A 104042-nucleotide genomic window follows, 5' to 3' on the forward strand; every position below is an offset into this window, starting at 1 on the left:
ATAAACTGTGATTCTGTAGCAACTGGCAAGACCATTGTCTTTTTTTGAGTTCGTAGACAACATTTTGCGCTGTCTGATTAATATAAAATAACCTTCTCAGAGAAGGCACATTAGACATTTTCTATGCTGCCATGCTGGAGGTGTCTCTCTTTTGCAACTTGTAATAAACTAAACCAGATAGATTTCTGATTGACTTTATCAAGGACTGCACTCCTTTTTGTTTCACCTGGAAATACCCTTTAAATTGTGCAAGTGTGCAAATGAGATTTTTTTTTTTTGGAACATTCCTATTTATTTGGTTCAAATTTATTTTAGAACCATACCTTGCAAGTTGACCGTTACATTTGACATTTTAGTCATTTAGATTTAGAACTTACAATGAGGGAATTCCATCAGAGCTACAGGAGGTGAGAGGAGGACACACACACACACACACAAATCAAATCAAATGTATTTATATAGCCCTTCGTACATCAGCTGATATCTCAAAGTGCTGTACAGAAACCCAGCCTAAAACCCCAAACAGCAAGCAATGCAGGTGTAGAAGCACGGTGGCTAGGAAAAACTCCCTAGAAAGGCCAAAACCAAGGAAGAAACCTAGAGAGGAACCAGGCTATGTGGGGTGGCCAGTCCTCTTCTGGCTGTGCTGGGTGGAGATTATAACAGAACATGGCCAAGATGTTCAAATGTTAATAAATGACCAACATGGTCGAATAATAATAAGGCAGAACAGTTGAAACTGGAGCAGCAGCACGGCCAGGTGGACTGGGGACAGCAAGGAGTCATCATGTCAGGTAGTCCTGGGGCATGGTCCTAGGGCTCAGGTCAGTTAAAACTGGTGCAGCAGCACAGCCAGGTGGACTGGGGACAGCAAGGAGTCATCATGTCAGGTAGTCCTGGGGCATGGTCCTAGGGCTCAGGTCCTCCGAGAGAGAGAAAGAAAGAGAGAAGGAGAGAATGAGAGAACGCACACTTAGATTCACACAGGACACCGAATAGGACAGGAGAAGTACTCCAGATATAACAAACTGACCCTAGCCCCCCGACACATAAACTACTGCAGCATAAATACTGGAGGCTGAGACAGGAGGGGTCAGGAGACACTGTGGCCCCATCCGAGGATACCCCCGGACAGGGCCAAACAGGAAGGATATAACCCCACCCACTTTGCCAAAGCACAGCCCCCACACCACTAGAGGGATATCTTCAACCACCAACTTACCATCCTGAGACAAGGCTGAGTATAGCCCACAAAGATCTCCGCCATGGCACAACCCAAGGGGGGGCGCCAACCCAGACAGGATGACCACATCAGTGAATCAACCCACTCAGGTGACGCACCCCTTCCAGGGACGGCATGAGAGAGCCCCAGCAAGCCAGTGACTCAGCCCCTGTAGTAGGGTTAGAGGCAGAGAATCCCAGTGGAAAGAGGGGAACCGGCCAGGTAGAGACAGCAAGGGCGGTTCGTTGCTCCAGAGCCTTTCCGTTCACCTTCCCACTCCTGGGCCAGACTACACTCAATCATATGACCCACTGAAGAGATGAGTCTTCAGTAAAGACTTAAAGGTTGAGACCGAGTTTGCGTCTCTGACATGGGTAGGCAGACCGTTCCATAAAAATGGAGCTCTATAGGAGAAAGCCCTGCCTCCAGCTGTTTGCTTAGAAATTCTAGGGACAATTAGGAGGCCTGCGTCTTGTGACCGTAGCGTACGTGTAGGTATGTACGGCAGGACCAAATCAGAGAGATAGGTAGGAGCAAGCCCATGTAATGCTTTGTAGGTTAGCAGTTAAACCTTGAAATCAGCCCTTGCTTTGACAGGAAGCCAGTGTAGAGAGGCTAGCACTGGAGTAATATGATCAAATGTTTTGGTTCTAGTCAGGATTCTAGCAGCCGTATTTAGCACTAACTGAAGTTTATTTAGTGCTTTATCCGGATAGCCGGAAAGTAGAGCATTGCAGTAGTCTAACCTAGAAGTGACAAAAGCATGGATTCATTTTTCTGCATCATTTTTGGACAGAAAGGTTCTGATTTTTGCAAAAAAGCTGTCCTTGAAATGGTCTTGATATGTTCTTCAAAAGAGAGATCAGGGTCCAGAGTAACGCCGAGGTCCTTCACAGTTTTATTTGAGACGACTGTACAACCATTAAGATTAATTGTCAGATTCAACAGAAGATCTCTTTGTTTCTTGGGACCTAGAACAAGCATCTCTGTTTTGTCCGAGTTTAAAAGTAGAAAGTTTGCAGCCATCCACTTCCTTATGTCTGAAACACATGCTTCTAGCAAGGGCAAACACACACACACACACACACACACACACACACACACACACACACACACACACACACACACACACACACACACACACACACACACACACACACACACACACACACACACACACACACACACACACACACACACACACACACACACACACACACACACACACACACACACACAGTATTGTATAACTAACCTTGTGGGGACACACAATTCAGTCCCATTCAAAATCCTATTTTCCCTAACCCTGAACCAAACCCTAACCCTAATTTTAACCCGAAAACCTCACCTTAGCTCTAACACTAAAAGTGAACCATAGCTCCTAACCCTAAACCTAATTCTAACCCTAACACTAATTCAAACGTTAACCCTGAACCCCCTAGAAATAGCATTTAACCTTGTGGTCACCAGTTGGTCACATTTTTGTTAGTTTACTATTCTTGTGGGGACCACTGGTCCCCACAAGTATAGTTAAGCAGGTCCACACACACAGACTGAACAGACTAGGTCTGGATTTTCACTGACCCTCTTTCTATATCTCTCTGTCTCTGTCTGTTTCTACAGTGCATTCAGAAAGTATTCAGACCCTTTACCTTTTTCCACATTGTCACATTACAGCCTTATTCTAAAATGGATTCAATTCAATTTTCCCTCATCAATCTACACACAATACCCCATAATGGCAAAGCGAAAACAGGTCTTTAGAAATGTTTGCAAATGCAATAAAAAATAAAAACATAAATACCGTATTTACATAAGTATTCAGACCCTTTACTATGAGACTTGACATTGAGCTAAGGTGCATCCTGGTTCCATTGATCACCCTTGGGATGTTTCTACAACTTGATTGGAGTCCACTTGTGGTAAATTCAACTGATTGGACATGATTTGGAAATGTATACACCTGTCTATATAAGGTCCCACAGTTGACAGTGCATGTCAGAGCAAAAACCAAGTCACAAGGTCAAAATAATTGTCTGTGGAGCTCGGAGACAGGATTGAGTCGAGGCACAGATCTGGGGAAGGGTACCAAAAAATGGCAGAGCTGGCCGTCCGGCCAAACTGTGCAATATGGTGAAAAGGGCCTTGATCAGGGAGGTGAACAAGAATCAGAGGGGCAGTCCTCAAGAACACAGTGGCCTCCATCATTCTTAAATGGAAGATGCTTGGAACCACCAAGACTCTTCCTATAGCTGGCAATCAGGGGAGAAGGGCCTTAGTCAGGGAGGTGACCAAGAACCAGAGGGTCAGTCGGACAGAGCTCCAGAGTTCCTCTGTGGATATGCGAGAACCTTCCAGAAGGACAACCATCTCTGCAGCACTCCGGCAATCAAGCCTTTATGGCAGAGTGGCCAGACGGAAGATACTCCTCAGTAAAAAGCACATGACAGCCCGCTTGGAGTTTACCAAAAGGCTTCTCGGTTCTGATGAAGCCAAGATTGAACTATTTGGCCGGAATGCCAAGTGTCACGTCTGGACGAAACCTGGCACTATACCTACGGCGAAGCATGGTGGTGGCAGCATCATGCTGTGTGAATGTTTTTCAGCGGCTGGGACTGGGAGACTAGTCAGCATCGAGGGAAAGGTGAACAGAGCAAAGTATAGAGAGATCCTTGATGAAAACCTGCTCCAGAGCTCTCAGGATCTCAGAATGGGGCGAAGGTTCACCTTCCAACAGGAAGCACACAGCCAATGCAATGCAGGAGTGGCTTCAGGACAAGTCTCTGAATGTCCTTGAGTGGCCCAGCCAGAGTCCGGACTTGAACCAGATCGAACATCTCTGGAGAGACATGAAAATAGCTGTGCAGCGACGCTCCCCATCCAACCTGACAGAGCTTGAGAGGATCTGCAGAGAAGAATTCCCAAAAGAGAAACTCCCCAAATACAGGTGTGCTAAGCTTATAGCATCATACCTAAGAAGACTCAAGGCTGTAATCGCTGCTAAAGGTGCTTCAACAAAGTACTGAGCAAAAGGTCTGGATAAATGTGATATTTCGGTTTTTCATTTTCAATACAATTGCAAACAATTCCAAAATCCTGGTTTTTGCTTTGTCACTATGGGGTATTGTGTGTAGATTGATGAGGGGGAAAAAACAATGTAATGCATTTTAGAATAAGGCTGTAACGTGAGAAAATGTGGGAAAAGTCAAGGGGTCAACATGATCAGACAGACCACGTAGAACTCTACCTTATATAACAGAGAGGACAGTATGGTTCAGACTGTTTCTATGTTCCTGGTGGACACAATGCTTTCAGCATGTGCGGAATTTCCACTAGGGAAATTGTGAAATACCAAGCGAGGGGTTCCACGAGTCATGTTAGATTGTTTAAAGCAAAACAAATCCCAGACCTCATGCTCCTCTGCATCTCTCTTCATCTCTTTCTTTGACTTGCTTTATAGTGAAAGTATGAGAGGGGAGGTAAGGAAAGGGAGGGAGAACTCTACCTTATATAACAGAGAGGACAGTATAAATCAGACTGGACAGTTCTTGGTTTTATGATGGTGAAAATAGGAAAACGTCTCAGACATTTGTGGAGAACTAACATGAACTAATGTCTTATAATGGGCATACCGTGTTGGCTAAGCTGGTGTAATGATTTTGATAGGATTTGCTGGTCGTCCGCCAGTTTTCAAGACCAGTGAAATCATCAGGTTGAGTCCTAGGTTGAGACATCTTTCGTCGTTGCACCATGTGAGAGGGTCAACGACCTCTGATTAATTGACCCTACCTTCTCCTGAACCCTCAGAGACACTATGGTAACTACAAAGCAATAACCTACGTAAATACTGTTTCAAAATGTAGTAGAGCGATAGAGGGCTGCTATAACGGCCATCTTCCCAACACACAAGGCCCCCCCACATTTCTTACATTTATTGACATTTACATGTGCGGAATTTCCACTAGGGAAATTGTGAAATACCATGCTAGAGGTTCCAAGAGTCATATTAGATTGTGTAGAAGCAAAACAAATCCCAGACCACATGATCCTTATCATCTCTCTTCATCTCTTTCTTTGACTTGATCTATAGTGAAAGTATGAGAGGAGAGGAAAAACTTAACCTGGTCGCTATGGCAATGACTGTCAGGTGACTTTGCCTCCTAATCAGACTGCTGACTAAATGAAAGGAAATGGAACAGATGAGACAGTGGAAGGAGGGGAAAAGGAGCGGTCTTGAGAGGTGTTGGGAGGGAGAGAATGAAATGGAGTAAGTGAGCCCGAGAGTGACGGAGAGATCCATTGGAAGTGTAATTATCTCCTATCCTCCGCTGCACTGTTTTTTGAAAGGCGTCTTCTTTATGGAACAAAGGCAATTAAACCTCCATCCACAAGATTATGTTTTATAATCAGTCCCAGTAGGAAGACAGGGAGATATGAATAGAACTCATCTGGTGGAAAACATGTTCAGTCATGATCCCCATCTCAAAGGATCTACATGACGCTTCATGTCTACATCCTGGTTCAACCCTAACCCTAACCCTAGCTTCATGTCTACATCCTGGTTCAACCCTAACCCTTAACCCTAACCCTAACTTCATGTCTACATCCTGGTTCAACCCTAACCCTTAACCCTAACCCTAGCTTCATGTCCACATCCTGGTTCAACCCTAACCCTAATATCATGTCTACATCCTGGTTCAACCCTAACCCTTAACCCTAACCCTAGCTTCATGGCTAGATCCTGGTTCAACCCTAACCCTTAAGCCTTAACCCTGACCCTAGCTTCATGTCCAGATCCTGGTTCAACCCTAACCCTTAACCCTAACCCTAGCTTCAGGTCCAGATCCTGGTTCAACTGTTACCCTTAACCCTAACTCTAGCTTCATGTCCAGATCTGTTTTCAACCCTAACACTTGACCCAAACCCAAGCTTCATGTCCAGATCCTGGTTCAAACATAACCCTTACCCCTAACCCTAGCTTCATGTCCAGATCCTGGTTCAACCCTAACCCTTAACCCTAACCCTAGCTTCATGTCCAGATCCTGGTTCAACCCTAACCCTTAACCCTAACCCTAGCTTCATGTCTACATCCTGGTTTAACCCTTAACCCTAACCCTAGCTTCATGTCCAGATCCAGGTTCAACCCTAACCCTTAACCCTAACCCTAGCTTCATGTCCAGATCCTGGTTCAACCCTAACCCTTAACCCTAACCCTAGCTTCATGTCCAGATCCTGGTTCAACCCTAACCCTAACCCTAGCTTCATGTCTACATCCTGGTTCAATCCTAACCCTTAACCCTAACCCTAGCATCATGTCCAGATCCTGGTTCAACCCTTAACCATAACCCTAGCTTCATGTCTACATCCTGGTTTAACCCTAACCCTGGCATCATGTCCAGATCCTGATTCAACCCTTAACCCTAACCCTAGCTTCATGTCTAGATCCTGGTTCAACCCTAACCCTTAACCCTAACCCTAGCTTCATGTCTACATCCTGGTTCAAACCTAACCCTTAACCCTAACCCTAGCTTCATGTCTACATCCTGGTTCAACCCTTAAGCCTAACCCTAGCTTCATGTCTATATCCTGGTTCAACCGTAACCCTTAACCCTAACCCTAGCTTCATGTCCAGATCCTGGTTCAACCCTAACCCTTAACCCTAACCCCAGCTTCATGTCCACATCCTGGTTCAACCCTAACACTTAACCCTAACCCTAGCATCATGTCTCCATCCTGGTTCAACCCTAACCCTTAACCCTAACCCAAGCTTCATGTCCAGATCCTGGTTTGACACTTGCCCTTAACCTAACCCTAGCTTCATGTCCACGTCCTGGTTCATCCTATCTCTAGCCTCAACCACAACCCTAACCATTCACATACATGATGGTAGACAATAGACGTCGACCGATTAATCGGAATGGCCGATTAATTACGGACGATTTCAAGTTTTCATAACAATCGGAAATCGGTATTTTTGGGTGCCGATTTTGCAGATTCTTGTATTAATATTTAAAAACAAATCATAATAATTTTATACCTTTATTTAACTAGGCAAGTCAGTTAAGAACACATTCTTATTTTTAATGACGGCCTAGGAACAGTGGGTTAACTGCCTGTTCAGGGGCAGAACGACAGATTTTCACCTTGTCAGCTCGGGGGATCCAATCTTGCAACCTTTCAGTTAACTAGTCCAACGCTCTAACCACCTGCCTCTCATTGCACTCCACGAGGAGCCTGCCTGTTACGCGAATGCCAAGGTAAGTTGCTAGCTAGCATTAAACTTATCTTATAAAAACAATCAATCAATCATAATCACTAGTTAAAACTACACATGGTTACTAGTTTATCTTGCGTGTCCTGCGTTGCATATAATCGATGCAACACTGATGATAACAAAAGCGCATTTGCGAAAAAAGCACAATCGATGGACGACTGTACCTAACCATAAACACCAATGCCTTTCTTAAAATCAATACACAGAAGTATACATTTTTAAACCTGCATATTTAGCTAAAAGAAATCCAGGTTAGCAGGCAATATTAACCAGGTGAAATTGTGTCACTTCTCTTGCGTTCATTGCACGCAGAGTCAGGGTATATGCAACAGTTTGGGCAGCCTGGCTCATTGCGAACTAATTTGCCAGAATTTTACGTAATTATGACATAACATTGAAGGTTGTGCAATGGAACAGGAATATTTAGACTTAGGGATGCCACCCGTTAGATAAAATACCAAAAGGTTCCGTATTTCACTGAAATAATAAACGTTTTGTTTTCGAAATGATAGTTTCCGGATTCGACCATATTAATGACCAAAGGCTCGTATTTCTGTGTGTTATGTTATAATTAAGTCTATGGTTTGATAGAGCAGTCTGACTGAGCGATGGTAGGCAGCAGCAGGCTCGTAAGCATTCATTCAAACAGCACTTTAGTGCGTTTTGCCAGCAGCTCTTCGCAAGCACAGCGCTGTTTATGACTTCAAGCCTATCAGCCTAATGGCAGGTGTAACCGATGTGAAATGGCTAGCTAGTTAGCGGGGTGCGCGCTAATAGCGTTTCAAACGTCACTCGCTCTGAGACTTGGAGTAGTTGTTCCCCTTGCTCTGCATGGGTAACGCTGCTTCGAGGGTGGCTGTTGTCGTTGTGTTCCTGGTTCGAGCCCAGGTAGGGGCGAGGAGAGGGACGGAAGCTATAATGTTACACTGGCAATACTATAGTACCTATAAGAACATCCAATAGTCAAAGGTATATGAAATACAAATGGTATAGAGAGAAATAGTCCTATAAATACTAGATTAACAACAGCACTTTTACTTCTCCAACACCTTGTTTTTGCATTATTTAAACCAAATTGAACATGTTTCATTATTTATTTGAGACTAAATGGATTTTTATTGATGTATTATATTAAGTTAAAATAAGTGTTCATTCAGTATTGTTGTAATTGTCATTATTACAAATAAATAAATAAAAATCGGCCGATTAATCGGTATCGGCCTTTTTTTGGGTCCTCCAATAATCGGTATCGGTATTGAAAAATCATAAACGGTCAACGTCTAGTAGACAACCATACCATGCACTGTACATAGCACAAGAGTGTCAAACAATAGTAGGACAGTAGAATATAGTACAGTGTAGTAAGCATAACCACAGACATTTTTGAGTAAGCAAAGTATGCACACACACGTTTCATGACTTGTCAGTGGGGATTGACATGTTATGTCTAAGACAATGTACGTGACTGTGTCGATACATGTGACTCTACTAGGACATGTGGGTTATCTTTAATTGTATGTGGCTCTGGGGGGGGGGGGGGGGCTTTAATATGAACACTGTAATCCAGGGTGCTGCATGCCTGACACAATCTCAGATGAGATCACATATGCTGTCATCAAACAAAACGGGGACGGAAGAGAAAAAAACAAGGGAGGACAGGGGAGGACAGGGAGGACAGGGAGAAGGGAGGCTGTGAATGGAGCAGGAAAGCCACATTAAGGATGACTCAGAGAACAGAGAGATAGGGAGAAAAAAGACAAGTGGGAATGAGGGGGGGGGGGATTGGAGTGAATGTGAAAACTGTGACAGAAGGCGATAGGACTGAGGGAGGAGAGGATGAGAAGCGAGGGATTTGGATGAAGACAGGGAATGTATTTATTTTTGCAGTGAATTGCAGGTGTCTGACTGAGGATAAGGTGTGTGTGTTTGTACTATCCTTGTGGGGACCAAAAGGACATTTTGCTGATCCCCCACGACGAAATAAGCTATTTTAGGATTAGGGATTAGGGGTTAGGGTTAGGGTTACAATTAAGATTAGAGGTTTAGGGCTAGGAGTTGTAGTAGGGTTAGGGGTTTGGGGTTAAGGTTAAGGTTAGGAGAGATATCATGCATCCTCTGAATATCATTATCGTTTGTCCACAGAGCACTGACATATCCTCCAGGGAAGGCAAGGGAGAACACAGACACACACACGTGTTGTGTTGCATACGCGCTTTGAGATGTGAGAATAAGGGCTGCATATGGTACTGTTCAGGGTGAAGTGGCTGATCAGTATGAGAAGATCACACAGAAGACGAGAGGATGAGGAGGAAGAGAAATATGCTCTGGCCAGCCCACCCACATGAGACTGACAGTGCAGTAGAATGATGCTCAGTTTTGGAGACGAGTGCCACAACTTAACACAGAAACTACTGCTACTACTATTACTGAGCACGACAACACTACCAGTGCCATACTACTACCGTTAAGATCAACACCAGTACTACTACTACTACTACTGCCACTACTACTATACTACTAATACTACTACCAGTGCTACTATTACTACTACTATTACCAGTACTACTACTATGACTACTACTACTGCTGCTACAGCTAATGTTATCAATTCATGTCAAGGGGCTTTATTGGCATGGGAAACATGTTCTCTCTCTATGTTCTTGTGTGCTTGCAGCAACTACTGCGACTACTATTACTGAACACTACAACACTACCAGTGCCATACCACTACTGTTAAGATCAACACCAGTACTACAACTACTACTACTACCACCACATATACCCCTTAAATTACTATTAGACATTGTCATTTTGATATCTTGGGGAGCACAAAATTATCAGGAATCTTTCTATGCAAATGACACAGGATATCTAAAGTGAAAATCAGTCATAACCTCAGTCTTTGAGCTAAAAATATGACATCATCAACAGTCTATCTCAATGATGTCATCTAATTCAGCCATTAGTGCACTAGACTTCTGCATTTAGCAACAAACTACATTCTTTCCTTGCTTTGTAATAAGATAAGTAGAAACCAGGCCCCAGGCTAAGATATTAAGCAGTAGATGTATATTGTAGTATATTATATTGCTTTTGGGAAAAGGGAAAGGGGGATACCTAGTCCTGAAGGCATGCCAAGCTGAGATTGCTTCCAACATAGAAAGTCAGGAACATTTTCAATAGTTTCTCAATCTATGGTGAGTTATTCAGGGGATTTGGTGTTTATTGTCCAGTATCTTGGTCTTTCCTGTCACACCCTGACCATAGTTTGCTTTGTATGTTTCTATGTTTTGGTTGGTCAGGGTGTGATCTGAGTGGGCATTCTATGTTGGATGTCTTGTTTGTCTATTTCTATGTCTGGCCTGATATGGTTCTCAATCAGAGGCAGGTGTTAGTCATTGTCTCTGATTGGGAACCATATTTAGGTAGCCTGGGTTTCACTGTGTGTTTGTGGGTGATTGTTCCTGTCTCTGTGTTTTGCACCAGATAGGGCTGTTTTTGGTTTTCCACGTTTATTGGTTTTTGTTAGTTTATTCATGTCTAGTGTCTTTATTAAAAAACATGAATAACCACCACGCTGCGTTTTGGTCCGCCTCTACTTCACCTAAAGAAAGCCGTTACATTTCCCATATTTATTTGGAGGCCAAGTTGTCTGCTGTTTTCCTGTAGTCGATCTGTTTTATGTTGCATTTGCTTGTGACTTTCAGAGACCAGAGCCAGGTCTTCTGCAAAACCAGGTCCTCCAGTTGAGTGAATGGGCTCCAATGGGTCCCTTTTTTTTTGGTGGGCTGTGGTTCTCTCCATGGTCCAGTTGGTGGCTATTAGAAAGAGCAGAAGGGAGGCCTCCCGAGGGGCTCAGCTATCTAAGGCACTGCATCGCAGTGTTGTGGCGTCACTACAGCCTGGGGTTCCATCCAGCTCTGACCGGGAGTTCCATAGGGCGGCGCACAATTGACTCAGCATCGTCTGGGTTAGGGGAGGGTTTGGCTGGGGGGGCTTTACTTGGCTTATCGCACTGCTTTTGGCGGGCTGGATGCCTGCAGGCTGACTTCGGGTCGTCAGTTGAACAGTGTTGCCTCCAACACACGGGTTAATAAGCGTGGTTTGGCAGGTCATGTTTCGGAGGGCACATAACTCGACCTTCGCCTCTCCAAAGCCCGTTGGTGTGACGGGGTAAGGTTGGACTCAGGTGCAGAGAAGAGACCAGACGAGGAATCAGTGGTTAAGGATAAACATAATACTTTACTGAGATACCATAGCCGCGGGATCACAGTACACTTAAAAAAACAAACTCACTAAGTCTCAGTCAGGAACGGAACGCACGCCGTAAACAACTCCAGCTTCTGCAAAGAGCGACAGAAAACACACCTTTTAACAGGGACACAATCGTGAAATAAGACACACCCAAGTTCAATAATAGTCTCTAGGACGGTCTCTGCCGCCCTCTGGTGCCAGCAGAAACCATGACAGTTGGGGAGTTGCAGTGATGAGACAAGATCGAAACTGGGGGAGAAAAAGGGGTTAAAAATAAAAGCAGAAGGGATAGTAAGCAGCTTTGGCGTACTCTAGTTTTGATGTGAAGTGAGTCTAAACGTTTTCTGTTGGAGATGACCTGGCCAGTGAGCCCTTCATACATACTCCTGATCAGATTCACAGATTCACATATTTTTGAGGCACGCCATAGTGTCATAGTTCCATAGACTATTTCTGTCTAGATTATCGAAAGCTTTTTCGAGGTCTACAATGTTGATGTGAAATGGTGTCTGTCGTTCAGTGCACTACGGGGCGGTAGTCGTTTAGCTCAGTTACCTTAGCTTTCTTGGGAACAGGAACAATGGTGGCCCTCTTGAAGCATGTGGGAACAGCAGACTGGGATAAGGATTGATTGAATATGTATGTAAAAACACCAGCCAGCTGGTCTGCGCATGCTCTGAGGACACGGCTGGGGATGCCGTCTGGGCCTGCAGCAGGTGTTGGTAGCGGGCCGTGTCAGTGACACTGTATTGTCCTCAAAGAGAGCAAAGAAGTTGTGTAGTCTGTCTGGGAGCAAGACATCCTGGTCCGCGACAGGGCTGGTTTTCTTTTTGTAATCCGTGATTGACTGTAGACCCTGCCACATACCTCTTGTGTCTGAGCCGTTGAATTGCGACTCTACTTTGTCTCTATACTGACACTAAGCTTGTTTGATTGCCTTGCGGAGGGAATAGCTACACTGTTTGTGAAAACAACATTAAATTCTCTGTCAACAGCTCTGGTTGTCACGCCCTGATCTGTTTCACCTGTTCCTGTGATTGTCACCACCCTCTTCAGGTGTCGTATATTTTCCCCAGTGTATTTATCCCTGTGTTTCCTGTCTCTCTGTGCCAGTTCATCTTGTATGTTAGTCAAGTCAACCAGCGTGTTTCTCCCCTACTCCTTTTGGTAGTCTTCCCGGTTTTGACCCCTGCCTGACTCTGGACTACTTTCCCACCTGCCTTATCATCCCGCCTGCCCTGACCTTGATTCTGCCTGCCCTTCGGTACCTTTTGGACTCTGAACTGCTCTTGACCCTTTTGGCTGTCCACGACCATTCTCTTGACAGAAGTATCTACAGCATAACACAATCATCCAAACCGGAAAAATGTAGCCTACATCTGTCCTAGTGCTAACTGAGGAAAGATTGAGGTATCGCTGCCAACTACAATATGAATTAGCTAATAGAAATGACTATTTATAATATCACGGGTGTGCTCACCATTGATCAAAATAATTGAGTAAAACACTCTCTAGAAATCAAAAGTAATCCAATGATGGGTAGTTTCTTCGCGCTGCCAGGATTTCTTCTCTCACAGAAACCAAAGATAATAAGAGGAGACAAGATGAGCTTGATCTGATCTGTTTATAGCATGTTCAAAGTAGGGTGTCATCTACCATCGTTCACATCCCACCATTCATTTCTGCAAGACCTAAAAAATGAGTGAACCCTTACTCACCTCATTATGTTATAGCATCTTTGGTCCAACAGATGATTACGTGAAACCCAAAATGCATTGTATGGCAACAAACAATTCCACAGCTGGAATTAGCTTAGCTCATAATCAGTACAACCTTCAAAAAAGTATTTTAAACACATAATATGTGCCCATTACAATCTATGCAAGAATCGGAATGCATGATTTGTCATCCTAATTGAAACCGTGAATAAAACAATAAATATATCAATAATTACCACACAAAACACTTCTGACAGTGATTTATTGATACAAGTGGCGAGTGCCGGCAATCAATCACGTAACCTCTCACTCCCACTCTGAGCCATTCAGTGTTGTTGTTCATGTATGTAGCTAGTGAGCTAAGCTGTAGCATTAGCAATGTCTTTCAAAAGGAGACAACTCACAGATGTGGAAATTCAAGAGATTTTTTAAAATTCTGACTATGAGTCTGAGTATGAAAGTCAGGAATCAGGTTCTGACAGTGAGGAGCTGCCCCCCAACCTTGTAGCCATTGAGAACCCTGAATCTGAGGATCCCAAGACAATTCCACAGTCTGCCTGTCCATTGCTTTAGTTGATTTAAAAATGTCCGCCATCTAATAAAAGAGCATCACTGTCTCTTTAAGGCCCAGTTGGCAGCATCAGCCAATCGCCGAGGGTCTCCTGTGATGAGGGTCATCCTTGCCAACTACCTTGATGGAGAGGAGAAAGGCAGGATGTGTGAGAATGAGAGAGACCAGGGAGCCGGTGATGAATGATGGAGTTAGAAAGAGAGAGAGAGATTAGGAGGGAGAGAGAGATAAATATAGATAAGAAAGGACAAGTGGGATGCAGCTGGAAAGTGTGACAGCTAACAGCTATGGTCTCCCCCTGCCACTCCCTCTCTCCTCGATCCATCTCCCCCCTCTCCATTATCTTACACTCTCTTGAAAGCCTCCCCTGCCTCCATGGCAATGTTGCATAACACTCACCATGAGGAGTGACAGAGACACCAGGAGATAGTGTTCTCACTGTATAATAGAGCTAGAACTATACTGTACGTTTTGAATATCTAGTGTCTTATAAACCCATTATAAGCCCTTTCAGGGTATCTGAAAGATGCAATACCATGAAATAACAAATACATAATTTTTTTAAATTCAACCTTTATTCAGAATAAATTCTTATTTTACAATGACGGCCTACCCCGGACAATCCCACCCCTAACAGCGCTGAGCCAATTGTGCGCCACCCTATAGGACTCCTGATCACAGCCGGTTGTGATAGAGCCCGGGATTGAACCAGGGTCTGTAGTGATGCCTCTAGCACTGAGATGCAGTGCCTTAGACCACTGCGCCAGTCAGGATCATGTACTAGAACCTCAATAAAAAGGTACAGTAGAAAGTACCACAAAAACACCAAAGCAGTCTTCCGATTCTGTAGTTGGGGAAAAAATCATCAACTTGGTATTTTTTACAAGGATATCAAAATCACACTCTCCTGTCTCTCCTGCTCTAAAAAGTATGTATTTTATGCGCTCAGGGACACGCTTCGTGAAGACATGGGACGACCTTCCTCAGGAAGACACCCATCTGTCAATGTGGAGCTCCATTGGAGCGAGCAGCGGCGTGTTATTGGGTCAAAACCTTGAGATGAACCATGGCTCCCTGAGCTAATGGGGAAGAAACACTAGCTGTACTTGGAAAACAATGCCTGGAGATTTGTCTTGTGTAAGGGCGTTATCAGGGTATTGATAGTGTGTGTCTAACTGTCTGTCTGTCTCCTGTGTGAAGTAGGTCTCCCTACTATGGGGTGTGATTCTTGTTTATAAGAGACGGTACTGTGTCTGCCTGTATCAGTCTACAGTCTTTCAGACTTGTCTTTCTTCAACATATCTATCTCTCATTTTTGTGCCATCCCTGTTATGCTTCGCCCCTTTTTTTGTCAAGTATATCCACACACGGGGTTTGACTTCCTCTGTTGCGAGTTTGTCATTCCATCCCTGATGATGGCCCTATCTATTTTGATTGTGGTGACATTTGTCACACTGTGGTTCGCAAAATGCTTTGTGCTCTGACCCATCAAAAGCTTCTGGAATCTTCCTGCCACCGACCGAATCAAGAACGCCAATATCTGTAGTCACGACCCAATCTCCTGCCACGATCAAGGATTAACCTTCCACCATCGTTTGGGAAACTGTTTTAGAGGCAATACTGAACTTTTGCCTTTGGGGATGCTCTAGAGCTTAAAGGGGTCCTCTAAATGGAAGGGGTCCTCTAAATTGTCCTCATTGGAGAGAAAACGGCACACGTCGCTCCACCCATGCTTAAGGATTTGTGTGTTTTCATGAGATAAGACATGGATTATGCATATAAACCACACAGCAAACCTTCAAGCCAAAATGTGCCAACAATTAACTTCCATAGTGTATCTTTAACACATAGCACTACCGAGGACTGTACTTTGCATGTTTCACTGTAGCTCGATGGATCCAGCTTAAGCAGAGACATGGGTGACAAGCACCAGTCAATCACCCTGACAACCCAGCTCAGCCTGCAGAGCCGCACTATCAATCTATTACTCCCATCCCAGATAAGACAAGCTCTAATTACAACAGGATACGCATTTGTACCCTCTGGCACTTCATTTTAAAACCCTATCTAAAATGTTTTCCCCTCACAGAATGAATTTAACAGTAGAGGAACCAAGAGCCGTGGTGCAAATCACACTATATGACAGGACCTTTAATGGGAAAACACCTCTGCCATACCTTTCAGAATTGTGCTACTTTGCGATTTCTGTGGTAATGTTACGTTCACACGTTCATTGTTATTGTCTGATTTCTGTGGTAATGTTACGTTCACACGTTCATTGTTATTGTCTGATTTCTGTGGTAATGTTACGTTCACACGTTCATTGTTATTGTCTGATTTCTGTGGTAATGTTACGTTCACACGATCATTGTTATTGTCTGATTTCTGTGGTAATGTTACGTTCACACGTTCATTGTTATTGTCGGATTTCTGTGGTAATGTTACGTTCACACGATCATTGTTATTGTCTGATTTCTGTGGTAATGTTACGTTCACACGTTCATTGATATTGTCTGATTTCTGTGGTAATGTTACGTTCACACGTTCATTGTTATTGTCTGATTTCTGTGGTAATATTATGTTCACACGATCATTGTTATTGTCTGATTTCTGTGCTCATCACTCTTTCCTCCCTTCTCATCCCCTCTCTCCTTTCTCCAACCTATGAATGAAACGGAGTGAGTGGGATAAAGAAAAGAGATAGATGGTGAGTTTCCTTTTAGCATCAACATGTAATTCCCTCTCTTTTGCCATTGCTTCTATAAATACACCTCTGTCTCACCCCCACCCCCACCCCCATCACTCAATCCCGCCATGTACTGGGATCCATCCTTCCATGTACTGGGAAGGGGCGAGGGATGGCGGTTGCTTGGCAACCACACCCTGTCTTGCGGGGTCACGTGACGTGGGTTTTACTGGCACTGAATTCAGGGTTAGTAACACTGGTACACAAAGCTCGGCAAAGTTGCAGGCAGCAGGCACCACATCAGAAACACACACACGGATACGAACAAGAAGATAGTCTCCTCACATCCATTTACCACGGGGTGACAAAGAAGTGTCTTGTCAACGATTGTAAACTATTACTGTAGACTGAATGTTAGATGCAACATTCCATAACTATTGCTTAAACCCTTACAATTGAAAATGGAAGGAAATGGATGCCGAGGGAAATAGGGACGTCATTCTGGATGACAGAAAATGATTGATGAGCAGCAGAGCTGATACAGTGCCTTGCGAAAGTATTCGGCCCCCTTGAACTTTGCGACCTTTTGCCACATTTCAGGCTTCAAACATAAAGATATAAAACTTCTTCACAACAGTATCTCTGACCTGCCTGGTGTGTTCCTTGTTCTTCATAATGCTCTCTGCGCTTTTAAGGACCTCTGAGACTATCACAGTGTAGGTGCATTTATATGGAGACTTGATTACACACAGGTGGATTGTATTTATCATCATTAGTCATTTAGGTCAACATTGGATCATTCAGAGATCCTCACTGAACTTCTGGAGAGAGTTTTCTGCACTGAAAGTAAAGGGGCTGAATAATTTTGCATGCCCAATTTTTCAGTTTTTGATTTGTTAAAAAAGTTTGAAATATCCAATAAATGTCGTTCCACTTCATGATTGTGTCCCACAAATACCGTTTTATATCTTTATGTTTGAAGCCTGAAATGTGGCAAAAGGTCGCAAAGTTCAAGGGGGCCGAATACTTTTGCAAGGCACTGTATGTAGACGAGCAAGGAGCGGGAAGAAGTGTTTGGTGGAAGAATAGTTTGGTGGAGTGGTTCGCATGTAGGTCGCAAGTGGGTTTGTGGGAATAGCTTTCGTCACACTATCCAGCATCTCTCCTCTCTCTCTCGCTCTCTCTTCTCTCTCCACCTGGGATATTGTCACCACAGAATAGGTTACTCAAAGAAGAGTGGCATTTTACCAGAGAAGTGTCATTTGGTACGTTCAATGCGATGTTAAGGCATGAGGCCCAGTCCCCGGTGAGCTCAGCTCAGTCGGCTAGATGGACCAACGAGGAGGTGAACGATCACACCTCTGAGCATTCACCTTCACAGGCTGAAATCAGGCCCACCGCTCCCATTGGAGGTGAGTCAGAGCCACCAAGCGCTCTGATTGGATGTTATGGGCCAGCCTGTTGCTGGGCTGTGTCCATTGGGGATCGCAATCGCCGTTTCTGCCCCACATTGGGCACCAGGGAATTAATGGAAAGAGGAACTGGTGGGCAAGAGAGGGAGAGACAGACACCTGGTTCAATTAAGAGAGAGAGAGAGAGAGAGAGAGAGAGAGAGAGAGAGAGAGAGAGAGAGAGAGAGAGAATCCTGGGATTGTGTTAGGCAGTTAAAATGGCTGATTTAGGTGAGAGACCCAAGGGGCTCAGCAGGTAGTTAGCACTGATCAAGTATCAGTTGTGTTAATTTGCTCATAATTAGTACAACTGGGTCCACAAAATAAGTGCCCTTTGATATTTTAAGTAGAAATTGTGCACCAATATTGAATATACCCTTTGAAATAGACCACATAAAGAATTCCATAAATCTGGGAGAGACAGAGACAGAGAGGCAGAGAAAGAGAGAGCGAGAGAGAGAGACAGACAGAGAGAGAGAGAGGGGGGGGGGGGGGGGGGCGAGTGAAGCCCCTTAGTTCCCACTGCACAAGCAATATACAAATGTCAAGGTAACTCTGATTTAATGCCAGTAGTTAATCCCTTGAGATGGTGGGCCAGTCTCAGCTCTACTCCCCACAGAACACAGTGTACCAATACTGCAATAACACATTGCAGACATTTGTTTTTCTGCAAGAAACTACTATTTGGGGGCTCATCTGGATTTGAACCCTGGACCTCTCATAGCTCAGTATGCTGTGAATCGCCAGAATGATTCTTAAGAGTGTTTGACAGTCTTGAAATAAAAGCTTTTCGGCCTTGTATGACCTTCAGTTGTTTCCATACAGACATTTTCATTTACAGAATGAGGTATGAAGATGAACCAGTCACCACCCTCTTAATGGTTAACGGTTTACATGCGCCCAACATTGTGCTGATCACTGCAACTTACTGCTCCCTCTGGTGACCTGTCTGGGTAACACGTTTCTCCTCTGATCTGGAATTCAGTATAATGGCAAAGTCATTATAAGTCATTATAAGATGACATGTATTTGTAAAAAAATACAAAATCATTTAAAAAGTTGTATTTATTAAAAGGATGGTGGAGCAAAAGTACTTATGTATACGGTGCATTTGGAAAGTATTCAGACCCCTTGACTTTTCCCACATTTTGTTACATTACAGCCTTATTTTAAAATGGATTAAATTGTTTATTCCCCTCATCAATCTACACACAATACCCAATAATGACAAAGCAAATTTATTAAAAGTATAAAAGGATAACATTTACATAAGCATTCAGACCCATTACTCAGTACTTTGTTGAACCACCTTTGGGGATTACAGCCTCGAGCCTTCTTGGGTAGGACGCTACAAGCTTGGCACACCTGTATTTGGGGAGTTTCTCCCATTCTGCAACATCTCCACAGCATGCTTCACCGTAGGGATGGTGCCAGGTTTCCTCCAGACGCGACGCTTGGCATTCAGGCCTGAGATGGGAGAACCTTCCAGAAGGACAACCATCTCCACAGAGGAACTCTAGAGCTCTGTCAGAGTGACCATTGGGTTCTTGGTCACCTCCCTGATCAAGGATCTCTGTACCCAAGAAGTCTCGAGATCAAGGCCCTGACCAAGGAAGTGTTTTGGTGGTTCCAAACTTCTTCCATTTAAGAATGATGGAGGCCACTGTGTTCTTGGGGACCTTCAATGCTGCAGAAATGTTTTGGTTACCCTTCCCCAGATCTGTGCCTCCACACAATCCTGCCTCGGCGCTCTACGGACAATTATTTCGACCTCATGGCTTGGTTTTTGCTCAGATATGCACTGTCAACTGTGGGACCTTATATAGACAGGTGTGTGCCTTTCCAAATCATGTCCAATCAATTGAATTTACTACACGTGTACTCCAATCAAGTTGTAGAAACATCTCAAGGATGATCAATGGAAACAGGATGCACCTGAATTCAATTTCGAGTCTCATAGCAAAGGGTCTGAATACTTATGTAAATGAGGTGTTTTTATTTTTTTAAGCCTGTTATCGCTTTGTCATTATGGGGTATTGTGTGTAGATGAGGGAAAAAAATGTGAAATACATTTCAGAATAAGGCTGTAACGTAACAAAAATCTGAAAAAGTCAAGGGGTCTGAATACTTTCCGTACCTTGAGAGCTATGGACAAGGAAAGACAGCAATCTTTGTTTTAGTTAAATGAACCACTGCCACAAATAGCTAATATTGCAATTTCCATACCAAAAACAATCAATCATTGTCTCCCGTTTAGCATTTTTTTAAATGTCATGCCCAAATATGTTAACGAAGAGTTTATTTGGTGTCACAAACAAGAGCGATTTGACTGAAAAACATTTACAGTGAGAATATGAAATGAATAACATTTTGCCCCCATATATCACTTCAACATACCAGACAAACCATTTCAGACAGTGTTTCTAATTACTAAATCAATGCATTATTTTATATATAATGTGTGAAGTTTAATGAAAGGTGGATGTTAAGGTAAAAGGAAGACCAGGCACAACTAAGATCTGGAATAGCAGAAAGCTAAAGCCCAAAGCAAAGCATTTTTTTTTTAATCTGCAGGAATAAGTTTGATCGTAGTTGGCAACTTTGTTGTCAACTTGTTGACCTGTGGATCAGAGAAGGAAGAAGCGTTATTTGACTCATGGCCTACTTACTGATATATCCACTGGTAGTACTTGGGAGAATATATTTAATCTCCATCACTAAGCGCTCTAACCATAATTGGTGGTGCTTTGATGTCAGACACTTTCTTCTTCATCTCCACCACAAGGGATATGATGTAGCATTAGCTGCCTATTGGTTCCCTTCTCATTCAAATCTACAATCTGTGATATGTATAGCTGTTATCCATTATTTTAATGAATTACCCTTTGATTGTCAAATATAATTTGTACATTTTAAAAACATGTTGTTTTTACCTTTATTTAACTAGGCAAGAGAAATCCTTATTTTCAATGATGGCCTAGGAACAGTGGGTTAACTGCCTTGTTCAGGTGAAGAACAACAGATTTTGTACCTTGTCAGCTCGGGGATTCGATCATGCAACCTTTGGGTTACTAGTCCAACACTCTAACCACTAGGCTACGCTGCCTCATGAGCTTAGCACAGCTGTCTTCTATCAAGTCCCAAACATGTAAGGTGGTTTTACTCCATTGTAAACAGCCTTTCTAAACCATTTCTAGCTTTAAAGTAGGTTTACAATTATTATGAGGATGTCATGGACTCTCAGTTCTTGCAGCAAGAGCGGCCGTCTATGAATTTGCAGATGCGTTGGAGTGGTTACATTTCCCCAGCCTCAACCCTCACCTGGTCGACCAAAACAAGGCTGACGGGCTGCTGTTTTGCTGAAAAAACTCATCCCAGACTGCACCTTTAACGCTGACTAATCTGTTTAAAGGCCATCGGGTAGAAGTTTGTTACTGGTTCTTTGTTTTACCCGACCACCCCCCTGCAGGAATGACTGTGATTGATGTGTTTATGCGTTCCAACACGTGTACGCATGCCTGCCTCAGCAGCTCAAAAATGACAACAATTTCCACAAGCAGCATGCCTAGCGATGCCTAATACTTTTACCGGCTAAATCCTCCTGAATTTGTCTGTGCTTGAGCCTCCAGAGGATCTGTTCGCACACGTAACCCTCAGATATACTGTAATTTGCCATGGCGAGAGTCAAATAAACTGTGACGGTGGCTGCCGCTTTGAATCGTGCACTGGGGGCTGATATTTTGGACATTGTACTAGCTGAAAATGATCACATTTCATCAGATTACTGAAAGCGGAAATATATTGAACAGATATAGATAACAGATATTGAATATAAATGCAATATGTGAAGTGTTGCTGGCATGTTTCATGAGATAAAATAAAAGTTTGCAGAAATGTCCCCATACGCACAAAAAGCTTATTTTTCTAAAATGTTGTGCACAAATTTGTTTACATGCCTGTTAGGGAGCATATCTCCTTTGCCAAGATAGTCCATCCACTTTACAGGTGTGGCATATCAACAAGCTGATTAAACAGCACGATTAGTCCACCTTATGCTGTGGACAATAAAAGGCCACTCTAACATGTGCAGTTGTCTCACACAAAACAATGCCGCAGACGTCTCAAGTTTTGAGGGAGCAATTGACATGCTGACTACAGGAATGTCCACCAGAGCTGTTGCCAGAGAACTGAATGTTCATTTCTCTACCACGTGTTTGATACCATTCCACTGAATCCGCTCCAGCCATTACCACGAGCCCGTTCTCCCCAATTAATGGTGCCACCAACCTCCTGTGGTATCCTCAGTCATGATAGCATTGATTAACTGGTGTCAGCAGACTAATTAAACTCTTCGTCAAAACCAGGAGTAATTTAGGCAAGACAGGGAATCAAATTTTGAAAGTCGTGAGCGGTTTCATTAATGAGCTAAAGATGAAAGGAGCTTACAAAATGTTCTCTGTGGTGCTGATCCAAGTGTGAACCAGCAGAGGACGCCATCTTCCATTCTCCATCTGTCCCTCTTTCACTTTCTACCTCTTATTTAACCTTTATTTCACCAGGAAAAGCCCATTGTATGTAGTTCTGTCCTTGAGCTGTTCTTGTCTAATGATGTTCTGTATTATGTCATTCTGTTTCATGTTTTGTGTTGGACCCCAGGAAGAGTAGCTGCTGCTAGTAACATTTAATCATCTTCCATCACAATCCATTCAAGCATGTTATTTTCCTTTACTTGAGCTAATTACTCTTAACACGGGGCAATCTCTGCACTCCGAATGCATCTCGTCAGATGCGCAGGCTTTAGATGTATATCACTGATGATAGATCTCAGGCTAGGCTATATCACTTGGGTGCTGGACATAGAGTGGAAACAGGCACATACATGTCCAGGGCAACGAATGGCAATCAGTGTAAGTTACCATTGGACATTATAGTGCCACAGGATGTGATACTGTCAATAGCACATGTTAAGTTGGTGGTTGAAGATATCCCTCCAGAGGTGTGGGGGCTGTGCTTTGGCAAAGTGGTTGGGGTTATATCCTGCCTGTTTGGCAATGTCCGGGGGTATCGTCGGATAGGGCCACAGGGTCTCCCGACCCCTCCTGTCTCAGCCTGCAGTAGTTTGTGTCTGTGGGCTAGGGTCAGTCTGTTATATCTGGGGTATTTCTCCTGTCTTATCCGGTGTCCTGTGTGCATTTAAGTATGCTCTCTAATTCTCTCGCTCATTCTCTCTCTAAGGACCTGAGCCCTAGGACCATGCCTCAGAACTACCTGGCCTGATGACTCCTTGCTGTCCCCAGTCCACCTGGCTGTCCTGCTGCTCCTGTTTCAGCTGTTCTGCCTGCGGCTATGGAACCCTGACCTATTCACCGGACGTGCTACCTGTCCCAGACCTGCTCTTTTCAACTCTCTAGTGACAGCAGGAGCGGTAGAGATACTCCGAATGATCGACTATGAAAAGCCAACTGACATTCCCTCCTGAGGTGCTGACCTGTTGCACCCTCGACAACCACTGTGATTATTATTATTTGACCCTGCTGGTCATTTATGAACATTTGAACATCTTGGCCATGTTCCATTATAATCTTCACCCGGCACAGCCAGAAGAGGACTGGCCACCCCCTCATAGCCTGGTTTCTTCCTAGGTTCTGTCTTTTCTAGGGAGTTTTTCCTAGCCACCGTGCTTCTACACCTGCATTGCTTGCTGTTTGGGGTTTTAGGCTGGGTTTAATTACAGCACTTTGTGACATCAGCTGATGTAAGAAGGGCTTTATAAATACATTTGATTGATTGATGTTGGTTGGTCATTTAGGAGCCTTAAAGAACTCAAGCCTGGAGGTCATTGTGACTCATAAGTTGAAGAGAATACAGCGAGAAGTTCAGGGCCTTTAGTTTACATTTTATTGAACAAGACAATGATCCGTAAAACATATAACACGTTTCCCAAAAAGCATCAGAAAAAAAAATTCAGTTAAAGGGAAAGAAAGAAAAGAGAAGAAAAATAAATAAATCACAATATCAAGTGTTTGGCTTTCCACAATCAGAGGTTACCCCATGTTTCTTTTTAATCTCGTCTTTATTTTCTAAGAGAAACAAATGTGTAAATGAACAAGCTAAAAATAAAGTAAAGAAGGCACGTCTGGCTTGGTGATGAAAAAAAAGCAACAACGAATGTGAGATAACCAAACAAGCAGGGAAGGAAAAAGACCGGATTCAGATGAGTGTTATCGCTAACATTCACGGTTTGTATTTTTGGCATCAAACCTATTGGGGAGGAGGCTAATTTATTGGCAAACACACACAGCATCTCCTGCTGCCGCGAGAAGTAGTTAGCAGATGCCTTGAGCATAAAACAACAGAACTAAACTAAACAGACTGCTGACTCATTGGTCTTTGATAATAACAAACCCAGGGGCCCCAATGATTGTCTTTTTTAAGCTCAATATATCAACACATCTTCAATTTTGAGTCTTTTTCTTTATAGGCAATACACAAAACAGTATAATATATTTGATGACAATATGAAATACATAAAATACACTAAAAAAAATGAAATAAATGGAATCACAGTTTATAAAACCAAACAATGAACAATTAATTTCCCTTTGAACTCTGACCTGTGTAAGGGCTATAAAATACAGATGTGATTGTCTGATACTGCAGCACTTTATGCGAGCCCGCCGCCCACAGCCATATGTTTTCAAAATGGCAGCGTGACTCTTTTTGCACAGAGAAGAAGTTGAGCTACCCATAGTTCCATGCAGCATGCAGACATTCCCTTCAAAAGAAACCATAGATACCAAATCACCACCAAAAGCCAATGACAGTTGCTTTCAAAGTGATTGTCACATCAAAAAACTATAATATTTAAGTAATGTACTGACTGTGATGGAGTATAGAACAGGGGGTAGGCAGTTACTGTGATCCATTTCTCCATGTGTCCGTATATCTGTCTGTCTACCCCGTCCGTCTACGTTTAACCATCTATTTTTCTATATCTGTCTATCAATCATTAGTGTCTATAGCATCTATTTATTTACATACATATCTACATTAGTACATGTGCTTTTTGTTCATGTTTCTGTCTTTCTTTGTGTCTTTTTATTTAACAAGTTAATGTACTTTAGTACAGGCTTGCTTCTCTCGGTGTCTGTCGAGGTGACACTGACAGATCAACGCCTTCGTGGAATTTTGCGACTCAAGCTCTTTGGAACACGCAGAACCAATGATTTGTTCCCATTACTCAGCAAGAGTTCGACTCAACTTTCTGTTTATTGCACCCTGCAGTAAGCACTCTGTGGAAAGAACGTAGTCGTATGCTGACTGACTTATGTATCAGCCAAAAGATATCTCAAGTCGTGCTGTGCGCGCCTTCTGTACGGCCTAAACCACCCCGCTGCTCTACATCGATGTGTTGTGCTTGAAGTAGACGATACAATGGAGGACTGCAAAGACATCGACAACATTGAAAAAGTATAAAGCCTGGTGTCTGCAAGTAGCCTTGGGAAAAGTGAGCCAACTGTTTTGAAACGAGCCACGATCATGCCATGCAGAGTTATAAGGACTAAAATCCACAAAACCGTTTTTATATTCATTGACTGACAACTTCAATACCCGTTAAAGTAAAATGTACACTTTTTTTTCTTTCAATTTCACACGGAAACTGACACCCCTATACATAGAGGCTCTGCAACCACCTACACGAGTTATTTTTTGTGCACACATTTAACCGGCAATATATTAAGCATCAATATAATATTATTTACAGTGTTCATTGATAATTTGGTTCACCTTGACATCGTTGACCAACATGACACGGTCTCACATAATTGTTCATCAATGATGTTTTGCACATTTGTGTTTCAGTACATAAAAGGCTTTAGGAATAAGACTAAAATATAAAATATTAAAATACATATTTTGCTATGTGTAAAATATACAGCATATATTAGAGAGCATATTAACCACTTCATCTACGTAAAATGGTACTAATGGCAGTATTCTCCAATACAGGCCGTTTATTTTGACACTCTGAAAATACAATCCTTATAATTTGAACTTAATTTGACTTAAATGTAAGCAGTAATCTTTCCTGTGGGGGGGGGGGGGGGGGGGGATTACGAGCGCATTGATAATTGTGTGTGCATTGTGTGCTTTGCTGTAAACCAAGATGTCACATTTCGTTACCCTAATAATGCAGTATTACCAGCTCTTGCAATTTAGACTGAACCCAAAACGTGAGTCATGTTGCAATGTTATAAAACAGTGACAACCTCATTTTGTTCATACTGCCATAAAATGGCATTTTGGTCTGAGGATGCTTACTGGACGGTGTAACATTGCAACTTTCAAACAACCAGTTTCGGGTGATATTTTCTGGTGATATTTTTGAATGATGTTTCCAGTGATATTACCTTGCCCGAATCACAACAGTAGGAAACACTGCATTTAGGATTTGACCACATCGGGAGGCTGGAGTTGTGCCGATCTTTCCAGAGCCTTGCTCGGACTCTGTGCTGTTCAATGTAACCGAGTAGAGGCACGGTGTTGTTGTGTCATTGTGGAGACCTAAACGTCACCTGCTAAACATACATGGCTGCCGACACAAAGCTTTCTCCGCGGGCCACAGCGGCCGACGGCGGCTGGTCGACATGGTGATCGTCCGCGTCAGAGTACGGCGGCAGGGCTTCGTCATTTAGCGTGTCGTCGACATCGGCATACTGTATCGAGTCCTCCAGGACAGCAGGGCCGCCGCCATTAGCAGCCCCACCGCCAACGGTGTTATCATCGTCATCGTCGCACGCATCCAGATCCTGTAACATCAACAGATCCTCGGTTGAACCAGCAACAACAACTCTCAAGATGTGATATGGTAGGCAAAATCCACTCCTGGACCATGCATTGCTCAATAGTTTCACAATAGGTTACATTTTTTGTAAATAGTCAAGCTGTTGAGGTACCGTGGAGAGAGAATGTTATAATATAGTTAAAAAGGGTGAGTGATCTGACGATAAAGTAGATTGAGACTGATTGTAGAGTCTAGAAAGCAGCCAGGTGTAAAGGACATTTCAATTTACAGTAGTCTACAGGTAGTAAATCAATGACTTTAAGCAGCACTATGTGAAAAAGGAGAGAGTCCAGGGTTGTGTTAATTTGGCAACCAATGGCAGACGACAGACTAAAACATGGAGTAACTAACTGGACTTAAATACAACAAGAAACATTCATTTTTGTTTTCTGGTGTGACCTAATGATCACGACCTAGAGTTTGGGGGATGTCCCCTTACCGTGACAGGCTCTCCGCTGGTCTCGTAGTAGACGTTACTGAAAGGCTGGGTCTCCGTCAACACTGAGTCAGTGACAGGCTTGTTCAGCTGTGGGGTAGTGGAGAGGTCAAAGTCGGGTTAACTGGGCCACTCATCTCCGATCAATAGACATTATCCCAATTAAGAACTGCACTACCACATGTGGTTATGAAGCACTATATTGGATCACTCCAATAAAGTATCATTCTGCTCAGCAGGATACATTAAGAGTAGGAATTTCAGATTAGTCCCATGTACCGGGTAGTGCTGTGACAGACTTCCTTAACTTCACTAGGGTAGGGGGCACTATTTTCACTTCCGGATGAAAAGCGTGCCCAAAGTAAACTGCCTACTACTCAGGCCCAGAGGCTAGGATATGCATATAATTGGTAGATTTGGATAGAAAACACTAAAGTTTCCAGAACTGTTAAGATAATGTCTGTGAGTACAACAGAACAGATTTGGCAGGCGAAAACCTGAGAAAAATCCATCCAGGGCGTGTGATTTTTTAAATGTTTGTAGTTTTCTATTGAATGCCATTACAGTATCCATTGACAGGACTCAAAATACAGTATCCAGGACTTAAATTGCACTCCCTATGGCTTCCACTAGATGTCAACAGTCTTTAGAAATTGTTTCAGGCTTGTATTCTGAAAAATTAGAGAGTAAGACCACTCTGAATTAGTGGACCCTACAGTGTCCCAGAGATTTTTCATGCGCGCGACATTTCTTGTTTACCTTTTATATTGATGACGTTATTGTCCGGTTGAAATATTAACGTTTATTTAGGCTAAAAACAACCTGAGGATTGATTATAAACATAGTTTGAAATGTTTCTACGAACTTTACGGATACTATTTGGATTTTTCGTCTGCCTGTTGTGACTGCGTTTGAGCCTGTGGATTACTGAACAAAACGGGCAAACAAAACAGAGGTTTTGGGATATAAACAGGGACTTTATTGAACAAAACAAACATTTATTGAGTAAATGGGAGCGTAAGCGTCCCACGTACCCTAGTGAGGTTAAATAACTGCAGCCACACTACTCCCACCTCTTCCTTTTCGCGGCTCATTCCAGGGAGGATTTGCTTGGTAGGAACTCTATGTTAGAGTGTATAAGCGCAGAAGTATACCCACAGCTATTCAATAGCTTGGAGCAGCTAGCTCGAACACCCACAGAGAGCAGATGGTGAACCCAATAGTAGACTGGCCTGTGCCGCCTTTAGAGAACGCATGCGCTTAGCGCACCTGGAGGGGATGAAGGCCACAGTACAGTCCTCCCCATCTGATGACGGTATCCCCCCCTTCTGGGGTAATGCTTAGTCGCAGAAGCACCCTATTGGCCAACCCCCCACCACCACCAAACTCAGTACGGCTGAGGAGTTGATCTGCCTTGAACGTAAGGTGCAAAGTCTGCGGGAGGAAGTGGACGCTTTACGATGGGATGATGGCGACAAACCTCTCCACCCTGGAGACGAGTTGGGTGACGGTGCTTCAGTGTTCCAAGCAGACCAGGGATCGACCCAGTTCACAGCGCCATCTGTAGCTGGGAGCGCTGTTACGGAGGCACCGCCGGTGGTGAAGGAAGAAACATGGGAGCTTTTAGGTAGAGTGGCTAATACCCTTGATATCAAGCTGGAAGAAGCACCATCTGAGCAGCTCCTTATCCCCATCTGCCCCAAGTTCGCTTTTGCTCTCCGCGAATACAGGAATAAGATTGGAGGGCGCTTCTGTTTCGACAACCAGACCAGGCCGTGGACTAACCTAAGGGATGCAGATTCCGTGGGGCTAGAACACTATCCTGTGATGGATGACATAGTGGCTGCCATGATCTTCCCTGACAAGGAGATCATTGGCAAGGTGCATCGCCTCAAACCAGGACCTGAAAGAGTAAGCAATGAATGGCTGCAAAGCATTTTCAGCACCCTCTTCATCATGTTATGCCTCCCAGGGGGTGGTCACAAGCTTCTTAAGGAGGCCACAGAGGTGTCAAGGCTACTCATTATGCTCCAGACAGACTTGACACATGCCAACGGCAAGAATTTGGCTTCAGTGGTGACTTCATACCACCATCTTTGGCTGGCACAGTCTAAACAGCCACTGCCAGTTCAGAAAACATTATTGGAGTTCCCCTTCATACCAGGTTCCACCTTTGGGCCAAGGATTGGCAACATCATACAGCAGACTACAAAACTGCTCAAAGACAGAGACTTTGCAGGAGTTCTTGGCAACTGTGCACCCTACTGCCGCCACTTGGAGGAGCTGGAAGGCAGGGCAGGATGTCTCGAGGATGCTCCAGCAACGTCTTGGTTCCCCTCCTCCCAAAGCCAAGACAACCTCGGGCAGGAAAATGGGAACTGGCATTTTACAGCAGATGGGGTGAGGAGAGGAAGGAGGCACTCCGGCTGGAGATAGCCTCGATCATGAGCAAGGACGCAAATCAGGAAGGTAGAGCCGCTAGGACGGCTAAGTGGGTTTTACTCCACATCTTTCAGTTCCGAAAAAGGACGGCAGCTTTCGGCCGATCCTGGACCTAAGCGGCCTCAACAAATGTTTAAAGGAGCTCAAGTTCAAAATGCTCACACCAGAACGGGCGTTGCAGGCAATCTTGAGTGGCTAATGGTTCACCACACTCAACCTGAAGGAAGCGTACTTCCATGTTCCTGTTCATCGATATCACTGGAAGTAAATCCGGTTTGCTTTTAAAGGATTGGCTTACGAATTCAAAGTCCTCCCGTTAGGCCTATCACTGGCGCCTCGTATGTTCACAAAGTACATGGATGCAATCCTAGCGCCTATCATGTCCCAGGGAATTCTAGTGCTGAACTACCTGAACGACTGGCTGGAGCGTGCCACAGCAGACAAGGATCATCTTAAAGCACATTCAAGACCTGGGCTTCACCATAAAAAGGGAGAAGAGAAACCTGAGACCCTCAAAGATGATTATCTTCCTGGGGATGTTGATCGACTCAACTCTTATGAGAGCACGTCTCCCTCAGGTGAGTTTGGGGAAGATGCATGCCTACCTAGACCGTTTGCAGCTTGTACAAGCCATGTCCATATCAGAGTGCCAGAAGTTACTCGGCCTACTCATGTCGGCTTCTCTGTTGATTCAGCTGGGCCTTCACCTCAGGCCACTCCAGGGATGATTAAACTCTAACCATCTACACTAGACAACACAGACATTGTCAGCCATCGGTGACGAATGGATGTGTAAGGGAGGACTCTGTTGAAATAGTACTCACTCCTTTCTGTTGGAGGGTGTGACACTGAACAGAGTCCACCGTAGGGAGCTAGTGTGCACCGATGCCTCGCTAGCGGGTTGGGGGGCAGTGTTCACAGGCATGGCAGCGAGCAGACGCAGGAGCCCCCAGTGGAGTGGCGAGCACATCAATGTGCTGGAGCTCAGGGCAGTTCGCCTGGCACTCCAACAGTTCCTGCCCTGCATGGAGGGGAAGTATGCCCTGGTCAGATCATACAAGACCACGGTAGTGGCTTATATCAATCAACAGGGGGGACTGAGATCACGGCACCTCCACGAAATGGCTCTGGAGCTCTTACTGTGGGCTTCGACCCGCTAAGTGTCACTGCGGGCAGCGGACATGCTTTCGAGAAATGGCCCAGCGGAAGGGGAGTGGAGTCTAAATGCTCAGGTGGTGCTACAGCTGTTCGGGAGAACACAGGTGGACCTGTTTGCATTTCAGAAGAACACTCACTGTCCCAGCTGGTTCTCCATGTCAGACCCTCTAGGCCCTCTGGGTTTAGACACCCTCGCTCACGATTGGCCGGCAACGACACTTTATGCGTTCCCACCATTTCCACTAATCATAGCTACGCTAGACAGGGTCAGCTTGAAGGGCCACCGGCTGCTCCTGATCCTGGCTGAGACGACCATGGTTCAGCCTCCTGTTGTCACTCCTCTCTGGGACCCCATGGCAACTACCACTGAGACCCGACCTGCTTGCTCAGGCTTGGGGGATACCGTGGCATCCGCGCTGCCTCCAGCTTTGGGCTTGGCCCGAGAGAAGTAAATGGGCAAGTTTAGGCATTCAGGACAATGTGGTGAGCACGTTGGGTTTCCTTGACCAACGTATTATATCAAATGCGGTGGGACATATTCTGGTGAGGGGGTCATAATGTTGCCCCAGAGTCGTGTGATATACAAATGGTTTTATACTTTTTACAATCACTGCTTGATGCAGGCCGAGAGTCATCCAATTTGACAGTGTATTTGGCCGCAATTTTGGCATGTTATGACGATCGCCTGGAGGGATCCACGGCCACCCATTGCTCCCCAAGTTTCAGAATGGAGTTAGACGTCTGCGTCCAGCGAAGGCCTGTTCGGTGCCAAACAGACCTTGATGTGGTGGTGTCAGCACTTGCGCCGCCAGGTCAGCGTCTTTGAAGCACCCATCCATGAAGGTGGCATTCCTGTTGGCTATTACCTCCAATAAGAGGGTTAGTGAGCGCTGAATGTTTCCAAATGGGTGCAGACAAGGAGAGTGTTGCCATCCGGCCCAGCTCTCCTTCTTGCCGATGGTCCAGTCTGACAGGCATGTGAATCGGCCCTTACATTTATCCACATACGTACCTCCGACGGCTGCGGGTGGGCTAAGATTTTCCCCAAGTGTGTTGTGCCCGGTGAGGCCACTGGAAACTTACATTACACGGACTAAGACAATACAACAGTTGGATTAGCTGTTCATGTGTTATGGTCAGAGAGTTCTGGGGAAGAGCCTAACGATACAGAGACTCTCACATTGGATGTGGACACTATTACTACAGGATATCAGCCGGTCGGCCGGCCTCTGCCGTCTGCTGTAGTGGCGCATTCCACTAGAGTAGCAGCTACATCGTGGGCCTTGCTCTGAGGATTTCCCCTTGATGACATTTGCGCCTCGGCCAGTTGGGCGTCATCTAGAACTTTTGCTAGATACTATCGAGTCAATGTTGCTGCCACCAACCAGGTCGGGACGGTCATGTTGTGTGTTGCCTCCACTTCCCTGGAGGGGGAAGGAGGGACACAGTAACCATGACTGCCCTGATTTCAGTCCTATGCAATTTTACTCTTGTCTGGCCATGCCTAGTTCACAGATGAATCTGGTATTGTGATACCATATTGGAGTGATCCAAAATAGTGCTACAGAACGAAGGTTATGTATGTAACCACGGTTATGTCAGCTATTGGATCACTCCAATCCTCTTTTCGGTGATATACCGCGCCTTTTGAAGAGGACACGAGGTGGGAGTACTGTGGCAGCAGCTATTTAAGGGGGTCGGCCGCAGCACTACTCGGTATCCGGGACTAATCTGAAATTCTTACTCAGAATGTATCCTGCATAGCAGAAGAATACCATATTGGAGTGATCCAATAGCTCACATAACCGTGGTTACATACGTAATCTTTGTTTATGGCCTTCACTAATAATGAGCCATGAATGACAGGGACGTGGACCCCTCACCATTTCAGTGGAGCTGCCGGCCTTCACAGGGGGAGGGGGCTTGTGCTTGGGAGGACCACTGATTGGATGAGAGAAGAGAGGGCAGAAGAAGAGGTTAGTGCTACTCACTTTGTCCATACCTAACAGATTCCTTTTGGACTGAATAAAACTTAATTGATTGGAGAAAAGATAGGTATTTGTTAAGTCATATATTGAAAGAAACAATTGCTGGGAGCGGAATACTCACTCCCCATTCACGGCGTTCTGCTTGCGTTTGCGGACCAGAATGATGACAGCGCTGACGATCGCCAGCAAGAAGAGGACCACACCAATGGTGCCTCCGATGATGCCAGCCGTCGACGGCCCTGCTGTAATCTTACGCTGCTCTGAAAGAGAAGATGACGCAGAGGACTTAGATGAATGTGTCATTTGAATTGGGGATAAGGGCTGGGAAAATGTCTTAGAATCAGAATAAAAATCAGAAGTTCTAAATAAAAACAGCTGAAATGCAGAACAGGGGCCTGTTCAGGAGGATGTTCTAGAACATTCGGATAGATATGTATCACAGAGAACCGATATGATTGGTCATTCTATTTCTATCTGCAACATCCAGAACGTTTTTTCATCACTGAATACACCCCAGGAAATCAGCTCTGTTAGGCATTTAATCCTTGCCAGACATCTTATCATCCAACGATGTTCCAAGTAGACCTCCGCCTCCTTGCTCAATTATGTCTGTGTTTGTGATTTCCAGAGGGCACTGAGGCTGAGTGAGGCGTCTAAATTGAATGTAAAAGCCTCTCATTATGTTGGTTTTAACCAGCTTGCAGTTTCCACAGATGGCCACTGGGGGCGACAAGATCCCATTGAGGATAATAATGGTGTACTTTCTCTTTGCGGCCACATGGTGTGCAGTTGCCAAGCTAAAGTCTCACTGCTGATAGTGAGTGAGAACATACATTACTTTGTCGATTCTCCCTCCGGCTAGGCTTGCATCCATATCAAAGATTCCAAATATGGGTGATTCCACTGGGAGTGGTGCAGTCCCACGCATCTGTTCGGTGTGTGTGTGTGTGTAGAGGAGTCTGCTGAATCTACGACCGGGGACACATCCAGAGATGCACCCTCATACAAACAACGCCAGTCACAACTGAAAAGAGACCGGCCAGCTCCAATCATTATCACAAAAACATTAAATGGAGGGAGAGAGAGAAAGATGGAGTGGTGGCCAGGGCTGTCTCGGTCCTAAATTGTTCTCTCTCATTCTCACAGCTGGATACGTGGACACACACAGAAATCTATACAGACAGAAGCCCCACCCCCACAGCCTATTGGCATCCCTCTGTGGGTATCCTAGCTGTTTATCTGATGTGCTGGATATCAAAGTTTACATTCGCAGCGTTTACCATTGATGTTCTCCACTGATAAACTGTATTTTCAATAAATAATGAGTCATGTTAGTTACTGCATCAAAAACAAGCAGTCTAACATGGAGGAAATTAACTGGGTATTATTCATTAGGGCAAAGAGCAGTAGAACACCTTAAAACCATTAACTAAAAACAAGCTGTTGTTATTGCTCAAGTCCAGATAGTCCCATCCCTGTTTCTTATGTTCAGTGCCTAATGAATATAACCATGTTTGAAGGATGGGTTGGGCTGAGGGAAGGATGTAGAGAAACAGAGGATTGGAATGGCTGGAAAAAGGAGGGTAAAGATACGCACCCACCCCGATGCTCACGGGTTTGGCTTGGCAGAGAACAAGGGCCAAGACAGGGTGGGGTAAGAAGAGAGGGGGGAGAAAGAGAAAAGAATGAGAACAGATTTTTTTCAGGCTGGATACAAGAATGGGGTGTGGTGGAGTGGAGAGTGGAGAGGATCTCAATGAAGACTTATTAGCTCACATAACAGATGTGGTGAGAATAGACAAACCTCTTAGCACTCGCAAAACACACACACACATGCATACACACTAAGACGCACACCTAGCCAGTCATCCTAACATATTCTACAGCATATCTCTTCCAGTTGAGTCACTTACCACACACAGAATAGCTAGCTTTTACCAACTGAATCAAAAGGGGGGAGGCATTGAGTGTGTGATGCTATCCTGTCAGCCCAGATTGAAAGAATGAGACTATCCCGAACCTCCATCACATGCTACACAGTCACATATTAATGTGTCTCATATATAAATAGATGTGGGAGGATGGAGGGATAGAGAGATGGAAGGGAAGAGAGGGAAGGATGGTGCTAGGAGGGAAGGCAGAAGAGAGTGATAGGGGTGCGAAGGCCCTGCAGTGGGGCCAAGAGGCAGACTTTAAAGGTCCTCCGTCTCCATGGGATACGGTTTAAGTGACAGGGAGGAACAACTAGTGAAACAACCACTCACAGTCGGCCGGGCCTTCATCGCCATTGGCATTCTGCTGCTACACTCCTCCGCAAAACTCCCAACTGGAACATCTCTCTCTATCGCTCGGTCTCCATCTCTCTCTCGCGCTCCATTGCTCACTTTCCCTTAACTGGCAAGTAAAGCTCTGAAATGTTCTCTCTTAGTCAGACACAGAGGTACACACACACACACAGGCAGACAGAGCCCTTTTAGGACCATTGTGCCTCCTCTAGCTGACTGAAAACTGATACATTCAAAAATGGATACATTCAAATACTACATAATTACCCTTTAGTTTAATAACTAACCATTAAAAACATGTACAGTAAGTGCTGGAGCTAGACGGGGAGCGAATGAGTGAAGGAAAGGACAAAGAATGGAGAGGGAGGGAGAGAGAGAGAGAGAGAGAGAGAAGACTAAAAGCTTCACAAAGATAACGATAATGGAGATATGAAGTTGAAAATCTGTCGACAGGGGGAAACATTATTCGGCTCCTTACTGCCTTGTGCTTAGAGGCCAAAAGAGGATTACCACTGACAGCAACCTCCCCCTCCTCTAAGTGTTTTCTTAACCCCTCCCTTTCTCTTTCTTCATCCAACTCTCCGTCTCTTCCTCTCTCCCCAAACATCTTAGTGACCTAGTGTGTTCCCGGCTTCCCACCTGCACCATCGAGCCAAGCCCTCCCTCCTTCTTACACACACACACACACACACACAATCCACTTTGCAGGACCATCTTTGATTGGAGGACAGTCTTGCAGGAGTGCTTCACTGATGGGTTCGTTAGCATCCCACAAGCATACATCTTATCTTACCCCATTGCTCACCAGTGAACTGTACAATGCAACACACACTCACGGAGACCTTTAGCACCGCCAGGGATGACAGTTGATCCAAAAGTCATTGGATCGTGACGCCTCATGGTAACACACACAAACACACCCGTGCGGCAGGTAGCCTGGCGTGTAGGAGGGTTGGGCCAGTAACCGAAAGGTTGCTGAATCGAAGTCCCGAGCTGACAAGATAAAGAGCTGTCGTTCTGCCCCTGAGCAAGGCAGTTAACCCGCTGTTCCCCAGGCGCCGAAGACGTGGATGCCGATTAAGGCAGCCCCCCCGCTCCTCTCTGATTCAGAGGTGTTGGGTTAAATACACAAGACACATTTAGGTTGAATGCATTCAGTTGTACAACTGACTAGGTATCCCCCTTTTCTGCATGTGTACGTTCGTGTGTCTCTCTCTTAGGGTTTAAAAGTGTAGCTTTTATACAAAACTATCAAATGCTAGCGATGCCCTCTTTTTTCCAGGCCGGTCAATTCTCCCCGTGTTTCGGTTTCCCTCCATCGGTCTGCCACTTAGTGGATTAAAAACACTCTCCTAGTTCACCTCCTCAAATAGCATGACTGGACCAGAAAATTGTGTTTCTCTACGAAAATGATGCCGAAATGAGTTTATCATCGTTGCAAACGCCTCCAACCATTCCATTCCCAGGGATTAAACTAGGTCAAAGAGGCGCGAGACAGCAACACCCACTTCAGAGGCTTCATTTCGGCTCCAGCGTAGCCCACGTCCCCTGATCTTTGCCTTAAAACAGGTCACGTACCGAGCGACTGCCACTCATCTGGGTCAAGTAGACCAGGGCTGGGCTTCGGGGCCCTGGCTGCCGCCATGGCGCTTATTACCTGGTAACCTTCCGCATACGTAATGAGGCCTGGGTGTTTGTGGAGCCACGGAGGGCTCTTGCCAGGTCAAGAGAGCAGTGTGTGTGTGTGTGTGTGTGTGTGTGTGTGTGGGGGGGGGGGGGGGGGGGGGGGGTCAGAAGGGCATGAAGCAGAAGGTTTAAGCTCCACTGAGCTGGGTGTCTCCAGACCAACAGGCATTTATACTAGCGTGTCTTAGTGGCCACTGCTGCTGGTGCCAAGTAGCATCAAGCAGAGCCACAGCTAATCTACTGAGATCTCGCCCCAGTTGGTCCCGGTGCATTTGAATAACTATCTGGAGATTAAGCTGAGGTCAGTCAGTGACACTGCATGCGTGTGTGTGTCAGATTGTGCAGCTATATCCATCTGTCTGAATGTGTCAGTACATGCTACTGTCCCCTGTGTCATTCATATATATTCATAGATAGATGTGTGTGTGTGTGTGTGTGTGTGTGTGTGTGTGTGTGTGTGTGTGTGTGTGTGCGCGTGTGTATAACACACCTATCTATATAGATATATCTATGCGCGTGTGTGCCCCGCTGACTGACACTATTCCCTTCAGCACCCTCCCTCCCTCCATCCATCCATCCATCCACACCCCCTCCGCGGGGAGCAGTATGCTTCCTGCCATCCAGTGCCACAGCGAATCACAGCCCACACTCTCATCCAGCCACTGCTGGCCCTCTGGCCCAGGGCAGACAGTCTTACCCTTCTCTCAGCCCAAGGGCTCCACCACGCTCCCCCGGCTGTCCTTGGGTCACTATCGGTCATCTGTCCCTCACTGAGTGACCTTCCCCTCACACACAATCAGACACAAGGATAGCAGAAACACACAAAGATGGTCGACACACACACTTCCAAAGTCTCCTCCTCTCCCTGCTGTTATATGCAGTATCAGTCCCTGATATAAACATTGCCAGTTACAATGACATATGTGGGCCTAAAAACGGTTTAATAGGCCTAAACCCTCCTGATACAAGCCTTTTCCCCTTTACTTTATACTTTGAGAGCCTCTCTGTGTTTAGGAACTGTTTTAGGGGGGGTTTAACAACATGACATGGATTGTGTGTAGACACCTCAGGTATGCAGGTATTTCCGCTAACAGTAAAAATAATGGCCACCGCTTTCTTCCCACAAAATACAATTGCAGCTTGTTTATGTGTGACTGATTTGTTGCAGCTGGAGATGTTATCATTGGACAGACACACACACACACACACACCCCCTGCAGGACTAACATCTGATTTTTCTTAGTCTGACTGTCGGGAACCAGGCGCTTCATCATCCTCCAAAAATGCCTCCCTCCGTCCCCCCCATCCCTTCCGCTCTACCCTACACACTCATCCATCTCCTCTCTGTTCCAGTATTGTAAAAACTCTTGTTGTAAGTCCCCCCCCCCTTCTCCAACAAACCACAAGAGTTTTTCAGAGAATGGACAGATCAGAATGTGCTGACTCCAAGGAAGAAGCCCAGAGTGCACTTAACCCCCATTTGTGTCTTTTAGCATCTAATTTGCTTTCCCGGACTGTGGTTTGGAGGGGAGAGTGGGATTGAAAGAATGAAAGCGAGAGAAAGAGAGAGATCAGAAAGAGCAAGAGAAAGAAAAGGGCAAAAGGGTCTTATGGAGAGAGAGAGAAAAATGAGCTCCCTTGAGTGCATCGGTCTGAGACGGTCTGTTAGCTGTTAGCCGCTAACCACTAATAGTGTAGCAAGCCACAAAGTTTTGCTACGCTAACGACGGTAAAGGTCTCTGGGATGGCTAGCCACGGCGGAACTAAAGGGCAGGTCCTGCGAGGCCGCGGCTGGAGTGTGTTTAATGGAGCTTCTCCATCCTGGAGGGGGAAATCAATAATTTCCAGGCCCAGGGACATGTATTAGTCTGTGGCGACCTAAATGCCAGAACCGGACAAGAACCTGACACCCTCAGCACACAGGGGGACAAACACCTGCCTGGAGGTTACAGCATTCCCTCCCTCATATGCCCCCCCTAGGCACAACTATGACAACATAACCAACAAAAACGGGTCACAACTCCTGCAGCTCTGTCACACGCTGAGTATGTACATAGCCAATGGTAGGCTTCGAGGGGGCTCCTATTGTAGGTACACCTATAGCTCATCTCGTCAGTAGTGCTGTAGACTATTTTATCACTGACCTCAACCCAAAGTCTCTCAGAGCTTCCTCAGTCAGCCCACTGACACCCCTATAAGATCACAGCAAAACCAGTCTACTTGAACAGAGCAATACTCAATCATGAGGCAAAGGAACAGAGATGCTAAGAAATGCTATAGATGGAATGAATGTGGTGTGGAAACCTACCCCCTAAAAAACAAATTAAATCCCTTTAGACAACTTCCTGGACAAAACGTTCCACTCTAATAGTGAAGGTGTAAACTTGGCAGTAGAAAATCTTAACAGTATATTTGACCTCTCAGCTTTCCTATCAAATCTAAAACATTACAAACAGAAAACTAAAGAAAATGAGCGACAATGACAAATGGTTTGATGAAGAATGCAAAAACCTAAAAGAAATTGAGAATGACTAAAATAAAGAAACACACCAAGGAACAGCACATCAAATCAGCTCATTATAATTGAAGAACCCATAGACTAAACAATTCTGGGGAAATTGGAAAACACTAAACAAAAATGAAGAATTATCTATCCAAAATGGAGATGTATGGGTAAACCACTTCGCCAATCTTTTTGTCTCTATAACAAAGAACAAACAGCAAAAACATATACATGATCAAATACAAATCTTAGAATCAACTATTAAAGACCAGAACCCACTGGACTCTCCAATTACCTTGAATGAACTACAGGACAAAATAAAATAAAAACCCTCCAACCCAAAAAAGGCCTGTGGTGTTGATGGTATCCTCAATGAAATGATCAAATATACAGACAACACATTCCAATTGGCTATATTAAAACTCTTTAATATCATTTTTAGCTCTGGCATCTTCCCCAATATATGGAACCAAGGACTGGTCACCCTAATCCACAAAAGTGGAGACAAATTTGACCCCAATAACTACCGTGGGATATGCGTCATTGGGACAACCTTGGGAAAATCCTCTGTATTATCATCAACAGCAGACACGTACATTCCCTCAGTGAAGACAATGTACTAAGCAAATGTCAAATTGGCTTTTTACCAAATTATCGTATGACAGACCACGTATTCACCCTGCACACCCTAATTGACAAACAAACCAAAACAAAGGCAAAATCTTCTCATGCTTTGTTGATTTCAAAAAAGCCTACGACTCAATTTGGCATGAGGGTCTGCTATACAAATTGATGTAAAGTGGTGTTGGGGGAAAAACATACATTATAAAATCCATGTACACTAACAAGTGTGAGGTTAAAATAAGCAAAAAACACACATTTCTTCCCACAGGGCCGTGGGGTGAGACAAGGATGCAGCTTAAGCCCCACCCTCTTCAACAAATATATCAACGAATTGGCGAGAGCACTAGAACAGTCTGCAGAACCTGGCCTCACCCTAATAGAATCTGAAGTCAAATGTCTACTGTTTGCTGATGATCTGGTGCTTCTGTCACCAACCAAGGAAGGCCTACAGCAGCACCTAGATCTTCTACACAGATTCTTCCAGACCCTAACAGTAATCTCAGTAAGACCAAAATAATGGTGTTCCAAAAAGGTCCAGTCGCCAGGACCACAAATTCCATCTAGACACAGTTGCCCTAGTGCGGTTTGGGTCAGCACACAAAAAAACTATACATACCTTCGCCTAAACATCAGCGCCACAGGTCACTTCCACAAAGCTGTGAATGATCTGAGAGACAAGGCAAGAAGGGCATTCTACCCAACCAAATCATGAGAAAACAAAAAGATAATTACTTGACACATTGGAAAGAATTAACAAACAAAAAGAGCAAATGCTATTTGGCCCTAAACAGAGAATACCTGACCACTGTGACTGGCCCAACCTTAAGGAAAGCTTTGACTATGTACAGACTCAGTGAGCATTGCCTTGCTATTGAGAAAGGCCACCGTAGGCAGACCTGGCTCTCAAGAGAAGACAAGCTATGTGCACACTGCCCACAAAATGAGGTGGAAACCAAGCTGCACTTCCTAACCTCCTGCCAAGTGTATGACCATATTAGAGACACATATTTCCCTCAGATTACACAGATCCAAAGAATTCGAAATCAAACCCGATTTTGATAAACTCCCATATCTACTGGGTGAAATACCACAGTGTGCCATCACAGAAGCAAGATTTGTGACCTGTTGCCACAAGAAAAAGGCAACCAGTGAAGAACAAACACCATTGTAAATACAACCCATATTTATGTTTATTTATTTTCCCTTTTGTACTTTAACCATTTGCAGATTGTTACAACACTGTGTAAATATACACGTGACATTTGTAAACTTCAGTAGATGTAATGTTTACTGTTAATTTTTATTTTTTTTCACTTTTGTATATTATTGACTTCACTTGCTTTGGCAATGTTAACATATATTTCCCATGCCAATAAAGTCCCATGAATTGAATTGAGAGAGAGAAGCGTAAGGAACAGTAGAGAGAACACGAGAAAGAACTGTATTCATGACTTCTGCCCAACCAACAAAAATCGTCTTATTTAAAAAAAAAATTTGAGTTCCATGTCTGGTGGAAGTACTCATATTGTGAGTATGTTGTTATGGTAGCAGGGAGAAGCTGTTATCATGTAGGTGGGAAAAGACCAACCGTCATAGCCTACACATGGGACACAGATACAGGATCTGTGCAGGTCTATATGGCTTTGAGCTGATGTACAGTACCTGTACAACACCACCATTTTTCTGACAACAATGACTGTTATACACAGAGGAAGTGAGTTATCACTGAATTATAGAATATAGTGTATCGAATGTATATAGAACTGTCAATGCCAATCCATTTTATTTGTATTTTTTTAAAATCTACCTTTATACTGTATCTTAAAATGGTTCACCACATTGTCTATGGTGAAGGCTGGGGTAAGGAGGACTTACTAGGTTATTGTTAATTACCAGCAAGCATGCAGCAATCTGAATGGTGGTTTACAGTATCAAAACAATACTGGAAAATATATTACACTATTTTGCCACGGCGTATGTTGTGGAAGGTTTTACTGAATAGAAGGAAGTCGTCCAAATAATTTCATCCAAGTCTTTTCATACTGTGCATAATTTCATACAAGCATTTCGTTTTCATCACAACACATTCGGTGAAAGCCACACCTATTCTCCTGTGTGAAGAATAAGTGTTTTTTCCCCTCTCTTTGTGGTAATTATACACGTATGACAACGACTGCATACTAATGAATCAGAAGCCATATCTAAAAAGGCAGTAACCAATAGCGGAGACTCCATTGCGTTTGCTGAATGGGTTTCTCTCTTTATATACCGCAGATCATCTCCGCTCGGGTTTCTGGTGGCTTAACGTAACTGAACACTGATGTTCAGGAGTAGTGTTAATGAATGGGGCAGGCGTCAGGGTAGGAGTAACGCCGTTATTTCTACACAAACAGATAAACACACACACACCTCTATATAGACACAAATCAAAACACACACACTCATAATATAATGTTACTGTACACAAGCCCAGGCGGCAGCCAGAAGCATTAACTTCTTTAAGTGGGCACCGCAGCAGGCATTATGTTGGGCTGCAAACTAAGCAGCGGAGGAGAAAGACTCGGTAAAAACACTGAGTGCCTCAGAGAGTAAACAGTAGCCACCCATTAGCCTCGATCAAACTGCATTAAGACGAGGATTCTCGAGAAGAACATGTACTTTGTTCACGTACTGCCATCAGCGTAAATTAGCATTTGTTAATTGACCCGCCAGACAAAATAAAAGGTAAAACATTTTTTTTAAAGTGAAATACATGGTCGGTACAGGCAGAAGAGGACTGTCCAGCCCTCGGAGCCTGGTTCCCCTCTCTAAGCATATTACCGATCACTGTACCTGTACACAGCCAATCTGTAAACAGCACACCCAACTACCTCATCCCCATATTGTTATTTATCTTCTTGCTCTTTTGCACCCCAGTATCTCTACTTGCACATCATCATCTGCACACCTATCACTCCAGTGTTAATGCTACATTGTAATTATCCTGCCTCTATGGCCTATTTATTGCCTTACCTCCCCTACTCCTCTACATTTGCACATACTTTACATAGATTTTTTTCTATTGTGTTATTGACTGTAAGTTTGTGTAACTCTGTGCTGTTGTTTTTGTCGCACTGCTTTGCTTTATCTTGGCCAGGTTGCAGATGTAAATGAGAACTTGTTCTCAACTGGCCTACCTGGTTAAATAAAAAGGTGAAATAAATCAAATGGGTTTCTTCCTTCTAGACAGTTTTTCCTTGCCACTCTGCTGCTGCTGCCTCTACATTGCTTGCTCTTTGAGGTTTGAGGCTGGGTATCTGTATAGCACTTTGTGACAATTGCTGATGTAAAAACGACTTTCTAAAATACATTTGATTGATGGATTCTGGAACACATCTGCAGACTAGCTAACACTGCCGTTGGACATTTCACAGCGCTCCTCATACCGCTTGGCACTCTCGGTCTGACTAAGAGCAATGGATACGAAGGATGAGCGTTTGAGGAAGCCATCCAATTCATTCAGAAACACTAGTTCTGTCAGAACTCTCTCCGGAGAGCAGTAAACCATGGAATCATTGGGCCATTTAAAAATCTACTACTGTATGTACAACGTTCGTCATCAGAGTTTTGGGGTCAAAGGTCACAGCTCTTGTTAATCGGAGCACTGACGCTTGGTTTATGAGCAGTGCTTGATGCTAATGGTTACTAATGATACGGCCTAATTACTGTGGTGGCTAGGCTAGCGTGAAGGAAGATGAGCCCCAGACAGAAACACACAAACACTACTGGCGTGGTAAAATGGAAGCCGTTTGAAATACTCTAGTCGGAGTTAGAGATAGTTACACTAGTGGAAGTAACTCTATGGGCTCTGACAGATACTTAGAGGCTGCTCTCGCTATCACACACAACCAGGAGTATACCACACACACACACACACACACACACACAATTCTGTTAATCAACAAAAAATGTCAGGCCACATGCAATCATTGTCGCACCTAATTATGCATTCAAGCACATGGTATCTGTCACAGAGCACTTGCAGGCCACACACCAGATCTGGGATAACTATAGTTTTAACTATGCTTTATGGAAAGTAACTACACTGCTCAAAAAAAATAAAGCGAACACTAAAATAACATCCTAGATCTGAATGAAATATTTTTATTAAAATACTTTTTTCTTTACATAGTTGAATGTGCTGACAACAAAATCACACAAACATGATCAATGGAAATCAAATTTATCAACCCATGGAGGTCTGGATTTGGAGTCACACTCAAAATTAAAGTGGAAAACCACACTACAGGCTGATCCAACTTTGATGTAATGTCCTTAAAACAAGTTAAAATGAGGCTCAGTAGTGTGTGTGGCCTCCACGTGCCTCTATGACCTCCCTACAACGCCTGGGCATGCTCCTGATGAGGTGTCGGATGGTCTCCTGAGGGATCTCCTCCCAGACCTGGACTAAAGCATCCGCCAACTCCTGAACAGTCTGTGGTGCAACGTGACATTGGTGGATGGAGCGAGACATGATGTCCCAGACGTGCTCAATTGGATTCAGGTCTGGGGAACGGGTGGGCCAGTCCATAGCATCAATGCCTTCCTCTTGCAGGAACTGCTGACACACTCCAGCCATATGAGGTCTAGCAGTGTCTCGCATTAGGAGGAACCCAGGGCCAACCGCACCAGCATATGGTCTCACAAGGGGTCTGAGGATCTCATCTCGGTACCTAATGGCAGTCAGGCTACCTCTGGCGAGCACATGGAGTGCTGTGCGGCCTCCCAAAGAAATACCACCCCACACCATGACTGACCCACCGCCGAACCGGTCATGCTGGAGGATGTTGCAGGCAGCAGAACGTTCTCCACGGCCTCTCCAGACTGTCACGTCTTTCACACGTGCTCGGTGTGAACCTGCTTTCATCTGTGAAGAGCACAGGGCGCCAGTGGCGAATTTGCCAATCTTGGTGTTCTCTGGCAAATGCCAAACGTCCTGCACAGTGTTGGGCTGTAAGCACAACCCCCACCTGTGGACGTCGGCCCTCATACCACCCTCATGGAGTCTGTTTCTGACCGTTTGAGCAGACACATGCACATTTGTGGCCTGCTGGAGGTCATCTGGCAGTGCTCCTCCTGCTCCTCCATGCACAAACGCAGAGGTAGCGGTCCTGCTGCTGAGGTTGTTGTCCTCCTACGGCCTCCTCCACGTCTCCTGATGTACTGGCCTGTCTCCTGGTAACGCCTCCATGCTCTGGACACTACGCTGACTGACACAGCAAACCTTCTTGCCACAGCTCGCATTGATGTACCATCCTGGATGAGCTGCACTACCTGAGCCACTTGTGTGGGTTGTAGACTCAGTCTCATGCTACCACTAGAGTGAAAGCACCGCCAGCATTCAAAAGTGACCAAAACATCAGCCAGGAAGCGTAGGAACTGAGAAGTGGTCTGTAGTCACCACCTGCAGAACCACTCCTTTATTGGGGGTGTCTTGCTAATTGCCTATAATTTCCACCTATTGTCTATTCCATTTGCACAACAGCATGTGGAATTTATTGTCAATCAGTGTTGCTTCCTAAGTGGACAGTTTGATTTCACAGAAGTTTGATTGACTTGGAGTTACATTGTGTTGTTTAAGTGTTCCCTTTATTTTTTTGAGCAGTGTATATTGGGGGGGGGGGGGGGGGGCAAATATTTACTTTGGAGGTGACAGCAACTATTTCAATACATTCCCCCCAAAATTAATACTCCTTTAAAACAATTTAAATACAGACCTCAGGAAGCGACTACTTTTCAGAAACCATTAGATTTTCTGCTTTCAACGAATGGCAGGGCTGTATCTGGAACTCTATGTTGAAGGTAGAAATATAATGAATAGCAAACGCTTTATCTTCTATACTATTCCAATCTGACAGTCATTTCTGATCTACACTATACATTTCTATCTGAACATTCTGTAAATATCCATTCTTCTGAATGTTCATTGTCCCAGGTTTACATAATCAAGTCAAACGAAATAACCAATTATATTTTCTACAGATACAGTAAAAAGTTGATGCTCAACGACTGTACGCCACTGAAGATGTTGAAAGCAGCAATTCATTTAATGATACCCGAAAATACTGCAGAGAAATTCCAAAGCCATTTGCAAACAGCAAGTTGGATGCTTAGGAAAAACAACTGCAAACTTCTGTCCATGCTAGGGAAAGTGTTTCAAACATACACTATACCATCTTTAAAAGGGATAGCTTACTCAAACCACAACTAACATGATTTTACTCCAACCTTGGCTGTGGTAAAGAACACTGTTTTGGGATATTTTGTTTCCTTTAGACACTTAAAAGCAGTATTTTGTATTTGTTAGCATTCTCAGTAACATTTAACATTAAACTGTTCTTGTGCCTGTGTAATAAAATAATATATAACACTTTGGTAAATGCATTTTAATTGCTTAATGACCTGAGAGTTTTTATAAGTACTGTACACAAGAGGAAGTGACTTCCTTATTCCACTTCCTTATTCAACAATTATAAAAGCAATTTCCAAAGTCCTATGTAAGAACAATGTTGCTATTGTAATAATCGCATAATTACGACACATAAGAATTTGATGTCACGTGTCAGTGTATTACGTTGTGTCTCACTCATTCGGAAAATATATTTGTTAGTTATTTGGAAGCTGCAACAGTGGCTCACTAACGTTGAGGTGATTCCATGTTCCTCATGCATTTAATTCTAGGCTATAGGCGATTAAGATTCATATCTGAGAGCCCTCCAAACCAAGTGCTATTGGTCATATATTTACACTAATTTATGTAACTACTGTAGTGTTTGGTTCTTCATAAAATATTTGTCAGCCATCAAATAAATGTATTTTGTTTTCAAATAACTTGCATATATTCAAATACCTTCAAGTATTATTTGGTTTTCTGAGACCTGTATTTGAATATCGAAGTAAATTGACGTCTTTTAGTTGAAACTCTATATAAACTATATTCACTACCTCGAGTATGATCCTTTTTTTTTCGTTTTCTTTCAAATAAACTACAAAATACAACTATTTTCTTCCCAGGTCTGCCACACACACACACACACACCTATGCATATGATGCACACACACACACCTTAAATCAACAGGGTCATTAACACAATAAACTGTGCTCTCCAGTGTCACCGTGCCTAATTAAAGGAGCTTTATACACCGGCACCTTCTCGTGTCACCAAAGTAGGAAGATAAAAGCATTCAAGACTGCAAAGACAAAGATGTTGCTCAAAACAGCAGGGGGGGGGGGTTCCAAAGAGGAGAAGTAAGACATCCTGTGTGTGTAGGTGTAATTCACTGGAAATACACCTTTAACGTACAACCTGCCTCAACTGCCAAGCCTTGTGTGCTAAAAATCTAGAAATCGCAATCCTCTCCTGTCTATGCACATGGGAAAACACACAACACATTTTAATGGGTCTTGTCATTTGGGGGGGGGGGGGGGGGGGGGGGGGGGGGGGTGGATTATGCATAAGGGGGCGCAAAACTATCTCCCTGACATCTTGGCAGGTTAGCGCAACCCTGGCATTCCAAAGCGAGGATTTTGAAGCATGTCAAACCCGGTTACCTGTGGATACCGGAGGCAAGCGGAGTGCTAACGCTGGGGAGACGACACACAAACACCTACACAGGTGCACACACCCACACAAACATACGCTCAGATACACAGCCTCGGGGCTACGTAGCACGTTGGTAACAAGCATGCAATGCCAGCCACTGGGCTGCAGCCCTGAACATCAAGACTGCAACAGAAGACCCATACATGACCATTCACAGCAAACTTCCAGTGAATATCATACATTTACAAGAAGAACACACACACACTGGCTCAGGGAAACCTCACGTTTCCTACTATACACTAATACCGTTGACCTAAATAGTTTGACTGGTTGTGTGTAACAAACACATTACTGTAGCTTGCATTCTGACAGTGCAAAAAAAAACTAAAAAACATGAGGATATTACCAAAAATGACACAATACTTAAGTGCACTGCACTTAAATAGGAATGAATTTGGAATGCACCAGATGGCATTTGCATTGCGTGCCTTGCATATATAGTGCATAACTGCTACGTTTGAATGGGTTTTAACCCACGTAAACGATCACAGGCTCTTCATAGCCCTCTTTTACAGTTTGTGAAATAAAATCTGGCACAAGTGCTGTATAATGAGTCATACAGTCTTTATAGAATAATCTCTGTATGCAATTTCTGTGCCTTAGCATAATTGGGGCCAAAAGTCATGAAAGAATCCTGCACATTCCTCTCACCATCGCGCTCTTCCCAGCTCAATGGTAATACAATGTGCTCCAACACCCTTACAACAAACACAACCGAGGTCTTCTTGAATACAATGGTCCTCTCTACATAATAAAAATACTATTGATTTTCTACCATGTGGCTAATGTGCCAAATAAAACAAGTTTTATTGCCTGGTTGGAGGAATGTGAGGTAGTGTCAAGCGGCCGTATGACAACTGAGCTTAGAAGGAATGTATTTATGCTGCAGTAGTTTATGTGTCGGGGGGCTGGGGTCAGTTTGTTATATCTGGAGTACTTCTCCTGTCCTATTCGGTGTCCTGTGTGAATCTAAGTGTGCGTTCTCTAATTCTCTCCTTCTCTCTTTCTTTCTCTCTCTCGGAGGACCTGAGCCCTAGGACCATGCCCCAGGACTACCTGACATTATGACTCCTTGCTGTCCCCAGTCCACCTGGCCATGCTGCTGCTCCAGTTTCAACTTCCACCTGACTGTGCTGCTGCTCCAGTTTCAACTGTTCTGCCTTATTATTAATTATTCGACCATGCTGGTCATTTATGAACATTTGAACATCTTGGCCATGGTCTGTTATAATCTCCACCCGGCACAGCCAGAAGAGGACTGGCCACCCCACATAGCCTGGTTCCTCTCTAGGTTTCTTCCTAGGTATTGGCCTTTCTAGGGAGTTTTTCCTAGCCACCGTGCTTCTACACCTGCATTGCTTGCTGTTTGGGGTTTTAGGCTGGGTTTCTGTACAGCACTTTGAGATATCAGCTGATGTACGAAGGGCTATATAAATAAATTTGATAAGCTAGCGCTAACGCTAAGGCCTAGGAGGAGACTGGAGCCTTTCAGGGGCAGCCAATGGCGGGAGGAGAGGAGGGAGAGGAGCGGACACCAGAAACCCTTTGACGGAGGCGAGATGGAACACACACACACACAGTGAGAGATACGGCTACACACACAAGCACACCATCTCTACCGCTACTCAACAAAGCAGAGGGGAGATAGAATAGACACAAAAACTATTAAATATCTACAGTTTACACACAGACACACAAGCCATATTCAACAGAGCATAACTCTGCAGCTCCACAGCCCTTCAACAGAGTTGAAACATACACATCCCCTTCTTCCTGCACAGCCCTTGGGCAGAGGGTAGGAAGCCTCCCCAGAGACGGAGCATGTTTCCACTGCTAGAAAGTGACTACAGGAGAGAGGGCTACTCAGTCAGGAGCACAGAGGGGGGTGGAGAGGGAGGGGAATCAGGAGAAATGTGTTGGGAGTCAGGAGGGGGGAGAGGGATGGGGGGGGGGGGGTTGATAACTCACCAACTGGGGAAATGTGAGCAGCAGCCCACACCGGCCCCCAATGGCCCCTCAGGTCACACCAAGCGCTCTGTAGTCCTCCACCGATCTCTCTCCATTTCTCTTACTCTCTCCATCTGGCCTTCTCAGCTGTCCGGGTGCTTCAGACGTCTCCATCCTCCTCTTTTTCTCACTCTCCTCCGATCTATGTCTCTCTTTCCCATCTGCCGTGTGTGGAATGTGTGTGGATCTGTGTGTGTATATTCCACCAATGTCATGTCGGTCTCCTTCCACACAGATGATGATGGGGTACTGTCATGGTGCACTTGGGGGGGGGGGGGGGGGGGGGGACGACTGGTTACACCCCCATCTTCACACCCCATGACACTCAGTCAACCCCCCCCCCCCCAATGAATATTAACATGGATTATGATTAACATGGCAAGGTGTGTGAGATGCATGCAGAACCGTCAGACACACACCGTCAGACACACACCGACAGACGTAGGCATGGATGCAGAATGTACAATAGATCCCATGCACACAGCAAGGGGTTGCATTGGTCATTCCTCACACAGCAGAGAGCACACACAATTATTACATGTTGTAGACACACAGCCTCTGCATGAAAAGAAAACTAGTCCATCCTGAATCCTCAACACACAGCAGAAACAGACATAATGCTGTTCAACTGTCAAAAACGCGCACAGGCGCGCACGCAGACACGACAGCGCACGTTGCTTACTGTACATACAGCAGCAGACACGTACACAGAATAAAGCGAGCTGGAGCTCACAGCCTCCTCAGTCCTCCCAGTGAACACGGCACATCAACACACTGACTGAACCAGGCTCCCAAAAGCATTAACACTCTTGGGCTTTTTGCTATTTCATGGCAAGCAGCAGGTTGTTCTATTATTCATAGTAGGAGAGAGAAAGAATGAAGAGGAGTGGGAGAGACACAGAGAGAGGGGGAGGACAGAAGGAGAAAGCGAGAGAGCGCGCAAGAGAATGGGAAAACACTGAAACGGGCTTTATGAATTCTGGGCCTATAATCATATGCGGCACATTGCATTTGGCTAAAGTGCCTGAACACAGGGGAAATCCAAACCAACACACACGGCGGCGGCGCGCCCCGTTGAATAAACGGAGAGCTTATTGTGCACAACACGCCACAAACACTGAACACACAACGCAAATTATTATCGTCGGCATGGAGAGCACATGCGCGTTAATAAAGCGTGCTCACACACTGCGTATGGAAATGCCTTTATGCGCTGAACAAACTGAAGACGCTCTGAGCACACAACGCAAGTTCAGGCGTGTGTTGTGAACATACCCCATACCCCAATGCACAGAGGACCCGTGTTAAATAAACAGAATTTGAGAGTTCCAAATGTCACACAAGCTATATACAGAGCGCAAGTATTGACCGTTGTGGACTCTGCTTCGAAACTGCTTTCCCCCAGAACAAACAATCTCTCTCTCACACACACACAGTGATGCGAATCCCAGCAGGCACTACAGTAATCATCTCCGTGCCGTTAAGTGCATAGGGCAACACGCCAATGACCCGAAGGCGAATCTTCTTGGTCCAAGACATGATCCGGACAAACAAGCACTCCACGGAATACAGCAACACACAGCTAAATAAAAGGTGTAATTCCTTTACAACAACGGGTATGACATAGGGAAACCCAGGGGACAGAGGATACAGAGACCCATAGACCCACATGGCAGTTTGAATATGTGTGGTAACTCACTGACTTGCCTATTGGGTAACGTGTCGCCTCATATGGCCTTGCAGACAATGCTAAAATCAGTCAGTCGGACCCCCAATGCGAGAAAACTACATTTTTACTGTGCTGCCAAAACAATGTAACTAGAAAAAGATATGAACTGGTGATAACGTTAAGACTTTTTAAATGTCGTAATTTCTGCACAAGGTCTGTTGTTTTCTTCAGTATGCAGCCCCGGGGTAGAGTGTCAAACTCATTACAAGGAGTGTCCGCTGGTTTTGGGGTTTCCCCTTTCAATTAGGCCCTAGACAACCAGGTGAGGGGAGTTCTTTGTAATCAGTGACCTTAATTCCCCAATCATGTCCAGACGCTAGGCCCTCAGGGAAATGAGTTTGACACTGATCTGTATTATTGTGCTGATCTCGATGATTTTCTACAGTACTTTAAAAAAAAGAGTCACCTGTTAAACAGTGAACATTGACAATAGTCCATTTTGAGTTGAGCCCTTTTCTCATGCTCTATGCTACAGGAATCGTGTTATTCTACTGTATAGGATTCATGCACTGCAGGCTACATTGAATTTGATTGAATAGATTGATGAGCTTTGAATTTAATTAAAGCTAGTATTGTATAGTATTGTACCCCATAACCTTATTCTAACTATGGACAGCACACTTCGTATTAACCAGATCCTGATCACACTCCCTAGTCATATTGAATGAGATTGAATAGATTGGGCCTCGAATTGAATTTAAGCATTTTGTATGATATTGTATAGCTTTAACTGAGTATAGCATTAACATAGTGATAAAGATCCCCTTTGCACTCGTCGCACCATTTACAATTCCCTCTGGCCTGAAGGTCGTTCTCCCGCCTCCTCTTTATGGGTGACACACAGCAAACTGCGAGACGCGCTCTGCCAGGCGAGTGGCGACCCAGTGGGAGAGAGACAACCAGACTGCCAGCCCGTTCAGATGGCATCCCCACGACAGACAGAAGCCAGGGCACATATCACAACACTGACGCCAGTACAGCGGGAAATGGGTCGTGGGGCGTAATAACGAGGGTACAAGGCAGGCACAACGGAAAGGGTAGAAATGACAGTAAAATATAGGGGTTTTACAGTGCTGCCACCCAGTCATGGGGACAACAGGTCATTAATTGTGGATAGAGGCATGGTTTGACTTCCCTATTAGTTACTGTGTCCGTGGGGGAGGGGGAGACTGTATAGTCTGCTGTTGCTCTCAGTAACGACTGTCATGACATATAGATCAGTGGCAGAGAGAGAGAGAGAGAGAGAGAGAGAGAGAGAGAGAGAGAGAGAAATGATAGAGACAGAAAAAGATGAGAGATACAATGTATGTGTGTTTGTGTACCTAAAACAAAGACAAAGCAAGAACCCCATTCCTCCTCAAAGGAATTGACAATGAAACCGAGATACAAAAAGGTCCGACAATTCTTCTAATGGATATTCGCCTGGGTGCGCGGCTCCACATGGGTGCCCATTACCCAGCAGTCAGTGCTTTGAGACCGCGGGGCCGAACCGCCTACTCAGGATTTCGTGTGTAATCAGGCCGAGCAGGTGAGCCACGCTCGACTCGCCGTCTCTACTCGTCAGGCTAACGCAAGCGGATGGATGGATGGATGGATGGATGGAGTCTTGGACGGGTGATAGAATGAAGGAGTGACAGCTGGGTCAACGGCAGGGAGGGAAGAATAGAGAGATGGGAGTCATAGGATGGACTCGTTTATTAAGATGGTAAAGACGGTGAGAGGTAGTGGCAAGATGTCTCCATGTGTGCTGAGGGAAGAGGCCTCGAAAAGCGTAGCCATGATGAACTGGATTCTGTTAGTGATGCTGCTGTGTGAGAGGGGGAGACAGCGTGGGCGTATGTGTCCGCGAGACAGAGCGATGGGGAAAACAGAGGAAGAAAGGTAATGAAAATGGAGAAGAGGAAGAGTGAGAGGGAATGTGTGTATGAATATTTATGTGTTTACTGTACATACGTGCGTGTACACTCCCACAATCACGTGTACCGTGAGTTAACCAAATAAAGATAGACGATATGGATTGAGTGATGTGAAAGCGGATACGAGACTCCATTATATCACCCTGACGTTTGTCGGGCAGAGGCAGTGGCTAGACGAAGATGGAGGGAGGGATGAAAGACAAATTAAACTGATATCCCGGGTGAAGATCCTGACAACGAGATATGATCCGCCGGCTGGATGAGAGATGGAGAGGAGATGGAGAGGGGATAGACTGACATGACAATACCTCAATTTCCCCAGTCTTCAAGATGAGAACGTGAGTGAGCGTGTTCAAGAGGTCGACGGATGGATGGATGGAGAAAATGAGAGAGAGCAAGACAAGATATGAAGCAATATGGTGATCTGCACAATGACGAGTGTGAGAGTGACTGATAACACAGAGAAAGGTGACAGGGAGAGGCGGTGAAGGGAGTGAAAGAAAGGAGGCGAGAGAAAGACAGGTGAAAAGATGGATGATAGAGAGAGATGAGAGATGAGAATGGACAGAGGGGTTGAGTGGCTCTTCACCACTCACTGAATTGGTAGGTACATATTTAAGGAATGGAAAAGTTCTCCCTCTCTCTCTTGATGCTCTCTCTGATGGAAAGGTACAGGATAAACAATCCAAGCTGTTTTTGTTCAAACTCATCCTCACATTCTCTAGAAGCTGATAAGATGTTGAACAAACAAATTCAAAAGGCATTCCCACAAAAACATCTAAAATGATAAAATAGGAATTCCCACAAAACTGTAGAAACGTTCTGTTCAGTACAACACATACATAGAATGAGACAAAACACACCCTATACACACACACACACACAATCATCCACCCACCCACGCACACAAACACACACAAATCTACAAACAGACCTACACACATCAATCAGCAACCCCCCTCCACACACACTCCCTAGTCAACCCATCTTTGATTCCCTCTGCAGAGATGATGATTAGAAGAAAAAAACCTACAATGGAAAATCAACCCAGAACATACAGAAGCGAGTCATTTTTTTCCTCTCCATCTCTCCTCCTGGTTATGATCTAGCGCAACTCTGGAGTGGGAGCTGCCTGTTGGGAATCATTGCTGGCGGGGAAAGTGCTGGATTAAACACGGAATTATCTGCAGAATGCCTGGAGCCACACACACATAAACACACACACACAATCACGCACACACCCTCCACTTCACATCAAAATCATTTCCGTCTCACAGATCTATTCTTAGGCGCAAGAATATCCCCTTCCTCACACATACTAAAGCTCATACAGGACTAGCGGAATGTTGGAGAACCAGAGGCACTGTTGCATAGCGCTCCTTCCGTGGAGCGAGTCGCCAATCTCTGTTACCAACCACTCGAAGAACACCAATTAACCATGACTGGATTGAAGTGACGCCACGGAAACAGGGTTATTGTGGTCTGTTGGATGGAGCAATGGGCTGATGACCCAGGAGGCTTGCGAGGGACATAAACTTAAGTGGAGGGAATGGAGTGCGGCACCATTGTGCCTCTGGAGAATCGGCTTGAAACTAAACTCTGTACATAGCTTGGTGAATAAATAATGAAAGTTAATTGGGGGACAGAATATAAAATGTAATGGTACTCTAAATATAGTGTTCTGGATGGGGGAGAAAACATCATGGCGGTGGATTTAAAGGGGCACTCAACAGTTCTAACAATAAAGTGGCATCTCACCACTTTTTGGGGAAACAGCTCAGGGATAGGGTGGGTTTACAATTACATTGTTAACAAACAGGAGAGTATAACAAGCTTATAATTCAAGTTCTGCTCGGTTAAGACAGGTGAACTAATCTCATGAGGCACGTATCTAAAAAACAATTACTAAAAATCTCTACCTCGCTCAAAACAGGGCTGCCAGACAAGCTCTTCATTGCTCTACACGAATTAGCGTCAACCAAAAATGCACCAGAATCTCTCATAGCTTCCCGTTTAACATTACTATCCAGTTTTCTTTAGGAGTGTTATATTTTGAGAAACTACAGTATTTCTCAGTGTACTAGCAACAAGCATAACCACCAAACCAGACAGGCAAATTCAAGGCATCAAATACCACCAAGGACACATCTACAGTTTTATACAGAGCCATCACTGAACTCACATTTCTTAGGCACAAAGTAAATCCACCTTCAAGAAAAGAATAAAAGTACTGGATCGACCATATGACTGGGGATACTAGTGTTATCCGAAATTCTACTGAAATGTTAAATGCATTACCTGTCAGCTTTTTAATTCTCTAATGTCTACTTGTTAAATGATTGTTATGTCTTTTTTGTAAATGGTAATTGTTTGCAATCTCTTTTTAGTTCTGTGTTGGGACCCCAGGAAGATTTGCTGACATTATGGCATCAGCTAATGTGGATCCTAATAAAGTTATGTTCTTCAAGAATAAATGGATATACAGTGAGGGAAAAAAGTACTTGATCCCCTGCTGATTTTGTACGTTTGCCCACTGACAAAGAGAGACAGTGAGAGACAGTATAACAACAACAAAAAATCCAGAAAAACTTATGTCAAAAATGTTATAAATTGATTTGCATTTTAAATGAGGGAAATCATTATTTGACCCCCCCCTCAATCAGAAAGATTTCTGGCTCCGAGGTGTCTTTTATACAGGTAACGGGCTGAGATAAGGAGCACACTTTTAAAGGAAGTGCTCCTAATCTCAGCTTGTTACCTGTATAAAAAGACACCTTTCCATAGAAGCAATCAATCAATCAGATTCCAAACACTCCACCATGGCCAAGACCAAAGAGCTCTCCAAGGATGTCAGGGACAAGATTGTAGACCTACACAAGGATGGAATGGGCTACAAGACCATCGACAAGCAGCTTGGTGAGAAGGTGACAACAGTTGGTGCAATTATTCGCAAATGGAAGAAACACAAGAACTGTCAATATCCCTCGGCCTGGGGCTCCATGCAAGATCTCACCTCGTGGAGTTGCAATGATCATGAGAACGGTGAGGAATCAGCCCAGAACTACAGGAGAGGATCTTGTCAATGATCTCAAGGCAGCTGGGACCATAGTCACCAAGAAAACAATTGGTAACACTGTGCCGTGAAGGACTGAAATCCTGCAGTGCCCGCAAGGTCCCCCTGCTCAAGAAAGCACATATACATGCCAGTCTGAAATTTGCCAAGGAACATCTGAATGATTCAGAGGACAACTGGGTGAAAGTGTTGTGGTCAGATGAGACCAAAATGGAGCTCTTTGGCATCAACTCAACTCGCCGTGTTTGGAGGAGGAGGAGGAGGAATGCTGCCTATGACCCCAAGAACACCATCCCCACCATCAAACATGGAGGTGGAAACATTATGCTTTGGGGGTGTTTTTCTGCTAAGGGGACCGGACAACTTCACCGCATCAAAGGGACGATGGACAGGGCCATGTACCGTCAAATCTTGGGTGAGAACCTCTTTCCCTCAGCCAGGGAATTGAAAATGGGTCATGGATGGGTATTCCAGCATGACAATGACCCAAAACACACAGCCAAGGCAACAAAGGAATGGCTCAAGAAGAAGCACATTAAGGTCCTGGAGTGGCCTAGCCAGTCTCCAGACCTTAATCCCATAGAAAATCTGTGGATGGACCTGAAGGTTCGAGTTGCCAAACGTCAGCCTCGAAACCTTAATGACTTGGAGAAGATCTGCAAAGAGGAGTGGGACAAAATCCCTCCTGAGATGTGTGCAAACCTGGTGGCCAACTACAAGAAACATCTGACCTCTGATTGCCAACAAGGGTTTTGCCACCAAGTACTAAGTCATGTTTTGCAGAGGGGTCAAATACTCATGTCCCTCATTCAAATGCAAATCAATTTATAACATTTTTGACATGCGTTTTTCTGGATTTCTTTGTCAGTGGGCAAACGTACAAAATCAGCAGGGGATCAAATAATTTTTGCCCTCACTGTTTGTATCATCCATTTAAAAGTACAAAAATGGATAAACGGTGCCTTCAGAAAGTATTCATACCCATTGACTTATTCCACATTGTTGTTACAGCCTGAATTCCAAATGTATTAAAATGTATTTTTTGAACTTTTTGCATATGTATTGAAAAGGAAATACTGAAATATCTATTTTACATACACCCACCGTTCAAACGTTTGGGGTCATTTAGAAATGGCCTTGTTTTTGAAAGAAAAGCACATTTTTTTGTCCATTAAAATAACATTCAAATGGATCAGAAATATAGTGTAGACATTGTTGTTGTTGTAAATGACTATTGTAGCTGGGAACGGCAGATTTGTTATGGAATATCTACATAGGTGTACAGAGGCCCATTTTCAGCATCCATCACTTCTGTGTTCCAATGGCACGTTGTGTTAGCTAATCCAAGTTTATAATTTTAAAAGGCTAATTGATCATTAGAAAACCCTTTTGTAATTATGTTAGCACAGCTGAAAACTGTTGTTCTGATTAAAAAGTAATAAAACTGGCCTTCTTTAGACTAGTTGAGTATCTGGAGCATCAGCATTTGTGGATTTGATTACAGGCTCAAAATGGCCAAAAACAAAGACCTTTCTTCTGAAACTCATCAGTCTATTCTTGTTCTGACAAATGAAGGCTACTCCATGCAAGAAATTGCCAAGGAACTGAAGATCTCGTACAACGCTGTGTACTACTCCCTTCACAGAACAGCGCAAACTGGCTCTAAGCAGAATAGAAAGAGGAGTGGGAGGTCCCGGTGCACAACTGAGCAAGAGGACAAGTACATTGGTGTCTAGTTTGAGAAACAGACGCCTCACAATTCCTCAACTGGCAGCTTCATTAATAAATAGTACCCGCAAAACACCAGTCTCAACGTCAACAGTGAAGAGGCGACTCCGGGATAATGGCCTTCGAGGCCATTCTCTGTCCAGTGTCTGTGTTCTTTTGACCATCTTTTTACTGGCCAGTCTGAGATATGGCTTTTTCTTTGCAACGCTGCCTAGAGTTCTTTCAAAAACAAGTACATTTCTAAGTGACCCCAAACTTTTAGCGTACACTACCGGTCAAACGTTTTAGAACACCTACTCATTCAAGGGATTTTCTTTACTTTTACTATTTTCTACACTGTAGAATAATAGTGAAGACATCAAAACTATGAAATAACACATATGGAATCATGTAGTTACCAAAACAAAGTGTTAAACAAATCAATATATTTTAGAGTCTTCAAAATAGCCACCCTTTGCCTTGATGACAGTTTTGCACACGCTTAGCATTCTCTCAACCATCTTCATGCGGTAGTCATCTGGAATGCATTTCAATTAACAGGTGTGCCTTGTTAAAAGTTCATTTGTGGCATGTCTTTCCTTCTTAATGCATTGGATCCAATCAGTTGTGTTGTGACAAGGTAAGGGGTGGTATACAGAAGATAGCCCTATTTGGTAAAAGACCAAGTCCATATCATGGCAAGAACAGCTCAAATAAGCAAAGAGAAACAACAGTCCATCATTACTTTAAGATATGAAGGTCAGTCAATACAGAACATGTCAAGAACTGTAACTTTTTTTTTCAAGTGCAGTCGCAAAAACCATCAAGCGCTACGATGAAACTGGCTCTCATGAGGACCACCACAGGGAATTGAAGACCCAGAGATCTCTGCTGCAGAGAATAAGTTCATTAGTTACCAGCCTCGGAACTGGAGCCCAAATAAATGGGCTAAAAAGGACCGTAACCTTACTTGCTCCTGTAAGTCGATTTGGATAAAACTTCTTTGCAGCAATTTGACCATGAATGCCTGATTTCACAGTCTTCAAATAGCCACCCTTTGCCTTGATGACACTACTAAAGGACACCAATAAGAAGAAGAGAGACTTGGGCCAAGAAACACATGGACATTAGACTGGTGGAAATGTGTCCCTTGGTCTGTAGTCTAAATTGGACATTTTTGGTTCCAACCGCAGTGTCTTTGTGAGACCTGGTGTGGGTGAACGGATGATCTCCGCATGTGTATTTCCCACCATAAAGCATGGAGGAGGTGTGATGGTGTGGGGGGTGATTTGCTGGAGACACCGTCTGTGATTTATTTAGAATTCAAGGCACACTTAACCAGCATGGCAACCTCAGCATTCTGCAGTGAAACGCCATCCCATCTGGTTTGCGCTTAGTGGGACTATCACTTGTTTTTCAACAGGACAATGACCCAACACACCTCCAGGCTGTGTAAGGACTATTTGACCAAGAAGGAGAGCGATGGAGTGCTGCATCTGTTATTTTAATAAATTACCAAAAATGTATTTAAAAAAAAAAAACTGGTTTTGCTTTGTCATTATGGGGTATTGTGTTTAGAACAAAAATATTGAAACAATTCTAGAATAAGACTAAGGTAACAAAATGTGGAAAAGGTGACGGCGTCTGAAAACGGTCCGAAGGCACTGTAAACGCCTCATCACAATTCTCTCTCAGCGATCTACAGACAGTTCCTTGGACTTCATGGTATAGTTTCTGCTCTGACATACTGTACACTGTCAACTGTGGGACCTTATATAGACAGGTGTGTTTCTTTCTAAAAATCATGTCCAAACAATTGAAATTGGCCAGAGAGTCCAATCAAGTCGGCATTTTCAATAAACATGACAACAACAAAAAAACACAACAAAAAATGAATTTTGAATTCCGGCCGCAGCACAACATGTGGAATAAGACCGGGGGGGTATGAATACTTTCTGAATAAATAATAGAAAATTTAATCGTGAGCTTAAGATAGTGTACTGGACGGAGAAGAAAACATTATTGAAATGGTAGTGAGTTTAAAGCCCTCTAGACATTATATTGCTGTGAGCATTGGTGCAGCACTGAGCATGACTATCACTTCGCAGCCAACATAAGAAAGGTTTCGATAACTGGTGCTCTGACCATCATTTCGCAGGGAACGATAGGCACCAGAGAAGCGATGGTGCAGTGGTGTGTTTCAGGGGTGTCGGTCTTATCTTTTCAAGCCAGAGAGGGAAGAGAAAGAGAGCAGCCGTTTGGTATCTCTCACCCTTTGGCTTTTGTCACCGCTGTGCAGAGAGCCGAACCAAAAATGACATGTCCAGTCTCCAAGTGCCCACGGTCAACTTCCTCTCCCTGTCTCAGTGTCACTTCCTTGCTTCTCTGTTCCGAACCATGTCATTGTAGCTAGTGAGCCAGTGCTACCCATTACCCACTGCCTTGGGATCAGTTAGGATTAGCTACTGTAGACCGCATAACACCACATACCGACAGGTGACCACTTTGTGGGTGGTTGGTAAATGCTGATTCCAGATCAGCTAGGAAAGCTATCACTGGACTGTCCATTACCCACAGTCCTAGGATCAATTATCTTCACCCACATCACCTCAGATACTGACAGGTAACCACTGTGAGAGGTTAGTGGAGGCTGATTCCAGGTCAGATGGTAAGCAATAGCACCTCAGGAAACACATTGAATCCTGTTGCTACATTTGCCTTATCAAAAGGTGGTTCAGCGAGGTAAGCTCGCTCTGAGTTTTCCCTCATGCGCAGGTTCACGCTTAAGACGCCACACCTGCGAAATGTGAAATCCACTGCTGATGAAGGAAGTCACAAGGCTTATTTTAAGTAACACATGTTCTAATTTCACAAAGACAGCGAGGGACATGTGATCTTTCACACAGGTATCACACATTACTGTAGGCTTTTCCTGGCAGCTGCTGTTTTTAGAATGACCTCGTACCCCTGCACATCGACTTGGTACTGGTACTCCCTGTATAGGGCAGCAGGAAGCCTAGCGGTTAAGAATGTTGGGCCAGTAACCCAAAAGGTCGCTGGTTTGAATCCCCAAGCCAACTAGGTGAAAAAAATCTGCCGATGTGCCCTTGATCAAGGACCGTAACCTTACTTGCTCCTGTAAGTCGATTTGGATAAAACTTCTGCCAAAAAAATTCTGTGTACAAAACATTAGGAACACTTTCCATGACACTGACCAGGTGAAAGCTATGAGCCCTTATTCATGTCACCAGTTAAATCCACTGCAAATCAGTGTAGATTTTTCAAGCCTTGAAACAATTGAGACATGGATTGTGTATGTGTACCATGTGTACCATTCAAAGGGTGAATGGAGAAGACAGAGTATTTAAGTGCTTTTGAACGGGGTACGGTAGTAGGTGCCAGGCGCACCGGTTAGTGTGTCTGCTGGGTTTTTCACGCTCCACAGTTTCCCGCGTGTATCTAGAAAAGTCCACCACCCAAAGGACAACTTGACAACTGTGGGAAGCATTGGAGTCACCATGGGCCAGGAAGTCTTGACACCTTGTGGAGACCGTGCCCCGACGAATTGAGGCTGTTCTAAGGGCCAAAGGGGTGCAAACTCAATATTAGGAAGGTGTTCCTAATGTTTTGTACACTCAGTGTATATAGCCATGTTATTTTCACTCGTTATTGGTATTCACTGTGTATTTATTCCTCGTGTCACCATATATTTACTGCATTGTTGGAAAAGGACCCGAAAGTAAGCATTTCACTGTTCGTCTACACCTGTTGTTTACAAAGCATGTTACAAATAAAATGTTACTTGATTTTGATTTGAGCTCTCAGGTGCTGTGACAACTGACAGCAAAAACTTGCCACACAGACACAAATGTGACCGTTTCTGATGAGAAACTGAGAGACCATTCAGGAGGCGGCGAACTAGTCAACCAGTGAGCAAATCCTGTCCATCTGTCCATCCCGCTGAGAGACTGACCTGGAGAAAAGACGCTTTAGGCCATTTATCTGACAATCTATGTCAATCCATTCAGCCTGAGTGGCGCGGGAAAGGTGAGAGAGCAGAGCAGCTAGGCTCCAGGGCGGTCCACACAGGGCTCAATGAAAGGCCCCCTGCGGCCGTCCACAGCCCTGCCGGTCCATTAATACTGGCCAGCCAGAGTCATTAGAGGCCTGTCGATATATTGTAGGCAGGCAAGCTGCCGGCAGACCCGAACTTAGTAGACTGTCAAGCGTTTCTGCTAGCCCTGCCATCCTCTGGCTAAGGTCCCAAACCCAAAGGTAAACAACGAACTACAGGTCATGTGGGCGAGACAATAATTGGCGAGTCAAGGAAAATTATTTCAAATATTCCAGCATTCAGCATTCCAGTGCAATTTTATGGTCTACTTAGTATAAACAATGACATTCCACAAGTAATGCCATGGGAGAATGTGTTAGGCTGTTTATTTTACAGTTTTAATATAATTTATCATTCATTTCTAATTTGGCATGGAATTTTTACATGCCTGGGAATTCTGACATGCCTGTCTTCCATTCATACCGGGGGATAAAGGGTCTTTTCTAATGAAGAAAATAATTAGCATAGACCGTGACCTACAAAATCCATAACAATTCACATTCTCTAACACATAGGTCTCGTGAGGAAAGAAGTTCAATCTCAGTCACTGTTCAAAACAGCGTGGAACTAATCGAATAATATGCAAACACATTTTTTTTGTGCGTGTCAGCTCTACCTGATTACACAATTTTGAAAAACTACATTCAATTACTTAAAAATAAAATAAAAAATAAAAATAAAAAAAGAGGTCTAGTTCAATCGTTATGCGCCCTGGTGCATTATTTAACATTCAGCCTGTGTGCCCCGCCAAAAACAATTGCTATCCTTCCACCTTGTCAGTTGACACCCAAAGATTGTAGATTGTCTGAGGTAATTGTTTGTTGCTCATCATTCACAATGTCTAACCTTTCAAAGCCTTTACATGCCAGCAGACTTGAGGTAGGTTGACTTTCGGAAACTATTATTCCACACCATGTACAGCAGGGATCATCAGCTAGATTCAGCCACGGGATGATTTTTTGTTGAGCGGATGGTCGTGGGCCAGACCATAATTAATTACAAATCATTTGCAGACTGCAAAAAGACCAAAGAGATCAATGATGTTATAGTCAAATATTCTAAAACCTTGCTTATGTTTGCATATGATCACATACGTCTTTCTATTTTGGGGCCAAATTGGAGAACCCTGGGGCCAGTTAGAGAACCCTGGGGCCAGTTGGAGAACTCTTCAAAAAGGTAATTTTTTTCACTACCGTTCCCTTAACTGAAACTATGCCATTCAAGTCACAATCGCCTGCATTAGGTCAACAAGGTTAAAAGGTCCGAATGAAGAAAGGGTTTGACAGATTCCCGCAAAGAGTCATAGTCAAGGCGACAGACGAGGACCTAAAGTGGCCTCAGGAGGACCATAAACGATCTCTCTCAGACTACAGTCAAGGATGTTGTGGCAATGTAGTACCACAGGTTTTTCTGAATAAGACACATTATTTAAGTCCATCAATATCATTTGGAACTGTAGCCAACATTAAAAATAACACCATCCAGCCCACTTGTTGTAAACAACTCATTCAGGGAACCCATCAATGCATCTACTTGAGAAACTGCTCGTTGTCATCAGTAGTCTTGGCATGATGGTTACTCTACGTTTATAATAGCATCGTTACACATCAATAACCCTATGGTATCTCTGGCACTCTGGATAATTACACTGGTCTAGATAGGGATGTTGTGGAACAATGTGATAAATGTAACATAAAGAACAGACAGTTCTCTGGGTAATACAGTGGCGGTTGGTGCCGTTTAAGATGAGGGAGGATGATTATTTTTTTATGAACATGGCCTTATTACTATTACAGCATATTGGATGACTTTTCATACTCCATTCACCCAGCTCAATGTAACATTGATAGGTTTAGGCTACTACATGACACTAATTTTCCCTGTGCCCATCATGAGATCGCTACAAACTAGCCCAACGTAGGTGCACAGGTCGAGAGAATTTTGAGTAATAATGGTGACAGTGACACATTCAATAACACCTTGCATAGTCTTGCCTGCATCTAGCTGATCTAGGGTGTCATCTTTAGTCCAACGGTTGCAAAGAAGAGTTTCTATTGGACAAATTCAGGTATGTTTATTTTTTTTTTTCAACAGAATCGGCACAATGAATACATCGCTGATCACACACAAACAGCTCGTTGTGTAATATCTATAGATAATTCCTTCTCTCATCCTTGCTCTCCTCCTCTCACATTTTCCCTTCGCTTGTGGACTTCAGTGCAGAACACATCCACTGTCTGTGACCAGGCGAAAATTAAGCTTTTAAGCCAAACCTTCATACCATGACTGCTACACACAGCCTACATCGTTGTCGGGTTATAGTCAACATAGGCATAGCTACTAGAACTAAGGCGTTAGTAAACCCGCTACAATCATGTAGAACAGTGTGGTCAGCAACAATCAGTTTAGCAGTTACACCAGCGAGCCCAGGTGGCTATAAATGAATAAAGCCAAAAGCTTACCTTTACTTGGGAGAGTTCCAGTGTCGAACAGCCATAGCCAGCTAGCTAACATAGCATCCCTCTCTGTTAGAGCCCGGTGTTTGAGTAGGCTAAACGATCTAGCTGCATTTGACACTAGCTAAGTAAGTGAAAGTGAAAAGAATATATACTATGAAATATAGCTAGCTCTCTCTCCCGCTCTTGTTCAAAACTGTTCAACTAGTCTTTCTCTCGGAGTCGACTACTCACCACATGTAATGCACTGCAGTGCTAGTTAGCTGTAGCTTTCAGTACTCGATTCATTCTCTCATCCTTTGATTGGGTGGACAACATGCCAGTTCATGCAGCAAGAGGTCTGATCGGTTGGAGGACGTCCTCTGGAAGTCGTCATAATTACTATGGAAGGAGGTGAGAACCATGAGCCTCCTAGGTTTTGTATTGAAGTCCATGTACCCAGAGGAGGATGGAAGCTAGCTGTCCTCTGGCTAAATCATGGTGCTACCCTGCAGAGTGCTGCTCAGGCTACTGGAGACCTTCATTGCAAAACGGTGTGTTTTAATAAATTATTTGGTCACGTGAATATATTTAGTTTAATCTAAAAAAGGAAAACGTTTTGTTTCACCATTTTGTTTTTCTGAAATTGACTGAGGATGGTCTTTCTCTTCTTCCTCTGAGGAACCTCCACCGGTGTAGTAATGAGAATCGTTTCAGTTCTATATCGAGGCAGACCTAATAACCGCAAGGGCTAAAGCAAAACATTGTCGATATGCATGCTACATACACAATCAAATTCACAGACGGACCACTACGCTGTCGGAACGTCACACACAAGACTCAAATCGTATTTAGAAATCCATCATACTTTAATAACACCAGAATACAAAAATAAATGTGACAGGACAAACTGGAACGAAACACCCACAATGTCAGATGGTGATACAGAGAACATCGTTATACTAGCAGCTTGTAGTGAGAGACAAACATCTGGGAATATAGGAGCATTTTAATATTAGTCATATTCTCCAGGTCATAATCCTGTCAATATTGTGCTCAAGAAAAACCACCCCAAAAAAAAAAAACACTTTAGAATTTAACCGAAAAAATTGAATATCTTATTATGCCAGCAACTGGGCTAACATGACCACATCAATTAGTCATGCTTGTTGCATGTTATGTTCGATTTATTTATACTATGTACACGAGGGACACGGGGAATACTGCATGTGGTGGAATTGTGAATTTAAGGCTTTGTTTGGTTGTCTTTAGTTTAGAGTCGGGAGTGAATTGTAGGCTGTCGTGACCCATTAGGCTTTTTAAAATGACCACCACCACTGCCCTTAGACAGGGAGAGTAATTTTATCCCAGAAACGTAGCTTTTTATTCCATGTGAAATTGGTGCTGGGTTTACTTCTTAAAAACAGGGAAATGGGGAATTAAAGGTTTTAAGCCTCTGTAGAGAGAAATGTTCTCTCTCTCTGTTCATCTTAATAGCAAGATGGAGAATGATGATGGAGCCAAACGAGGAACAATCTTGCCCCTGCTAATGGGAGGCATTGCACTCAAGGTGTGTCAGGTCGGGGAAAGATATTTGTGTGTGTGTGTGTGTGTGTGTGTGTGTGTGTGTGTGTGCGCGCGCATTCTATGGGTGAAACAGATCTTGAGAGAGGGTGATTATATGCTCTCATGTGAGTTTATCTGTGGAAGAAAGAGTGAGAGAGAGTGTTTGTGTGGAGAAGATGGTGAGAGCAGCTTAGAGTTCAAGGCCCTCGATAATATAATGTACCTCTATGTACCAGTAGGCTACAAGATACATGCATTGACACACATGTAATTACAGTAAGGTCATTTGTATTCATTGGTTATTTTGCAACCAATTCCCATAATAGTAGTCTGTGTTAATGGACCAATTTACCATAATCTACACAGCACTTCTAAATAACATTTCTTATCGGAAGCCTCGAAGATAAATACACACTTACTTCATTAAATGGATTTTTTTTACATCAACAAATACACAACCAACACTTCACATAAGACTGTTAAAATGCTTATATCCATTCGCACAAAACATCATAAGGAAAACAAACCGTTCATTTGGACACAGTGGTGATGATCTGATAATGTGATATGAATCTGTGATAAAAAAGGCAAAGGAGGAGGAGTCGAACACAATATTTTCAGAGCAGCGGCCCGGATACCAATACCCAATCAGGTTTTCATTCTGTCAAGGGGTGGCACAGGAGACCACTCCAAAGGCCTTTTGAGTCACTCCAGCTCCGCCAGTGAAATATTCATGTCCACGCGGGTCCTCGTGCTAAGCAGTTTCCTATCACCGTCCCCCAACCCCTTCATCAGTGAGGTTACTGTGCATGAAATGAGTGATGAATGACTCCCGAGATAAAATCAGGATAGGCTTAGCAATCCATATGGATGAAATTATGCAAAAACAACTCCTGCATAATATTGAGCTATTACGCGGTGAATCAGCGTGTGGGATATACACACATACACACACACACACAAACGCAAAATCCACTCGCCGACACAAATCTGTTCAATCACGCTACACACACCCTTGCACAATTGACACACTCGTCAGCACACCCACGCGCGGCCGCTGCTTTAAAGTGTACGCCGTTAATCCGACAGTGGAACATACTGCGGGTGGGGTTAGCTCCTTACCCTCGTTCCAGGTCTGGCAGAGAGTCAAATTCGGTCCACTCAGAACTCGAAAACACATATGCCGGCCAGGCTTAGAACTAATGGGCCTTGCACATGGTCAGAAATACCCCCACACACAGTCACAGGCATATTTAATGTGTTACTGCCCCCTTAGAAGGCCAGAAGAGATTACACACAGACGCAGCAAAAAAACGACAAATATAAATACTCTACTAAGTATTCCGTCCCTGCTAAAAAAAAAAAAGATAATATTTCTAAGACTAAGTAGATAATTGATCATAGACGGTCTACCTCATACCACCTCATAATTCCTACTGTATTCGGGAGCAAAATATCGGAATTTCAGCCTTATGTGCAGCTTGGTTTAACTGGATTAAATCGCACAAGTACTCAATACCAGCCTCTCTCTCTCTCTATCCCTCCGCACAAGGTAACGCACAACACTTTTATGCTTCTTCCACTCCTGAATTAAACATGCGGGGAAGGAACAGCTTGTTCTGGTAAAAACAGAGAGGGAAATATTCCGCCTCTGCCTCTGATCCTCGAGCGTCGGCAGCGAAACATCTCGTTGCCATTAAAAAGACGGCGCATTGATCGACTTGCCGGGGAAATGGAGGGTGCTCCCGTCTAATTGGTCAAACTGACAGGCAGAGCAGGAGGCCCAGTTAGAGATGGGTGTGCCTGTCCATCTGTCAGTGGGTCTGTTATCTGTCCCTAGGCAAACTAGACAAGCTGGTTTTGGACCCTAAGCATGGTAGGCTAGCACACCTCGGACGGTGCCAGCTGACCCGCTGACCCTTGCTTAGCAGTGAAATTCGACCAACATGAACAGAGCCAACATTCAGGTGGAATTTTTTTTTGCGGATTTGGTCGCACCACTTCTCTCGTTCAAACCCCACCCCCAGCTTGGTCTACCATGTCGCTGGTCTCCCAAATGTAAAAGAAAAGAATCACAAAGCCATTAGAAAGAAGGAAAAGTGCATGAAAATAATGTTGGAAACTAAGTTGGTGGGAAGAACCTCTGCCTAATAGTCATTAAAACCAAACGTGCTTCAACGAGGCCTTAAGGCCCAAACATCTTGATAATACAAAGACCATTACATAACACTGTGTATGCCTGTGATGATGCACATTAAGCAAGTCACAGCTTTGTTCCTTGCCCTCCACACCGCGGTTCCCCGGAGGACATCTCGAAGCAGTAGCAGTGGTTATAGAACTAGTGTGAGCATCTACGAATGCGTCTAAAGTTTTCCCATGAAGGTGACATTGAACGGTACGTTTCCTTACCAAGAAAAAGTGTTTACGGTGTTCGCAGTCCCGTGGATTAGTTGGCTACTAAATGCGGTCACTCTTCACGTTTCACTTGCTAAGCTGAAATGAAATGGAGCGGTAAGCAGCATTGAAGAGGAGATACAGCGTTTGATTTTTGGGGTAGACTGACTGACTGACTTCGAGACGTCTAGTCATTCAGCAGCGCCCTCAAGTCATCACTCTGCTTGTCCATCAGTTACAGAACAGTTTCAACTCCTTGTTTTGTTCCTGTGGTGGTTTCTTTTAATAGAAAATAATCATAAGCGAAGCATGTCTCTAGAGTAAGCAGGGGAAGGGTGCTGGATGGGATCATTCCAGACTGGTGGTTGGAGGTTGGTGGTGAATTCTCCTCCCTGTCCTCAGCTCTCCCTCCTGGACCCTGTTGGTTGACCGTCCCTCTCTAGACGTAGATGGCAGTCCGGGAGATGACCGACCCGTCCCGCTGTGACTCCATGTCGTCATCCAGGTAAATGCTGACCCCTCCCATCTCGTCGTCGCGCCGGTGGATGTGATAGGCTGGCGCCATGCCCACGCTGAAGCTGTCATAGCGCTCCTCTTCCTCCTCCAGGCTGCCGTCGAGTGCGTCGAACTTCCTGCGCTCCGCCTCATCCATTTCGCTGCTCAGCAGGATGTCGTGGGCGGTGGGGTTGGAGCCTGGCGGGCCGAAGTCGTTAACCTTGGCCAGTGCTCCGGAGTCACTCTCGCGGTACGTATAGATGGGCCCATTGATGTTAAGCCCAGTGCCTCCATTCTTGTTGCCAGCTCCGCCGAAGAGGCGGGCTTTGTTCCCGTAGGGGCCTGGCTCTCCGTTGCCGGGGTAGCCGCGCCGTTGCCGGCGACTGCGGGTCACCAGGACGGCAATCAGCGCGCTGACCAGCAGAAGGGCCAGCAGGCTGCCGATGATAGCCCCCGCCACCACGCCCGCGTTGGACGGGTCCACTATGGCCTCTGCAGAGGGGGGAGGAGGGGAGCAAAAGGTAGAGGGAGAGAAAGAAATGGAGGGAGGAAAGGGAGGTGGGGGTTGGTTGGTTTTTAATGGGCCTCTTTCCGTAGGAGTAGTACTGTTGTTCTGGTGCTCTCCTGGTGAGATGCGGTCAGTGAGGTGGTGGTGTCTCGATCAGTGTTGTAGCGATTTGACTGGGATTGATTCCTCCCCTTTAGCTGCAGTTTTTTTGCAGCCCCCCGTTGCCCATTTCTACGGTCCTACGGTTGGTGTGAGCCAAGTTTGAGCCGGTCCAACTCTTGTTTCGGTAGAGAAACAAACAAAAAATGAGGAACACATTTTGTGACACACGATGTGACGAATCCCGGGTCTGAGATTTTGACCGAGGCGTACATCGGGCACAACAACGCAGAGACAAGAGAGAGGGACAGGGACAGATATAGGGAAGTGAAAAGGGAGTACAGAAGTGGTAATGACTGGCACTGTGGTCATGCATGATGAAATACATCAACATACTGCTGCCTCCCCCCAGCACCAAATGGGTCAGTTAGTTTAACCCCAGGCTATGAGCACTCCCCCACTGTAAACCAGGAACCAGTCCAATGGAGGAAGTCAACTCAGAGCCACATAACGCTATAAGAGGCTGAAGCCCACCTGCAGTTTGATCCATTCCAAACTCCGACCTCATACAGGGCAGCTTGGAATGCCCTGCCAAGACAGAGGGCTTAGGAGATGCTTGGCCTTGATGTCTATATCTAATTCTGGGTATGGGGAGGCGAAAGCGTCAAAGCCATGGCACAGGGAGAAATAGGACAGGGGTAGTTGGGGGTCAGGACTAAATCAACCGGAAAGGGGTCAAAATTATCACATCGAGCTTATATCACCGCCTATATTACTGTCGCGACAGAGAGATTAGGGGAAGAGGAGCACAACAGCAGATACCACCTGAACAATCTTTTCCTGTTTCGGAGAATCACAAATTTGCAAACAGGAAAGAGATTCTCCGAAAAGGAAAGAGGCAGGGAAAATAACATGGATGTGGGATGATATTGAAAATAATGATGAGTACGACTTCAGGTTCTAGCTGTACAGTACAGGTAAAGTACCCATATGTATAGAACTGTATATATCCAATAATAACCTACGGTTGACACACTACGGTTGGTGCACTTAACTCTTGTCTATTAAAATCCCTCCAGGTAATGTGTAGAGCGTGAATGTACCAAGGTCCTGCTGGGGGGGGGGGGGGGGGGGGGGTCAGAGCGCCTTCCCAACCTCTGCATGCACATTCACCTCAAATCTCCTGTCCCATCAACCCCAAATTCTCCCTTTCCCTGAAAGTCTCCTGTGTTTCCATGACAATCTCAATCATTTCACATTCAAGGAGACGACTCGGAAGCGCGCCAGGCATTTCCTCAATCACTCCAATTCCCTCGCTTTCTTTTCAGCCATACGAGAGCGGACACAAAGTCTCTCACACGCAACATTTATTTTTTACTCCTCCATTTTAGTCCACAGCCAATTTAATCCCCGGTCTCTCTTCGGATATTGAGTTTCTAAATGATTTATTCCTGAGAACGCCAGGCAGATGTGCTGAAACTACAGCAGAGAAAAGATGCCTTACTGAATGACAGCCACTACCTCACCCTTGTTTCATCTGGAACCTTTACGTGTCCTTTCAGTAGTACATTCTCTCTCACACACACACACACAGCAGTCTCTGCCTCGCTCTCACACACACACACACACGGTATTGTCTCTAATTCTCTCTCACACACGTCTCTGCCTCGCTCACGCACACACACACAGCAGTCTCTGCCTCGCTCACACACACACACTGTGTTGTCTCTTTAATTCTCTTTCTCACACCACACACACACACAGCTGTCTCTTCTCTGAATTTAATTGAGCTGCTCCCTCGCCCCCCTACAGAGGTGAGGAATGCTAGGAGGTATCCCCCCCCCCTCGGTGACATCCCCCCTTAGTCACGCTGCTTCCTCATCCACCACGCCTTCTTACCAGCTGCAGTCTCTATGCAGCAGTAAGACTGTATTCACCCAGTTGGCAAGTCCTCTTAAATGGACTTGCTGGCTGCTTTTAGGATGTGTCGATACACACAACAAGGGAAGGGTGAACTAGTGTAGCTCCGAGAGGGCCCCTCCCACTCAGACACACCACCACAACAATGTCAGCTCGGAGGAAATGAGCCTCTGATAGGAGTTACTGAAAAGAAATGACTGCATCGTAAAAACAAAAGAGATGCTGTGAGCAGAGATGGGTGAATCTGGATCGGGTATTGATTCTCACCGTGCCTGGTGGTATGTGGCTAGATGTAAACGCACCGCAAAAGGCTAAAACACCCTGTTAATGTGTATACTCTGCATACTGGATAATATAAACCTTCAGCAGTCCGTCAAATATTATGGGGTTACCGTCTAAACACATCTGATTGGTTTAGCTTAAAGCTTCTTTTTTTTAACATTTAATTTGAACATTTATTTAACTAGGCAAGTCAGTTAAGAACAAACTCTTATTTACAATGACTGACTACACTGGCCAAAACCGGACAACGCTTGGCCAATTGTGAGCCGCCCTATGGGACCCCCAATCACGGCCGGTTGTCATACAGCCTGGATTCGAACCAGGAGTGACGCATCTAGCACTGAGATGCAGTGCCTTAGACTGCTGTGCCACTCGGGAGCCCCCCACCAGGCTTATTTAGACACCAATTCCACAGCGCATACATAATGTACACATGTTAGCATCCGCTTGTCTTAAGACTCAATAAATTCATAACATGAACGTCTCTATTTTTAGATAAAGGACTGATTCTCAAATCAGCTCTGTGACTACTGTGCTAAGACTGCACTATACACAGGCACATTTATTTTGAGACCCATTTTAAGTTGGACAAATCTGCTGCGATGATTGAATCCAGACCTCGGCTGTTGATAGAGATCAACAAACAGACACAGTTAATAGCAATGTAGCAATCTGCCTCAAAATGAGGTATTCTGTGTTTCCGTGAGTCATTCATGGGGAAGTTGAAGAGCGAGAGCGAGCGAGCGAGAGCGAGAGCGAGAGCAGAAGGAAGGAAGGAAGGAAGGAAGGAAGGAAGGAAGGAAGGAAGGAAGGAAGGAAGGAAGGAAGGAAGGAAAAGTAAGAGAAGTAAGTGTGTGGTTTCAACTTCATTCTCTCAGAACAGAGTGAAGAGGCCCCACAGCTGGGGTAGAGGGGGAAAAGCAATCCCCAGTACTAGTCCTGAAGGATTTAGGGCACTCTGTCTTCCATTGGCTTCCCATTGATTAATGATGGGGGATTATTGAGACAGATAGTCATCTGCTGTGCCATAGAGCTAACCCTCTGGCTAATTGAAAGGTAGCTTCATGACCCTGGAGGATTACAGAGCTGCGCTCCTCCAGCCTGAGGCTATGCAGATAGGAGAGCTTGTTTGTGCTGGGTCAGGGCAGTTGCATTTATAAGCCAGGAAAAATGAGGAAAATGACAAAGGCACAAAATGGCAGCGTGTGAGCGGTTACGGCAACGGCAAAGCATTCGGGATTAGACATTATCATTCAAATTGAAATGCAGCCGCTCACAGGCAAGGCAATCATTGCCCTTTGCTTGGGTCTTTAGACGCCTGGCACGAGAATGCCAAAGCAGGCGTATCGTTCGGTCGTCCTTCAACGGCTGAGGCAGAGTGGAATTGGGGAGGGGGTCACTCCTGAGAAAGTCAGGTTGCTACTGGAAGTGGGGTTGGTGGAGGACCTGGTTGAGAACATGGCCCCAGTTCAGAAGGAAGCGCAGGGTGGTTGTTGACATTTGAATGAAAGTCAAACAAAGTCTTCCTGACTAGTAAGTAATGCACTGAACCACACACATTGCTATCAGAAATATATACTCAGATTCTTAGTCAGATGCTCCACGCCTCAGGCTTCATTCAATAATTCATTGTGTTTTGGCAAGGAGGTAAAATATATATTTTTTTATATATCTTTAAAATTGACCAACCTTGGACCTCAGCACTCCACCTGACTAGGTTAACTTGCAGAGCTTAAAAGGGATATTGCAACATTTTGGCGACGAAGCCCTTTTTCTACTTACCCAGAGTCACATGAACTTGATGTGCATGCTAGCTGTTCCAGTAGACTTCTAATCATTGTGCTAGTTAGCTAAACTACCTTCAACTTCCTCTGCACGCAGACATATAAAAATGGCATCCATGAGTTCATCTGACTCTGGTTAGGTTAAACAAGGGCTTTTCCTCGAATCGCCCCAAAAAAAAAAACACTATCCCTTTAAGCTCTGCAAGATAACCCAGTCAGCTGGAGGGCTGGTGTCCAAGGTTTGTACATTTTGCTAGTTCTTTGGGGCAAATTATTTGGGGTTAGTTCTTTGTAACACACGTCTTCAGGCAAGGTTACTGGGTCACATTGGACTAGCTCTGCAAATGGGCAGATGTTCATGGGAGATATTCTCCAACTTGTTCATTTGTACCTTCCCGCCAGGTTCTCCACGGGGGCAGACTTAGCCTCTCTCTTGGTGCCACGAGGCAGCCTCTGATAAGCCACCGTGGCCATGTGCCTGCTCTCTCCTTATCTCCTTCACAGAGATGAAACCTCATGGTCTGGCAATTCTCACTGCACCCCCTTAACTTCTTGGTGACAGGGGCATTGAGTAGCTTGGATGAATAGGGTGCCCAGAGTAAACTGCCTGCTACTCGGTCCCAGATGCTAATATATGCTTATTATTAGTAGTAAAAGCTTTTTTGAAATCTGACACAGCGGTTGAATTAAGAACAAGTTTATCTTTAATTCTATGAAAATGAGTATTTCTGTTATTTGATGTGGCTCTATGCAATTTCTCCAGATGTTTTGGAGGCATTTCTGAACATGGCGCCAATGTAAACTGAGGTTTTTGGATACAAATATGAACTTGATCGAACAAAACATACATGTATTGTGTAACATTTAGTCCTAGGAGTGTCATCTGATGAAGATCGTCAAAGGTTAGTGATTCATTTTATCTAAATTTCTGCTTTTTGTGACACCTCTCGTCGGTTGGAAAATGGCAATGCTTTCTGTGACTAGTTGCTGACCTAACATAATGATATGTTCTGCTTTCGGCCGAAAAGCCTTTTTGAAATCGGACACTGTGGTTGGATTAATGAGAATCGTATCTTTAAAATGCTGTAAAATACTTATATTGTTGAGGAATTTTATTCATGAGATTTCTATTTTGAATTTGGCACCCTGCACTTTCACTGGCTATTGGCGAGGTAGGACGCTAGCGTCCCGAACGATCCCAGAGAGGTTAACTAGGCCACAACTGAGGCGGGAAACAAAATCTGCTCAATGGAGATGGATTAATCTAGATGTGACAATTTATTAAAAGGGGAACAGTGGCCTCCAGCCAGCCCAGCCCCGAGGAGGACGTCACCGGAACGAAGGCTACAATACAGTAGGCTACTAGCCCCGGGTTTATGTCAGCAGACATTTCAGTGCCAGGATATCCTCGGTCTAGCTTCGTTTATTATTCTGTCCCTGCGGAGGCTTGTGTGTGGGTCCAGCGGATGGCTTGCCTGAGGAAGTGGTGTGTGTGTTCTTCTGATCCCTTCAGAAGCGTTCCCAGTGAACAGCGACAATAACGCCATGCACCGAGCCAGCTGGACCACCCACTAAGGGGGGGGGGGGGAGAGAAGAGGTCGCAACACCCTGCCAGGCCATTGAAAGTTTAGCAGGAGTCATCTCAGAGTTCTATGTGACTTTTCTGTTATTGTTTTCCCCGGCTCTCCCTCCCTACACGGACAGATCCAGCTGGCGCCTTGTCGACACAAACGCGCCAATCTCTGACACGTGCCCGCTGAGCAAGTGTCGGGCGAGTGGTGCTTTTTCCTTTCGTCAGCAGAACTCTGTTCTTGTGTTCACTAGGAAGGAGGTGGGTCACGTGACCGAGCGCTCCTCTTTAAAAACACAGAGAAGGGACTTTGTGCTCTCCACCCTCGTTACAAAACCAACCTTAAAGGGGTGTTATAAAAGCCCCCCCCCCACAGATAAATATCTCAGCGCTTCCATCAGAAGTTAAAGGGAACACAGAGAGAGCTTTTAACAGGATTCATGAGTCAAAATTGACAAAAAAGGTAACTGATTGTGTTTGTGCTACAAAGTGGTTTCACTGTGTTTCAACTGTGTTCCTGCGCACAAAACTCATCCTGTCATGGGATGAAACAGGGTTCAAAGTCAATGGAGGTTGGACCAGGTTGTTTTCCTGGGTACTTGCAAAGATGTGGGGCTGGTGGGAGTGCCAGCCAGCCCTGATACCGTAGTCACAAGACAACGCTGCCAGCACCAGAGCCTTACTTCTACCCCACCTCCCACACGTTTCAGCAGTGTGCGCCTACAAAGCACCTTTGAGAACAAAGGCAGACAATTCAAAATCTCTAAAAGGATTCCCACGGATTCTAAATGTAGCTTTCGCGTCGTCTTTGGCGAGAACAAGCTCTAACTGCATTGGTTCCACTGAGCTAAAAAGGTGGCGCCCATTTTGACCAGGCAGAATCCACAATGTAACAAAGTCAAAGCTCGCCAACGGAAGGCTGCTCCGTGTTAATTGGATCAATGTGTGAACGCATGGGCACAGAGAGAGGAGAAACCGCAGCATCTCTGAATACATCCATTTGAAAAGGAGGAAAGATCTGTTGAAAGTGCATGCAGAGGAAGAGCGGACTCTTTAATTGAAGGGGGGAAAGACCTACACTGAGGATGTTAGGGGGGAGAAAAGAATACCCGGCAAATTGGCTCACACCAACTGATTTCCCCGCATGAATAAAATAACCCTTCTCAGAACCCCTACGAGCCAAACCTTCACCCAGTTACCTGCCCAGCATATGACAGAGTAAACTGAGTGAACGTTAATCTCTGACAGTGTAAATGATGGAAAAGACCAGCCTGCAGGAGTTTAGCTCTGATCCCAGTGTGTGTGTGTGTGTGTGTGTGTCCACAAATGTTTGTCTGTGTTGCACATATGCTCGTGGGTGGGATTGTATCATTGTGTGTATGTATCATTAAGTAGGAGTAGGGAGGCAGCTGTCACATGCTCAGTGGGTTTGACTCACCGATGACCGCTGTGGTGACCTGGTGCTTGCTCACTCCCAGCCGGTTCTTCACCTCGCAGACGAAGGTGGTGTTCACAGCCTCGTCCACCTTCCGCACGATCAGCTTGTTGGCGTTGATCTGCACCGTGTCAGGCATAGGACCTGACATGCTGTGTGTGGGAGGGAGAGGGGGAGTGAGAGAGAGGAGAGAGAGAAACAATTTTGGAAGAACCACAGCCATATAACCCGTTCCTGTTCCATATTTCCCTTCCAAACTCAGAACTTCTACTGGAGGAGCAGGCTGTCGGCTGCAACAACAGTCTATCTATCTAACAGCCATCTGTCTAGCGCCACGAGACGAAACAAAGACCATGTGGTAATAATCAACAAGAGGAGAAAAACAAATTAAATATGGTTTTCTTTTCCATTTAACTGCTGCAGAGATACTTGTGTTCCCCATTAAGAGATAAAAGCAAGCTGCTGGGCCCCAGAGGACAGGCAATATTGGTAATCTAGCAGATCAGAATGGAATTGTTAATTGATTGTTTATGCCTGACTGACTCCTCCTGTTGTCTGGGATAGACAGGGGAGACTGTCTCAAGTCACTCTTCCATCTCCGGGTGAATTAAGACCAAAATGGGGAAGGATACGCCAAAAGTCTGGGACAGTCATAAGACGGATACTTCGTAAATCTGGGACAGTCATGAGAGGGATACTCCAAAGGTCTGGGACAGCTATGGGAAGGGATACTCACACTGTCCAAGTGACGGTGGTGGGGGCAGGGTTGCCAGTGGCCTGGCAGGTCAGGACAGCGTCGGTTCGGCCGATGTACCAATTGTTATCATAGCCCACTATGGACACAGTCGGGGGATCTGAGAAAGAGGAGAGAGAGAGGGGAGAGGAGAGAGGAGAGAGGAGAGAGGAGAGAGGAGAGAGGAGAGAGAGGGGAGAGGAGAGAGAGAGGGGAGGGGAGAGGAGAGAGAGGGGAGAGAGAGAAGAGAGAGAGAGGGGGGAGAGAGAGAGAGGGGGGAGAGAGAGAGAGGGGAGAGAGAGAGAGAGGGGAGAGAGAGAGAGAGAGGGGAGAGAGAGAGAGAGGGGAGAGAGAGAGAGAGAGGGGAGAGAGAGAGAGAGGGGAGAGAGAGGAGAGGGGAGAGAGAGAGAGAGGGGAGAGAGGAGAGAGAGGGGAGAGAGAGAGAGAGGGGAGAGAGAGAGAGAGAGGGGAGAGAGAGAGAGAGAGGGGAGAGAGAGAGGGAGAGAGAGGAGAGAGGAGAGGGAGAGAGAGAGAGAGGGAGAGAGAGAGAGGGGAGAGAGAGAGGGGAGAGAGAGAGGGAGAGGAGAGAGAGGGGGAGAGAGAGGAGAGAGAGAGAGGGGAGAGAGAGACAGGAGAGAGAGGGGAGAGAGAGAGAGGGGAGAGAGGAGAGAGAGAGAGGGGAGAGAGAGAGAGGGAGAGAGGAGAGAGAGGAGAGAGGAGAGAGAGAGAGAGGGAGAGAGGGAGAGGGGAGAGAGAGAGCGGTTACTGCAAGTGAACACTGATTTTCTACTGGGGTGCAGGAGTGGAAGAGGTTCTCGCAACAAGAGTTGAGATGACTAGGGACTGATGTCTCACGCTAGGTTAAAACAAACACAGACCAGCCCTAACGTGCTTCTGAAATGCAGGTTGTGAACCATGCTTGTGTGATGAATAACCCAACCTTGTCTGAGACCTGAAACCTACTGCCTATATTTTTTTTTTACCCACTTGGTTGAGTAAGATGGTTATTCAAACAGTTATTTGAGTAATGCCTAGGCTTCGGCTCAGAGGGTTAACATTCTTGTGCCGTGGGTTTCGAAACCCAGTCGTTCACGCTTACACTCGACGGCCAACTTCATGGGGAAGGTCTGGGGCTTGTCCTGGGTGCGCTGGCTGATTATGCAGGTGACCTCCTTGCCGTTGTCCTCTGGCGTGGGCACTATGAGGTACTCGCTCCTCACCGTCACCGTGCCGTCCGGCCCTTTTACGGAGGTGGTGTTTTCAGTGCCACCGACCGCTCCCATCCACTTGATGGTGGCCGCTGGCTTGCTGTCGGCAGCCTCGCACTGGGCCACGACCACTGGTTTGCCGCTGGTGCTGGCTTGGACGACAACGGGAGATGCCGAATTCTTGGGTTTAGCTGAGAGAGAGAGAGAGAGAGAGAGAGAGAGAGAGGAGAGATGGGGAGCGAATGCATGAGTGAGTTTTTATTTGTTGTGCACATACAGGAAGTGTGATCCCTCTGAGAGTTGGATAGAAGACAGAGTGCAAGAGAAAGGCAGGGGCGATTCAGCTGGCGAGGATGGAAAGCGGGGCGATCGATGCGGCGGCTTAACAAGGTGGGCGCATTGGAACTGATGCGTTTCGTGACACCGCATTCATTTGAGGACACCATTAGTCATCGCACCGGAGCCCTCTCTTCGCCGAGTGCAATTAGGGCACAGACTGACAGAAAACAAACACCAGCTGCTCACCAAGCATGACCAGATTGGTGGTGCCTTGCTCATTGCCGCTGGGGTAGGTGGCGTACTCGCAGGTGTACCGCCCGGCGTCGGCCATCTTCAGGCTGGTAATGGTAATGGAGGGGCTTGTCAAGGTGCCTTTGATGAAGCGGACACGCCCAGAGAAGGGAGATTCGGGGAAGCTCTCGCCGTATGTGGGGTGAAAGACGGCAATGTTGTCCCGCTGGCCTTCCGTGGGCTCCCATATCCACGACACCTGCATCCAAGAGGAATGACAAGGAATTAGAGGGTTGCAGGACGGCAGTCAATGCACAGTGTCTATCCACATGTCCAGTCGATTTCACAGATCCAGAGGTATGATATAGCATACGGAGAGAAAGAACAACAGACACATTGACAACAATTTCAATGCAGAAATGTGTTCAACATTGTTGCAACATAAAAAAAAAACTCTAGACAACATCTTCACAGTACTGTTCCCCCTTTTTGAGGACATTTCGGAGGGCAATGTTTGTCTTTCTACGTGCCAAGGCTGACGTGCGCGGCGGGCTCTCTCATCAAGTGAGATCTGGCTACCTGTGTGAGCTTGGTGTTTCCTCCGTCGACAAACTGACAGCGGAGGTCGACCGACTCGGTGGGGTACGCCTCCACCTCCGTCTCCACCCTCACCCGCTGACACGAAGCAGCTGTGGATGGAGAGAGAGAAAGAGAGAGAAACAAATAAGCATTATCAGCCTCTCATTTTCTGGTTTACAGAACCACCTCCCCTTTCACTACCAGTGTATAGTACAGATTGATCAGTACAGTATGTCGCCAGTCAGCTCGACAAGGGTGGGCAAATAGGGTGACTGAGTCTTAGCGGGTGTGCATCTAACTGTGCCAGCGCTGTGATTGTGAGGACTGGCTGGTAACAACTCATACTAATACTGAGTGTAGAGTGATTGAGCAATGCATACGTAAGTGACTATGCCTGCCTGCCTGCCTGCCTGCCTGTCCGCCCCGCCCCCACCCCCCCTCCCGCAGGGAGACAATGGGGCCAGGGCAGTCAAACTGATTCGTCTAGACCGAAAAAACAGCAATCAGCTCAATTTAGAGACTTTCTTTCTCAGGATCTATTTGGATTGCACCTCACTGCTGCCCCCCTCCCCATCGACATCTTAAATCACTGGGATCAAAATGAACCATCCAGTTTCAGGATATTATTCACAGTGGTGAAAAGCTCTCTTTGTCGCAGGTATAAGTGCCAAACTGGCCACATTGCTGAACGAGAAACAGCCTTTCCAGTTTGGCACTTACAGTGCATTCAAAGTATTCAGACACCTTGACCTTTTCCGCATTTTGTTACGTTACAGCCGTATTCTGAAATTTATTGAAAATAAATGTAAAAATCCTGTTTACATCCTGTTTACATTGATCGTCTTTAAGATGTTTCAACAACTTGATTGGAGACCACCTGTGGTAAATGCAATTGATTGGACATGATTTGGAAAGGCACACACCTGTCTATATAAAATGCCAAAGTTGAGAGTGCATGTCAGAGCAAAAACCAAGCCATGAGGTCAAACAAATTGTCCGTAGAGCTCCGAGACAGGATTGTGTCGAGGCACACAGATCTGGGGAAGTGTACCAAAACATTTCTGCAGCATTGAAGGTGCATGAACACAGTGGCCTCCATCATTCTTAAATTAAAGAAGTTTGGAAACACCAAGACTCTTCCTAGACCTGGCCGCTCGGCCAAACTGAGCAATCTGGGGAGAAGGGCCTTGGTTAGGGAGGTGACCAAGAACCCGATGGTCACTCTGACAGAGCTCCAGAGTTCCTCTGTGGAGATGTGAGAAACGTCCAGAAGGACAACCTTCTCTGCAGCACTCCACCAATCAGGCCTTTATGAAGCCACTCAGTAAAAAAGGCACATGACAGCCAGCTTGGAGTTTGCCAAAAGGCACCTAAAGGACTCTGACCACGAGAAACAAGATGCACCGAACGCACTGTATACCTGCATCATCACACCAGACTATTGTTTATAAGTATCGAAATAGAAGCCTCTGACTCACACAATTACCACCCAGCTCATTTCCTGTTAATGGCTTTCTATGATTTCCAGTAAACTGATTTCCTTGTACGTCAGCCTTTCAGATAAACAAGGTATGACTACTGTGAATCTTTAAATTAAAAACAATATACACACACAAAAAAAAAAAAGGTCAACCCAGCGAGATGACGTTGCAGGCAAGTAAACAGTGGGTCCATTTCAACAACAACTACGAGCGTTGAAGTGAGAGGCTCAACTTCTCAGCCGTTTTGATCCTGTAGCTACCACACTGTAGCAGCGTGGAGTGCAGCCGTGTATGTGCGCAGATACTCTGTGCGACAGTGTGAGAGCAAAGTCTTGCATCGCGCTCATCTCAATATCTGCGGTGCTTGTTGCAACGTCATCTCACCGAGTCTACCTTTGAGGTGCTGTGCACAGCGGTGCTGTGCATGAAAGACCCGGCATGGGCATCGCCTTGAACCGGTGCCTTCTGCAGGCTAAGCTAAGATGAATAAGTGGAGGCAGGTTAAGATTCTCTACGTCTTTCGTTCAAAAGCACTTCAGTGTGAGCTTGGAGATGGCAACCACAGGAGTTCCTTTGAAAAACAATGACTTCCAGCGTCAACAGAAAGCGGGTATTAGATCTGAGTGAGCGCACTGTCACGAAGGAGACCTGTGGTTCAGTTCAATACGGGCTGACAGACATATGTAGAAGACCAGAGAAACCCCAAATCATTAGGCCCGGCTTCTTACTGGGCAGTATTGACCGTTATATCACGAAAAAGGTGTTATTCTATAGTCCTGTTATCAAGTCTTCTGCGTTCATGTAGACATTCTTTCTCAGAAATATTCCTTGATCATTCCTGCATTAGCCAGGAATCATTAGAGATCATTAACATCACTAGGCAAACGGGAGTGAGCGATAGCCTATTGTCACATGGCTCATTTAACAGGCAGATATGAGCCTATGGAATGCATGCAGAGCCAACGTCACATGCATCTTCCGGCTTGTAAAGCAGCAGTGAGCAGGAAAGAAAAAATAATTACCACCTCAACCATAATCAGTCGTGTTATCCACACTGGGCCAATTACAGATTTCACGCATGTACGTCTCCCCTGCTGCCTGATAGCTTTTACTAACGCTCACCTCGTATGTACAGTATTTGGCAATGTTGGCCAACGTGAAATGTGGTTAAGAGAAAAAGATGTGGAAATGAGAAAAATTATTCGAGGAAGCTTCACGACCTGGAGTCCGGCTCATTTAAAAGGCTTGGTTGGTTCTGTACGCGGAGCACCCTTGACATTTAACAACCCGAACAAGCAAAAATATAGTTAGTCAAGCGCATAGGCGTAATTACCGATATTTCTGCCAGAACGATGTGAAAATGGCAAGTGGGGAAGGCATACAAATTAATAACAAGGGTTCAGGGAGGAGGCGCTCTGCTGGAAGCACTTGTTATTTCAGGCTGGATTGGAGACAGAAGAACAGGTACGGTTCTGGCTGAGTTGTCAGGCAGCCAAAATGAAGAGAAAAAAAAGAGAGAGAGAGAGAGAGAGAGAGAGAAGAAAGATGGAAAGGGAGGGAGAACGAGGGAATGAGGGAGGGAGAGAGAGAGAAAGAGATCTAGGGAGGGAAAGAGGGGGGGGAAGAGAGAGAGAGGGGGGGGAGAGAGAGAGGGGGGGAAGAGAGAGAGGGGGGGAAGAGAGAGAAAGAAATGGAGATGAGGAGAGCGAGACAGCCAAGGCCTGCAGAGGCGGTACTAGAGGAGGGTGGAGGAGGGTGGAGGGCATAGGCGCAGAGAAACTACAGAGTGAGCTGAGAGAATGGGTGAGTTGCATGTGGGCACTGTTATTTTTCTTCTCTTTTTTTTTTTTTTTTTTTAAACACCAAAATAGATGAAAAAAGAAAGCAGGAAAGAGGATAGAGTGCTGCTGTGTACTTTAGCCCAGAATATGTCGAACACGAAATGAGTCGAAAGCAAAGGCACTTTTCCCACCCGCCACTCTTTATGTGACTGACCCCTGTGATGAGCGTTGGTGCAGTGATGCCATCTCTGCCATATTAAAGCAGACCTCCGGTGAGCCCCCACCCCACCCCCCCACATGTGAATCCATTAGCTCTGCAGGTACACTGATCACAGCCAAATGGGCCACGCTAGAGGATTAGGCCCTGGCAGCTATGGTCTCCCTCACTCTCTGCCACTCACCTTGGTATCCCTCTCTTCTATACAAACACACAAGGCACACCTTAACACGGGCAGAGCACAAACACACACCGTGCAGGGACAAAGACACACCTCGCAAAGATAGACATGGACACGCACGCACTCAGAGGGACACACACTCAGAGTGCCTCCAGCTGTTTCCCCCGGACTCTCCTGTCGATCGGACAGACACTAAGCAGACTGATCCTCTCAACTCTACTGCCGGCGAGCTCTCTCGCTCTCAAATTCTCCCTTTCTCTCCCGCTCTACCTCCCTTCTGTTCAGCCCCTCCGCCCCCCCCCCCCCCCGTTCTCTCTTCATCTCAAGGTCAAAGTAGCGCTCTCTTCTCTGCATTCCCCAATCCCTCAGTCCCCATCTCTCTCTCTCATCTCCACCACTTTGCTCCATGTCAGTGTGCCCCTCTTCATCCACCGCCCTTCCGCGTTTCTTCCTTTTATCTCCCAGGGTCTCAAGTCGTCTCCCTTTACCTCCAATGTCCCGTCACGTCATTCATTCCCTCTCATTCACTCTCTCCTGCTTGTACACACCGACTCACTTTCTCCCCTCTCTTTGTGCCGTTCTGCTACCTTGTTCATTTTTCTATTCCGCCCGACTGTCCTTGTAAAAGGGAGGATGGTGATATGTATGGAGTGTGTGCACAAGCTATATAAAGAAAAAATGAAAGATTAAAATGTGTGTGTGTGTGAGAGAGAGAGAGAACTGTCGATTGCAAGATCTGCATAGCATACAGTGTGTTCCACTCAGAATGAATCCTCCTCCCAGAGGACCCAGAGAGGTTCGGTAGCCATGCATCACGTCTGTGGAACGTCTCTCCAACCACACGGCTACAGCTCTACTCCCCAGCCCTCCTGTGATAAATGTATGTGGGCCTCAGCGCTCCCTCTCACAAACCTGCTAACATACCCCCCCCAAACACAGCCTATCTACATACAGACAGGAAACAAGTCATTTGGCTAGAGATACACGCTTATCAAAAATGCATGAATGTGGACGTAGGATATGTACGTCTTCGTACTTCTATATACAATTATTTGATCATTCCTCTTCACAAAAGCCCAAAACACAGCCCTGCAGCCTTGGCGGTCCATTCTGCCCAGTTAATAATTCATCCGTCTGGTTAAGAGGAGAGAGCGCTCCCTCTTAAATTATTGACAAGCAACATCTACACTGCACCTGACCAAGGGGAGGAGGACTAAACAGATGGGGAGGAGGAAAGGGTGAGGGTGCGGCAGGAATGAAATGAGAGGGGGGGGGGGGGGGGGGGGGGGGTATGCAGAGTTTCCCCATTATTTCAAAGCCTCGTCGATGCCTTGTTGCCACGGACTCCACTGCTTCGGTCACCGGGGGCCGCAATATTAATTTGAGAGCCATTAGAGTCAGTCGCTTGTCTGCCGGCACACAGGTAGCACACAGGAAGTTAATGAGTGAATGGAACAGAGGCAGCGCAGGGTGAACGTCAGCTGACAGAGAAAAGCACTTAAGGCGAATTAAGTCCAGGTGACTTTGTCACACGTCACTGATCGTCTCTATTAAGAGTGGTCAACGACAAGCCCGACCCCGCCCACGTAAATGTCTTTGATTCGAGGTCTGTTGAAAGAATGGACGTCACGCCTTCCTTACGTCCTTGCAACAAATACGAAAGGGAAAAGATATGTAGGAGCTGGAGAAATGGGAAGGGAGAAGTCCTTTGTGCACATTTGACATTGTTTGGACAATGCCTTTTTTTCCCCCTGTGGTGGGGATGAACCCAGATATTCCCTATTACCACATGTCAAAGCCATAAAGAAAAGCCACACCACCACAATTACAGGGCACCCACACCGGTTCCTTTGCCAGAAATCACAGGCTATGGGCTCCAAGTCCCACAATCCATCCAAAAATGACACTTCCCAGAATTCCACCTTGGCTTGACATGATTTTCAATTAAGAAAAAGAAGAGGGAAAAAAAAGGACATTGTATTGTCACATACACTGGATAGGTGCAGTGAAATGTGTTGTTTTAACGTTTGTAAACGGTCCTGGGGACCCCAAGGGGTGCACGTTTTGGGTTCTCATCAAGCTTTGATGATTTGAAAATCAGCCATGTCACTCTAGGGCAAAAACAAAAACTTGCACCCCTTGGGGACCGAGTTTGCGACATGCTGCTCTACGGGCTGCCGTGAAATGTATATCTGTCACGTGCCGGAGAAAAGAACTATCTGGATAGGGATTAAAGTCAGCGTTTTAGAAGGGTATTTATTCCTGAATCTACATTTAATCTTATAACTAGAACTATGGTGAATAATAAACTTGCTTTGCGAGGGTGAGAAACAGAACAGGGTAGGGGAAGGTTGGGTGGGGGTTGGGCTCCATTTACAGTCAATCATCACATTAAGAAAACCACCCAGGAGGAGAAACCTAGAACTACATTAAGGGTAAGAGACTTATCCACTAGAATGAAAATAGGCAGCTTAACCCAAGTACAGTTGAAGTTGGAAGTTTACATACACCTTAGCCAAATACATTTAAACTCAGTTTTAATCCAGGTAAAAATTCCCTGTTCTAGGTCAGTTAGGATCACCACTTTATTGTAAGAATGTGAAATGTCAGAATAATAATAGTAGAGATGATTTATTTCAGCTTTTATTTCTTTCATCACGTTCCCAGTGGGTCAGAAGTTTAAATACACAATTAGTATTTGGTAGCATTGCCTTTAAAAATTGTTTATCTTGGGTCAAATGTTTCAGGTAGCCTTCCACAAGCTTCCCACAATAAGCTGGGTGAATTTTGGCCCATTCCTCCTGACAGAGCTGGTGTAACTGAGTCAGGCTTGAAGGCCTCCTTGCTCACACACGCATTTTCAGTTCTGCCCACACATTTTCTATAGGATTGAGGTCAGGGCTTTGTGATGGCCACTCCAATACCTTGACTTGGTTGACCTTAAGCCATTTTGCCACAATTTTGGAAGTATGCTTGGTGTCATCGTCTATTTGGATGACCCATTTGTGACCAAGCTTTAACTTCCTGTTTTGAGATGTTACTTCAATATATCCAGAATTTTCCTGCCTCGTGATGCCATCTATTTTGTGATGTGCACCAGTCCCTTCTGCAGCAAAGCACCCCCACAACATGATGCTGCCACCCCCGTGCCTCACGGTTGGGATGGTGTTCTTCGGATTGCAAGCCTCCCCCTTTTTCCTCCAAACATAACGATGGTCATTATGGTCAAACAGTTCTATTTGTGTTTCATCAGACCAGAGGACATTTCTCCAAAAAGTTTGCTGTTGTTCTTTGCTGGGATTGATTTGCACCTTTCGCAACAATTTCGATCATCTCTAGGAAACAGAACGAATCTCCTTCATGAGCAGTATGACGGCAGTGTGGTCCCATGGTGTTTGTACAGATGGTGGTACCTTCGGGCATTTGGAAATTGCTCCCAAGAATGAACCAGTCTTGTGGAGGTCTACAATTTTTTTTCTGAGGTTTTGGCTGATTTCTTTAGATTTTCCCATGATGTCAAGCAAAGAGGCACTGAAATTGAATGTAGGCCTTGAAATAAATCCACAGGTACACCTCCAATTGACTCAAATTATGTCAATTAGCCTATCAAAAGCTTCTAAAGCCATAACATAATTTCCTGTAATTTTCCAAGCTGTTTAAAAGGCACAGTCAACTTATGTATGTAAACTTCCGACCCACTGAAATTGTGATAGTGAATTATAAGTGAAATAATCTGTTTGTAAACAATTATTGGAACAATTACTTGCGTCATGCACAAAGTAGATGTCCTAACCGACTTGCCAAAACTATAGTTTGTTAACAAGAAATTTGTGGAGTGGTTGAAAAACGAGTTTTAATGACTCCAACCTAAATGTATGTAAACTTCTGACTTCAACTGTATATATTACAGACTTACAGACAGCTATTACACTCTTCTGAACACAGATGAAAAGATCCTGGGAAAGGTTCATGTAAATACATTTGAGGAAGGTCCTTGGAGGAATAATTAGTCCTGCTCAGACTGGGTTTATTTCATACTGCATTGTTACAGTTCAGCCAGCAAGTCATTAAAAACGGGTGATTAACATACTGCGGGTTGTTCTAAACTCATCCTCTCAATTGCCTGGTTATTGATTTTGTACAGTGGTCTTATCTGGTAGCCTCCGTAAACTGTAGTACTGACGGCCTAGGAACAGTGGGTTAACTGCCAGTTCAGGGGCAGAACAACAGATTTGTACCTTGTCAGCTCGGGGGTTTGAACTTGCAACCTTCCGGTTGCTAGTCCAACACTCTAACCACTGGGCTACCCTGTATTGGCACACTACGACCCTGAATGGGAGGCAACATTCAGCGAGTGCACTACTCAACGGAAACGACCTCCGTTTCAACTCCAGACGGCAGTCAACGGCCGCACACCATTTCTGCCAATACAGCAAACCTGACATGCACTGCACAGTGTTTTCATTGACGCGCCTTAGGTATAGATTTGGTGACGTTAGATATTTAGAACTGCAGCAAGGACATTGTCGTGAGGGTAAAACAGCGGTTCAGGATTTCAGTTGCGTCATAGCCAACCTGGTAGAGGTTTCTCTCGGCCGTGTGTCAGGAGTTTTCACTCTGGGCCGGTAAATCACAAACATGCGGGTCGTGAAATAATGCCGGCTTTGTGATTTAAGTCCTCAAATTAGGGGTCTTGCTGCTTTTAGCCCTATTTGGCGATTCACACCGATTAAAAAAAATCTCTGGCTCCTGGGCTGGGGCCGGGCTGCTCTCTCTCCCGTTGATTACATTCATATCTGGCTATGCTCTGATCCCTGGATTTCCCGGATCGGGGCACAATCTGTCAGGTTGGGGGAAAAAACATAACAGGAGAAATCTAATTAAATAGCATCAGTTCCTTGGGCTAAAATATACTCCTTGTGTCGAGCACCTGTGAACGAGACGGTAGAAGTGTCCTTTTCACCTCGACTCCAATAAAACAGACACGACTGGCAGGTCATAAAGCTGCAGTCACTTCTTCCTCAATAAAAGGACAGATACGATTGCTTAGATCACCGTGGCCAAGGTCCCTGGATGTCACAGTCCAGCTGATCACACTATGCACCTAAATGAGGTGGGGCGTCAAGAGTCCACAAATTCAGTTTTGGTTTCTGTTGACTCTCTGGCCACAACAAACGTCTTAACTTTCGTCTCAGTTCCATCTGTATAGCAATCCTAAACTCTCTCTCACACACACACACACACACACACACACACACACACAAGATATTGTACCAGTGCCCTTCAATGAAAACATATCAAGATGTCCTTGGGGGAGATTAGTCTGGACGAGAGACTGTACAAATCCCTCCCCTCTCTCGGCAACCATATCAATATTTTCATGACTCAATCAAGCCAACCGTAAACAAGTCGTAAACAGAAGGTAATTCGATCCCCAACCCAGATCCTGATTTCCAGGAACGCGTGGTCGTCAGGGAGATGTGATGGAGTCAGTGTGGACGAGGCGAAGCAGCTGTGAAGCTGAACAACAGCTGTTCTTTCTCAGTCACACATCTGGTGACAGCCCACTCATCACAGAGCAGACAGACTGCCACGGGTGGATGGATGGGGGGGGGGGGGGGGAACAGACTCTAGGCATGTAGGCCTATACAAGGATGGATAATCGCATATTAAATTTAACATATTTGCAAAGCTATTATTCTATCCTCAACAGCAATGACGAAGATATGCCTTCACATACAGATGATCACTTGTGAGTACAGAATCTGAGGTAGGGCAGTTTGACAGTGTCGATATGCCGACCAGTGAAACTAGAGTACGAGGATGAAGAACGACTCTTTAATGTACAAGACTACAGGTTTGAATGGAGAGCTGGTAGGTATGCTTCGAGAACATTCTAATTCCAAACAGGCTTCTCCCCAGGAAACCTTATCACTTGCTAAGCCCCCCGTCTCTCTTCACTCCGCCTCCCTTCAGTCCCATCCACTGCGTCTTTCAGTCTGTCCTTCCTCTCGGTCACTTGCTTTCGTGTTTCCCCTCTCTCTACACCACATCAGTCTCCACCTCAAAAGACAAAACAGGAAATACCCCGCCAAGTCTGGAGAATATCCATCGATCTGCATTTCTTTGAACACCTTGCCAAGCCTCTGTCACAGCACAGATAAGGCATGCAAAGCGATCATAAACGTGACAGACGCACGCACAAACAGAATAACAAGGTTATATGGTTGCTCAAACCATATACCCACCGGACAGTTTATTAGGTACACCACCCCGTTCAACGAAAATTAATCGCTCCTACAGACAGTGAGTCACGTGGCCGTGGCTTGCTATATAAAGCAGGCAGACAGGCCTGTTTACTGTTCAACTTGAACGTTAGAATGGGCAAAACAAGTGACCTAAACGACTGGGTGTGGTATGATCGTTGGTGCCAGGTGTGCAGGATCCAGTACCTCCGAAACTTACAACCCTCCTGGGCTTTTTACGCACGGCAGTGTCTAGGGTTTACAGAGAATGATGGGACATACAGAACATCCAGTAAACGGCAGTCCTGTGGGCGAAAACAGCTCGTTGATGAGAGGTCGAAGGAGAATGGCAAGAATCGTGCTAGATAAGAGGCAGGCCACAGACAGACAAATAACGGCACAACAGTGGTGTGCAGAACGGCATCTCAGAACGCACAACTCGTCGGTCCTTGTCATGGATAGGCTATTGCAGCAGACAACACCGGGTTCCACTCCTATCAGCTACAAAACAAGAAGAAGTGGCTCCAGTGGGCACGCGATCACCAACACTGGACAACTGAGGAGTAGGAAAACATTGCCTGGTCCAACAAATCCCGGTCCATGTTGTGTCATGCTGAAGGCAGAGTCAGGATTTGGCATAAGCAGCATGAGTCCATGGCCCCATCCTGCCTGGTGTCAATGGTACAGGCGGTCGGTGGTGGTGTAGCGCCGTCCAATCTGCAGCAACTGCGTGATGCCATCACGTCAGCATGGACCAACATCCCTGTGGATCGTTTCCGACCTATAATACATTCCCCGGACCCGGCACTAGATGGGTGTACCTAATAAACTGGCCGGTGAGTGTACACAGTCACTGTGGTCTACCAAGGTCTTTACCCTGTCTGATTTTAACATAAATATCCTCACATAAAAATACCAGTGAAGCGCTGCTCTCCACATTCACCCACCTTTTTTTGGGTAAATGGGTATCAGTTTACAGAGTCAATGGAACTTGACCCCTTTTCATGTAGCAGCATGTTTCACCACTATGACCGTGGGACTGATTTCTCACATTCATCAAAAACCAGGGCAGAAAGAAAAAGAACGCGAAAACAAACTGGTCAGGAAACTCAGGTGGGTCTATTTTCTGTGTGGTCTAACATGCTAGTCTGGCCAAGGTCTGTGAGCTGAGCAAATGGCTGCACGCCGCATTGAGGTCTTCACCAGAGGAAATACCCATGATGCGAAAAATGGTGTTTTGTTATTCTCCCGGTTTTATCTTGGTATGTTTATTTGGTAACCGAGGTCCACGCCGAACAACTGAGCCGTCCCTCTACCCACTCAGCACTCTACCCTAACTCAATGGGCAGCTGCACAGAATCCTTGCGTCACCTGACTCACGGATAGAGATGCACAGGGTGTGTGGAGTCTATCCATTTCACTGTCAGCTGGATCAGTAGCTCGGCACAGATACAGCTCAATTCAATTCTAACCAATGAGGGCGGTAGAAGAACCCTTGCATCATTTGAATTTACTGATGTCGATTCACAGGGCGTTTTGAGTCCATCCATTTCAGTGTCAGATCAGTACATCTGAACAGATTGCAGCTCAGTTCCGACGATGCGAAACAGCCTCCGACTCTCCCCACTGGCTTCTGTGGAAATCTCCCACGCCAGGCCTCCCCATTCATCATCACCCCAGTCTCGCCCCTCTCTGATGTGCTCTCCCAGAGTACAGACCTTCATCACTTCAGCTCATTAAGGAGAACCGAAGACACCTTCCCTGTCAGCTTAGCACTCCCCCCTCCCCCGGTCTTCGATTACATTACTTATGAGGCCACCCCACCTCTCTGCCTTCTGTTCCGCCCTCCGTCTCATTGACAGATCATCTCCTCTGTTAAGGCAGTTCAATTCCCTCCATTATCTCTCCCTTCTCCGACTCCTTCCTTTCGTCTGCTGCGGTCGTTTCGCTCTTTCCTGCTGTTCTTACTCGCTGTTACCATTCACCCCATTCTGGTTCTTCACGCAGCTCCCTCCACCTCTTTCTTTTCCCTCCATTTCCTCTCCTCTGATTTCTTCCTGTCAGATCTCCCTATTCATCAACACCTGTGTGTCGTTATCCCAGTGGGTAAATAGAGGCAGATTGCCCGACTGTTTTTCCTATGCACAGTTTCGAATTCAGCCGAGCATCCTCCGATCCAAACCTACACCACAGTATGAAGCACCGTACTTCTGATTCCGGGTCAGCTGTTATGGACACCTCGTCAGGAGGAAGCCTGCGTTGCGAAACAAGGCCTCCGCTCGGGCTCCCGGTGTGATCGCTAATTAGGCGCACGCCAGCCTGTTCCTGTTAACTCCAGCACGGTCCCCCCCTACAGTGTCCCCGGAGTGTAGGTACTGTCTAATGAAGTCCTGTAGCCATCACGGCTAATGGAGCCGTCACAATGCTTATTCCAACAGTGCCGGAGCATGGACCCTCTCCAGCATTTGCTGCCTTAGCCGATGGGAGTCGGCACCGCTGCACAGCTTATCTGGCAGACGACTAGAGTGACAAAGATCCAGAGTGACAGTCTGTGTGCGAGTGTGTCTGTCGGGGTCAATGGCAGCGGTGTCACAGGAGATTCGTAGCGATATGATGACACATTAGCCCACATTTGTTCTGGAAGGAAGGAGTGTTCGCTGAGCGATACTACACTCGCACTGAGACGGTGGCCCAGGATAGAGTGACTGTTCCATTCACAGTCATTCAAAGTGTCTGCCCCGAGACGCCAAATTGGCTCTCTTGTTCCACTACTACCCCAATGGCAACGAGCTTGGAGGCGGCGTGCCATTCACTGAGGTTTAACTCATTGTTGACTTTACGTTGAACTTAATCTGTAATCTCTTAACCATTTTATCTGCAGGCTGACCGCACTAACGAAGAATGGAATGCCAGAAATGGTCACTTCATGTTGGTCGCGCTGATGGAGGGCCCATTGCATTCCCTCCCTCACATTTGCGCTCCTTCACTTCCCTCCCGTTCACATCTGAATAAATAAACATGGGGTGGAGGTGTGGGAAAGTAGGGCACTTCAACCTGGATGTGATGTACCAGCCTCTCATTTGCAGAGAGAGGACAAGGAAAGACAGTGTACGTACACACAGAGAGAGAGACAGACAGAGAGAGACAGAGAGAGACAGAGAGAGACAGAGAGAGAGAGGTGTTACTGCGAATTGGAGCAACTATGTGAACACTAATTACCTACTGAGGTGCAGGAGAGGCTTCAACACAGGGGGAAGGAGAGATTGAGAGCATGTCTGCTAAAGAGGGGAATGGTTTGAAAAAGGCAAATAATCAGGCAGTCTGTGCCAGAGTGAGCTAAAGAATACAATATAAAACAAGACATGGAGGGCTGGGTTTAAGAGGTAAACTGACAGTAGATGGAGGGCTGGGTTTAAGAGGTAAACTGACAGTAGATGGAGGGCTGGGTTTAAGAGGTAAACTGACAGTAGATGGAGGGCTGGGTTTAAGAGGTAAACTGACAGTCACTGAGTCAAGGGAAGTGGAGAGGTGCCCTGAGAGGGGAGGTGTAGAGACAGAGAGAGCGAGGGAGAGAACAGGGGAGATGGGGGGCGAGAGAGAGAAAAGGGGAGGGGGGGAGGGGGGGGGGGCGAGAGAGAGAGAGACAAAGCGGAAGGGGAGCGTTTTGACATGAAGACAGGGGGTACAGAAGGGCCACATTTCCACAAAGTACATTAATCTATGCCGGCTTAAGTATTTCATTTGAGGGCAAAAACGTTCCTGTGGGCATGACATGCAGGCACCGTGCCCCTCCTCCTTTACTCTTCTGCTCCCTCCCAAGGCGGTGTCTATTTAAATCGGGGAGTGTCATAGCTCTAATCGCGGCTGGCGTCACAGTCTCCTCTTCCCCTCATCCCTCTGTCTGCTCACAGCCTGCAGCATGTTTAGCCCGTCTCTGGGAGAGAGCAGGAGAAAAGAGAGGGAGAACAGAGAGGGAGAACAGAGTGGGAATAAAGTAGTCCCTCTGCCCCGGAGCGTCGGGCCTAGTGATGATGATGAATTAATGAAAATCGCTGACAAACTCTTGGGCTGCAAACGAGTGTAAGCACACGCAGAGGGGACGTGACGAAGGGCAAAAAAAGCAAAAAGCATTGCGTCTGGATAAAGGAATGAATAGAGTTGGGCCGCAGCCAACCGGGCGGCGCCTGAGGGGGTTTGGGGGATACTCCGGGGAGATGATTCCAGAGGCAGAACGTGGACGCATGCCCAGAATACCCCCCCTTCAGCTCCCCAAAATACTGGCACGCGCCCATGCACACAGAGTAATCATTAACACAGCTCGGTTGCACCGCGAGGCCCCAATAAAGGGGGGGACCGGGGAAGGAAAAAGGCCCTCGGGGGACCGCGGGGTGGTTTTTAGTTCAGGGGAGGTCTTCAGCAACACGCACTAATGCTCTCCACAGGCAGAATGTGCAGCGATACGGCAAATAGCAAAGCTGGACAGAATTTTTATTATTTTTGATTTTTTTCCATAGGTCTTCACTCATCCGGTTTCTTCAGCGACAACTCCAAGGCACAAACCCCCTCAGAGTCTTCTGCATCACATTCTCCTCAGGTTTCTCCTGTCATCGTCCTTTCTCTGTCCAAGGGAGATACCGGCGCCCACTCCACCGTTACCTTATCCTGTCTGACCTCCGTTGACCTCTATCTGGTATGTGTCACCGTCTTCTCTTCCCACACACAGAGAGCGGTCTGATTCGACCCCACAGCTCAATACTGTCAAGGCTCCATTAAGACTGGAAACCATTCGGATTTAGCACCAGGTTCCTCACTGAGAGGAGAGAAAAAACCATGGTCAGCTCTTCTAATCAGGTGGCAATTCTCATCCTGGGTATGTAATTAGCAACTGAGTGGAAAAGGTCACGAAATTCAGGGCCTTTTACCAGACGCAAGGAAATAAAACCAACGATTGTTGGACGACTGCGCGGGTTTGGGAAGTCCCTTGGGATTGCGTTGTCGGCCTCGACTTCGTCGGTGCACTATCATTAGCAGCATTGTTATTTCCATACATTAACAGGGCGGCTTAAATATGTTTGTTTTTTCTCCCACCCACATGAATAACATTTCATTCTCCACAGTCGTGCTGGCCTTGAGAGTTCAATTAGTGCTACGTTGCTCTTACAGAACTGTCCTTGTGAAAAGAAAGTGAAGTACTACGCACCCTGGCTCTCTTACCTATTGACGATACCGCTTCACAAACATGGTTTCTACTAAACCAGGTCCAGCCCGAGTTCCTGCCGCTACAGTACATTCTAGATATAGATGTGCCACAAGGACCATTGTTGGAAACTGAATCTCATCGGAGTGAAGCCCACTTGTCTTTCACGCCATAATGGAAGAACATTTACACAAGGTCTAATGATCGCGGCGGCAGGCTGGGGGGGGGGGGGGGGGGGGGGGACGCAACAAACAGCGACTGTCTAATGGGGTCAAAACCCCAGCAAAGTAGCTATTCACCTCCTTCATGAGTGGCAAAAAAAAACAAAAAAAACAGGCGTCTCCTCTCTGGAGTGCCGTTTCACAGGATAAAACACAAAAGAGAGCCACTTAAAGGTTGATCTGGATCCAGATTTTTATTTTATTTTATTTATCATCAATGAATCCCAAGGGCTACAGTTCGGGGCAGGGGAAAACAGATCCCAGAACAGCAGGAGAGCTCGTCTCGTACAGGTTCGACACTCCGGCTTCAAAAGGGACTCTCTCTCTCAATACTCTGTCACAGTAATGGTGGGAGCGAGAACATTCGCAATCTATTCCGTCTGGAGAGGCCAGGGCTCCATTTTTCCAGGTAGACTACATGATGAATAGGACAGCAGATGACCGGTCACACAGTCCACGGCGCAGGGCTTTGTGGACTTCTGAAGGCAGGAGGGCAAAGGGCACCAGGCAGGAAGTCGTACCTGCAGGACAGGTCAGTCTAGGTCCTCCGGGTCATCTTTTAAAAATGTCCGCTCAGTGCAGACACACCCTATATCCACAGTGCAATATACCCCTCCCCCCTACTAAAGTCTGCAGTCTGAGTCAGGCAGCAGTAGGGGTTCTGAGAAGCTCTGACACGCCACGTTAATTAATCATCAAACGCGACACTGCAATTAGTCTGTGCTACATTGTTCTGATTTATGGTGCAAAGACAATGTTTGAGCTGGCATACGTTTTCAGGCAAAAGAAATACTTTTTTTTATTTTTATATATCTTCATTCATTATGAATGGGGAGACGCATCATCTTGGCTACGGGTCTAAGTGCTGAAAAGAGGCACGCTATTGAAAATCCTTTTTTGTGTTGTTTAAAATAAATATTAATTGTACGAGGAAATAGATTAGATTAGCAAACACAGACCAGTGAGAACAGCGAATGAACAAACAATACTAACTGTAATCATCTTTGGTCGTTATGGGGTGTCAACTGCAGGGGCCTTTTCTCAGTGAACTCTCTCTCCCTGAGCACACACAAACACAGCATTGAGAGGGAACAGCGAGGACAATGTAAGAGAGAGACAGCTGCAACATCACGGGTGGGGGACAGGAAAGTCCTTAGGGGAAGATAGTTGAAATAAGCACTTCTTCCAGCCATTTGTACTATGATATCTGGGTTCAACAACTCAGGCTGAAAATCATGTGTCAGAATGACAGGAGCAGACAAATAATCTATGGCAGTACTGGCAAATTCGAGAATGAGATATGGAGGGCGAGTAGCGCCTTCTCTTAGATATTATCTCACTATGTACATAGTTTGGCAAAATCAGGGCATATTGATCAAGACAAGACGGTAAACTCGATTGAATTGAGCAGGGGGGGGGGGGGGGGGGGAGAGAAGAAGTGAGACGGTCCAACTAATCTGCTCTGCTGTGTCTGGACTCGGGGCAGGGGGGGGTGCAGAGGAATGGCGTGAAAAGATAGGAGAGAGAGAGAGAGAAAGAGCAGGGATGGATAAGGAAATGGTGGCTGGAGAGGCCGAGCACAAAGAGAGAAAGATTGGACGTGGCGAGAGGTGGAGAGAGAGAGAGAGAGAGAGAGAGAGAGAGAGAGAGAGAGACACGGCAATAGATGGAGGCTTGTGGCCTCGGTCTGAGGGTCACCATTACAGATAAGCACTCAAATAAACATGACCATGCCTGACCCGCTCAGCCACCGAGTCAGCGAGAGATGGAGGGATTTCAGGGGGAAAATATGAAAGAGAGAAAGGATCAACGCAACAGAGAGAGCCATGGAGGGTGCCAGGGTTTCATCTTGGAGGATGGGCTTTAATGTGTGAGGGAGAGACAGAATGGGAGTTGGAGAAAGACAGAGGGCAGAAAGCCAATTTCGCTTTTCACAAGTAATCACGCTGGTAAGCCTTTTACAGGAAAAGAGAGCGAGACGTTTTTTTTTTTAGTTTTTTTTTTTAGGACAGTGTCATTCCAGACAGCATTTCTCAGCACTGAGCAGACACTCGGCAGACTGTGGGGCTTGCTGAACATCAACAATAAAACAATCAATAGAAACCAATTCCTGCTATCGAGGCACATTATGCCTGGCTGGAGCATAAATTCCTGGGAAAATGTTGGATGAAACCTTTATCGTTCACCTTTGAGCGGGCCAAGGAATCTGTTGCATGCCTGAAAGGCACAAGTTAACACCTTCCCGTTACTCACTGATTACCTGGTCGCACTTTGAACAGAGAGTAGGAGACGTGAAAGAGAAGAGATTGAGAACACGCTATTGTTATTTACTGCTGCTCTTTATTTATTTGTTACTTCTATTATATATATATATATATATATGAGTTTTTTTTTGGGGGGGGGGGGGGGCGTGGGGTTCTTAAAAACCTCATTGTTGTTAAGGGCTTGTAAGTAAGTATTTCACTGTAAGGTCTACGACACCTGTTGTATTCGGCGCATGTGACAAATACAATTTGATTTTGAGAGAGAGAGAAGATGGAAGACAAAGAGGAAGGAAGGGAGGGATGATGAGCATAAATGCAAGAGTGGAGATAGACAACAGTGAGGAGAGAGGCTGAGAGAGCGATTATGTTAAACAACCCCGCGAACCACCGTAATTGTGCGGTCTCGCTCCACTGGCCATATAAGGCAATGGGATGAGTGAGCGAATGGGTAACCTTAACCTGCATTGATTCAAAACCCTTGCTACAGTGCTTTCCAGACAAACAATATATTTGCTATGGACGGAAACCACCGCATACACAAATACACACAAACAGTTGCCAATGAACTTGTGAACCTTGCTGCGAAGCTAATCTGGAAATTCTTCAAATTCAGCCAGAAAGGCAGATAACCCCCAGCAGTGGCGAAGCTTGCATTCTGATCACCAGGGGCGATGCGATGAGCGCCACACCATGTGACACACACCGACTGAGCGATAGCGACTGATGATGATGATGGAAGTGGGAGGCCTGCCATGTCTTCCCTTTGGCAGAGTCCAGCCTGCATCATCCGTGAGTCACAGACAGACAAAAACCTGAGCGGAGGAATTCATGCCATCCCCTTCTGTAATCCACCCAAACAAACAAGCTGGCCAGGGGGGGGGGGGTTTGGATAAGGAAGCGTAACGCGCGCTGTGGGAAAGCAGGCGCGCCAACGACGGCGTTACTGCCATGCCTTACATAGCACGCAGTCACCTTGGCTTGTTGTGGCACTCCCCAGAATACGCCACTGGCGGTGGGTTATGTACTGCATATCAGTGGGTGAAAACAACCAGAGTCAGTGTAGGGTCACTGCCATTACCACGTGTTCTAGGTCGGTGAAATGGTACACACTATAAAAGGCCTTAACCGTTTTCCCTCTACCGTGCCGTCATAAGCCTCGGACCCGTGTCTTCCTCCACAGTCCAAGGAGGGGGCCTCCCGCTCCCTCTGACACGCTCGGGGCGGCTGATTCCGAGAAAACCAGAAGCATTCTGACACTCAACGGGGAGTGGCAGTGTTCACAGCGCAATAAACCCAGAAGCTCTAAAAAAGTTCCAGGAATAGTGAGAGGTTGGCAATTCCCCCAAACGTGTCGAGTTCAATATGGCTAGATGGTGTTATTCCGATCATTCTGTGTTCCAGTTGGATCAGATCATGCCCTTGTCTGATTAACTGTGTTCAGTGCCATGTGCTTGGATGATTCTGCCAGCCTCCTGTGTACGAATGTGTTATGCTGCAAACAGTAAGTCACCTTAGCATGTGCTCACATTTCCCACCCGTTTAAAACGGTCTTAACTGTTTAAACATTTGTGTAGGCCTGGATTTTATACGCCAGGTACATCGGATTGGGCCTACTAGAAATGGCATGCAAAAAAAATGTAACGGAGCATACTTGAAAAGAGAATGCATCTTATTAGCAACCTCTGCGGCAATCACTCACCCAGTGTGAAAACTGGGCGAAGTCCCCCCCCCCCGAAAGTGATCACCATAGAAACCTCTCGAGATAGCTCTCGTCACATTTCTAAAAGCCCCTGCCTGCACTGGAAATAGACTCAAGGGTTAAGACTGCCGGGCCTAGACATGCATGTCAGTTTCATTTGCCAAACCCACTGGAAAATGGAAGCAACATTTTTTATGTTTTTGTTTGTTACCAAAAACAACATGGGGCATTTGCCACTAGTTGAGTAAAAAAATAATATATATATATATTTTTTTTTTTCTTTTCGCTCAGTCATAAAAATGCATCCTGGCAAAAAATGCATATTTTCGTTTTTCCATGCATGTCATTTTATTCCATTCCATTTTTTGCTTGGATGCCTGGGGTTGAGGGAGCTGCACAAATGAAAATCAGAAGGTGAAGGAAGTGGTAATAAGATCTCTCGACAGGAAGCAACTAGATCCATTTGTGTTTAGTCCTCAAGTTCAAGTTGCCTATAGACTCAACAAAAGTGAACTGATACAAAAGCGGTGGGGAAACGTGACGGTGCTTTAGCTCCTGTTTGATCCGGACCAGAGACCATAAACCGTCTATTCCACACCATAGAGGGGTTACGACCTCGACCGTAAAGACAAATCAGCATGTGTTTTTGTCATGCCTTTCAACAGCCAGACAGAGCAGTCCCCAGGTCTGCAGAGACCAAATGTCGTGATGAAGTGTTCGAAGGAAAGCACACTGAAGAGGCGAGGACAAGCATTGTGCTGCAGATGTCAGGCACAATTTTCAAATCAACCCCCGGAATTGCTGAGGGATATAAAAGTAATTAATAAGGCTTGCACTGGCCCAGCGGAAAGAAAATAATAATAATTATACTCTGTGTCTGTTTTAAATAGAGAAGTGCCGCGAATACATTTTCACCCCGACCCTGGCTGAGAGAGATGTTGGTGTGCAGAATGAGAATGACGTGTTTAACGCAGGGAGAGTCGCATGGAGCCAAGTCATACATTCTGATTTAGGCAGAGGGCACATGGACGGGCGAGAGAAGAGTTGTTTTCCTAGCCCACTCAGAAATCCATCTCTTTAGCCTCCGTTTTATCTCAAACTGCAGGTGGGTGGAGAGGTTTTTGAAGACTGAAAAAAATAAAAATCTGTAGCTTATCCGCCACCATCTCGGTTGCATCAGCAAGAGGTATTGACCTAACCAACTTTCTGCAAACGATTTAGAAGTTACTCAATGGTGGAGAGGGTATTTATTTATGGCGTACACATCTCAATCGAATCTCATTACTCCTCCGTAAGACTACTCATGTATGATTCTATTTGCATTCGTTAAGTCACGGCATTTCTTCACCCATTTATGCGGGTGCAGTTCTATTCCATTTCTCTGTAAAATGATCTGGGTTATTCCACAGTAATCCTTGGAGACGGTTTACTGTTAATAAAAATAAAAAATAAAAAATAAATGATTTTCTTTTGATAATGCTGTGATTATAGAGTTGGTTATTGTCTTTGAACAAACCTGAAAACCTCTACATGCAAGAAGGAAACGGTGGATACAATTCCCCTACAGCGAGGGGCCTGATTTGGTTGAGCTGAGGACGTGCAGGGACTTTTTCGCAGTTTGAGTTCCCCACCCCCTCTGCCAGAGTCTCTGACAAACCAGACATCTATAAACAATGGGGCCCAGAACTCAGGGGGGGAGATGGAGGGGGTATTTGGGCCTTTTAATTCACCAATGACTAAAGCCTCTCCAACAAAGGGCCCGGACGGGAGCTGGAACACAGTCTGAAAATAGGCTAGAGAGAGAGAATGGGCATGCTGTGAAAGGACTGGAATTGTTTTATGTGGGTGTGGGTATAGGATGGGGGAGTGTTTGTTATATTAAGTCTATTCGTGATGCTTTAAAATGTTGCTTAAGCTCTGACATCGTAAACATTCAGAAATGGTTTCGCTTCAATTCATACCGTCAGGTCTTAACAAACTGACACCTGTTTGTAAGGATTTGTATGGACATAAAACAGAGCAAGAAGAATTCCTAGAGAACTGGAATATGCTTTGGGTTCCAAAAAAATACATGACAGCACAGACAAAACGTTTTTTTTCTTTCTCACAACCCTGGCCTGAATTCAACACTTATCAAATAGAACACAAGCAACAGACACGATGGGACACCTCAATCCCCCAAATTCATGCCTGCCAGTAAAGGAGTATCAATCAAATATATTTGACCTGTAAACCCATGCAAACCTCTACCCAGAAACTCATAATAACGATTAAAAGAATCCGGCTGCAGTAAATGTAAAGACAAATAGCCCTAAACCCTAACAGGCTACAAACAAGACAGCTGTACTCTCTCAGGTCAAACACCAGTCCAACCGTATGTGACCTCATGCTTTTTTTTCCTTCATATCCATGCTCAGGTTTTGATAGTTAGGCTTGCAGTCAATGCACTTGGATACATGACAATTGCCATTGTTATAAGGCTAAAACAAAAGAGTGTTGAGGGTATATGTAGTTGCCATCTTCCTTTGTATTTCATTCAGTTACCATCTTAAATTGTACAGATTTGGGGCTACGATAGAGGACACCACACAAAACGACCATTAACCATTCGTATTGGCTGACTGTTGTTGTACAGCAACACCCTGTTTCTCATTTTCTGACTTTATTTCTGCTCGTGTAAATGATCAGCTAGATCACTATTGTCTGAATGAAACGTGTTACCTGAACAGATCTGAGGAAACCAAAACAGACCAGAAGAAATCAACCGGGGGGATAGAAACGGAACATGCACACCGGAAAGGTGATTCAGAACAATCACACCTGCTGTCTAAGCGCTCTGAGAAATAAATACCCCGGGAGGCCACACCTTGCACGCATAACATGGTGTACCAAAACTCGGGACAAAAGGAACCTGGCGGTATTGTGTACAAGTCAACTTCCACAACAAGTCTTGAGAAATCCACCACCGTCACCCCTGAAATCGTGTATGACCGTGTGGGTGAACCACACAATGTGCATGCTTTTCACATGGGACGGTGGATGGCTCTATATGGCACATGTCGGTTGCCGATACCGAACCTTTGAATGAACGTGACCCATAGTAACCGAGAAAGAACACGCAGAGAGCGGTAGGCTAATAAAATAACCTGAGATGACAGAATATAAGTAAATGTTCATGTTTCTTACCTTGAATAATCAGAAGGATCGCTGCTGTCACCAACAAACTGTTTTTCATTGGTGATGCGGGGCAATGTTTAGCGTATTCTCTCGCCATTCTAAAAAGACGGGGTGGACATGAAATCCCCACCACCACACCAGAACGCAATGAATATTCCTTGACTGATTTCTCAGGGGGGAAATCTAATAGGAATAAACTGCAAAACAGACCGGAGTCGGTAAGTTATGGGTACGGACCGTTTGCTCTTCAGTCCGACGTCTTATTTCCTCGATTTCAAATTACAGTGCCTCTTGACAGTCGCACAACAGCATTCAAAACCCCTCCCGGTGTGGTGCGTACAGGTAGAGGTCTACGGTGTTTGTTACTGTTGAACGGGAAGAAAGTCACAATAGTGTTCCACTCAGCATTCCCACGCATTCTGGGAGATTGATTGTGATGTCACAAAATCGTCACAATAAATACAATAAACCACCAAAGCGATCTGAGAAGTTAAGAAAATAAATGTGTCTCTAAAACTTCAACATAGGAAAGCATATAAACTATTTTTTTGTATTATTCCAATAGAGAACATTCTTTCTTATTCCACTGACCTATATGGTTTGTGGATAAATATAGGTCTCCATAGAGATCCATTTTCGCTGTCTTTTATATAAAATTTTCCCTGTATGATATGGGATGAATGATATCACAGTAGTGGGCTACACAGTCGATAATTGGGCTATTTTGAGTGAGCGGCAACAAATGATTAATATGTACTGTATTATGCTGAGACCACAGGTTGAAAGGCAGCATAGATAGATATCAAAATGCTTCCGTTAAATTGATCACCACCAACACTCATTACTATGAAGCATGCAATTCAGGAACGTCCTCAAAATAATATTTGCAGAACAAATATTAACCTGACCAGCTGTTTCATAAGATTTTGTCTTTCATTAAAATAAAAAGAAGTAAACAATTTTAGTCATTTAGCAGGCGTTCTTATCCAGAGCGATTTACAGAATTGAGTGCATACATATATTCATTTAAATCCTCTGTTGATCAAAGGCACTCACCAATAATATCAATAAGGGCAACTAGTCAAAACAAATAAGGAGCAGTTGACAATTAGTTGCTTGATTTTCATCATCAACAAGCTGCACAAAAATGTGGTATTCAGTCTATTGATGATTATAGACTGGTGTTGTTCGTCCTAACGTAATTTCTCAACTTGTATCCGAGATGTCACCTATTTAAATATCTATGCATAGACACACGGTCATAACCTCCTCATGTATGTATGTATACATGTCACTCAGAGGAGAATGTTGCCTCAGAATATGGCCCTGTGATTGGTACGGCCACAAGCTGTGAGATACTTTGCTATTAGCAGCTCATTATCATAGTGTTCACCAGCTGACTCACTGTCTTAGCAATACTCTCAATCAAATAATTAATAGTGGTGGAGCATCGAAAACCTTCTGTCCTCTAAACTAGTGACCACCCCGTGTGTGGGTGTACACAGCATACAAATCACCAACTACAGTGTGCCATCTGTTGTCAATTTGATGCAATTGCGGCCACATCCATCGCCTTGCGTTCAGGTCGTCCTGGCCTTGGCTCCTCAATCTCCTTCCAGGCAGGAATATAAATCAACTACCACCCCCTATCTGGCTGTCAGCTCAGACACCTATTGTGTTATTTACCCAAGATGCTTTGTTCCACCGCTGGAGCTAGGCAAGCTAGCAA

At 45.3% G+C, this 104042-nt stretch overlaps 1 protein-coding gene across 2 annotated transcripts; it reads right to left on the minus strand.

Annotated features, from left to right (window-relative positions):
* Nucleotides 1-24051: 24051 nt before the first annotated feature.
* Nucleotides 24052-102743, minus strand: LOC109903621 (poliovirus receptor). 2 transcript variants are annotated; one of them, XM_020500444.2, is made up of 10 exons: nt 102323-102743; nt 79851-79960; nt 79287-79530; nt 78653-78952; nt 77557-77674; nt 76824-76972; nt 33167-33305; nt 32941-32998; nt 27461-27547; nt 24052-26986 (listed from the first exon to the last, which is right to left on the minus strand). In XM_020500444.2, exons 1-10 carry the CDS (start codon nt 102408-102410, stop codon nt 26756-26758), a joined length of 1524 nt encoding a protein of 507 aa, XP_020356033.1. In that variant the 5' UTR covers nt 102411-102743; the 3' UTR covers nt 24052-26755. The 2 variants fall into 2 exon arrangements, with proteins under 2 accessions (XP_020356033.1, XP_020356032.1); XM_020500443.2 differs by lacking the exons at nt 24052-26986; nt 27461-27547; nt 32941-32998; nt 33167-33305 and adding an exon at nt 65613-69714 and having other exon boundaries at nt 102323-102736.
* Nucleotides 102744-104042: the final 1299 nt, after the last annotated feature.

Source organism: Oncorhynchus kisutch, linkage group LG14 (genome assembly GCF_002021735.2).
Source record: "Oncorhynchus kisutch isolate 150728-3 linkage group LG14, Okis_V2, whole genome shotgun sequence".
NCBI lineage: Eukaryota > Metazoa > Chordata > Actinopteri > Salmoniformes > Salmonidae > Oncorhynchus > Oncorhynchus kisutch.

Coding starts and splice junctions, on each gene's coding strand:
- LOC109903621 (XM_020500443.2), bottom strand. CDS start 102,410: ATGGCGAGAGAATACGCTAAACATTGCCCCGCATCACCAATGAAAAAC. Junction 79,961..102,322: donor GATCCTTCTGATTATTCAAG/GTAAGAAACATG, acceptor CTCCATCCACAG/CTGCTTCGTGTCAGCGGGTG. Junction 69,715..76,823: donor GGTCACCACAGCGGTCATCG/GTGAGTCAAACC, acceptor CCCCCTCTGCAG/AGGCCATAGTGGACCCGTCC.